The sequence below is a fragment of the Embiotoca jacksoni genome, unplaced genomic scaffold, assembly GCF_022577435.1.
Source record: "Embiotoca jacksoni isolate LCO1_2020_lvr unplaced genomic scaffold, fEmbJac1.0.p SCAF_18, whole genome shotgun sequence".
NCBI lineage: Eukaryota > Metazoa > Chordata > Actinopteri > Embiotocidae > Embiotoca > Embiotoca jacksoni.
Window position 1 is genome coordinate 11,348,754 of NW_027185318.1, and position 120,017 is coordinate 11,468,770.

Genomic DNA, 120,017 nt, shown 5'->3' on the forward strand with positions numbered 1-120,017 from the left:
TGCAGTGGAATAACAATGACGAGGGACTAAAGCTGCTGCCACAGGGAGGAACAGAAATCAACAAAACAATAAAGCGAAATTACATTTATCCGAGGGAGTCGTTTTTCCAGTGGATCCTCTGCTGACTTCTGGTTCAATAACAGTGTGTGTGTGTGTGTGTGACAGTGGCCGAGATGGAATCAGGCTGTTTTACTGCTGCTTCATCATCATCATCATCATCATCATCATCATCATCATCATCGTCATCATGTACTGAAAAAAAATAATAAAAAACACAGCATGCATCTCCAATAAGAGACACGGTTTTGCAGGGAGAGAGTTTTTAAAAGACACAGTGAATCATATAAAATCACTCTTGGCTTTGTCATCTCATAGCCAGCTCATTAATGTTATTAAATCATGTCCACTTTCAATCGATCAAATCAATTCCCTGCACGATTTGATCACATTCTGATTCACTGAGAAACTCTGTGTCTTTAAACTGATTTTCAAGCTCAAATACATATATATATATATATATATTTATTTATTTTTTCCTTTCGTATATGTTGTAAAACCACGGGATTTAAAATGGCAGTTGCGTGGTTTTGTTGTGACAACATGTGCACCAGCTAATGTACGGAAGCCCATTACTGCCAAAAACAACAGCAACAAAAAATGGTTTGAGCAATGACTTACAAAAAAAAAGAACAAGCGCAAGGAAATACATACAATTTAAGCCAACATTATAAAAATGTATGAGAAGTTATTATTAAATCTAAATATTATGTAAAAATTACGAGTCAATTAAATTGACTTTTTTTTAAATGATTTACTAAATTAAAATGACAATTTTTTTTTTCAATCATGCTAAGTTTTTATCCATTTTTTTTTCTTTTTCTTGGCAGAAATGGGCTTCCATAAGATGTAAGACGCGGAGGTGATGAATCTGGATAATTTGTCCTAAAGGTGTTTCCCTACACGTGTGTACAGATGTGTTGTTCGTTTCTCAACTTCTTTTTTGTGCTTTCTTTTAATGGATCCTCACCACAGTTTGAATAGAGATCAGCATGACGTGTACCAAAAGATGTTTATCTGTCAGTCAAACCATCAACCAGATGAAAAATAAATTCACTTTTTAGATATTAAGTTTTCCCTTTGAGTTTTTCCACAAATCCTGAAACCCCCCCCCCAAAAAAAAAAAATAAAAAAAATAAAATAAAACCCCCACCCTTGTTCAAACCAACAAAGCAAAAGAGATGGCGTGGAGCTAAAAGTGTAAAGATGTCCCCTGTCTTTATAATATCATAGGAACAATATAACATTTGAGTTTACATTACATTTTTCTTTCTTCATTTCTCCAAAAGCTCCACCTATAGTTTAAGGTAACCGATGGTCTCAGGTAGCGTCAAAGTCTCCGCCCCCTTCTGAAAACTCTTATTTTGAAATATTAAAATAGTTCTGAGAGACCAAATGCTTAAATCCTATTGGCTTAGGGCTGAAAACCGTCCAACAGGAAGTCCTTTTATTTTGAAATATCCAGTCGCAGATCCTCAGATGAAGACTGCGCGTGGTTCTTGTAGTCGTTAAATAAATCAGAGCACTTGCTGTCTGTATTGAGAATCCGCTCCTGTCCATGGCTTCTTTTGTTAGTTGCCTCTTTTTTTTTTCACGGCTTCCGTTTTCCCAGAATTTTCAGATTTTCATCTCAAAAAAAGAAAAAAAAGAAAAAAAAAGAAAAGTAAGAAACGGTTTCTCTGCATAATCAAACCAGAGGACGATTTCGTTTGATTTTTTTTTTATTTTTTTAAATTTTTTTTATCTCTCCGGTTGTTAAGACAGAACGATGTCCGACACTCTTTGTTTCCGTGACGACGGCGGTCGTCCTCGGCCCGGTGATCTTTTCCTCTGAGAGTCTGAAGGCACTTGATGTCATGGCAGAGGGTAAACTCTCCTCCTCGGTCTGTCGCAGACAGAAAGACGTCAAAATGTGATCCAACAGTATTTTTTTTTTTTTTTTTTTTTTAAACGCTGCTCAGTCGCTCCCGCCCGCTGTAAAAAGAAAACAACCCCGCCGCTCCAAAGAAACGTTAGCGCCTGCCGCTCGTCCGTCCACCTTGCGGTACAGTACGGTTGATCTGTTGTTGAGAGGGGGGAGAACGGCGAGGGCGGGAGGGTGGAGGATGACGAGTGGGGACGGTGGGACGGGGGGGGGGGAGGGGGGAGAGGTTGACATTCAAGCTGTTGTTTCCTCTTTGCTGACGCTGATCTGCTGCGCTCGGCGTCTGAAAGGTCAAAGAATTTCACTGGAGGAAACCGATGCGCTCGTGATGACGGGAAAAATCCCATCGTGTCCGTCGGGCGCCCGACGCTCCACACAAAAAAAAAACCCGCACAATGTCGTGTTTCACACCGACGTCTGCGTTCGCACGTGAGAGGCGTTCAGGGACGAGAAGAGAAAACGCTGCTCCGATGTAAACCTTTAAGAATAGAGCTGACAGGAAACGTTATCCTCCCGCTCGGCCTGGACGGAGGACACGCGGGCCGGCCGGCCAATGAAAACCCGGAGGAGGAGGAGAAGAAGAAGAAGAAGAAGAAGAAGCTGGATATGTTTTGGTTTGCACGGCGTCGTAACTCGCTGCTACGACAATGAGTTCGAGCTTCGTCACAAAACGCAGGCCGGTGTTTGTGATGTTAGCTAGCCTACGGCAGCAGGTTTTTTTTTTTTTTTAGGCTGTTTAGATTATTTACATGACGCATGTCGGCTTATTGAGCAGGTGCAGAAATGTGAACGCAAAATGCTTCACTGGTTTCAGCAGCTGTTGGCGCCGGAGATGTTTTTCTCGACCGTAAACTCGTCTGACCCGCGGGACGGACCGCCGACTGGCTTGCTTAGCGAACGACATAAATGTAAATCGGACAGTTTTGCAAGACACCGAAAGGGAATTCTTCTCCTTTCACAACGGAGCTCGGCCAGCGGTTTCCCCCCTGCTTCCTGTCGCTATGCTAAATTAAGCTACCCTAAAAACCTCCTGGACGCAGACGTGAAGTCGCTATCCGCCCGAACGGGGAGCAGCTCAGTAAAATATTGGACTGTTCCTTTAAACGTCAGTTCTCATTTTGTCCTGTGATGTTTCGACCTGTTGCGTCAAGCCGTCTTGGCAGGAAGTCAGTCTACAACTCTGACCGTATCTTTGGTAGCTGGAGGGGGGGGGGAGGGGGGGGGGAGGGGGGGTACAAATGGCGGGGATGATGGGATTGGATGGGGAGGGAGAGAGTAAGTCGAAGGAGTCAAAGGTCGTGGACTCGCGAAGAGAGAGGGGAGGGAGGGGGGGGGGGGGGGGGGGTCACCTCGGCCGGCCGATCAAGACCAAAGTCAGAGTGATGCAGAGCTGCCATATATGGGGTGACGAGGGCGGGGCCAGTGACCGTAGATCTGTGAGGGACACAGAGAGAGAGAGAGAGAGAGAGAGAGAGAGGATTAATGAGTCGAAGGAGGAGATAATACCACCCACAATGTTTAAATAGTTTTCTCTAGAGCTCCGTTTGAAACCATCCAAGTGGCAGCTGTGGTGTTTTCCTGTGACTGCACGTGTACGAGCTGATGTACCGAAGCCTGTTCCCCCCCACCCCCCCCAAAAAAAATCACCTCAAGGTACATGTGAAATGACAAATGATGAGTTTGAACCTCTTCCTGGACCACCCGTTTCCTCCTGATTCTACACTCCTCATTAAACATTTAATAAACTTTACATGGTTAATGGCTTCAAATGAAGAAGACAATTGTACCATTAAATTCAGAATCATAAATTACTTAATTTATTCATCTTGATAAAGACAAAGGGCATTTAATGACAAAGACAGAATTTATTTACTTCTTTACTGCTCTAATAATGTATGACTTTTTTTTTTTATGGTGAAAGAAATGCTAAATGAGTTTTTAAATGTCTTTAATTGTCCTTTAATTTCAAGGGCGTGTTAATACTTGAAATAAAAGGACCATTAAAATGAAAAGGAGGGACGTGCTCACAGCTATTTATCACACTATCATTACACTCACTGTTCGGAGGAGGGTCTTTACATTCGCCCTCCTCAATGGTGACATCATCGATGGCGATATCCCCTTCGATACCAGCACCTCGGACTCCCTCCATCACCATCTTCAGAGACACAAAGAGACAGGAAGCAGAGAATACCTTTTGTATGGAAATGAGGTGCGTCCAAACTGTCCATCCTGGTGTTGTAAAAAAAAAAGCTGTCGTGCAGTGGGCGTGGCCTGTGTTAACCTGGGTGAGCTCTGCTGTAAAGTGAGTGGTCCGTAGTAATGTGGGCGTGGTTTGTAGTAAACGTTTTGCATTGTGTGGGGAAACTGGGCGTTGACTATAACCAAGTGGGCGTGGTCTGTATATGATGGGTGTGGTCTACGGAAACCCTTGCTTAGTAAAGTGTGTGAAACCTGTTGTGAAGTAGGCGTGGGCTATACCAAGTGGGTGTGGTTTGTAGTAAAATGGGTGTGGCCTGTGGTACCTGGAAGGCTGCGGTTGGGTGGATGTTGACCTTGGCTTGTCGCCAGTGGTCTCCTTGGTTACCGATCAGACTCCAGACTGAGGTGTCTGTCACTGTCTGACCTTTCTGACGCAGGAAAACATTCAGAGCTCCTACAGGGCAAACAAACAAACAAACAAACAAACAAACAAACAGCACAGTCAGGGTCTTTTTTGGATTCTTGATATTGATCCTGTGCTGTACCTGAGACCGACATCGTCCATCTGCGCTCTCACCTATGTGTTTCCCGTACATGTGGTAGTAGAAGGCGAAGCAGTAGGTGGGGTTGTTGCTAACAGCAGAGGAGGAGGAGCTCTTGGAGTTCATGTTGAAGGTGGGGGACAGCAGTCGGGCCTTGTCACCCTCTAGTCTCGGCCTCGACGTCTCGATGTACATGTAGAAACCTGACAGACACAAACACAGGCAGAGGTCGGCTCGGCAGCTCGGAAATCAGTTCGTGATTAAAACTCGGGTCTGTTTTGATGTCACAACTTCCAGTTAATTGCAGGACACTCACGTATTTATCCAGTTAGCTCTTGCTAGCTCCAGAGACTCTGAATTAAAGACACATTAACTGACCGGTTGCTGCTAAATTCCTCTGTGGCTAAAAAGCTGATTATGAAAACGTTCCTTCGAGAATTTGCTGAGTCAGGAGCTCACTTGGGAGTTGTGGCAGCAAAAACGTTGTTGCTAGGAGACGGCACTGGCATGTGATTGGTTGACGAGTAAGGGCGCTCCATGAAGTCGTAAAAGTAAATAAAAACATACTTTTAAAGTAAACTTCATCTACAAAAAGTTATAATAGAAACATAAAAATGCATAGAGTAAAAAAGAGAGTGGAGGAGAGGAGCTCAGTGCATTATGGGAGATTCCCCAGCAGCCTCGGCCTATGGCAGCATAACTAAGAGGAAAATGTCAACAACATCAATAAAAAATAACAGATTAGACGGAAAAAGACTTACTTCAGAAGAATAAATTTAATAACGCAACAATGAGGGATAAATAAATGGTTTGGAGAGCGGATCAAATAAACAGAATAAACACTAAAGGGTAAAATCCTGCAGGACATTTTCTTTGACCTCTGCAGCTGTACGGGGAATTGAACCTCTAACCCTGCCTCGCTCTCTCTCCTCCCCGTTAATCTGCACAGATTTCCCCTTTAGGCGGCAGCAGAACAAACTGATGTCAGAGTCCTGCAGAGAGCTGCAGGAACAGCAGTGCAGAAGCAAATCCACCTCGGGCTCATCCGGTGCCAGAGACAATCCCCACAAATGAAATGTTTCCTGTTTGATTTCAAAACGGTCCATCCCGAGGCTCGCTTTAATGAGCCCCCACGCCACAGAGCGAAGAGGAAACGAGGAGGAGGAGGAGGAGGAAACGAGGAGGAAGAGAATGAGGCAAAACAACAAACAGCCGCTGTCGCGAGTCAGCTGGATGTACGCACAGTTATTTGAACCTGTGTTTACTCGCGGGTTAAACTCTGAACACACACAGCGAGATCTATTTACCCCCCCTGTTGTACAGTTAATCCACCTCAGGCTGCAAACTGCTGTCAGGAACACTTTATTCTAACCCTGCACATTTAAAGGCAGGATATGAGCACTTAATACATGTAAATATAGATGTTTAAAACGCATTATATTGTAGTTGTAGGCCGAAATAAGGAGAATTTTCCACCCAGATAATCCTTTAATGGACTGCATGTACAGTGAATCCACTGCTGCTGATTCTTCTAATTGCATTTCAAATTTAGTCAGAAAAGGTTTCGTTACAAATCAGCTTAAAAGTCGAAGTGAAAAGTTGAATCTGTAAAATAAATGTCCATGGATTTCCTAGTATTTGTTTTCCCCTTTTTAGTTTAAAGAGCAACTTTTTAGTGATATTTCGAGGTTTGGGGGGAATTTTCATCCGTCTTTTATGTTCAAAATGCAAATAAAAGCAGGCGAAGGGAAACGCACCTGTAAGCAGCTCGTGTTCAGAGGTTGTGTTTTTATCACAGAGGTTTAAAACCAATCAATTACAGTGAAACATCAAGACAGTTTAAGATGTAGTTTTATACGAGGCTGGAAGCATTTAATATTTCAAACTAAAACTCGCGACTAATATAAACACCGAATGTTTCTACGAACGGGTATCATATCACTCGTTCCTCTGTGACCACCAAAACCCGCTGCTGAAAATTGTCCCAGCGCACAACTTCCTGTTTTAAGAATTCAAAATGAAAAGTGAAATATTGCTAAAGATTAGCTGGATCCTGTGGGTTTGGAGTTTCCCTGCTTTCCGTTGGATATTTTGGGAAGTGTAAACCTCTCTCAGCGGCTGTCCCTCCACCTCCAGTCAGGCTCTGATGGCGAGGTGTTGACAGCCAATCACATTGCATTATTTTAGCCTCTTCCTGCCGGGAGCAGCTGCAGCAGGTTGTAGCTCACAGTCTTAGTTTCCCTGTGTGGCCGTTTCCGTGGCGACGACTCTCGCTTCGGAACGTCGGTCGTTTCGGGTTCTCCCGGCGCGTTCATCGAGATTCGCAGGTTGACAGCGAGTTTTCCCGCGTAAACACCTCCAGCTCCACCAGCCTTTAGCACAATATCACATGGTGACGAATGTAATCTCTGGCTGGGCCTATTTTTTTTTTTTTTTATGTTTTTTTAATGACGGTTTAAACTTATGACCTGCACTGGAGTCAGCAGGAGGAGGTCGGGGTGGATGGTGGGCGTACAGAGCTTGAATCAACCTGAGAGCCACCGTGGCGAAGAAAGACTTTTTTTTTTCTGGAGTCGCTTTTTCTGTGTGAGGAAGGATCAAAAAGAAATAACCTTTGTGAGTAAGTTATTAAGAGAGGCCTGATCTGAGGGGAAGCCGAGTACCGTCCGGACCCGACCCAAATAAATCTGCCGAGGTCGACCCGAAGAGACGAATTAATTCAAAGTCTGATGTGTCGGGTGTGTAAATATGTGATACTGGACATTCTGACCAGATACGACCCGATTAGACAGAAAGGAATCTGTGGCTATTGTGCTGCAAGATATTGTGGTTGTAATTTTAAAAAGGAAGTTGTCGTCAACATCAGCAAGCCACCGACCGCAAAGGATTTTCACAAAAATATTAAACATGATCAACTTCAATATTGATGTTAAGAGACAGACATTCCACTTTAATGAGGTGCCTTTTATTTTACTTTAAATTTAACGAACTGAAGCTCAGAGCCTGAAGAAACTGGGCTGTAATAATCGGTTAACAACATTTCCGTGATTAGGTTTAAGGTATGTTGCCTTCAAAACGCATTTGCTGTTGCAAATTATTCATGTCCAGCTCCCAATTTCTAGCAGCTGAGTCTTGCCATAATTACCGGAACTGGAAGTCATAATAAGGGCAAAGAAATTCATCTTTCTGAGTAATATGTAAGTGCCTGAAGATGTAAACCAACATGGACGCCTTGTTATTTATCCATTTATGTATTTAGAAATGAAAGTAATATTACGATAATAATGGTGGGATTTTCTTTCCTTATGGATCCTTAATGGGAAAATATGGGGGTTTGAATTGGATGTCATTATTGTCTCCGTTCTACTTTAATTTGAATAAGAAAACCGCTCGCTGCCTTTCTTTTTGTTCCTCTGGCGGGTGATGGTGGAGCATCTGTTTAAAAATGGCGACTCCGGGCTCTTTTGTTTCTGTCTCTGACACCAAAACACCGAGATGTTGAGTTTTAACGTTTTCGAAGGCTGAAACTCTTTCAGCTGTCAAACTGAGCTTCTGGAAACGTCTCGCTGACAGCTGGCTCTTCTTTGCCAAGTCTTAAAAAGTAAGAAGTATATTAACAAACAAAAAACTCTAAACTCTGAACTGTCATCATTATCTGCAAACTATTTTGGCTGTGGGACAGATGCTAAAGTTATCTTAATCTAACTAAAGGCACAGTGGACAGTTTGACAGGCCGGCTCACTGCGCCCACATGCACATAAAGTGTCAGTGTGACACTATAAAGATAATTCAGTCAGACTTGCCTTTCTGTAATCAGACTGTGAAAGTCAGTCTGACACTGACATGCTGCTTTTTCCTGATAACGTCCCTCCTGCCTACGTGGCGCAGAGAAATGCCAAACTCCATTGGAAAATGTGGCAATTTAGCAGCGCGTAGCAGGCACGGGATGTCCATACTGGGAGGTGTTTGTTCCTCCAATTTGAGGGTTGTTCTGTCCGACTCCACCACATCGAACCGCCGCACTCAAAAATTAAAATGCATGAAGTAAAACATCTCAGATTTGTGGCGTGCTTAAAATGCATGTTAGTTATCACTTTGTCTTTGCTAAAATAATCCAATCACCTGACATGTGACGTGGAACATCAAGATGCTGATTGAACAGCAGGGTTGTTCTGCAGGTGTGCCTTGAACTGGTCACCGTAAAAGACCACTCTAAAATGTAGTTTCATTTTTATTTACTTTATCTTTTTTAGGCACACACGGCTACAGATACGCATTTTTTCCCTCGTAATCTCATGTTTTCTCATTATCTGATGTGACCACCGTTTGCCTCGTAGTATTAATTTTGGCTTGTGTTAAAAATTCAAAGAATTCATGAAATACTTTCAGATATTTCACCCATTAATCCAAGACTTTAGCTAAATGTGTAAACTTTTCAATGCTCTAGTTAAAGGAAGGCAACACAAAACAAACCTTTTTTTCTTATTAAATCTTTTATTTATTTATTTATTTTTTATTAATCTTTACACACATTGGAAACGTTTAGCTGAGTAGCTCATGTTAGAACTGTAACTGATGGGCTGTGTAATTGGTTGCCTGTTGATTTAATTTTAAATTCTGTTATTTGCTTTCCTTAAAATTTTGCTTTCTTTCCATCAACAGCTGTTGAATAATTTTCATGCATTTATTCTATAATTGTAACAGAAGCTGTAGGATTTTGTTGTTTTGGCTAAAATGCCAAAAAGGCCAAAAATGATTAAATGTACTCACTTTATTTTATTACAATGGCCTGATTTTATGAGGTATGCAGGATGTTTTGGACCCGACCGATCTTAATCCTTCCCTCTTCATACTCTAGTCTTTATTTTTTTGCTATTTATATCAATTTCTAAGTTATTATGGTTTTAAAATCCTACTGAAAATAATCCCAAACAAAACAAATCATGTTTTATCAAGTTCTGCCTTTAACCACAGCTGGATGCACCTTTTTCTCGTTTTGTTTACTCCGGTCAGTGACAGTTTTCAACCCATTTATCCCGCAGATGGGATTTTTACAGAAGAAAACGCTGCAGTGTGTCCATCAGTGCTGCTCTCATTCAGTCAGCGAGGACTCCTCCGGCTGCCTCCCCGCTGCTTTGCGTTTTCAGCCTCTTGTTGTGTTCGGAGTGGGGCGTCGCCCGTCCTCGGCGGCGATGCCCGACTCCCGTCGAAAACAGTCCGACGAGATGATTAACAGCCAAGAGTCGGTTTTAATCCTCCGCTCGCCTCCTGCTGTCAGAGCTGCAGGCGACATCAGAATTTTGGGCGGCGAGCGGGGAGCCGTCCGGACGGGCCGGTTTGCTGAGAGCAGATGTGTTTGTGATGTCTTGTTTTCCTCTAAACTAGATATATAAATGGACTGGAGAGTTTAGTTGAGTTATCCTCGAAGGAATCTAGTTTCTTTTTTCTTTTATAGTTTTCTGTTGTTTATTTTCTCCACCATTTTTATGCATCTTGTTAATTAACACTTTGAAAAGACTAAAGCGAAAAGAAAAAAAAAGTTGAATTTCTCGAAGGGTTTTTCGTCTCGGCTGAAGTGGAAAAGTTATTGTCTCGCTATGCCGTAGAGACCGACGTCAAACAGAATAGAACATCTGACTTTTGGTGATATTTTCCGTGTTCAGTGTTTCCAATCAGGATTTTTTTTTTATTCTGAAACAGGTGGATGCAAACACAGCTGCTACCGACACGATTATTTGTGAATGTTTATGAAATGTTTTTAATGTTTGTGAGTGAAATTTCACACCTTTAATATCTTTTAAGGCTTTTTTTGGGAGGAGGAAATTATTTATTTATTTATTTTTTTTTAACCTTTTCCACCCGGCTTGTCCACAAAGGCTAAATCATTAGTTTTGAGGATGACGTTAATATACTGTCATCTGAGATGATGTAAACACAACTGTGTGTGTGTGTGTGTGTGTTTGTGTGTGTGTACCTTGCTTAGAGCCGGTGTGGTCGGCGCTCGGTCCCGTGTTCGGGGTGTATTTAGTGTCCCGTGTGGCGGCGCTGTGACGCGTCCAGTCGAACTCGTCGGTTTTGTCCTGAGAGAACAAACACACCGCCTCGTCCTCGAAGCCACACTGGAACTCCCCTGAACACACACACACACACACACACACACTTGTTAGATAAAGTACAATAAATAATACAAACAGGTGATTTACTGATGATAACACCTCAGCCTGTTAAATTTAGAGATGTAATTTAATTGTTGCTTTCAAAAATATCCTAAAAAAAAAAAAAAAATCTAAAAATGGTTTGGATTTCATTTCTGTTTTTATTTCCGTGGAAATCTCTGTGTCTTGGTTATTTCCCTTCCCTCTACCCCATCGCGATTAGTTTCGTCTGTCCCTCACTGTCCTCCTCTCCCTACTGTATTTAGACTTTGCTCTCTTCCAAGTTTGTCCGTTTCCATATGTTTTTGACAGCCAAAAAGTTCTTTGTTTGTGGTCAGTTCTTGTTGTTTAGTTAATAGTTTTATATATATTCTCTGTGTTAAAGGTAAAGTGTTTTTGTTTTTGACTGTTGCATTTCCAGTTGCCTTTGCTTTCTTTGTGAGCTCTGCCTCTGCTGTCTCTGGGATTTCATACAGTGTTTGGAACTTTTGTTTTTGATATCCAGCTGGTGCTTTTTGTCGTCAAGGTTTTTAATTTGCATGAAACCGCCTGTTTCTGTTTGTTTGGGTCCTTCCTGCTTTTGAATCTTAACAGATTTATGAATCTAAGGCAGCCAGACTTGGTGCAGTTTTACAAGTATATTTATGTTACCTGGGAGGATGCGCTGCACTACAGACTGAAGTTGGGGAACAACAGTGTTTGTGCAGTAAACAGCAGAGATGATAGAGAGACTGTAGCAGGACTGACTGCAGCTTTACTCTCTGCTCTGATTCGTACAGTATCTGTGGCTGTTTCCAGGTCAGTTGGTAGATATTTGTTACTGAGAAGGAGACAACTACAGTCTTTCCTTCACCTCCCGCATCTTGTCGTCACTCTTGGACAACGTATCATTTACGCAGCTATTTAAAAAGAGACATAAAATCTGCTTTAATCAGAAGCCCAATACAGATCTTCATTTGGAAATTTGCTGTTTGAAACCGGAGCAGAGCTGAGTGTGTAATTGTGTGTGTCAGAGTGGACAGATACTTACTGAGATGTGGGTTAACAGGAGCTGTGGAGGGACAAAAGACAAGAAGTCAGTCAGTGGCAGTACAACAGGAACAGAAGAGGGTTCTTCACAGAACCAAAAATATTCAACTTCAGCCTCAGAAGAAAAGTAAATTCTGAGAGTATTTAAATGTGAATGTCTCATTAACTCTTAAAATGATGATGAAAACTCAAAACAACAAACAAGAAGCAGAAGAGTTCTTTCAGTTTAAAAGAGGAAGCCAAAAAGAGAAACGCAACCAGAAGCAGGCTTGACACACAGCTGTCAGTTACACCACACGTCACATGTTTTTCTATCTTCGTGAGGACCCTCACTGACATGGAACCGGATTCTAAACTGAACAACTGATGATCACAAATCTCCTAACGAGGTCTAAACCTTATACTGGTGCTGGTTAATATAATGTACAAGTACACACACAGAGACACACATCGGCACAGCTGATGGAAACTGACTGCGCGAACAGATGCTGCATCGCTTGGCAACGAGCTTGAGCTTCGTTATCAACCAGCACTAATGGATGAGCTGTGGGTGCTGTCAGAGTGTGTTCCTGTACTTCTATCACTGTGAGGACCAGTTTTAGACATCCAGATAAAAGACACAGCTCACGTGCCACTTTTCATATGTAACCTTCAAAAACGTGTCTTTTTTTTTTTTTTACATTTTGACACTTCTGGAAGGCCAATCAAACCATATATTAAACTCATTTTGCTATCATCTTTTCAGAGCGTAGTGTGGATGAATACTGGTCGGGTCAGAGGTTTCCTGTTTCTACTGTCTTATGTTGCACACAGCTGCTGCACAGAGAGGCACCTACCAAACGCCAATCAGCACAGTAATCACTAATCGCAGCCTGGTTACAGTACAAAGCTCCACCGTTCTACATCTGCAGTAAACTGTGGACAGATAACCAATCATCCAATCTGCCCTGGAAAAATACACATGTAGCAGCAGGGTCGAGGCCGCTGAGGCCACGACAGATTTATCTGTAGTTTTTAGTTTGATCTGATAATCGGTGCTTGATCATAGGATGGCAACATTAACCAGAGTCTCATCTGCATATACATTTACTTTAATTCACATAAGATGTCACCAAGTAGGAGCACGTACAGTTAAAAAACAGCAGAGGTCCTAATATATAGCCTTGTGGTACACCACCGTTTGAGATTCACAAAGTCACCTTTGATGCTCTGGTTCTGTTTTAAATTATCTGATTGATGATTGGCACCAAAACTAACTCCTCATCATTGGCCTCAGGTACATCTTCATCTTCAAATTATAGTAATCTGATTCAGGATTGAGTCACAAAAGATAGGACCATTTTACTCAAGCTTTTTATCATTAAGTCAATGTGACCTCCTTCCTTCCTTTTTATTTCGGTAACTATCTTTCATCATTGTTTTTGTTGACAGAATGAACTGTAACTGTCAGGATGGTAACGTAAGAGGAAGAAAAGGACAAAAATAAATGTCATTTACCGACAGTGAACTGGGATGTTATCACTGATCTCCTGCTGGAGTGTTCTGTGTCTTTTCACATCAAAAAAGCTGTACAGATGTGAGACACATGTCAGGTGAGGAGGTGCAGAGGGCCACGAGACCCAGCTGAGCAGCATCAGGTGGAGGTGTCTACCCTCACGGCGTCGCCGATAGGACACCCGAACTTCCTGTCTGAACCCTCGCCGCTTTTGCTGCGGGGAGTCAATGCGACGAACGGGAGGCGAGGGCTGCGAGGCGTTCACTGACAGTCCGTCAAAACTCGACGTCACACAGCAGACGAGTTGGTGTTCAGACCGTCTCTTCTTCTCCCATTTTTGTTTGTGTCATCGTCTCCCTCTGTGAGCTTTCACTGCGTTTGTTTCTCTGTTTGTCAGCCTGATTTTTACTTCTGTTCTGCTGCTTTTATTGTTGTTGTTTTTTTTACTTTGTCGCGTCTCTGCAGTTGAGTTTTTTTTTAAAAATTTTTTTTAGGTTCCCATCAGGATTTATGTGACAGCTCAACAGTTTGCATTTCTTTTATACTCTTGTTTTTCCAGTTTTTTTTTATCCTGACTTCATACAAATAAAGAGAAGCACAGCAGCAGCTTGTGCGCAAACAAGGAGACACAACAAGAAGCAAGAAGTAAACGTGTTCAGGACGACAAAACAAATGCTGAAATCTCATATTCAGGTCTCAGTCACTCGGCACAGATATACATTATTAGTTAACGTACCATAAATATTCCCTGCTGGATGAACCAGGTTTTTTTTTTTTTTTATCAGAGACAGATATTTATTCCTCATGTCTTCTGGTTTAATGCTTCCTGACGTCAACGTTTCAACGATTCTTCACCAGTTTATAATCAAATATTTCCCTTACGGATATAAGGACCTTAAACATATTCAATCTGGTTAAAATCTACTTAAAGATCCTGTTTTTTATTGATCAAGTCTACAGCAGAGGGGCGAATACGACGACCCTGCTTTGACCATGAATTTTTACGATCCGAGACAACATACCGCTGTACGTGATGATGCGTTCGGTGGCGTCGCCCTCGCCGTAGCGGGTGATGGGGGTGAGGCGGACCAGGTAGGACTCCGGTTTGAAGAGTTCGGTCAGGTTGTAGGTCAACAGCTCGCCTTTCTGGATGTTTCCTTCCATGGCGATCTCCTGCTCCCACCAGCGCGACTGACCCATCTGAGGCACACGGGAAAAACGAATAATTAACAATTATTGTTATTTGGACTCGTTCGGTGAAATCATTTAGCGCAACATCTCACGTGCGTTCAGTCAATTTTATTACGATAGTAATACAAATAACAGACCATCTACTAATATCTGCAAAATCTTAAATTTGAAATACTGAATAAAAGATGACCAAAAATCTGAATACATCACAGTTTTTGTTTTCTAATGATGCTAAACTAAAAGTTTAAGCAGTTTTGTCTTTCCAACTCCACAAAATTAAAAACGATTCTTATTTTCAGTTTATGGAAGTTGTGATTTGGTGCGAATTTCAGTCTCGTCTGAAGTCATACTTGAGTTTTCTTTGGATTTCAGATTGAAATGATTTCCTTTTAGTATATTTAGATGCTCTAGATGTTTGTGTGTTGTTGTTTTTTTCCATTGCTGTTCCTGTTCCTGAGTGCGTTACATCTCAGAAGGTTTCCCTAAAACACGTCGACACTTCTTCCTCTGCCTCTCTCTCTTTTTTTTCCCTCTGCTCTTACTCTTCACATCATTTTCCGTCCCATCAGCACTTCCTCTCTCGCTCTCTCTCTCTCTCTGCAGCACACTGGTGTGGATGAATGAAAAGACAAGCCGGTTGTCATGGCAACAAACCCTCCTCCACCTCCTCCTCCTCTGAAGCCAGGCTTGGTGCTGCTGCAGGAGCCTCAGGTACAGTCTCAAGTCTCAGCATCACAGCAGTAAAAGTAAATATTCATTTTTCATGTTCCTCTCCTACAGACAGACTTCTGACTCCGGAAATGTTCTGAAGGGTATTTTTTTTCTGCCTCATACTCTCACTACAATTTGATCTCTGAATCTCTGAACACCTTGTCGTTCAATAAGAAGATTTAGTAAAGCCGGGCACAGCAGTTCGGTTCAGCTCCGAGCCACTTTTCATTCGGCAGTGGTCATTGCATGCAGCGGAAACACAAGCCTTTAAATGTATTAAAAAAGTGTGTTCGTTTCCTTCAGTCCATTAAGGAATTAAATGCATTTGTTTAAGCGGTTCGTTTTTTTGAGGTTGCACCTGAAGGCCGAGGCTAGTTTTCCTGCTGGTTTATTACGTTATGATAAAATGTATTGTGGTCATCCACATGCAGTAAATAGTGGCCTCTTATCGTACGGCTTCCGATCATCATTTCACCGGGATTTACATCATATCTAAAAATTTTATCTGGAGAAGATTTTCGACATTTTTTGTTTTGTCAGAAAGGTTTTCAGCACCCAGGTATGTATTAGGGAAAGTTGGATTACGAGACACTCATTCCGGTGAAAGCTGATGCATGTTTCCATATTCCTCCACAAGGTGCCTGCATGTTTGAGCTCATTAGCGTCCTTCCTGGTCGAGATGGTAGAGAGCTGAGCGACCGAGACTACTTCCTGTTGGCTCCCCCCACACACACACACACACACACACACACACACACACACGGATGAGTTAAAACACATTTCTTCTCGACCTTATTGAAAATAATTCATCATGATGTCACTTTTTTAGTATTTTCCAATTGTTTATGACAATTATTCTTCAGGATATGATTAAGTTAATGAACATTGATCGGAATAAGAGACAGGAAACGGATGGATGGATTAACCTGTGAAAAATGATTGATTAAAGTTTTGATATATTATGACACAGCTGGCTTTGTAGCTCGTGTTCAAAGAAATAAAATCGGACAGAAAACCAAGTTTAAAAAAATATATAATTGAAATAATGATGGAATGAATTCAATTATTAAAATAAAAAGAAGAAAATAAACAGATGCGTAACATTTGTTTGTTTTTTGCCACAGAATACAAAGATTTTTTTTAATTTTATTTGGTAAGACATGATATCTTATAGAGTTTTGGACTGAAAAATAGACAGTGAAAGAAAACAGGAAAGACTTTTTGAAATCACTTTTTCTTTTTTCAGATGTCCTGCAGTTTAATCTGCAAAAGCCCACCGATTCAGCAGCTGACGGCAGAGCTGCACTCCTGAACGTGGAGCCGCAGAGAGGCCGAGCGAGGCTGTGTCCTATATCTGTCAGTGAGACAGAGGATTACCTCCAGCTACTGCAATCTGGCCAGCGAGCGTCTCTCTCTCTCTCACACACACACACACACACACACACACACACACACACACACACACACACACACACACACACACACACACACGCTTTTGTGCTGCTGTACTTGTGAGGACCCTGGCCCTGATCTCAACCTCCACCACGTAACCTGAGAGTCCAGAAGAAAACTGCGCGTCCTTGCGAGGCTAGAAAGACGGAGGCACTCTTGAGTCTGAATGTTTTTGATGCTTCAAAACGCACCGACCGCTGCAGTACAGCTGCGGGTCACGCGACGCGTGTCATGTGACGTCCTTCCAGCACCGAGAGGACACGTGCAGTGCGACGACCGGGATTAAACTCACTGTAAAATAATATCCATCTTTTCCGGACATATCGTCAGCACGAGTCAAGCTGAGTCACATACAACTCTTTTTTTTCCCGTTCATTTTGTAAATTGTAATTATTAAATAAAATCATTGTGTAATAACTGTGACAGGTCTGCATATGAATGAAGTTTGGATACCTTGAGTTTAAGCGTCTTATTTTTGGGGTAGTTGGCTAAATTAGCACAACCATCACGCTTTTTTCGCTGTTGAAGGCTACCTTTATTAAATTCATAGCTGGCTCGGTGCACTTGGATCGTGCCGTGCGTCAGTGATGGCACGCAACACTCTCAGAAACCAAATCACTGGGAAGCAGTCAGAACAGTGTTACAGAGCCCCCCCAGTCTGAAGTGTCGTCTCAGTGAGTGTAAAACAGTCTTAGGTCCCCACAACATAAGTCAAACAAGCACACGCACACGAGCACGCGCGCTCACACACACACACACACACACACACACACACACACACAGTTTAATCTGAATATTTTTACACATCATAAACCTCCTGAAGCTGTTTTACTGGCTTCATTAAAGTTTATCAGCTGCAACAAACACAACAGAACACAGACCTCATTCTGGTGTTTGGTCACATTTACGATTGCAGACGGTTCATCAACAGTTTATAACAAACATTCAAATCCAAAGTAAACGGCAGTTCAGATCAGGAGGGAACCAATTTCAGACTCATCTTGCGTTTTATGAGCGAACAGGTGACAATATATCTGCGGCACTGTCAAATATAGAAGGAGATGATGAGCAAAGCCTCCAACTCAGGGAGGCCGACGATTCAATTTAATATATTTTTTAAAATTTGTTATAGACTCCTTGCGATGCTTTTAGGTAACACATAAATTACGATCCAGCTATACTTTATGTGCTCCGCAACAACTTCCACAATTCCCAGTAAAATGAGCAAATGGTGGGCATTCAGGTTTCACTAAAAATACAGAAGATTAAAATGCAATCCAGTGAAATGCACAGTATCCAAATTAAAAGTGCTCATTGGACAGAAAGTCTTATGTCAGAGGAAAATATCCATATGTAGATGGCGCTGCGTTGGTTTCGAATCAGGGATCACTCATAAAGAGTATGTAAGCTGTATTTAAAGGCTTTATCAATTGTATATAAATCATTTTCTAATGCTTTATCCTTCAGTTGTAAACCATGAGGCCAACCCCATCTGTTTGAAACTGTGTGACTGTGAGACCCGGTTCCCGCTGTGTGCGGTACTGACCTGCCTGATCCCGAGTCTGTAGGCCAGGATTCGGTCCACGGCGTTGGGCTCCATCTGAGTCCACTGCAGCTTGAAGCCGTACACTCGAGGTTTGTTCTGCCACAGAGCGCTGTAGGTGTCGTAGTAAAACTCCGGCGCGTAGGCTTTACCTGGTAGAGACGCGGGGGGTCAGAGGTCACGAGGGGTGGGAGAGTTTTTTTATTTGAAATGTGAGCATGTAGCTTGACAGAGGGGAAAATAAAAACATTAAATATCTGAACAGACAGTGAGAATAAAAAATAAATAAATAAATTTAAAAAATAATTTAAAAAAAAAAAAGGACCATCGGACCCATCGGAAGCTGATCAATAAAAAACATAAAAAGCATCACTGAACTGTGCTGTGTTGTGTTAAAGTATCCTGCGATCGACAAGCACGAGGCTGCTCGCTCTGCGACTCCTCACCACCCTCTGAACTCGGGTCTGATTGTCCCCCCCCTCCCCCCCTGTACAAAAACACAAGATATGCAATCCGGCTACACGAGCCTCATGGGGGTGGAAAAACTGGAGAAACAGAGTGTGTTCAAATAAGCTTGAATGAATTACAGCCAGACTGTAACGTGAGCCGGGGAGGATTTAGTGCACATCGATTGGTCTGTCTGGTCTGTGACGGATCATGTGAGAGCCTTTCATCTGATCTGCTGGTGTTTACAACAGCGAAAGCAGCGGGGGAGGGGGGGGGGGGTGTATTCTCTCAGGTCTGGTTTCGTTTTGTTCTACGGGACTGATGTCTGTTCTGATGTCATTATGTGACTTGAATGAGAAGATGAAGCTTCAGAGTCTTCCTGCTGAAATTAAGACTAAAGGGATAGTTCAATACGCTCGATACCCCTTCTTCAATGCTGGTTCCTGAACGATACTTTTTTTTGGATACCAATTATTTTTTAATTCATTTTAAGAAAATGTAAATTACATTAAATTACAGCATAACGGCACAAACAACTCTTTCGTTTTCATGCTGTTTAGAGGGGGTGGGGTGGGGGGAGAGTGTAATCCAAATGATTTTCTGTAGCTACAAATAACAGATGTTAATGCCTCAGTAGATATGATCCTGATAGGAGACACTTCCCAGCCTCAGTGCCAGTGGCTCAGTGCTGGAAAGCAAAGGTGATGAGGCTCATATCTGCCACACGTGTCCACAACGTGCCGATTTTAAGGTGAGTTCTGGCTCGCTGCGCGTCAGCCACACACGTATTTATATTTGGTTTGAAATGACAAAGCATTTTCTCAACAGATAAAGTGAAGGTGACTCTTTTTCTGCTGCTTCGATTCGAAGAAATCCCTCCATTATAACTCGGTTTCTTTGTTCCCTCCGTCTGAAGGTGCGAGGAGCCGCGTTTGTCTCATAGCTTCAACTTCTGACACTTTTATTCTGGAGCTCTGCTGCCGTCTGATTGGCTGCCGCGGGATGAGTGAGGTTTAAAATGCCAGCGCCGTGTTCACACCTGATTAACGACAACAAAAAGCTTCACCTCCGCAAAAAATGACGAGCCCGGCATAAATCGCCGTCATTTCTGATCGGCTCTCCGTCCTCAGCTTACAACGGCCCCTCTTTAAACACTTTCTGCTGCCGCCTGCAGAACGCGCTGCTGCTCGGCGGGCCGGCCGCTGATAAGAGGCTTAGCGCGGCCGCCGTTTTTTTTTTTTTTTTTTTTTTTTTTTTACAGGAAGTCTCGCAGCGCTGACAGGGCGTCTCTGCGGGGGAGCTTTCATCGGGAGAGGACGGAGATACGAGTTGACTCAGCCGGAGCGCAGACGCAGACTCTCAGAGCTCTTGAAGACTCCACGTCCACGAGAGACGGGAAAAAAAAAAAAAAAAAAAAAAAAAATCACACCTCGTATATTTCTAAAATTGTGTCATTATATTTGTATACATGTGTATTTACTGCTGGATGGAGCTTAGCGGGTAAAGCATTTCGCACGATTGTACTTGTAACCGTGGTGACAATAAACATCTTGAATGTTATATTTAGACAGACGGATCCAAACCTGATCCATCCACACACTCAAACACAACTCCTGATCCGGAAGCTGTTTTTCCTCCAGAGCAGCTTAAAGTCTGTTTAATATTTGATGCAACGTCAAAACTTTGAAGAGTACGGAGCCCCCCCCCCCCCCCTCCCCGAGAGGAAAATACAATTTAATGTTACCTCACAGCAGGCTTTGCTTTCCCTTATGATAACGTTTGTGTTACGCAGCTTTAGGTTTTGAATTATGTTGCATTAGAATAACTTTGCTCATTATAAAATTTTGCATCGCCCGACAGTATATGTAGCTTTTCCTTCACACTATTGAAATAAAAGTGCAATAAAAGCCAACAGGTCATTTATGAATGGACAAACATTGAACACAATATCTGTGTTTTTAGTCACATTCAAACAGAATCTGCCTCCGGCGGCGAGGATGCTAACGTTAGCGGCTCTCCTGCTGATATAGCGGCTGCCCCACCGACATGTACAGGAGGACGGGCTTGGGTAATAGTTCAAAAACATCTACAATACCTTGCAGCTTGCATGTGGATCTCAATAAATGGGCCAGAGATGTCTGACTTCGCCTACCAGAAGTCACTGAAAATGTTCTTCAAAACACCCGGGACCATCTGCAGTCGCAATAAAAACCTGCAAACTCTCTAAATGAGGAAAAGTCGCAGGAGGGAAACCAATTCGGATGAAATGAGATCCCAGATATTCGTTAAGTGTTCAGATGGTGCAACCATCTGAACAAAAGAGGAGGTAGAAACGGGTCCAATCCTCCCGCAGAGTGAAGCGTTTGCTGTCAGTGTGAGGCCAGATGTGTGAGTACAGATGTGTGAGAGGACGTGAAGGTTTCCAGAAGCGCCGGATATTATTTATGACGCCTTTTACCCCCCCCCCCCCCCCCCCCCCCCACACACACACACCACCACCACCACCACCCCCGAGGAGGCTCTCCGTGCTTCTTAATTTAAAGATGAGATAAACTCTAATTAACCGTCACATTCTCTTCACCAAGATACAAACGGCTAAGAAACCACGTCAGACCGCCGAGCTGTTGACAGAACCAGCAGCGGGAGACGTCAGACTGCGGGTCCTCTCGCACACTCGTACTGGAAGGGGCGGTCTTCTTTCAGCATGAATAAATGCTTATTTTTTTCTGACAAAAACGATCAACTCAATTAACTTTCTGTCGTCTTGGATTGGCTGTTAACAGTCATGCCGACCGCGGACTCCGCCAAAATAAAACGGCAAATTACACAGTTCTGTGACAGCTACACATGTAAGTAAAACATAATTACAAATTTTAGAACTCCTTGATTTTGCGGTCAAGTTTGAAATGATTTCGATGTTAAAAAATGTCAGGTGTTCAGGAGGAGTCGGGTAGTTAAAGTCTGAACCTTTTCTGCACGAGTTCAAAGTCAAGACAAGTATCGGGTCGAACAACAAGTCGTAGGTAACGTCTCGTAAAAGCCAAATTCAGTCTTGAATGAGACAAAAATGAAGTCTTAAGTCACGTTAATCCGAACCGATAAAGGCCATGAGTACGAGCCAATCAGATGCGGAGAGGGGCGGGTCTTTGCAGAAAGCAGGTGGGGAAAGAGATGCAGTCCGCGCTGAAGTGTCTCTTGTTGCCATGGTTACATCTGAACCGATCTAAACACATACACCAGACGATCAAATTTTTTATAGAGGTAACGTCCCATCGTGCCTCAGTCAGGCCGCCTCACCTGTGACCAGGAAGGTGCAGCGTCCCGCCCCGGCCTCGTTGGTGATGTCACAGGTGTACTCGCCGTATCCTTCCCGGTTCAGAGCTCTGACGTGGTAGTTGGTGTCGTCCTTCTGGTCGCTGAACTGTCCGACGGTCAGCAGGCGGGAGCCCAGCTTCCATTCGTATCGCAGCAGGCGGGCCGGGTGAGCTCGCAGCAGGCGGCAGGTGAGGCTGAACGCCCGGCCGAGAGCCTGGCGGATCTCCGTGTACACCGGCTCCACGATGGGAGGGACTGTGGGACAAGAGAGACAACATGAGACGACGAACAAATCACCAGTGGCTGAGGAGTTTCAACACAATTGAGGTCATTAATCAGGTCACAAACCTGTCGGGACGAGTCTCAGATCTGTGAGAGACAGTCTGACAGGACAAGATTCAAGTCTGAAACGGCAAATCCAGAGTCTCCGGTCTTTGAAGACAAACGAGACTCAAGTCACGTCTCAAGACTACTTAGGACAAGTCTGAAGTCCATCAGGAGAAGTTTTAGGCCACGTCTCAAGGTTTTTTTTAGGACAAGTTTGTAAGGACAAGTTTCAATACACTCAAGGACAAATTCTTTGAAGACAACTGTCAAGTCTCTGTTAGGACCCCTCTTTATGATCTTAGTTTTTTCTGTAGCTGATGTCTCTATCAGGGTCACTGAAGTTTAATTTGATACAAATAAGTTGATCTTTGGTTCAGTGAAAAGTGAATTGCTGCGTTCAAATGGAACTTGTGAGCTCGTGGTTGCAGTACGTGAAGTCGTGCTCACTGTGCTTGCCGTTCGAGGTGGTTAAGTCATAAAAGCACCGTTGCCAGGCAACGACAACATGGACGCAGTCTAGAAGCCACACAGGCTTACAATTTAGCAAGCTAACGGGCGGGTAAGGTAATGCAGAAAATACAAAGGCACAGATAGAAAGGTGACGAGGCCGTTGGGAAGATGAACATTTTCATCAGACGTAGGCTGTTATCTAAGTTATGAAGACAAACTCTACATGACTAAAATCACAATATATTAGCATCCGACGTAAAATTAACTTCCATGGCCTCTGCCATTTCCGTAAACGTCACAACTCATGAACTCGAGGCTTCTAGAAAATTTGGAATACCGACGTCGTGAATACCACAAGAGGGCGCCGTTCACACGGACTCTTCTGGTAAATACGACCACATTTGAAAGGAGCATTTTCCACACTGATCCACGTCCAGGTGTTGGTATGCGTTCCTCCGAGGTTCACTGTGACCTCAAACAAAAAATTTGAACAACAGATTTTTTTAGAAAAAGTAATTTTTTTTTAATCATTTTTCATTTGTTTTGACGTGGTTTGTTGAACCCAAACTGACCTTACAGCTCGACTCCCTGAAAACCCGATAAAACTACTAAATCCAGACTGAAAGAGACTAAATTTAACCAAAGTTACAGCTGGTGCGTTTCATTTCCAGCTTTCTAACGTCACTCTTTGATGAGACCAAAGTGTCTCTAACATAACCTTAAACCTCTTAAGTTTGTGAAATATTCAAACTCAGACGGGTGTTAACCTTCGACGCCGCAGAGCTCCGCTAAAGGGCACAAAGCCAGAATCTGTTCTGTCTTTTTTTTTTTTTTTAAATCCCTCCGCCAGGACTTCCTCAGAGGATTTCAGTCACATTACAGGTGTCACTTTACAGATTAACGTCCTGCTGTCAAACACGGGATCAGCAGACAAAAAAAAAAAAAAAAGCAGCGGTTGAGGCGTCCGTCCTCTGACTTTTCAGCCGCAGAGAAACAGATGAATCATCTGGATCCTCGCTGACGGAGAGAGTACGAACGCTGCCTGGCTCCAGGGACGAGGCAGCGACACCATAATAAAGTTTAGACAATATCTAAAGTACGAAGGGAGTCTGAGTTCATTTCCACCACAATGGAGGACTGCATGTGTTTGAGGCCTTAAAAATCCTTTTTTTTTTTTTTAGCATGAATTAAATTCTACTTCCAATTTTACCCCCCAAAAAAGCACAAACATTTATAGTTCTATCTAAATAAAAGAAATGCACTCCCACCTTAAAACTTAAACATTAATCTACCTTAACCTTCGCCCAAGTCTTCACCTTACAATTGGAACTATTTATTCACCTGATGGAGACTCGCTTTACGGCCAACCAGTAAGTCAAGTTTTATGTCCCCACAACGTGAGTACGACAAGAATACACACACACACACACACACACACACACACACACACACACACACACACACACACACACACACACACACACACACACACACAAGGTTGCAGAGATAAAGGTCTACGGTTCATCTCGACCGCCCCCGGAAATGTTTCCAGGACCTTCCTCCTGTGAGGGAATCAGTCCAGGAACATCTAAAGGTCAGCTGGACGACCGTTGCCCGACGGCGACCTTCAAGCCGAGCTCTCCGATTGGTCCAAAAGAACAGACTTCTAACCCTCACAGTTTAATTCCCACAATGCACCACTGGAGCCAGTGTTGCAGCTTGTTAGTGAGCCCTTTTTTTCCTGCAGTTTTTATCCCGATAACTTTGAAATAAAAAGTTATCCCGGGAAGCAGCGGTCTGTCAAATACATTTGTTTATTTATTTACTGTGTGGTATCGAGAATCGTGGAATTACATCCCAGCTGTTCACAACATTTCAGACAGCAAAATACAAACATTTTTGTAGGGATTGTGAGGACTTTAGTTGGTGGGATTTGACTAAACAGCTGCTTCTGTATGAATCGCATCACCTTTCAGTTCATGTAAATAAACAACCGCAACACATGTTTCTGAGGACAGCAACATCATAGATGTCCAGAATAATCCCAAATACAATATTTTTCCTGGAACAGCTGCAGTAATCATTTCCCTTTTTTGTTTTTATTCCTGTGTTTTTTCACTTCCCTGTAATCCAGTAATTTCTATAAGAACGCCGCCGCGATTATGATTTATGAGGATAATAATTCATTTCAAATTTTTGTAAAATTTGTATACAACAGCTGCTGTCATCAATTTCCCTCTTTATTCTCCTACTCTGAATATTTATCTTTTCTGCGTCGCAGCACGTTGCTAACTTGTTGTTTAAAACCCCACACAGAGATGGGATTGTGGGGACGTCACCTCCGCACATCACTGTCGTCCCTGTAATCCAATAAGAAGACCAAATGTCTGCGAGGGATTACTTTCAAAGTAAAATCCTTATAAAAAATATTAAAAAAAAGAAAAGAAAAAAAAAAGAAACTACTACCAGCTCATTTGAAATGTTGCTCAGAAGCTTTTATCTTCAAGCTTCGAGAGGACTTGACAAGCGCGCTCATTAAAGTCAGAGCGGGACATAATTAGAAATGAGAAATAACACAAACAATAGAGCGGGAAATGGATTTTGGGTTGGTATAGATTTTGTTCTGACAGTCGGGACAGTTTCGAGTTGACGTGGAGCTCGTTTTCCTTCCGCAGATTTATGATTTATGTTTCTGCTGTTCAGCAGCTTTTTTTTTTTTCCACCCTCGAGGATCAGCGAGGTTTTCTTTTGCTCAGTTAGAAATTTAAATCTGTGTTGCGTGTGACTTGAATGTTGTTTCTCTTATTTCAAAGTAATCCACCTGTAATCTACCCTCACTTTAATCTTCTTAGTGTTGCTGCACGGTGAAAACAGAAAAACACACTGCAGGAACATTTTAGAGAAGAGTCGATGTTAGTTTTTTACACGAGCTGAAAGAAAAAAAAAACAAAAAAAAAACAAAAACGCTGCCGAATTCACAAACAAACATAAACAAGTGTGAGCAGTGGATTCTTCTCAAGTACCTGAAGCTCAAAGAAAAAAGAGCGGAGACGAATATAATTCGAATATAGGCGACATTTATGTGAATGTGAACATTTTCAGAAACAATAAAAGATAATGACCTCAACTTAAAGTACTTCCATCTGATGAGGAAGATCATGTGGCATAATTGAAAGCTTTTTTTTTATTTTTTATATTTATTCATATTTTTTAGATATTTTAATGTCATTTTGTTATACTTCATTGACATTTTTCATATATTTTGTGATGACTTTTCAGACATTTCATTGCTACTTTGAAAATATTTATAAGTATTTTTCAGATATTTCAATGTCCTTTTTCTGATACTTCATTCAAATTTTTCAGATATTTGAGTGTTTTATTGATCATTTTCAAACCTGAATATAACTGATGGGTATTTAACAACTGCAGCAGATCCTCTGCTCAAAGTCTGCTTGCTGCCACTAAATCAGATTATGGAAAATAACAAAATATGTCCCCCCGTAATTATGCAGATGACACAGACATTTACATAACCACATCGCCAGGGGACTGTAATCCCACAGACGCTCCGGAGTAAGTGCGCTGAACAAATCAACGACAGGATGCGCCAGAATTTTCTTCAGTTAAACAAAGATAAAAAAAAAAAGTCACGTAATTGTTTTTGGAGACGAAGAAAAAAAAAAATCTCAAAAAGTCAGTGGTCGGTTTTATTCTGTGAAGTTGAAAGCCAAAAACCAAGTCGCACGCCACATTAGGACGATTGCAAAGTCAGCCTGCATGACCTTAACAACACATTGAAGACTAAATGACTTGCGTTTATCCTCTTCGTCGACTCGTTACAGTTTTCCCTAAAAGATTCGAGCTGACTCAACTGCTGAAGCTCCTTCTCACGTCTTTACGCCGGCTTCCTGTCGATCAAAGAAGTGATTTAAAAATCCTGCCGTTAGTTTATGGAGCACCGAGAGGGTTTAGAGCCAAAATAACATTTCTGATCTGCTACTACACCACGAACCATCCCTGGAACAGGTCGGCTTTTCTGTCCCTGGAGCCGGAACTAAACACAGAGAGGCAGCGCTCAGCTTTGATGCTCCACATATCTGGAACAAACTCCCAGAGAGCTGCGGGTCTGAACGTCTGCTCCGGCTCTCAGTTCTTTTAAATCAAGGCCGAAGACTTTTTTCGTTTTGCCTTTTATCAAATCAAAGCATTTCAATTTTTTTTTTACACCGCACTGTAACATTTACTATTTAACTTTTTTTGTTGTTTTTTTGTTTTATATCCACCTGTTGTTTTTACATTTTGTCCTGGATTCCCGTTTAAAATGCCACTTAGGTTGTCGAGCTTATAACTTAAGCTTGACTCGTGACCAACAACATTCACGACTCCACAAACTCACAGGATCTCTCGTGCGTCTTGAATATTTATTATAAAAAGGATCTTACAGATTCTTGTAAAGATCCAAAACGGTAAAAAAAAACCTCCTGGTGACCTTTCGTACCGATTTAAATAAAATAAAAAATAAATAAAAACTTTAGCCCTTTTATCCACATTATAAACGATAATCTCCACCACCGATTACAAGAAATCACATCCATCTCCACTTCGATCTGCTTAAACTGGCTTCTACGGTCTCCTCTCTTGACTTCCTGAGTGCTTTGCACCAAATCCAGATGAATCAGCTGGAGAAGAAAAAAGCAGGAAATGTAAAAAAAAAAAAATAAAAAAAAAATAAAGCATCACTGAAACATCTTCACGAAAATGGTGAGTCAGTTTTTGGAGCTCGGCTGCAGATTCTCTCTGGAGAATCGGGACGAGTCGAGCTGCAGAGGAGATCGACTCTGACAGCCTTTTAGTGCAGCAGGAAGCCAAGAGCTGCGAGTCGTCCTGTCACATCCTCTCACGGTATTTAGTGCGACACGGCAGCCTGCAGGTTTCGACGGAGCGTGACTGCGAGGTGGAGGATTCGATTCTGTCCGCAGACGGGCAGACGGCATGTGTCCGTCAGCCCCCCCCCCCACCCACCCCAGCAGAGGCGTCGTAACCGGCTACCTGCTGAGCCGGAGCTGCTGGTGCGCGTGTCTGCGTGTGTGTTTCCACCGAGCTGCTGTTTTGATCGAACGGATGATGGATGTGATGCAGTTTGATTGGATGATGTGACATTTTGTCTGCGGGGGGGCTCACGAGTCGAGGCAGCTGTTTGTTTACGTCTTCGCCGCGCGCTGCGTTCGGTTTCAGCTGAAAACGGATTTTTTTTTTTTTTTTCACTGACAAATGTGCAACGGGGCGACGACGACAGAGGACGCTGAAGGCGGCTGATTGGACATTCAGACCTCCATCCAACTTTTGTCCACTTGATTTGATTATTCGCACAAGAAAACAGTGTCAAAAGCTGATGTTCACTTAGTTTGTGTTGAATTTTAGTCTTTTTTTTTTTTCCCTCTGAGATTTTGGTTGAGGTTTTTTTTTATTTTTTATAATTATGTCTTTGGAGCATTTTGAGGCCGCAGCTGTCTCCATCTTTGTGTACGGTTACCATGGTTACAGGCGGTATTCCAGTCTATGTGTCCATGACCCTCCGCTCTGCAGCGATACAACAGAAGGACTCTTCTCAATGAATCGTTTTTCATCAAGCTCTGATCACCTAGCGTTAGCATCAGCAGCGAGCTGTGCTCTCCCATAAACTGTATTTACGAGTCAAGGAGCTCCGAAAAACCTCTGGATCCAAGAGACTCCCGTTCACCAAAGTCATTATGGTGTCATTAGCTAAATTCAGTGCTCCTGATCAGTGTTTCACGGCAGCCTGCAGGTTTCTGTGGAGCGTTACTGGGAGGTGGTGGATTCGATCCTGTCTGCAGATGGGCACAAGGCACGTGTCCGTCAGCGGTGGTCGGTGCGCCCCTCCGGCAGCGGTGGAACCAAACCGAAATCACTGCAAAGCAGACCCAAACAATCTAAAACCAGTCCAAAAAGGCCAAACCACACCAAAAACAGCTTAAACCCAGTACAAAACCAGACCACACCAGTCAACCCAGGCCAAAACCCAATCCAAACTCAGACCAAAACCGTACCAAGAACAGTCTAAAAACTATCAAAACCAGACCAAACCAGTTAAATCAGTCTAAACCAGACCCAAAGCAATCTACAACCATTTTAAACCAGAACAAAAAGTCCAAACCAGTCCAAAAAGACCAAACTAGACCCAAAGCAATCCACAAATATTTTAAAACAGTCCAAACCAGTCCAAGAACAGAGCTGTGATCTCAACACCAAGTTGTTGAAGATGTTTGGATCAGCAGCCAATCCGGAGCTGATTTAGGCTCTTTTAGCTTGAAATACTTTGGATGTTGTTGATCGTATTCCTGAGAGCATCCTCACGTTACATTTAGAGCCTAAAACCTGCACCGAGCTGTCCGTGTGTGTGATGTGAGATGTGTGTGTTACCTACACTGCACCACCAGCTGGATCAGGGCCTCCCTGGGCTTCACGTTGAAGCCGTTGTACTGACTCGTCTGGCAGCGGTACGTCCCGCCCATCTCCCTCGACACGTTGCTGATCCTCAGGACGCCGTCGTAGCTCTCGATCTGAGCCGAGCCGTCCGGCATCAGGAGCGGCGCCGCCGCCACCGCCCCGCTCTCCTCCACCCGCGACCACAGGATGATGGGTTTGGGTTTCCCTGAGACCAGACACTGCAGGTCCACTGTGTCGCCCTCCTGAGCGATGAGGTGAGAGCGCCCCCTGGGGACGGAGAGCTCCGGAGGAACTGCAAGGGAAAGACAGATTTTTAGGGACTGCAAAAAAAAATATTCCGGAAGGTGTGTCTGTTTCTGCCGTGACTTTTTCTGGTGTTGGCTGTTTTGTTTGTTCATTGTTTTTACGTCTTCAGGGACGCTACATATGAATCAGCATCGCAACAACGCAGACAGTAGAGGATGTAAAGCGGACAATTAGTGTGTCAGCGGGAAGTCCCGTTACAGGTGAATACAGATGGAACAAAGCAAATGAGACGAGCGAGAAAGCGGTTCGATGGCAGGTCTGGCTGCTTTTTGCCCACGTTTAAAAATATCACTTGCAAAGGAGCAGTAAGAATCACAGTCTTGTATATTTAATGTGAGCTCTTATTGTGAAGGATGTCTTCCTCCTCTCATTCTGGGACTGGTTCATCTGCCCCGACAGTTTGCTCACATAATGAAAAAAGTTCACAAAAAATCTGTACATTAAACAAGCTTTGTGTAATTTCATAAGACTTTACCAGCAAAGGAAACCACATCTAGAAATTATATTAAAATAGTGGCAGCATTTCCGTTTGCCTGATGAAGACACGATAGAACAGTCTTATTTTTTTTTTACCGTCCAATAAATATTTTTTGGAGCTGTAGTCCAATGTGTGAAGTCTTTTTTTTTTCTCCCCGTCATTCAAAATTCCCCCGAGGAATTGCATTGCATTCACAAAAAGAATAAAAACTGGAGACAGTTATTTCATAATTATGACTTATTATCGCCTCATTACGAGATGATGTACAACAGACTAATGAGGCCGGAGCTGGCAGCCGTGTTGGCAGATTCTGGGTGACTTTTTCCTGTAACCGGGTGGTTAAAATTGATTTGGGATGGTCATTGTAATTGAGTTTTCCGCTGTGACTAGTTGGTCAGAGGATTTCAGACAATAAAGAGAGACGCGAGGCGCAGACGCTCCACCAGGTGTTCAAATGTAGACACGCTGACATGATACTCAATTCCTTTTTTTTAAAAATTTAGTCAGACATAAACTTTTACTAGGATGTAATTATTTTTGATGTCCATCAGACATTGGAGGGGAAAAAAAGACCATTCAGAACTTGCCTTAGAATCTTCATGTTTTTACGTTTTCTTCAGAATCACAGTAATTCACTGATCTGGTGGTTCACAGCAAAAAGGAACCGATGACAGCTAATTGGGCACACACGCCGATACCATGGCAACAACACGCTTCCTGTTTCACATAAAAGTTTAAATCTGTTTACACTACTTTTATTGTTTGATGTGTCATTTTCCAAAATAAAAACGCCTCCGTTTCGAACCGAGGAGGAAATAAAAGCAACTTAATGCCTCTGCCTTCTCAAACAGTGACGACTCTTTGAACCGCGAGGTCTTTATTTCAAGATTATTTCTTGTGAACACGAGTGGTTAAGACCTCTGGTGTTATTTTCTTTGAGTGTGATCCTGGGTAATAAGTAATAAAGAGAAATAAGTGGTTTTCTTTCATGTCTGATGTGGAGTCCGTCCTTCATTTACACACTGTTATGCGGAGAGAGGAGGGGGTGGGGGAGAGGGGCAGGGGGGGTGGGGTGGGGTGGGGTGGGGTGGGGGGGCGTAGCTGCTGGACTGTTTTAGCATTTATTTTCCTTATGGGAATGCAGCAGCGACCCGAGCGCGACCTTCTGTTTTAACATGAAACATCCGTCAGCGGGTGTCACGCGGCCGAGTTCAGACCGCAGCGACGCTTCGATTAAAAGGACTCCGTCCTCCACTCCCCCCACCCCCACCCCCCCTCCGTCCACCTCCCAGGCTCTCCGAATGTTTCATCCCCCTCTGCCAAGGTCACACACAGACAGGAAGTCCACTGCCGCCGGCAGCTGCTTGTGACGTCCGTCTGAAGGAAAAGTTCGGCTTCTCTTCTCTCCGCGGAAACTGAACTCGGAGGTTTGTGACGGAGCTCTGGGGCTGCGGGGTGGTGTTTTTTTTATTTATTTATTTTTTTTTTTTTATCAAAGTAGAAGAAGAGGAAGAAGAAGAAAATAAACTGCAAGTGCTGCTGCAGCGTTGTGTCGGTTTACAGAAGAGGACAGGAGGACATCCATCACATCTAAAAAAAAAAAAATCAACCTTATGATTGTTTTTGATGGACAGAGGCTTCTAAAGTGTACAGGAAAAACACAAGACTTCCAGGAAGAAGCCAACGAAAGCTTCGGAGCTGCTGATGTTTGTGAAAACAGCAGCTTTAATCCACATCTGCAAAAAAAAGCCGTCTCCCATTGGGAACACGCTGATGTTTGTCGACTACAGCCTGAAACAACGGACATTTAACTGTGACCGTTGAGCCAAAACAATTAACAAAGCCAAACTAAATTTATCTGAAAACACAAAAAAAACACACCTCCCTTGAGGTCACATGGCGTTGAAATAAAAACATAACTATCTCCTCATTTAAACAAATCAATCTTTAGCTGCTTCTGAACTTTTGATGGATGATTTTGTCTAATTTATTACTTTTTATCATCACATCACAGCTCGCTATGTTTTTTTTTTATTGCATTGCTGGTTTTTCCTGACTAAAAAAAGGAATCTACAATAATGTAATACACTTTTAATTAGCCTCACGAGAGGGTTAGTTTGGCTTCAACTGATTATTATTCTCATTATCCACAAATATGCGAATTTTTGTCCGTCATGGTTTCTCAGTTAAAAATATGGAGTGAAAATGGTGCAAATATTGTTTACAGATTTAAATTAAGGTTTTGTATCGTGTAAAATAATCGTACTCACATGTCTGAGTATTTGCGATAAAACTATTGCTGGAGACACAAATCTTCACTTTGTGAAAACGAACCCTCTCACAGACATGAAAACGTGTCAGCCAATCACGTCGCTTTTCTTACAGCCAATCAGCGGGCAGAGATTTTTAACCTTTGACCATTCAACGTAAAAAGGAGCCGAAAGACGTCTGTGGAATAAGGTTCAATTTCCTTGTCAGTTTTTTTCTTTTGTCGTGTCTGAAATCAGCGAAGCAGCTGAAGTAGCTTCGTAGCACAAAAACATCATCACCATTCGTCCTCTGAAGATTTGAAACATCTACAGCATAGGACAGGTCAGAAAACAAAATTCTGGTCCTGTCTTTAGCTTCAGGTTCTCTCAGGTGAATGTAATAAAGTGCTATCGAATCAGGGGGATATCGATTCAATTCTGGGAAAAAGGATGGAGAGGTGTTACGGGAGGGCGGTTCAGGTGACCCCCTGCTCCTCCTGCGTGACTCACCTGTGGTGGATGAAATGTTGACGTCGATGCTGATCTCCGGGGTTCCTCCGTTCCTCAGCGACGCCACGCAGGTGTAGGTGCCGAAGTCGGTGAACTTGAGGTCGATGATGTCGAGGTTGGTGGTGCCCGGTGAGACGTCGGTGTCGGTGTGGGTGATGACCATGCGCTCGGAGCTCCTCAGAGGCCGGCCGTTCTTCAGCCAGCCAAACTGCAGCTCCTCCGGCGGCGTGGCCTCCACCTGGCAGCTGATCTTCACCTCCCGGCCGATCTGGATGTTGTCGTCGTTGTGGTACGGGTCGGGCGTGATCCAGAAGCGACCTTTACGAAGACCTGCAACGGATGAAACGCAAAAAAAAAAAAAAAAAAACGGAACTTCAATCGGGCTGAAGGTGAAGCTGGAAAACAAAAGAATGGCACAACAAGAAAACAAGTCAACTTCCAAGACAACAAGGTGACTGGGAGGCTTCTGAGCCGAGGTATCTGTTCGTAGTAAATTCCAGCCTTCGAAAAACAGCTCAGTGTAGTTCAGCTTCAAAAGGAGAGAAGCTACATGTGAGCAGAGATTTAGCTGAAAGAGAGTTGAAGTTCAGTTCAGCTTCATTGTTCTGCAGGAAGAATTCTGTTCAGCAAAACACCAAAGCAGACGTCAACAAACCCGTGTGGGAAGAGGAGCTGCGGAGGAGGAAATAAAGACGAGCGAGGTAGAAGAGAGAATGAAGAGAGGAGGAATTAGCTGTGTAGTATTTGACAGAGGAAGGCTACTGATGAGCAGTTATTATTATTATTATTATTATTATTATAGAGCTGCCATGTGGGAGGATCTATTTCCGTGACTTGATTTTCACAGCGGCTCACAGTTGGAGCTCTTCGACTGACAGGATTCATTACCGACACGGTCGACCAATCAGATTGTCGTAACAGCCGACATTACTATTAGAAATATTCCGTTAGAACTGGTCCACGGCGACATCAGCAGGCTTCAGGCTTCAGACGCTCAACTGTGTTGGAGTTTCATTCTAAATCAATAAAATGTCGATTTTGGCCATCACCATCATGTTTTTTGTTTTTGGAAACGGCAGTGACCACATTTGGACGAGCTGGCGGGCGGGGGAGGGAGGGGGGACAAAAAGTTGTCCTTTTGAAGCTTATTTTTTTTAATTAATGACGGGATTGTTTTCAGATGGATCACCAGAAAATGAATAAGAAGGAACGACTTTCTCTAACAACGCCAAGATAACTAATGTAAAAAATGTATTGTCTTCATATTTCATGAGACTAGTTGAGTGGGAGTCTATGGAGCCAACCTCCAGTGGCACTCGGTGGTATTGCAGCTTAAGGCACTTCACTTTTCAGACCTGAGGGCTATTAATATTTTCGTCTACAGTCTGTGCTGTAAACAAGTAAGCGGAGACGATAATGGCACTACAAAGATGAAATATAAAAATTTTAAATGAGACAAAAAACAAAACAAACCATTAAAACACATTTGCATCAGCAGACAAACTAAACCAGCTGTTCAAATTTCCACTGACACGAGAGGAAGAGTGGGTGTGATGAAGGCCGTGCACCAGCACTGAGCATGCTCCAGCACACGTCCAGCTGAGGCTCGCCGTGACGTTCATCCAGTCAGTCTGTCGGCTGTCTCCGTGGACGACTGCAGCAGGTCAGAGGGCTAGAGTTCAAACCCTACGTCTGAGTGTGTGTGTGTGTGTGTGTGTGTGTGTGTGTGTGTGTGTGTGTGTGTGTGTGTGTGTGTGTGTGTGTGTGTGTGTGTGCGTGCGTGTGTGTATATAAATAGCTTCGGTTCGTGAGGCGAGCAGCTGATTGTCCTTGTTTGTTAAGATTAAAGCAAGAACGCCTCAGAACAAAACGCTGTGTGTGTGTGTGTGTTTCACTGCGTCAGTAAAAGGTCCGTTGCATAACTAGAGGTGGATGCAGTTGCTCACACATGAAAGTCACTCCACACACACACACACACACACACACACACACACACACACACACACACACACACACACACACACACTATGATAGTACTCCTGCTGTACTGTACTGAGAGCGAGCAGCGCTCGTTTCAGGTGAAACCCGAGTTCCTCTCAGACATCAATACGTAAAACTGCTCTCTTCGCTTCACCGCACGTTACAGATTTATTCAGACTCTCGTATTAAACGGTGAAAAGAGACAGAGCAGGAAGTTCCAACCAGTTTACGGATATTTCAGGCAAACCTGCAGCTTCTCAACAAAGTCTGGAACGACAACGCAGTTGATTATGTTAACGATGATTCGGCTTTATTTCAGCCTGCAGTATTTCCCGTTAATGAGTCTGTTGTGTCTCCATCGTTGTCGAGATTCAGGGAAACGAGGAGGCGCATTAAAAAAAAAAAAAAAGGATATGAGGGCTTTGCAAACTGAATATTTTGGGGGTTTCGAACCTCTGAAGATGTTATTTTGGATAATTAATCAATTAATGGAAAAAAAATAATCAGCAGATTTATTTAATTGAATCTGAATGTCACAAAAACGTTTACACTAAATGAGAGACCACAGAGCTTCCTGACACTTCATCATCTCCTTCGCACCTCTTCCTCAAACTTCATCACCTCCTCCTCACCCTTCATCACCCTTCATCTCCTCAGCCCCCTTCTGTTTTCACGCCCTCCTCCTCCTCCTGAGCCTTAAACCAAGACCCCACCCTGATTTAATAATTTGTCCTACGGGGACATTTTAGGCTTTTTGTTGCAAAAAGGAAGTCGAGTCCCCACAACTAGAGAAACACACACACACACACACACACACACACACACACACACACACACACACACACACACACACACACACACACACACACAAAAACACACACTGAGGTGAGTCATGCTGTTGAATAAACTCCACTGGACAGAGGGAGGAAACACATAAGACGTGATATAATATTAAAGGAACAGTTCGACAGTTATAGAAGTCCGCCTATTTTCAGTCTCTTCTTTGACCATATAAGGCTATTTTAATATTTCTATTAAAATTATTATTATCATTATTTTCAAATATTTTTAACTGATCTGATTATTACCTTTTCAAAACTTTTCTTTTTTCCTTTTATGTCTTTAGGATCCTTTGATCCACATGATGTTCAGAAAAGCATCAAGAAATTGGGGTTAAATCCACTGAAGTCTGGTTAGTTCACTGTCTGTAACAATAGCGGGACAGTTGAACGTCTGTGGTGAGTTCACTGTCTGTAACAATAGCGGGACAGTTGAACGTCTGTGGTGAATTCACTGTCTGTAACAATAGCGGGACAGTTGAACGTCTGTGGTGAGTTCACTGTCTGTAACAATAGCGGGACAAATCTTGTCCGGTTGAACTCAAGTCAGCTGAGGAGGAGTTTGATGGGGAGCTTGGCATGCTGGGAGTTTGGGATTCATCTGAAACCTTAGTGGGACACATGGACACAGAGCGCGCTGTCTGTCCCGTGGGTTTGATGCCGTCGTGTCTCTGCTGGAGGCTCGGCAGCTTATCTCTGCCCTGCAGCCTGAACACACACACACACACACACACACACACACACACACACACACTAAATCCATGTTTTATCTATTTTCTTAATAAAAACCTCCTGATTGGCTCCATCAGCTCCCATGTGACGGACACACAACCTGTTCCCCCAGTGCATGCTGGGAAGGCCTGTCAGGTCCCCGAACAGGACAGGTGGTTTACAGAAGGATGGAATTAAAAATAATTTCTCTGAAGTTTCTCCTACTGCAGACTGAATCAGATGAAATGTAATTTTTATATTTTCTCCGACCGTTATCAGTTAAAGTCACAGAGCTTCGGAGAAAAAGCTCTAAAAGGTTTTGCGTCATTATGCGTCAAACATTTTGACTGCTAAAGAAATAATTATTGACATCTGGACACTTTGGATTTTTGTTTTTCTCTGCTGAAGCGAAAACGCGCTGACCCGTGATTTTTGTGCATTGTTACAGCTCTGACATGTATGATGTATATAGTATTTAGCACATGTATATTTTGTGTGTTTCAATTATTTCATCATATTCAGTTTGCAGTAAAGAGGATGTATAGAGATGATGTTGTTTTTTGGGCGACTTTTGCTGCTCTTATGTTAGAAATAAGGATAGAAAATAAACACAGTTTTAACTTATTTCGTTGTATTAAGTGTTGGGTAATGACTCTATTATATTTTGATAATTATTTTTGTCTTTAATCTTCAGTTAATCTTGTTATATAATTAACAGTTGAATCCAAATGTCTGTTATCGCTCAGTTTGCTCTGCTGAGTTTCTTCTTTTGCATGCAAGCCACAAAACTTCACAAAGTGCTGATGAGGGTTCATAATGATGCTGCAGGAGATGACGGCCCGCAGCGGAGGCGAGGAGGAGGAGGAGGAGGAAGAGGAGGAGGAGCAGGAGGAGGAGGAGGAGGAGGATTTGAACAGTGAAGGATGAATTAATCGCAGAGCTTAACGTCTCCCGGCAGAGACGCAGATAAAAGCTGTTTGTTGCGGATGCGTCGCGTCTTTTCTGCAGCAGCTTGTACCTTCAGAGCAACAAGTAAAAACACGGATGTTTGCTTTGTACCTGCGGCAGCTCACCTGTTAGAACCGCACACACACACACTGAAACAAGAAGAAAGACCGTGTTTACACAGGTGAATGACCGGCAGACGACCCGTGAGGAAATCCCAGAGGCACGACGCGAGAAATAAAACAACTACGTCTGGCGACGATGGTGCGTGTGCAGCAGTTTTTTTTTGTTGTTTTGTTTTGTTTTTGTTTTTTTATATAAAAGGGTTAATAGTGAAACATTTTTTTATTATTTCTGATATCGAAGTGTTTCTGGAAACTTGACAGATCCGTTTTGTTTTTTAGTCTGTGTATAAGGTGATGTGGACGCACTGTTCGCTAGAAAATCTTACGATATCCATTATGTTTTGTATTTATACTGATGTTTATTTAAAGACTCATGCATTCATATAGAAAACTGGCATTTGTGAGCAATGTAAATTACCGTAATAATTAATTATTGGCAGATAATGTAACATATTCATCCCCAGTGTTGACACTCTCTCTCTTCTGATGACGCTAAGGCTAACAGTTTCCCCCTATTTCCAGTCTTTGTGCTAAACTAGGCTAACCATGTCTCGGATCTTAATCTCTGCACTGAGAGATTAAACTGATGTTTCCACCAAGCTGCAACCTGCGAGCCTGAAAAATAAAGCCTACGCAGAAATGCCCACACTGCGGTTCCTCGAATGGCCTCTTGAGGCTCCAAAAGCGAGTCGGCCAAATTCCCCATCCATGGGGCTTTTAAAGTCACCCATTTAACTTGCACTAAGGCTTAAAGTTATGAATAATTAAGGCGCGAGACCATTTTTTTTTTTTTTTTAGGTGAGTGTTCATGTCGTACCTCGGACCAGCAAGGTGGTGGATTTCTTGGCGGGGTTTCCCACGTTGTTGGTCGCCACGCAGCTGTAGGCGCCGCCGTCCTCCAGCGTCACCGCCGGGATGGTCAGCGTGCCACCGTTGATGACGCTCCTCTTCGGGAGCTCCTCGCCCCCCGGCCTCGTCCACATCAGCGTCGGGGGCGGGTCTCCGCCCGACGCCACGCACACCACGGTGATCGTCTCCCCCAGATTCACCACCAGCGGGTCGTCCAGGAGGAGCTTGATCGAGGGAGGAGCTGAGGGGGAGGAGAGGAAGACTTAAATTGAATTAGAGTGTAGAAAACTAATATACTAATAACCGAGGACAAAATAACAAATAAACCAGGACATGAAGGGGGAAATAAACTGGAATTGTCCTTTTAAACTATCACGAATCAGAATTGTTGACTGATTATTTATTTCACCCCAATAAACTGATATAGTTTCCCACGATCATCTTTCCATTGAATGCACTACTCCGTGACATTTAAATTAAAATATGCGGGTAAAATTTAGATTTTCATCTCTATCATTCTACTGTAAAAATCTGACCGTAGTGTTGATGAACTTCATTTTTATTTAATTGATTTGAAGTATTTTTCAGCCTGTTGTTGGCCGCTACATTTGCAGGTGCATCTCTGAAGTTTCCGGAGACTAATGTATACATTTTTTTACATTTTGAAAGCCTTTAAATATCTCATCATGCTTAAATAATCCATGATGATCACGCACCCCGCTGCAGGAATGTAAAAGCCTCGTGGAGAAAAAAAACAAAAACAAACTGCAGAGCAACTCGCTGCCTCAACTAGCTGCACGGAAGGAGCTGCAGAAAAGCAGCTAAATGCAGAAATAATAATGAGGGAGTTAAAAATAGCTGAGTCGACCTCCGTTAAGCTGACATCATGTAAATCCCATCAGCCCCTGGGGCGGGGCAGAAAGATTTACTGTACAGGTCAGAAAACTGCAGAGGAAAATAATTTATTTATGGTTTACGTTCATCTGACTGTACACACACAGGTACAGAGAGAGAGATCAGAAAATATCCGGGGAAAGTAGATATCACATTTGTTAAGCTTTTTATATAAGTATGGAAGCCCAATTCTGCCACCCCCCCCCCAAAAAAAAATGCATTAAAAGGAGGGATTAGAATAAAAAAAATAGTCACAATCGTCAGACACAAAGTTTTTTTTGCTGTCAAAGTAGGTAAAAATGTGAACTTACTATGACTTTAAAATGTCATAATTCTGACTCACTAATGACATAAAATAAACTGGCTAAAAATTATGAGGTAAAATTGTCCTTTTTATATCAAAAATATAAACTGGAAGTTCAGAGTTTTTGAACTGTTGTTACATAACTTTGATATGATTGCAATGTTTTGGAGCTATTTAGATTTTTAATCCTTTTTCTGCTAAATAAGATAAATAAAATATCCCCAGAACTACAGTAATACAGGTGAGTTTGTGAGTGTGTGTACCTGTCCTGTTGTTCAGATTAAAGTGGGCGCTCTTGTCTCCGATGCCACAGACGCTCCTGACGGAGGAGATGCAGGTGTAGTCGGCGTAATCCTGCGGACGGAGATTCTTCAGTTTCAGGATCTTCGTCTCGCCCTGAAACACACAAACACACGTCGTCGTCCTTTTATTCTGCGTTTCTGGCTCTGGATGTCTGAAAAAAGTGTATTTTAGTTTACTGTCTGTGTTTCTGAACCATATTCACAATTAAAAGTGGCCATTTGAACAATGGCTCAATAAAAACAAACTAGTAAAGACCGAGTAAACAAACAAACAAAAAACACTGAATTATTTTTGTAATACAGTATATTGTTTACTTCTACAGCCCTGATTCCATCAATTCAGTTCTGACAGCCCAGTGTTTATTTTTATTCCTTTTTGGTTGACGATTCATTATAAGCAATTTTATTTGTAATGGAATGAACCGTTCAATTTTTTTTATTGTGAGTTTGTAAAATTGTTATGACTGCTTTTCTTGGTCAGGGCATTCTTAAAAAAGAAAAAAAAAAGTATAATCTCAAATCACTTTCCAGTTAAACAAAATAATAGATTTAAAATATATATAAAATATAAATAAACACAATTGAACACAAATAAATAGAAGTAATTAATTACAAAACCGAAAAATATGAACACTCGAAAAACACTTGACAAATAGTAAATAAATACATATTACATTAAATAATTAAAATTTAATCGAAATATACAAAATTGAATAAAATTATACAGAAATAAAATTTAAAATATATTATAATAATAATATAATGTATATTAGACTGACAAAGTTAAAGTGGAATAGATATTATGGTTCACTTTTTAAACGGCTCGTCCAATCAACAACATCCGTTATTGTGTTTTCTGTATTTTTGGGCACCGTACCAACAGGAATCAAAGGCCTGCCGTTCAAACTCACTGACTTTTGATGCTTTTGTCACAACAAACATGAAAGTAAAGTGACGAACATCAGCAGGTGAATCAAACCTCCGTCCCGATCTGAGCTCCTCCTCCTTCTTCCTCATTTCTCCTCTTCTTCTTCTTCTTCTTCTTCTTCTTCTTCTTCTTCTTCTTCCTCTTCTTCTTCTTCTTCTTCTTCTTCCTCCCCTTGTCTCTACCTCGCTGCCAAATCTCTCTTATCTCCTCTGGCAGCCTCGGCGCTGCCTTCCGCCTCACGGACAGATGAGATGAGATTAGATGACATTTAAATGGGATGTTTGTGCAAAGATGGCGGCCAATTTTTTTTGGGCTGTGGAGGAGGAGGAGGAGGAGATAAGCTCCTCATTACAGCCCATGAGAAGCGAGGGGGGAGGGGTTAACAAGTTCACGAGCTCCACGCTGAAGGCATTACAGTCGACAGCGTTCAAATCTGGCGTGAATGTTATCTCTGCTGCAGTATTACACGGCCCGCTAACTAGCCGCCTGATTGGCCGGCTTCCCTTTTTTTGCTCCAAATTAAATGTAAACCACGGCCAAAAGGAAAACAAGGCAAATCTGGACTCTCCATCTGCAGAGGTTTTTAATCCACAGGAGACGCAGGAGGAGGATAAACTACGACTTTTTTCAAAAACCTGCCGACGGAGGATCCACAAAAAATATTTACAGTCAGAGACAGAATCTGGTTCGTTTGTTTGAGTGTCTGCAGTCAGCAGGAGTCAAGGGAAATGAAGACTTGAAACAGAAATCGCAGAAAAACTGAGTTCAGGGTCAAAATACCAAAGTAAAAGTGAGTTGTGACAGTTTACTTTTCTTTCTCATTATCGTCATTTACTCAAAAATTCACGCATTTGTGCTCATGAACCTGAGGTTGTACAAACCCATTTAGGGTTCAGCGGTGCAGAACTGTTGTGTTTTTAGTGAGGCATAGTTCGAAAGTTGTGCTGAAATGAAATACACATCACTGCTCGAGTACCTGATAGCAATTATCCGTTAGGGAGCTCTTGTCTCTCAAAATGTTTGAATGCACTTATTGGAGAAAATGATTGCTTTATAAATATAATGAGACCAAAAAGCCTGAGGCCTCTTTTGAGTTTCGTCTACCAGAGATCATATCCTGCTGCTCAGAACAGGTTGCTTCGCCCTGCAGCTCTCCCACATATACCGGGAAAGTTTTACTCCTGAAACTAAGAACCAAACTGTGAATTTATTACCCCGATTTTCCTCCTTTTTTGAAACATTAGCCTCCTCACCTGCGTGAAAAACGGCTCGTAGATCTCCACCCCGGCGTCGGAGCCCTGCGACAGCGCCTCCCTGCCTCTCCTCCAGGTGTAGTGGACGGGAGGGTTGGAGTTGGCGACGCAGCGAAGGAACACCGTCCGCTCGAAGTAGAACTGCTCCTTCGATTCGCCGACGCTCTGATGCACCGTTATCATCGGGTCGTCCAGGTCTGAGGAAGAGTAGGGAGGAGGAAGAGGAGGAGGGGGAAGGAGGGGAGGAGCAGAAACAAGAAGAAAGAGGAGGAGGAGGAGTAAAAAGCATTAAGAAAGTATACCAGTAACCATCAGCAGTGTTCACCAAACTGATCTCAAATTCGCAGATATTTGAATGGACTTTGGTGTTTTACATGGAGGGAGCTGCTCCAGTGAAGTAAGCGAGTTAAAGCACAATGGTTTCCCAACAAGTACATCATGCAGCATGCATTAATCAATAACCAGATAATATTGTTGATCACACACACCTGTATACGTCAGTAAGTCATGTACATGTGAAAATGCAGAAGCAGATTCCTGTGTTCGTTTGGTTGAAGGCCCCACTTTGCCACTTTTAAAGAGGCTCCAGACAAAACAGTCTGAATAAGTCTGAAGGCCACTTCACTGTCCAATTATTTACTACCTGGATAATATATGCAGCCCTGCAGATCCTCCTGAACCACTGCAGAGACCGTTTGTTTCCTCCTGCAGCGTATCAATTTACTGTTTCTCATATTTTTCCAAACAGCGGGGTCACATTTCCTGTGGCGAGGGTAATTACTGCAGAGCTGTGGGGGGGGGGGTGGGCACAGCCGGCTGCCCGATCAGCTGACCGCGGCTGGCCAATCGGGCTTGCGCGGCCTTAATGAGTGCGGTTATGAAGCCGCCGGCGGCAGAAGAGCTAACGGCCGCCGCTGCACTTCACACGGAGCGATGTCCAAAACTGCACAACAAACACGGAAAACCACTGCAGGGAAACAAAAAAGGCCAAAACTATCTGCTCCCGCCTGCTAGGGACTCCCACAATGCACTGGGAGTGATGCTGCAGTAGCTGCAGGTCAGGGCGTGGTCGGAAGAAACGATCCATCTGCTTTTTTCTGCTGCAGTTTGATGAGGAAAACATTGTGTAAAAGCCTGCGTGCCCTGAAGGCAGCACTCAACAGCGATGCGTTCAGGTACCACTTAAATCCCTGTAATCCCAGTAAGAAACATCCTCCAGGATATTATGGCTTTCATAGAACAACACTCGCAGCGTGCAGGTATTCTTCCCTCCTGCTTTTGTTGCTTCGCAAGAAACTTTACTGGACAGGAATCATTGAACAAAAACATACCCAGAGGACACTTGTTCTTCTTGTTATTCTTCTTCTGGGATTTCCTGCGTCCCAGCTGCGGCAGTGAACATGAAGGTGAGCAGCAGCTGAAATCACCGCTGAGACAAACATCCCTCCTCGTGCGTCCTGTGACCGATCCGTCAGCCAGCTGAGCTCCGGGGGGGATAAAAAAAAAAACACCTCCGCGCTGAGTTTCCGCACATGTGGGCAAAGTCGGAAAGTGTTCGACACACGTGGCAAGGAGACGCGTGGGTCGGCGGGAAGTTTTACGGACTTTAAACCGGAACATTTACCAGCGAGTCACAACTCGTAGAGACGAAGACCTCTTCGGTTCAGTTGAAGTGAACTCTGACAACACCGATACGTATTCAGGTCGTCCGTCCTGATGCCTCAGGAACACTCAAGAGGGAATTTCTTCAAATTTGGCACAAACGCTCTCTTGGTTCTGAGGATGAACCAATTAGAATTTGGTGGCCAAAAGGTCAAAGGTCACCATGACTTCACAAACATGTTTGTGGCCACAGCTCAAGAATTCCTACGCTGACGACATGTCACTCAAACGTCTACTTGGTTAAAATGATGACGTGAAGATGCTTTACATCCACAGGGTCAAAGGTCAACTTCACTGTGACAATCATAATGTTCTGCGGAAACCCATTTCTTCCCATTATCAAGCACCAAAAGGGCAGATTGTGACCATATTTCACATTTGGTTAGATTCTGAACACAATCTGGCACATTTCCACAAACGTTGCACTCATGGGCATTTAACCATTATATTTTGCTATTTATTGTATATTTATTATCCTGTTTTTAAAGTCTTCTGTTCTTTTTCTATCCTGGTGAAGGCGTTACATTTTCCTTCCGGGGATTAATAAAGTATTTCTGATTCTGATTGTTTAGATCTTCTTGTGCTGTTGTGTTAAAGATGTGTGTGACGCATCCACGTTTTTTTTGTAGCTTCTTAGCAGCAACATCCACATTTGAAGCATCGCCTGTTGTCATGGCTACCACTTTGTGTTCTATCGGAATCAGCTTCATTGGATAAATTCCCGGAAAGTCTTCACCAAACATATGATATGAGTCAGGACGGACATCGATGGGAACTGATCGCTGACAGGTTGGAGGAGGGGATTCTAGTTTCCTGCTGGTCAGCTCTGTTAATTCTCATGTGTTTCATTTCCTTCTAATAATGTGTGTGTGTGTGTGTGTGTGTGTGTGTGTGTGTGTGTGTGTGTGTGTGTGTGTGTGTGTGTGTGTGTGTGTGTGTGTGTGTGTTTGTTTGTTTGTGTGCGTGTGCTCTTACAGTAGACGTCGACTCGTATGGAGCGGATGGCGGGCGACCCCAGTCCGTTCTCGGCCTTGCAGTAGTAGCGCCCCCCCTGGTGACGGTTGATGGTTTTGATCTTCAGAGTTTCGTTGTGCTGTGCCGCCTCGCCTGGACGGTCCGAGGTTCCGCCCGCTGTCTTGGTCCAACGGATCTGCGTTGGAACGGTGAAGGATGACCAGAACACGCAGTTTAAACGACTAACACGCATTTCGGTGACGCGGCGAAGACGGCGCTGTGAAAAGTTTCCATCACCATCAAAGAAACATGCAGATTCATTCAAACCGGAGCCCTGATCTCAACATCACGAGTTCATTCTGGTGTCACATGAAGAAGCCAGTGGTCCAAAATTATGTGAAAAATGGTGTGAGGACCTGTTGGGAGTTTTTGATGTTGCGTCCAGTCCTGACCTTGGGACGAACCTTCAAAGGCCTGTTTGAGGATTAAGACCTGGTTTTAGTCCAAATCAGGTTCAGACTTAAGGTCAGGGCCCTGGGAGTGTATTATGTTGATGAGGGTCCTTACAAAGATAGCCAAAGATAGCCACACACACACATATTTGTATATGTGTGTGTGTGTGTGTGTGTGTGTGTGTGTGTGTGTGTGTGTGTGTGTGTGTGTGTGTGTGGTCCAGCCTCTCGGCCAGATTTGTCCTCTTTCAGCATCTGTTGGTCAGTTTTCCTCCCACCTCTCTCCTCCTCTCTTCCCTCCATCTGTCTCTCTTCGTCGTCCCTCTGCGGTCGTTTTAGTTTTAAATGACAACAGAAAATGGAAATTCTCGAGTAAAGGATGATAAATCAAAATTGTGAGGCCAAGTTCGGTCTGGTCCTCGGAGCTCAGCCGGGTCGGTTCTGTCTGAGATTCTCCTCCCTGTTAGTTATTGAGTTTTTCTCTATAAGGTCTTTATGTCTCGCCTTCACTATATGTAAAGTGAACTGAGATGACTGGTGTTGAGATTTGGTGATATTGAATAATGATGTATTAAACTGCTCGACATTAATCTGACAGCATCTGTTAGTCTGCAAATGAAGATATGAAATATAAACTATGATGCTCTATTGTAGATTAAACAGTAAAAAAAAAAAAAAAAAAAGCAGAGCTGACATGATTTTCTGGTTCCATCTTCTCCAAGACATTTTGTTGAGATTTGAAGGTTTGTTTGCACTGTGAAGGATTCTGGGAAACTAAGATACAGATTTCTCTCTAATTTCTTTTTAAAATATTAATAATAATTTTGTAAAACCAAATAATCAATAGATTCATCGAGAAAACAATCAACAGATTGATTCCTAATGAAATAAATCGTTGCCACATCGTCCTGATGCTGCCGACAGCCCCTCCTCCTCCTCCGCCACCTCCTCCGACTCCACTTTCACAACATGATTTATACAGCTTGTTAAAACGCTGTTAATGATGCCAGATAAAAATCAAGACTGTTTTTAGTGTAACGGCGACTCATCGCTCGGCGGCGCCACGGAGGAAACGGAGCCGAGAGGTGATGAAGAGGAGGAGGAAGAAACGGAGAGAGGGCGATGAAAGAAAAATGCAGAGGAAGCTGAGCTCTGCGGTGACGCAGAGCGAGAGAGAGAGAGAAAAAAAAAAGAGTGTGTGTTTTACAGTGTGTGTGTGTGAGTGTGTGGATTCAGATTGTGTGCCAGTAGCTGCTCTATTTATAGCTCCAACAGACTGACAGCAGAGAGAGGAGGACTAAAGGAGGAGGAAGAGGAGGAAAAAAATAAAATAAGGAGGTATCACTCCAACAGCTGATCTGACCTGATTATTGATTATTACTGATGGTGAAACGATTCGAACACGGAGGTGTTGTGCTGCGTGTTCGTACCGCGGTCATCAGAATGACCAGGAGATGTTTCATCACAGGTGATTAAACCCACACTGAATTCCACCTTCAAGGATCAGCTTCTTCATCCTCCTCCTCATCATCATCATCATCATCACTGTGGTGGTACAGAGAGTACAGAGTGTAACAGGGAGCGTGGCACCTCTTTCACTACCCCGCCGACACCTGTTCCAACACTCTGTAATGGGAGTAATCAGGTACGGTGTCACGAGAGACGAGTTTAAAGCATCGCATGCTGGTATTCTCTGTACGGACGCCACGGCAGAAGAGACTGAGGAGGATGCTTGCAGACGAAGAAGAGGAACGGACAGAGAGACAGAGGAAGAGGTCGGACTGGAGTAAATCTAAGACCGGCTTTTAGTTGAAGGCTTCGTGTGGAAAAAAATAAAAAAATAAAAAAATAAAAGCTGCAACGTGACGTGAAACTCGGCTTCCTGTCGTTGGAGGAAAGAGAACGAAGGTCTGCCTCAACGCGACAATCTGAGCTGACCTCAGTCAATTTGCTGAGTCATCAGATTGAATCTTTTTTTTAATTTTCCATTGTTTGAGGTTTGACTGCCGCTCTTTTAACCAATCAATCAATTTTTTTTCAGTGCAAAATCTCAATGGAACCTGGATTCAATACACTTCACAACTACAGTATGAGGTTTAATCCAAAAGTTCAGAGACGGTTCCTGTTGAATGCAGCACAGCGATGCACGCCGAGCAGGAGGAAGCGATAACCTTCATCAGTAAATATTTCTTTGCCGTACATTTTCTGAAGCATTCAAAGGTCTCTGTTGCTGATTTCCTGAATTCGACACCAAATTTGATGTTTCAGGTCCACGGCGAAACCACAAATGTTCCCGTACCGGTGGTCACAAAAACGTGTGTAACTCAGGTGATGATATTGATCAAGAGATGTAACTTAGAATACTTCCTCATGAAGGTCGTGGCTTCCTCCTGCTCCGTCTGCATCACTAAGCCACGCTGCGTTCAACAGGAACGGTCTCTGAACTTTTTAGGATCGCCGTATTTATGTGGCAACTCCTTCAAAATAAAAGCTCCAGGTGACGATTTCATAAGGATGGTTGGAGGATAAAGAGCGTTAAAGCTGTCTTCAAAAAAACAAACATTTAAAATGCGCTTTGATTCCTACACAAATCTGATGTCACTAGAAATAATATAAATAAAGAGAAACACTTCTCTTTACTATACATTTTTTTAAACTATTTTTCAGCCTACAAATATCGATAAAAGTAGGTTTGCAAAAAATAAAAACGCACACCGACTGCAAGTCTTTTTTTCTAATTTCTCTTCATCGCCCTTCTCTTCTTTAGTCACAGTAAACGTCTCTGTCTGCATTCCTTCTCGTCCTCCAGGGGTTTCTTCTTCTTCTTCTTCTTCTTCTTTTCTGTGATTGCTCTCATTTATGAAACACAAAAGAATATCTGGGCCCAGCGGGAGCTCCGGCACTTAAACACGCTGCCGGGGATGATGTGATTTTTGTATTTGTTTTATTGCTGTGCGCTGCTGAGTCAATACGGGTGAAATGTGTGTAAAAGTGAGAATGTAAACTTCACGCTCCGCTGTCTTCTTTCATTCACACGTCCCTTCATCCCACGTCATTGGTTCATCTGTTGATGTGTATGAACACACGGCTGCTCCGATTAATACCAACGCAGTTCTCATTTATTTTCCATCACTGTTTTAGATTGCTGCTACGGCTTGTGTCTCTTAAACCGTTGTGAGTCCACCGGTATAACCAGCCTTACCGGTACAGTCACACACACCCCCCCCCCCCCCCACACACACACACACTCTCTCTGTGACTGCTTTGTTCAATCCACCAGTAAAGCACCGTCACAAATATGGAACAAAGTGGACTTTATATGGTGTTTTGCAGTAGATTATACAGGTGTTCCTAATAAAGAGAACTCTTAATGTGTATAAACCAGTCTGACCAGTACAGGAACACCAGTATGAATGCAAAGCAGCCAGTGTAAAATGTATAAATTACAATCCAACCAATCTTATGTTAAGAATATAAACCCATTTAACCAGTGTCACCAGTATAGGCAGTATAAATATAGACCAGTATAACCAGTGTGAAATAGTCCAACCTGCATTAGCAAGTGGTTTGAATAGAAACCAGTATATTACCAGTATAAATGCACACCAGTATATCAAGTGTTTCCAATTATAAAATACCAACCAGCACAACCAGAATGAGCAATGTAAACCAGTCTAACCAGTTTTCCCAGCAGAAGTACTACGCTGCACTCCTATTGGCTGATTCATTCATAGCTGTGCGGCTATCAGTTGACTTCTGACATCCAATCGTAGCTCGTTTTTTTGTCTTTTTACCTCATTCTATCATAATAGCAACACTTACTCCTCCACCACCTCTAACTCCTCCTCCTCCCAGTGTTCCCAGTATGACGGTGTTACCTGCGGTCGGGGGTGTCCGGTCACCAGACACTGCAGCTCCAGACTCTCTCCCTCTCTGATGGTGTAAACACGCTCACTGTAGCGCTCCTCCTCCACGTTACAGGCCTGACCCGAGTGCACGATTCGCACTGTAGGGGGCGCTGTGGACAACAACAACAACACACACACACACACACACACACACACACACACACACACACACACACACACACAACGGGTTATTATGTTAGTCATCACTGGACAAACATCAGACCTGCAGAGTGTTTTGTTTCGGTGGCTGTTTTCTATTTCTTTGTTGTTGTTTTGTTTCTTGTTGTTGTTTTGTTTCTCGTTGTTTTTGTTTTGAATCTCTCTGTGGTTGTTTTGTGTCTCTTTGTGGTTGTTTTGAGCCTCTCTGGTTGTTTTGAGTCTCCTTGTTGATGTTTTGTGTCTCTTTGTGGTTGTTTTGAGCCTCTCTGTGGTTGTTTTGTGTATCGTTGTTTTTTTTTATGTTAAATGTCAACATTTTGATGAGTACATCCATTCACCACTGACCTCATTACTATATCAGATTGGTAAAAGTTTAAATGTACACAAACATAGTCATGATCTATTGACCTAAATCCCAGTTAGTATGACTGCATGAAAATAATATGTAAATTCATGCAAGACAGACATCACATGTTTTGCCAACAAATCCGCTACTGTACATATTTTTACCATTTGAGAACGGCCCAGCGATGTGTCGCTTTAAATGTTGCCGCCGCAAGGAATTTTTGCAAGGCATTATCGTCTTTCGTTTGGTTAAGAATAGCCCTTTCTTATCCTAAAGGAGATAAGAAAAGAAGCACTGAGGCAGCTTTCGACCAGCTCTTCTCTTGGCTGCCACTTAGATAGGCCACCCTTGGGTCATTTTCCGAAGAACACTCAACGATTAGACTGCAGCTCTGTTTCAACAGTGAAATGTGGAAAAAAAAGAAAAAGAGCAAATCAAAGCTTTCTGTGTGACTGCTGCGCTGTCTCTTCAGGAGAAGAATAGACGTATAAAAGACTATTAGGAACAGAGGCTCCAGACCGTCAGCTGCCTATTTATTTTTATCATCTGCCCACCGCTCTTCTCCACAGCTTAAGTCGAGATTTCATCAGTATGGTTAAACTTTCTTTTCCCCTCACATTCCAGTTCAGCTCTGCAGACTTTTCTTTGCATCAGTTCAAAGCACGTTGTACAAAACAAAGTTTAAAACCTGCAGCAGCCGCTCTGATCAGCCCACTCGCCTCGACACACCAGTGATTTCTCACAGACGTTCGGCGTCTTCCTGATACGAAACTGAAAGCAGCTCCTGTGTTGTTGCCGAGCTCCGGAGAGCAGCTGCTCTGTGTTTGAACGGGCTGTCGGGGAGCTGTTAGCCTCAAAGAGACGCCGCAGCCCTGCAGGATGTTCTCTGTCGTCATGGGAACCACACAGCGTAGAAGGCGGCGTGGCGTTCGAGTCCCTGAAAACCAACAGTAAAGAACAGCGCCTCCTGGGTGTTCACAGCTTCTTCTTTTTTTTTACTACGTTCCTGTAATTTTTCAGACTGAAGGTTCGGTCCAGATAGTACACAAAGTCAACAGGAAGTTTAACACACACAAAAAAAAAACCATCTGTATTGGAGAATGGAGAACAAGTTCCGACAGCACAAAACGTCATTAAATGTCAAAACCCTAAAATATTCACTCTCATGTAAGACCAGAAAGAGCAGCAAATTCTCACATTTAAGAAAATTGAACAATCTCGTTGAGTCCAAAACAAGTCCAACTGTGAATCAATATTTAAAATAGTGAATCTATATTTACACATTTTGGACTCCGGGGATGAAATAAGATTCAACAACATCTGTCAAGTCATTTCCACGTGGGGGATTTTCTTTTTTGGGGGAATTCTAACTCTTGATGCAAATGTTTGTTGGTTTTAGTCCAATGTTAAATAATAGATTTTTAGATTTGGGGATTTTTTTTTTTAGGTTTCAGTCGAAATAAAGATGAAGTCTAGTTTTTATGGGCAACAATTTAGTCTCGTTGCTTTACATTAAAATCCCTCCAGCTCGTTCAAATGAAAGGTCTTATCTGTATCTGTATATTCTACAGAAACCAGCTCAGAAAATGATAACTAAATATGCAACTGATAATTGAACAAAGAAGCTATTCCCTAAATTTCCACCAAAATTGTACAGATCTAACAGAAAAATCTTTGCTTTCAAGCATCTGACTGAAAAAGGTCGGATCAGTCCATCCCTAAAAAGAGTCCTTCCAGCCGAGTGCTCGTCTAGAGAATATCATTGTTCCCAGAATGAATGAGTCAGACTGAATCCACCTGGACTTCCAGTTGGGATTTGAGGACAAACTCTGGTGAAGACAAGCTGCTCGGCTAATTATAGCACCGAATTTATAAATGAGCGGCAGAAAGAAAGGTCAGCAGGACATTAATTTTTAATTGACGGGTGCAGCGCGGATCAAACGGGCTGCAGACTGGACCTCTAACCCTGATCTGGATTCAGCTGCAGGCCTGCAGGTCTGACATGTTGTCGGCGAGCAGCAGAGGTACTCAAGAGTTTCTGTGTCAGCAGCTGGGAGGCATCCTGCATGTTGTACCACTCATTTTTTTATTTTTACACTTACGCCTCTATTTTGGACTGACCTGCTGCATCTGTGAGAAACACAACTCTGACTTGTAGGTGGATGAGCACAGCGCAAACACGGAGAGTCACCGCAGAGATTGTGGATATTGTGATTGCAGACTGGAACTAAAGCGGCTGATCTGTGACCTGCTATGTTGACCAGGAGAGTGGGGGGGAGGGAAGGGAGAGGAGAGGAGAGGAGAGGAGAGGAGAGGAGAGGGGAAGGGAGAGGAGAGGAGAGGAGAGGAGAGGAGAGGAGAGGAGAGGAGAGGAGAGGAGAGGAGAGGAGAGGAGAGGAGAGGAGACGGAGGAGGAGAAAACTCTTGCTGAGTGGCAAATGACGAAGAGCTAAAGAGGTGAGTAGTGGGTGGTGAGAAGGGGAAGAGATGAAAAAGGAGAAGCAGCAGGAGTGAAGGACACGAGAGTGAGCTGGAAGTGAAAAGGAGAAGAAGAGTAGGAGGAAGAGGAGGAGGAAGAAGAGGTGTTGGGGATGATCTGGTTGTCCTACTTTTGCTCACTTTTCTATTTTTAGATTGAGGATTTTTTTTTTTTCTTTCCTCCGTCCTCCGATGACTCTGCTAATGTTTCCCGCTGATGTCATCAAACACACACACACACACACACACACACACACACACACACACACACACACACACATACACACACACACACACACACAACCCCCTGACGGACTGATTCCTTGTCATCATGCACTTCAATCAGGCACCGTCTGAAAAAGGTAGCAGCGTGACGCCAGACGCCACCGACAGACACAAACAAGAGCCAGACGACAACCAGAACAAAGCCAGAAAAGAACCACAGAAGAGTTCAGGGGCCAACCGATCTCTAAAGGCCGACAGTACGACTTTAGTTTTGAGCAGGAAAAAAGCTCTCATCGTCTCCTCCTGACAGTCTGACCTGTGGGGAAGTCAGATGAGAAGACTGGACTCAAAATGTCAGACTGCTCCTTCCATATTGTCTGTCTTGTGATGAAGCAGTTTATAAAATGCTGGTGAGTTGTCGTCGTCGTTATCGTCAGGTCAGAGGTCAAAGGTGGTTTACGGCATAGAGAGCAGCGATGGCAGCATTGGCTTGGATGAAATCCTGTCCTCCTTCTACTTCATAAATACAACATGGCAGCTCTCCAATACAGAATATTAACTCCGATCATCACCACAGTCAAGATACTTTAGTCCAGAGGCTCTCAACCGAAGGGTCGGGCCCGCCAAAGGGTCATTGCATAAATCTGAGAGGTCGTCAAATGATCGATGAGAGAAGAAAAAACTCAGTTCAGATACATTTATATTAACGTTCATTTCAGGCATTTAAAAAAAAAAACCTGAGAGACGCCTGGAGGAGAAAAATCACTGAGATCGAATTTAAAGCTTTTTAATACCTCGAACAGGAAAACAGAACAAAACGGCTTATAATCAATCACCATGTCAACGTGGGTTTTTCCTCATTAAACGTGTCAAAATAGGAAACTCAAAACCTCCTACACACACACACACACACACACACACACACACACACACACACACACACACACACACACATCTACACACACGCGCATACACACACATATCTGTACACATCGACACACTCCAAACACTTCATTCACTGAAATCCTTCTGGTCTGTTTTCATCCGGTTGGATTTGTTCTTGTGGAATTAGGAATGATTTTGGAGCTGATCGTCATTGATCTGAGAATTAAAGTTTTATTTTAAATTTTCTCTCTGAACTGTTGTTGGACTCAGAAACAACATGCTGGAACGACAGGAGGCGGTTTGGACTCTATTTCAGGACTTTTTCTATTTCAGGAATTTTTCTATTTGGGGATTATTGATTTATTGGCAGCATTTACACTAATTCAATAGAGAATTCACACAGACACATTATTTATACTGATTATATGAAGTGATTAAAAAGGGGTTTGACTCATAGATGGATTCATGAAATACCAGGAGCCCTGAGGAGTTGGGAGCCCCCCGGACCAGAGCCTCTGTTTGAAATGACTCTTAACATTTCTGGCTGGAAAGACATTCAAATGAAGACAAACAGTTGCTAAATGAGTCAAAATAACAAGAAAGAGACGCAAACCAGCAAGAGTCTAAAAAAAAAGAAAAGAGACCGAAATGACACCAAAAGGCGAAGAGACACACGGCAAGCATAAAAGGCCGACAAACAACCCCAAAGAGATGAAACGAACAACAACGAGACACAAATTGACCACAAATCATCACAAAACCACTGCGAAATGTGACGAAACGACCAGAGACGCACCGAAAGTGATTCAAACCAGGCGAAAGACATGACGCAGCGAGATGCAAAACGACGGCAACGAGATGGAGCCGACAAAACGGAGCCTGAAACTGGAGACTGAAGAGACACTTTAAAGACATCGCTGTCGTCTCGTGTTCCTCCCAGTCTGGGCGTGGAGGGCCTTTTATGAGTCTGTGCCAGGGGACCCCGCTGTCTTCACTTCCATCCCGAGTTTGATTCAAGCCCGGGGAAATAAAGTTGATTCGTATCGGCCACGTCAAACAGAAAGTTAAATCAGTGACTCTTCACAGACCCATCTTTAATCATTTTTGGTTTATTAAAAGGAGCAGTTTAAGTGACTTCAGGGTTGTGTTTGCCCCTTCGGGGCTTCTGTAGAAAGATGGTGGCTCCGTTGAAGAGGACCTGCTCCCTCCCGTCATTCACAGCAACTCTCTAGTTTCAACTATTTATTGAACTTTCAAATGTAACAAAGGGATAAAAGCCGAACTTTTTTTCATAACTTTTGGGACGTCAAGCAGATTCATCAGACACGTGTGATCGCGCAGCGGTAAATCTCTCTGAATTACTGATTTATTTGAAACATCGTCCGAGTCTGCAGGAGTTCAGGGTTGTCATCTGTATTCTCCGCTTGCCGCTCCGACCTCCTTCCTCTGATCCTGTTCCGGCTCAGGTATTTTCTATTTCCCCTCTAAAACCAGGTATTAGTCTAATCCCTGCGCTCTCTGCGGCGCCACAAACCGTTCGCGTCCTAATAAGTGATGAATCCGGCCCGAAACCCGGCGGAGCGGCTGATCCCTGCTGTACAAGCTGCGGCAAAACGAAACGCACAAAAAAAAAGACCCACACAACAACGCCTAAATGCAGGAATTACATCCCCCCCCTCCACACACACACACACACACACACACACACACACACACACACACACACACACACACACACACACACACCTCAGGGGCTTTACTCCTAAACCAGGAATTATGATCAAATCCAATCCTCGCAGATAAACGGCTGCAGGTGAGAGCAGCGAGGTGACTCAGGAACGTTCAGGGATGAGGGGACGACGACGCCATGTTTGCAGCATTTGAAAGTTGCAGAGACACGAAGTTTCCAGTCGACCGACATTCGCTCCGTTTCAGTGTGATGCAGTTTCCGGAGAGCAGCTTCCAACAGGCGGATTATTCAGCCGATAAACAGGCAGTTTGGGAGAAGTTCAACTTGTCAATGATGAACTGAAATCAAATGGTTCGCCGGCGCCATCTTGCAATTTCGAGGGCGGTTTGGAGGCAGAAGTGACCATATTTGGATGAGAGGGGGGGGGGGGAGAGAAATCTGACTCGATCTGATTGGAAACCCGACGATACTGCGTCCCGCCCACCGAAAGCCGTAACCTGACTGCACCACAGGCCTGTCAGTCAATCAGACACGCCCCCCCCCCAAAAAAAAAACATCTTTTTGAGGCATATTTTCTAATTCATGACGGGATTATGTTCAGATGGACCGCCAGAAAACGAATATGAAAAAATGTATTGACCTTGTATTTCATGAGAGAATTTGAATGGGAGTCGATGGAGCCTTTTTGGAGCCAACCTCTAATGGCGCTTAGTGGTTTTGCAGTTTAAGGCACCAAATTTTTCGGACCCGGAAACTATGTCCACTTTTATATACGATCTTTGATCATCACTGAGGAAACAACCATCTGGTTTAAATCCCTTTTATTGAACTGTCAGTGAAATGATCCGACCTGCACATAAATGTTCTGCTTTTGTTCAGAGTCTCGTCATTTTGTCACCAATCGTTCTGGTTCTTATTCATCTATTGATCCATAAAATCATCTGCAGCTCCTTATTATTGCTCACTTTTCATGATTGTTTTCTTATTGTTTTCTCCGTTACCGTGGCGACGCATCCGTGCTGAGAGCGAGCAGCGGCATGCCATGGGTTTAAACCTGTCGCCAGCCCGGCTGCCGACCAATCAGATTAGGAGCCACCAGTCCTTCCCGGAGCCTGACAGTGACACATTAAAGTGAGAAACAACAGAGAGATATGTTGCATGCTGTCGACGTGATTTGATCAGCGCGGCTCGGAAGAGACTCCGGAATAAACACGGAGCCCTCCGTTGTCGTTTATCGGGAGCATCGTCCTCGCTCTGTTCATTATCTCTGTCATTACAGATGCTGCATGTCAGAAAGACCTGATCAGACGTCAGCTGCTCCTCCTCTTCCTCCTCCTCCTCCTCCTCCGGCAGCACAGACAGACTTTAACGTTCTCCACTCTTCTAATAAGCACTGAAAGCTCACTTTGTTTCCTGGACTCCTGCAGTGAAAGCAGAGACTCAACAGGTCCCTGCAGACGACAGAACAAATGAGACACTCCTGCTCGAATCTTAAACTGCTTCACACCGTGCGAATCGTCAAATTGCGTGCTTTCTAACGACGCGTAATCACATAATCACACACAGCAGCCGAATCGTTCTGCCGGCCACAATAACCACGCTCCGCTTATTCACTTTGGGGGGGGGAAAAATATCCACGTTTATTCTGGCTGGTTGAATTTCACTTCTTCCAGTCACTTTAATTTTCCTTCGGTTTCATACTTTATTCATTCGGATCCTCCTCTTCCTCACGCTCATATCCAAAGAAAAAAAATTAAAATAAAAACGGGTCACATCAACTTGATCTGAATGGAAACTTTCCTACAGAACAAACGTCGCATCACAAACACGCGTCAGGAGTTCAGGACGTAACGAGCTCACGAGGCTTCAGACTCTCTGTATTGTTTCATAGATGGACCCGAGCGCGACGTTTTGTTCAGTCGGCACCACGGTTCGTGATTACGGAGCGCGCAGACGTCGGAGGGGGCCGACGCGCGATTGTAAAACGATGTTAGTTTGGTCAGAGGGACTGTTTACACTGTCATTAGATTTAAAATGGGAATAAACATCAGCAGTGAGGCTGACTGTCTCCAAACACACTGACCTCCTGCAGGGAAAATCAGGGATCGCTTTAACCCGCTAATCTCTCCATCCGTTTAATTCAGCACACACACACACACACAAAATCATCACTTCAGAGGACTCCACAACGTTTTACGTTCATTTTCTGGAAACTTAACCTTAAACTACCCATATTTTACACTTTTCTCATGTTTTTTTTTCCAGTCTTGATCCCTACATATAATTTTTTTTTGTCTCTTCATGTTCTCTGCATCTCTACCAACAAACAGGCTGTTTTGTGTCTATGTTGCTATTGAACGACTGTCTCTTCTGATTGGCTGATTCTTTTCTGACCGAGTGATACACGCCCAGGCCAATCACAAGTTTTTTTTTTTTTTAAAGATTGGACAGCGGGGTTGACAGCTGACATACAACATCAGCCGGAGTTTGTGACATCACAAACTTACAAAAGTCCAATAAGCACAGTTGCTGTGTGTATGTCTCCGTCTACTGATTGGTTTGACACTTTCTCAGTATTTATAGCACCAAGACCTGCATTATAAAAAATGGGACTGTGTCAACATCTGTATGTCCCCACACCGTTACTAAAACAAGTGCGCGCACACACGCACACACACACACACACACACACACACACACACACACACACACACACACACACACACACACACACACACACACACACAGAGAGTCAGCCTCAGGCCTGTACAGTAGAGCAGTGAATCTCTGAGGGAAGCAAGAGCTCGCCCTGATTTAACCACTGTGTGTGTGTGTGTGTGTGTGTGTGTGTGTGTGTGTGTGTGTGTGCGTGTGTGTGTGCGTGTGTGCGAGATGTCGACACAGTGAGTCATCCTCCAGCAGAGTAGAGCTGCTCTCTGCTGTATCTCTCTACAGTGTGATCCAGAGTTTGTGCTGTTGTGCGTGTGTTCATGTGTGCTGTGCATTTTGTTATTTGTGCGTAAAAAAAACAACCCCAGATGTTTTCTTTGGATACGTAAAGTTGAATTGATAAGATGAACAGAAATCACAAAATTATTTACAGTTTAATTTTAATATTATTTTTTTTGTCCCGACGCTTGACGGTCCTACTGTTATTACAGACAGTGAACTAACCACAGACACTTGCCTGTCCCGCTGTTATTATAAACAGTGAACTAACCACCAATGCTCGACTGTCCCGCTGTGATTATGAACTCAGATGTGGGACTCGGTTCAAATCCATCGGTCGGCACTCAGAGGTCACTCAGGCATCTCAGCCGTTTCATCCGGTTCTCATTTATTTATGTCCAAGAGAAAAAGTGCGGAAAGAAGACAGACAGACACGAAACTAAATATTAAAACCACTACCTGTCCCACATCCAAATCTGTCTCCATCTCACACAGGTTCCCGCTAAAACTCCATCTCTGTCCTCGGATCTCAGGTCAGATTTAACTCCACTGTTTTATTCATATTAAAGGAAGCTTTTGACATCCTTTCTCTCTCTCTCTCTCTCTCTCTCTCTCTCTCTCTCTCTCTCTCTCTCTCTCTCTCTCGCTGTGTTATGTAAGCTCTCTCGCTCTATTTCTGGAATGGAGGATCTCTCAGAGGAAGTTGGTCAGTCAGTGGGACGGCTATAAATAACAGCAGACATCTGATTGGCTGCCAGCACAGAGACACTTCTACATACGTAATAAGGCCGATGAAGAGGAAGGATGAATGGAAGCAGCACTTTATTCACTGTTCACTGTGATGCTGGGACATCTGATTGGCTAATTGGGCCATCGCCTTTAAACATGTGAAAAGGGCTTAACGGATCACTGTGATGTTGACTGGCAACAGCTGCAAAAATATCGTATGTCTTTTAAAAGGTCAAGATTTTCAACAAAGTCTCAACAAAGTACTGGAGGAGCTTGGTTGAGATCCTAATAGATGTTCTTGAAGAAGTTGTACAAGTCAAAGGAGTCCAGAAGTCCTTGAGGAAAGGTTCCTTCAGAGAGTCCCTTAAAAAAGGTTCCAGGATTTCAAATAAACGTTGTAAAAGTTAATCTGAAAGTCAAAGCAAACGTTGAGCAATAACCGGGACATTGAAAGGTCCTTGACAAGTTTGATGGGTCCTTGCAGGGCTGGTGGGTCCTCTCAGAGGATGGAGGGTCCTTAGCTAAAAGGTCCTTGAAGTTGAAGGGTCTTTGAGGAGGTTAAAAGGTCTTTGAGGAGGTCAAAGGGTCTTTGAGGAAGCTAAAGAGTCTTCTCAGAGGTTGATGGGTCCTTGAGGAGGTTCTGGAGAACCGATAAGGCAGTGAAAGCCCTTGAGAAGAGTGCACCCTTCCGTGGAGAGCTTTTAGATGTCCCGGTGTACACATCATGGAGCGATTCCAAGAATTTAACAGGCGTCGAAGCTGCTGCTATGGTTACGGGCGGTTCAGCATAGAAAAGCAGTTCAGAGGTTGATCTGAGCCGTGTCTGAGGTGATTCCGTCAGCCCGTCAGAGAGCGGGATTCTGTAATATCACGGTATAATTAGGAGTAACGTGACCTGGAAACGCCGCTCTGCAGGCTCGACCCGGCCCCGAGCAGCGAAGAGGAGCTGGTTTCACGGTTTGTATCGCCGCCGCCGCGGAGGCAGGGGAACGTTTGGAGCGAGCGCGGCGCAGCCTTGAGTGTCTCCTGACCCTGACGACCACAGAGCTGTTAACACCCACGACGTATCCCACATCGTCACGCTGTAATTATACAGCGCTGCCTCTCTGCTGCAGCGAGAAGACGCATCCTGCTGCAGCACAGTTAACGCCACGTAGCTCGCGTCGGAGGGAGCGACGACCATTCATTCTCTCTGACAGGGGGTGTGTTTGTGCGTGTGCGTGTGCGTGGGGGGGAGGGTACAAACAGCAGAGAGAGAGGAGGGAAGCAGTGAGGCAGAAAATTCACATTTTACAGTTTTATCAGGTCTGAGAACGGTAAAGAACAGCTGGAGGAGAGACCATGGAGGGACACGTTTAATTCAAATCAGATCTGCGGGACAAACGCTGCGTTCACGTCACATCATTTGTAGGAAAAACCCGACACGGCTGCAACGCACTATTAAAATCCCTCATTGGTTGTTTTAGTTGTTTATCAAGCAACGGTGTCAAAAACGTGTCGTTTTAACGTTGTAAATAGGACGATTTTATGTTTTTCTTCATCGTATATGAAAGTCAATCTAACATGAAGAGGCTGTCAACGCGAAGCATATTAAAGACATAATTTAATAAATGTTTGTTAACATTAATTATGTTTTAATAGCCCCTTTTGTTGTTGATGCTTCCTGTTAGTTTGCTCTGCATTTTTTCATTTTTGTTGTAAATGAGTATTTCCTCTGTAAAATGACATTTATGACAGGAAAATATCAAATATAAAAAATACATGTAATGTACCGCTTTGAGCTGTGAATATCATTTTTCACAATCTTGATTACGAATGCAAGGTTTATATAAATCAAATTAAAAAAAATCTTCATATTCAGATTTTTTATTGTAACAAAATATTTCCGATGATAAAAACTGTATGACACTCGGTGGCGCCCCCTGCAGGCTGCAGAGTGCCAGGACAGCGAGAGGATGATGATGATTGAATGGATTATAAAATACTGAAATATAAAATGTAAAACACAAACTAAAAACCGATTAAATCAAACCCCCCCACAACAAATTTTCTTAAATTTCTGAGTGGAAGCAGATAAAAAAAAAAATAAAAGAATGACATTACTGCCGCAGCTCTCTACCGTCCAATCAGATGAGGGGAATCTTCAGGGGGCGGGGCTACAGGCTCTGTAAACTTGACTGTTTGATGAGGTGTTCTTGCTGTTTATATTTGTGAAATACAACACATTTACAAACAACAGCTGTTGGCTGACTGACAGCTGGCTCTGCTGTTGCTAAGCAACAACGAAATCGGCAGCTGAAAAGTCGACTCGCCGCCTGCTGATGTGTCGGAGGCTGTTAACACGGAGCACAACACCACTAATGAGAGGTGCGAAGGCCTGAGGACGTCGAAGTCCGTCAGTCTGCTGGTTCAACAAATCTTCTCTACAGATTTCTATAAAAATGTCTCTCATGGTCCTCAGAGGATGATTCCCTTCAACAGGAAGTAGCTGAAAAACCTGCTTAAACAACTGCTACATGTCAGAAGATGTCACGCACGATTTATCGATGTTTTTTAAGGAGCGAAAGTCAGACAGACTCTAACTAGCTCCATCGTTAGTGTCCTAACGTTGCAGTTACCCGGAAAAACCCGCTGATCTGTGATTGGTCGTGAAGGCACGTTTACCGAAGAGCCTGAATGTCCCCGATACAGACTTCTAACGCAGTCAGTAAAAATGTCCGTTTTAGGTGGCAAATTTCTGTTTCCTTTCAGTCGGACTGAAAATTTTTTCAAACTGAACTGGAGGGAGGACGCCGGGATGGGGGGGAATTCATGATGAGCCGCCGCGGCCCGACCCCGCCCCCGAGCCGTAAAAGGCCGCCGCGCGGGGGCGTTCGGTAACGATTCAGAGGCGAAGAAGAACCTGCTGAGCCGCGCGGATCGTCTTCACCTGTTCCTCTGCCCGTCTCCTCCGTCACGTCGGCGCTGCAGCTGCAGCTGCTGGTGGTGGATTGAGGCTGCGGGGAGCTCGCAGGCTGACAGCTTACATAAGCGCGCTGTACGCTTGTGTATTATTCTCCAAACACGGCCTTAATCCTCACACTGGGAGAGATAAGTCTCCCCAAGGTGGGATTTCTGCCGCCGAAGATGAGCCGCCGCGATGCTGCCGCGCGTTACCGTTTGCTTCCCCCCCCACCCCCCCATTTGATCTGCTGCTCCCGAAAAGACGATCCGGCGACGCCGCACGCGTCTGCCCGCCCGCCGCGTGTGCGCGCGCGCGACGGAATCGACGAGTCACGCCGCCGTTATTTCTTTCCACATCCTCGGTCGAGGCGAGCTTATTGCGTCGTCACCTGCGGCGCTCGGAGATTCTAAGTTCAGTGCTGAACGTGCGCGAGCAACAATTACAGCTGAAACTGCTCCCGGCTGCTGCTCCTCGGATTTAAAAATCACGCCTGCGTTTTATTCGGTTCGGACTGGAAACATGTCGGCCGGCAGGTTTCGGGCCTCTTTGGGGACCACAATGCAAAGGAAGCTCCGCCGAAGCAGCTCACTACTGGATTCGGGAGGTGCTGAATGGAATATGATGTTGAGAATTATATTTTCATTCGTGTTTAACGAATCTAAGAATCGTTGTGTTTTCGTCACCCCAGAATGAGTCCTTCGTTGGTAAGCCAGGAGCCGGTCCTCGTTCACATGTTTCTACGGTACCCCAGAAGGGTCAAACCAAACACCGGCTCCATAGAGGAGACTTTCACTGCCACCATAGTTGGAAGAGGAGGCTTCAGTCTCACCACCGAAGGCCGCGAAATCCTCCACACTACTTCTTTAAATGTAAACATTTTTGTTTTTTTGGCACGAGCTGCAGCCTTTTGTGACGTTTCTTATCGGTTTGTGAATTGCCGTTACGACATTCTGGCTTTTTGAACCGGAAGTGACCACACTTGGACGAGTTGGGAAGAAGACGAGGCGGCGGATCTGACCGAGAACACGAGGACACTATGCCCCGCCCACCTCTGACCAGAAACCTGACTTACTCCTGCACCTCTTTGCGGCCTAATAAGCGCCTCCAGGAAGTAGATTGCACGATCACAGGCCGTTTTGTAAAGCTACCTCACTTTAATGACTCTAAACGTTTTTTTTTTGTAATTTTGAGCCCCATAACACTGAAAATACAACAACAAAAGACAACAAATAAAATATTTATGTGATATGCAGTACCTGTCCCAGAAGGGGGATACATATTTATTAGATACTAGTTTGAATTAAAAAAAAATTTGAAAGATGTCCTTGACTTGCAATTTTTGCGAATCACCGCAAAAAGACGGTCTCATATTTAAGTAATGGTGGGATTATTGAGGACAACCAGAACACTGAAGCCAACTGAAAGTGGACTAAAACAAGCACCAGGTATCCAAATGAGCAGCGAACAGACCGCGGTTCAGAGACATGAGGTCGGAGCGGTTCGTGCCCGGGCACTCCGCCGCAGACGGGGAGTTTCCTCTCGGCCTCGGGCTCCTCGCGACGGATTAAATCTCACATCCGAGACGTTTTAACACACATGACTTCCCGCGCTCGCGCCCCGGGATGTACAGTTCTCCCGAGCGGCTCTCCCGCGACTGAGCGCGGCTCGGTCGCGTGAATCACCCACGCCGAGGTTGTGTATCCGTGTCAGAGCGATGACTGAGGGGACGAAAAGAAAACGTCCTCCGCCTCTGCATGAGTCACAGCTAAACACACGAGATCAATGTGGCACATCACGCGGTGTTTATCTCACCTACAAACTTCATCTCAGCTCCCAGCATGCAATGGGACATTAACGGAAGACTGCAGCTGCAACTTTCCCGCCGTAAAAACTCTCAAACTGTGGCTTTTTCTACCCGGACAAACGTCCTCAAAAGATGCTGTAAAGCAAATTCCAAGATTTGCTTCTCGGTACGTTAGATACGCGTGAAATGAGTTGCTGAAAGCATGTGCAAAGCTTTTCAACTTTGTCGCACTGAAATGTGGAGTTAGACCGTTGAACAGTTTCTCACCCGTCTTCAGCTCAGGGTTTTTTTTTTAGGCGGGGCTAAAACCCAACCTATCTACGTCACAACAACCTAACTACGTCAGATCACAGCCGGTTTATATAACCTTCTGCATGGCTCCTCCTCTCACGCGGTGAAACGCTATAAAAGCCTGGAGCTCATTTGCATAAGAGGTCATCCCACTCGACTTCAGATCTACTCCTGCCGTGGTCAGATTGTTCTTGTACATCAGCTGGCTGCTACAGGACGTCTCCCTCCACCCGCAAGTGCATCTTTCCTGGAAGCAAGAACCTCCAAAGCAGCGCTGCATTCAGAGGAAAATGCTCCGATACCCGCTGATTTTTTTTTTTAATGCCTGTCCATCTAGTTACGATAAGGAACTATAATATATGTAACTCTGTATTTTACATGTCGGGGTGATGGTAAACATGGACCAGAGGAGATCTAGTCCTCCTGATTAATGACAGTTGTTGTTTTTGTACTCCGGTGCAACGTTACAATCACCGACCCTCTCGGTTACATGTACCGGTCCGGATAAACGAGCCCGACTACATGTGCACGAGGCTGCAGAGAGCAGGGGAAGGAGGAGGAGGAGGAGGAGAGAAGGAGAAGTTAAAGGAGGAGGAGGAGGGACATCAGTGAGAGAGAAAGACTGTCGGCTCGACCTGAGCAGGTTCAAAGTTTGAATTGACGTGATGTAATGCATTAACATGTGATGTAATGCAGCGTTGTTCATGTTGCAGTCGTTACAGAACTAAATCAACTCCTCCGCTCTTATTATCTCCACTATTGTAATGCAGGTCACTAGAAGTAGTTGGAGAGCTCACTGTCTGCTGTCTCTGGTGTCCAGTTTTACTCCTGTGTTACAGATCAGGGGGACAAGCTGGATTTGATTGCATCTGTATGTTTCACTCATTGGACAAATAAATTCTAATTGTATTCTGTTTTCACAAAGCAGGCTGCTCCGTCCACCAGAGAGACAGAGTGCCAGCGGGACATCATGCATAAAGTCACCGAGAGGTCGGATGTCAGACGGACCGCTTAGTGGGGAAAAGAACTGCAGCCACAGGACTGTCATACTGAACACCTTTCCAGCGAGGGGGCGGAGCTTCAGCTCCTTCAGACGACACGCCCCCCCCAGTCTCAGAGCAGAGAGGACTGATGATTTTCTCACGATTTCAAACCCTAATTTAACAAACTTGTCGGTGTTTTTTTTCATTCAAATTTGGATGGGTAGTTAACAACCCATACTTCTGTGGTGTGATGAACTTAAAATTCATTTTCATTTCTACTTTACAGCATCTTTAGATCCAGACAGCTGAAATGTGAACCCTCGACCAGGTCTGATGCAGAAACAGAAGTGACGCACAACAATCCTGCCACCAATTTTAGACTCTTGTGTCACGCTTCGTCACGCACATCAAAACAGACAAAGCAAGCTGCACTTAAAGACACCGTTGAAGTGCAGCGACGCCCCGCAGCACGGCTCGCAGTGAGGATGTTCTGACTTGGGAGTTTTTCAGTGACAGTGAAACGCAGTCCAATTCCAACCTGAGCCGCCCGGAGGAACTGAAGTCTTAACTGAGCAGTCAAAGCTCATCAGCTAACATCTTTACAGATGCAATAGTGGCGGGAAAACTTCCCATGAGGAGGCGCTGTTGGTTAAAAAAAAAAGAAAGAAAAAAAAGTCAGAGCTGCTGTAGCAGGGCGACCTCTCCTCTCCATCCAGCAACAATTCGAGGAAATGTGACACCTGAGTAGTTCTTCCTTCATGTCTTCCTCCTCCCGTCAGACACGTTACTTCCCCTCCGCCGCTCAGCTCGGCCTGGCCGATCCGGAGGAGATCCAAGCGGACATGTTGATTCATCTCCTCGGCCGAATGTTTAGTGGAAGAGAAAAGGAGCCGTCACGCTGGCTGGTAGACGAACGGAGATGCTCACGGAGCCGTTAAGCGTCGCTCCGCTGTCTCCACCTCCCCTGGTGATGAGCAGTCAGCGCCGACCGGCAAAACAAGCGCAACCGAACGCAGACAAAAGTTCATCGGCTCCCGACGGAGAGCAGAAACCAGGTTCATCGCAGTTTGTAAATCCATTCTTATGCAAAAAGTATTAACACTGTGATGGAGGTGGGAAATGTGAGGCGAGCTTTAAAACTGGATGTGAAAGTGGTGCATGAGACGCAATCTGTACATTTGTAAAAGACTTTGAATATACAAATAGCTGAATGTAAACAAGAGAACTTCCTGGAAGTTGGCCAATAAGAAGAAAGTTGGCTTTTAGGTCAGGGGGAGCCTTGAAGACAATGGGAGCTAATACGGCTTGTTTCAGATCGGGAAGAACTGAGTTTTTGGACTTTGAACCATAGAGCGCTGCTCTAGAGGAGCCTGGGAATAAAGTACGAGAACAAATGACGGTGAACAGAAAACACAGAAGTTCATTTGTGAACATCTGTGTCCACAAAGCAGAAAAGGTTGCGTGATGTTGTTACACCTGAACCTAGCAGGACAACTATTAGCCAATCACGGGTCCTGAGAGGCGTGCCAGGCTTTTTCTCCTGCAGCCCAGGTGGGTGGAAGTGTTTTCGATAAACAGTGATGGTGAGCACTTACAGCACGCAGTGCAACAGACCGACATCTTCACCTCTGCAGCGCGTGAAACTCAGACCAGGTGTTCATCTTCTCATGGCTCCTATCATTTGCTTCTGAAATCACTGCGACTTGTTAACCCGAGCCATGCTGCTACTCCTCCTCCTCCTCTTCCTCCTCCTCCATCGAGCAGCCGGGCCGGCAGGAGACGGGGAGGCGGGCCAGCAGCACTCCCAGTAATCTGCGGCGCTCCATCCTCATTACGGCACATTAACACTTATTAACACGGTAAAACCCAGGAGCTAATGGCTTGATAAACATGGGAACACATCGGGAGGGGGAGGACGGGGGGCGGGGGTGGGGAGGAAGGGGTGAGGGCAGTGGCGTTTCCTGTCGGTGAGGAAACCCTCCACAGCTGGGAGACAGACGCTAATTAAAAAACAATTCTAATTAATCCCGGTTTCCCCGAGAAGGTAAAGTGAGAACAGGTCAAATATGCAGAGCTAATGATTTCCATCAATGGAGGAGAATACGCAGCCTCTCCTCACCACATCTGCACACATTCCACTTCATTCACACATGCCTAGAATGCAGGTTTGAACAGCTGCTCAATGTGGGACAGAACCGGCAGCGGCGTTCGCACCGCCCCGACCCGTCTGCGTGTCCAGACGGAGGGGGAGACGCTCCAAACTCTGTGGCCTCATCTGCTCTCAGACTGTGAAGACACTCTTCTACACGCTGCCCAACAGCTCAGTCTCAGTTCCTTCTCTCGTTTATAATTTCACATCAACTCAAATCAACCGAACTAAACTGTCTCCCAACAGCTCCGTGGCCTCGGAGGATCTCGGATCCTCTTCCCCAACCTCCCTCCCCCCCCGGAGCGTGCGGATTATTCCAAACTTCAGGATTATAACTGAACGCCGGCCCCGGCTCGGCGCCCGTCACCCTCGACAACAAAAAGGCCGCAGGAATCCGAATCCAACGTCCCACATAAATGCAGATGTGGAGATATTACAGCGCCTGTAGGTGTTCTTTAGTGTGATTATGTCTGTGACAGTGAAGAGTGGAGGTACGAGGAGCAGAGCTCGACGTCCTCCGGTGTGTTCCAGCTGCACAAGACAGTCACACACACACACACACACACACACACACACACACACACACACACACACACACACACACGTTTACCGACTGAGGAATTTTTAAAAAAAGGGGTTAAAAGTTTATCAGTATCATGAGGTCTACAGGTCTGAGACGTGAAGCCTTAAAGTGCAACAGCACTGACGGCCACTAGGGGCCGGGTCCAAAAAAAAAACTCTGGCTCTAATAGACTCCCATTCAAAAAGCATCAAGACGAAGACCATGGGACCGAAGCTGCATAAAAAAAAAAAACTACAATCCAGGGATCGAATCGAAACTCGACGTCAGCCAGCGATCACAACCAGAGAATGACCACAGGAAGAAGAACCCTGTTAGCACGTAGCATGTCGCATTCTGCTGAGCAACTCCAGCTCAAGTCCTCTGAAGGAACATGTTGACATGAGGACATCACGGATGTTTGAGGGCTTAAGGTAAGAATAAGGTTTAGGTTTCGGTTCGAGTTAAGGAACCTGGCAGACAGAAAGACGTGCACCGTGTGTGTTCTGACTGACGGGCCCCGTTGCGGATGTGGCAGGCCGCGGGTGGGGTAACTGAAGGTGACGGGTAGCAGATGTGTCCACATCGTTCGCACACACAGACACACACAGTTTCTGTTCCAGTGAGTTTTGTGTATTTGCAGGAGGTGAGTGTTTGCGTGCACGTCTCTGTCTCAGGACCAATTTGAGTTTTGATGGAGGACATTTGTCGACAGCGAGGACAAGTTTAGTTTAGCGTTAAGGGAAGAGAGATAGCAGTCCAAACATGAGAGCGTGTGCGCGTGTGTGCGTGCGTGCGTGTGACAGATGGCGTGGGAGTGGTGCCGTTACAGCAGATTAACCAGAAACACACGCGCACACACAAACACACACACACACCACGATGCCAGCTCCACGCTAACACATTAGCAGCACACTAACATGCTAGCTGACTGACTCAGAGAGACTCGGCGCCAACCTGCACTCTAAAAAAAATGGGTTAAATAAGCAGAAAAGTCTCTCACAAATGTCATTACGGCAGGTTTTTTCTTTTTCTTGCCAAAACCAAAGACTTCAGGTCACTTTATTCAATCTGACGTGTTAAAAAAAAAAAAAGAACACTTCAGGCTCCGGCGGTAAAGTGGGACCAATGGGATTCCCGACGGCTGACCGGATTCAATGACATTCATTCATCAGCCGTGTTTAGACCAAAGCTAGCGGGTAAAACTAAACCATTCTAAAGACTTGCTTGCTGTGTAATTAAGCATCAGACAGTGTTGATTTACTCCACTTCTACTTAATCACAATGTTTCAGTCGGTGCACAGCAGTTCGGCACCTTCGTGCCACCTCTGTGGAACCATTCAGATCCGGCTCTCTCCAACCAAATCAACAGCATGCAATTAGCATCAAAGATCCAGTAATAGTTGTCTGTGCATCCTTGATACGCCGCAAACAGGGGCTGCTCGCAGACAGTTCTGTTGCTGTTAATGATGCTAATTTGATCAAACTAAAAGTAAAACACTGTTTTAGCCTTACTCCAGCCCAAAGCCATGAGGTGGTTCCAATTGGATGAAAAATCCTGGATGATTTCAATGAAGATGGAGAAACTCATGTAGAAAACTAAATGTGATTACAGCTCACAGTTCATGTTGTTCAGTCCCACAAACTGCTCACTCGTGAATTTGGCTTAAAACAACTGTCAAGATTTAATTTTAGCCGATACGATTCTTTTTATTGTTGGTCGTTTCAGTTATTTTTCTGAGAAAAATAGTAAAACAAGTTTAATTTCCAGCATCTCGGATGAGTTTATATCCGGCTTTTCTCTAATATTTTTGGCGACACGTTCGGCTCCGCAAAGAATCGACATCCGCTTTTAAAATTGTGTCGATTAAACCACTAACTGCATGATTGAAAAACCAAATCAACAGCTTCATCAATTATAAAACTAATGGTCAGTTGCAGTCCTCATGAATAAGATCTTTCCTGTAGCGCCTCCCTCAGCACAAACATGACTGTGCGAGTCGATAACTCCTCACCGTTTTGTCATGTGGCGGCTGCAGTGCGCGGCGCAGCCTGCGGGTGCCGCTGTGGGCTCCTCGCTCTGCTGTTTGGTGTTGCTCAGTTAGAAGCAGCCAAACTGCGAGTGAGCAAGCGGCAGATTGGCTGTTTGTGTTTGACCTTTTCCATCCAGATGAGCTTTAACTGTATTGTGCTGAGGAGAGTTTATGAGGCAGAAAATGAGCCCATATGGCTGTGAAATCAGATCAGTATCACAACAACAAATCAAACAGCACATGTGACTGCCAGAGAGACAACAACACAGGCGGCATCACACTGACTGCAGGCTGCACGCTGATGCTGATGATGATGATGTTGCTGCTGCTGCTGATGATGATGATGATGATGATGCAGCCATCAGACGGGATTCTCCCTCTAACAAACAACAAGTCATGTTTCAGGGCGGTTTTAATGCCATGAGGCCGGCGCGTCAGATGGAGATGCGTTACCAGGACTGACGTCGGGTTCAGATAGTCACTGTGCCACATCAGCCAATCACAGAGTCCGAAATTTTGACACAGTCACAGCTCCACCTGCGTGATGTCATCAGAAGGGAGAAGCCAGGGACAGACTTCAAAACAAATTAAAGTTAAACGTCTGATTCTGTCCAGGCAGATGTGACCATATTTGGACGGGCCGGGGAGGAAGCGAGGACGCTATGCCCCGCTCATCTATACCAGAAACCTGACCGCACCCCAAGCATGTTAATCAAATCAGACATGCCCCCAAACATAGCTCTCTTTGGGGTCCGTTGTCTATTTAATTATGGAATTATTTTCAGAAAGACAACCAAAACACTGATCAGACAGAATTAATTTAGCTAACAGCACCCTAATGAGTTATGGAAGACATTTATTGAGTTTGTATTTCATGACATAAATTGAGGATTTTGGAATGGTAGTCTACTGCTCCTTCCCTCTATGCCTTCCTTCATCGTTCCCTCGCCCCCTCTCTGGCAAAAAAAACAAAACAGATTTTCCATCAGCGTGACTCCACAAAGACGTCAGCACAGTAAACTCAGTGAATGTAAGTAAGGCTGAATGTGATGTAATACGCCTCCTCTCACTCTAATCTGTGACACATAAGATTACAGATAATCTGAGTGTGAGCGGACGTCACACGGAAAAGGGAAACACACTGTCACTGCACTTTTATAACGATGCTGAATCCATGTCAGGAAATACACGGAAGACTAAATCGGCAACACATTAAAATGATTTCATTCAACTGGAAATTTGACCGTATTAAAGTGTGATATGAATTAACTATTATACGCCAACTCTAAATGTTCATCATGCTTACAAATATTTTAAATGTATTTCATTTTTTCCAATTTCTATTTTCATGTTTGAAATGGCGTAATTTATGCCAAAACTGAAATTAACATGAAAACTGCAGTGTTCTCAAAAGCACTTAAAGGTAACACTGCCAGCGATAATGAAACAGCAAAAAGCAGATATGCAATTTTATCAATTTTAATGTTTTTTGATTAAAAATATTGCAAAATATAAATATATAATCATATCAAGAGTGTAACAATTTACCTACCAATTATTTTCTAAACAAGTGCATATTGTTTCCCAGAATGTGAAACATCAGTCCACGAACACAAAGCACAAGTTGCTTATTCCAGTAAAGTTTAGCGTCAAGTGAGATAAAATTGTTCTTTGTCCAACTGTTGCTGGAGTTTTGACCTCTTCAGCCTTTTTCCTTTCTTCATCCACTTGAAAGTTTGTGAAATTGTACCTCTAATCCCTGCTCTCCATTTCCATCCGCTTGTTTTTATTCACATTTTTCAAAAAGTCCTTAATTTTATACTCTGAATAGAACCCCAAGCAGTTTAACAAAGGTGTTTTTTTCTTGTTTAGTTGGGTCTACAGAAAGATTAGGGTGGTTAGAATAAAAACACCGTTGTCAATAATGTTATAATAATAGCTAGTACTGTTGCGGAACAGTCAGGGTTAAAAGAAACGTTGACTACTGGTTTGTAACGGGAAATAAACATGCTCTGCTTCATCATGCCAAGAATAATAAACGTAAAGTGATGAAACAGGAAACTGAACCCCGAACTCCAGTGTTTAATTTCAATTTGGTGTCAACCCATCCATCCACCCCGACATCCTTTGCTCCGTCATAATTACTACAGCCAGTAGAGGGTGCTGTCACAATGAAATGTGACTGAGTGAAGAGGAAACCGTAACCTTCCTCACATTAATACTTTAAACTGGAGAAAATAAATCACCATAAAAATTACATTAGATGTAAAAGTGTATTAAAGCTGCATTAGTGCCCCCTAGAGGTAGAAATATTGACTAAAGTACAAAATTGGGACTTAAATTTATAACTTGAAAACTAGTCCTGAGGGTGGTGCAGCAGGAAATGTCATGGTGTCGTTAAAAACATTCTGCAGACGATGGATGTGGGCATTCATTTGCATTTTCATTTGCTGGTTTTCTCAAAACTCTGTCACACTGGGACCGAAACGCAGCAAATGAATTTGAACTGAAAATCAAATCCGAAGAACAAAAATCAGCGTTTTCCTTTGACCGCTCCTACAGCTGCTACCTTTTACTGTCCTAACAACCGACTATAAATCCTTCATGTATTTGTCCTGCAGCAGGACACAGGGTGAATGCGAAAATAATCTTCCGAATGTTTCCTCGGAGGAAGCTGCAGCCTCACTGCCGACTGACGCTTTAATGCACGACTGCACAAAGATGAAAAACCAACTCTGCAACACATCTCCCAAACACACGACTCCTACGAACGTATCCTTGCCTTTGCACATCTTTCCTGGAAGTCCCTACTGCAGCATTACATGAAAAAACTCACCGACTTACTTCTGCATTAGAATACTACAGCAGCACTATAATAATAATAATAATAATAATACAAAAAAGGCACACATATTGTAAGTACTGTTGATGTTTTTTAATTAAGTGAGTGCTTAGAAATGTTGATTGCCTGCGCGGTAAGTGGAATATCACAGGGAGATAATTGCAGATAAAATCACCGACATGCTACCTTCCTGCAGACCTATGATGGAGGCATTACAGTAATATTTCAGCTGCACCAGAAATAATGATACAGACTTACTGTCACAAATGGTTTGACCATAAACTAGTATAGTAATATCATAGGACAAGCTTTTTAGAAGAACAGGAGGGGCAACAAAAACGATATGGAATATCATCCGTTGGGTGTTTAGAGATTAAACTAATAGTTATTTTCTGTCAGAAAAGTGTAGAATTTTTTTTTACATTTTTTTTTAAATTCTGCTTTGTGGTTGTGTCCCTCAAACAACCAGTCAAGCTGCAGTTTCTATCGATATCTGTCCGAACTCGTAATAGATGTACTGAAACATTTCATAGAATTTGTCAAAACAGAGCTGATTCTGATACAACAAAGTTGAAGCCGTGACAGCAGACGATGTGTCAAATATGGATGTTGCTGCAAAGACGCGACAAATTCTCATACGTGGACGCTTCACACGCACATCTTCAAGCGGACAGCACAGAAGAGCTGTACAAATCAGCACAGTTTCAAGCTGGACACCCAAGATTAATGTCATCAATTTAGTACCTGACCAATGAAATATGGTGACAATCTCCCCGTGTGCTCCTCAGTTATGGTGTTGAATAATGGAAAGAAAGGGTTTCTGACGGACATTACGACATCACTGTTAAGTTGATCTTTGGCCTTTTCGATATAAATCACTTAATCATTTTATCCAATTGGACATGCGTGTAAAATATTGTCATAGTTAGCGTACGAGTTCTAGAGTTATGGCCGTAAATGTGTTTGTGAGGTCAGTGACCTTTGACCACCAAAATCCCGTCAGTTCATCCTTGAGTCCAAGTGCAAGTTTTTGCCAAATTTGAAGAAATTACAGAAATACAGGGAGTTTTCAACCGCATCTCATGGTCTTCATCAGAGGATGGAATTCACTCAGTTGCCATCACATTGACGAAAAATCACTTGATCCAATTTCTCACATCATGAAAATTGAGCAAACGCCATGTGCTGATTGAAGACCATGTCTTGTGGTTAAAAGCGCAGAATAAAAAGCCCATACTAGAAGTCAAGTTAGATTTGTATTTTTTATTGTTGTTATTTTTTTTTTTAAATAAAGCTACTGCACTTTTTCTCAATGATTACTAATCACACATTCAGGTCACAAGTGATCAAACCAGATCTGCTGATGAAGACCATGACATGCGGCTGAAAGATCCAGAAATGAGTCGGGAGGCAAACTGGCCTTCTATCAGAATATCACAGTGCCCCAGGATAATCTCGTGTCCTGTGATATTACATAACACGGAAAAGGTGAACTTTGTCCGGCGTCATATGAGCAACAAACATAAAGCAGCAGTTCAGGATTGCAAAGTCATGAATAAACAAACACAACTATGAGGAGCTGCATGCAGGAAGTTCACATGAATATTAGAGTGACCTATTACTGTAACTACGGGAATGATAAAGGTCATTTTCAGTCCCCACAGGAAGCAGAATGTTCCAGTGATGACAAAATGAAAGAGAAAATAAAATAGCAACATCATGTCACCTTTCTGCAGAGTCCCGCAGAGATGCTGCACAGACCTATGGGACTCTCAGACACACTGGCCCACACTACAACCACAATCACAGCTCATAACCACGCTGATGGTAATAAATATTAAAGGAAACATCAGCTCTGTGTCTCTTTCTCGCACTTTGTGTGTGTGTGTGTGTGTGTGTGTGTGTGTGTGTGTGTGTGTGTGTGTGTGTGTGTTTAGCAGCAGCCTACCTGTTGTGCCTTTAGGCCAGGCACGAGTGTGATATGACTGAATGAGCAAAAGCAGTGTCTCTCTCTCTCCCACACTCTCACACACACACAAACACACACACACACACACACACACACACACACACTTGGCATACACACGCGCTAAATCCCTCACAAGGTCAAGCTGCTGTTGGTGGTATTCCGGGTTAAACGCTGCTTGTGTGCTTCGCCCGGTAAATTCGCATTCACATCACACGTAACGTGCACATATATGTTATTTCACAACACGTTAATTGTATGTTAATGACGTCCTTACCGTACACGCCCTGGCCGTGCACACCCTGCAGGAAGCCGGTAAATAGCCACAGGAGACCGAAAACTAAACCCATCTTCACATCCTCCTCTGGCCGCCTCGCTGCTTCTCTCCCCCCGGGGATGAGGTCGTCAGTGCGGCTCCCCGCCGCTGCTGCTGCCGCCGCTGCTCCTCCTTCCTCCTCCTCCGCTCCGGCCGGCGTCCCTCCGCACGGAATCCGGCCCGGTGACCGGTTCTCATCCACAAATCCAAATGTTTCCCCCCGCAGCACCCTGCCACCACCCCGCGGACCCCGGTCAGATGTGACGGGCAGGTCCGGTACGAGACATACTGGAGCTAACGTGAGCTAAAACCGTCAGAAGCAGTTGAAGAGGACCACGGCCAGGGGAGATCCGACAGGAAGAGCAGGTGCCTCAGCCGCGTCTCCTTGATGGTGACATTGTAAAAAAAAAAAAAAAAAAAAAAAATTGAAATTCAAGAAAAAAAAAAAAAAAGGTCTGTGCGTCAGTATCCTCAGACCAGTGGGATGTTCAAAAGTCCCCGCTGCCCGTCCACTGAGTCCGCCGGGCTGCCTGTCCGTCGGTCAGTACCGGAGTTACATCCATCATCCAGAGGAAAAGGGGCACCCGCTCCAGATCCTGTCCTGGTTGTCAGCAGCTCGTCGCGGCCCTTCAAGCCGGGGAAGGGAGGTAGGGAGTCGGGGCTTCGGGGCTACGAGATGCCGTGCTGCTGCCGTGAGCTCCGGCGAAGAAGAAGGAAAAGCGTTCAGTCCGGTCGACTTGTCGTCGGATTTTGCCGGTCGGTGAGACGTCACCAGGCAAACCGTGCGGTAAAGTAACGGAGAGTGGAGAGCGGCACAGCTTCCGGGATCCTAATTTAAATTAAAAAATAAAAATAAAACAGTTACAAAACGTTAAAACGTCTTAGGAGGGTTTCAAAACATGAATGTATAAAATAAAATGTATCAGCAAGTTAGACTTATTACAAAACTGATTACAAAACAGTGTAGAACAGTGATTATCAACTAGTGGGTGGGACCTGGGCTAAACTGAAGAGCATTTATTGATTAATCATTCCATCACTTATTTTATAATTATTCAATCAATAAGACAATAAAAAAAAACGTACTGAAAATGGTTAACAGTCCAAATGTTCAATTTAGAGTGATGCAAAACACTGAAAACCAACAAATTCTCACATTTGAGAGCCTTGAACCTGCAAATATTTGGCATAAAAAAAAAAAAAGGTAAATCATTTAACTGTGGTCTGAGCCATGGCAGCCCCAAAACAAACCAGTTTGCATGTATAAAACACATGCAACCTGGGTTCTGCTGTATGAGACATTGTGTCATTGGTCAAAACATGTTGGGAATCAGTTATATGCAAGGTTGAATAATCAGAATAGGCCATGTTTTTTTGCCTAGTCGAATTGCTATTTATAGTAGAATATTATAAGATTAAACACTTCCCAATTGGTTTCATATTCCTAAAAAAAATATTACTTTAATTGTTTAGACATGTAGGTCTATGTTGGATATCTCTATTTTTTTTATCAATATTTTTATTTATTTACTTTTGGGGCCACTGAGGGAGCGAGTAAGAGCCACAACGGATATTTTAAAAATAGTAGCAGTATATCTACATGTATATATATATATTTTTTTATCTTTAGACAGACAGGTTGAAGAACCTACAGTAAACCACAATGAAGACTCATCTGGCACTTCTCTAAGAAACCAAAACCTTAACTGTCTCATTAATATTGAACTAGATCCTCACTTTCAATTTTTAGGTTTTTATTTTGACGGGTATAATGACTGACTTCCGGTCTCTTCCTGACTAACTGCAGCTGATTTGACGTTAAGAGGAACCTGCCGCGCGAAACCTCACGAGCCGCTGCTCTCATCGTGACTGTGGAAAAAAAAAAAAAAGAGAAGAAAACTCCTCACTGTGCACGTGTGGGGTTTTATTTCTTTTCTTTTTTTTTCACGGGGTGAAGCGGGAACAGAGGAGTGATGGGACAGAGTTTCTGCCTGATTTTTGACATCCACAGTTCATTACTGGAGATTTAACACGGACAGAAGACAATATATGTGGAACGTAGTAATTTAAAAACAAAGCTAAATTCACTCCCCTCGTGTTCCTGGTGCAGAATCAACAGGTCACTGTGGAGTCTTGACAGCGTGGCTGGATTTACATCCTGAGGGGCTCCAAGGCAAAAAAAAAAAAAAAAAAAAAAAAGGTCGTTGGGCCCCCTTGCACCCAGACGTCAACCAACCGTGACATCATCATAATCTGGTATTTGGCCGGAGCCATTTTGGTGTTTTGAAACCAGAAGTGGCCATATTTGGAAGTGGCCTGAAGAAGAGGGGTGGATCTGACTTGAGAACCCCAGAACAAGATGCCCCGCCTCCCCTATAGGTAACCTCAAACCTGAATGCACCCCTGGCATGTCAATCAAACCGGACACGCTCCCAAACATACCACTTTGTGAGGTTTAATATCTAATTAAGGACAGACAGATTTTCAGTAGGACCAAGAGAACATTGATCAGAGGGAGGAATTTGGCTAACGGCACCAAGATCAGTCCCTCCAGAAAATCGCCATCTTGCGATCGGAATAATTAACGCAAACTCAAGTAAAATTATAGAAACGGTTAGCTCTGGATTAAATTGACTGCGAATACAATTAGTGCTGGATTAAAAAGGATATAATTTGTGTTGGATTTAGAAGACTCGACTCACTATTTGTGCTACAGATTTAGCTGTCCAGGATTAAAGCTACTGTAAAGCCAGTTCATACTGGTCCTTAATTAAAACTGGCCACTGGGTGCACGTTATAACGTACCGCTGCTCTATTATTTACCCATGTTTTTATATTAACCGCTCCTTGTCGTTTCAGCTCGTCTATCTCGTCATCAGCTGGACTTCGTGGGACAAAACCTCTCCGCGTCCTCATTTTAATTACAGCGGAGGTGAACAGCAGATCACCAAACAGCCTCCTCCTCCGCGTGGCGCTGCGGTTCACCCGTCCAACAGGTGGAAGAATCGCATTTCTAACCGCCCAGTTTCCCTGCAGCGCTGCTTCATCTGGGAGTCTGCTCAAACAGCTGGGAGGCACCAAACTTTAATCAATACAATTACTAAATAAGACACCCGGATATCTGCCTCTGCCGCTGTGTGCCGTTCATTCGGGATCGTATTTATCTTTTGGCAACCGGGGAATCCTGCAGCGAGTAAAAAAAAAAAAAAAAAATCTTGTCACCACAACAGTCTGAAGTAGCAGTAGTAGAGTTTCATTGTGTTCCTCTGCGTTTCAGATTTCCAGAGCTGAAAGCGAATTATTCGTATCATCGTCCTGCAGTGGTGGACTTTCAAGACGAGGTGCTTCACTTGACATTACATTACCCCTCCCCCATGCCATTTTGCTGAGCTCGGCACATTGATGGAAGCTGGTGCCTGGTTGTACTGTGACTAAAATGGCTGCAGCATTGCTGTGCTTCATTTCTGTCGCATCAGTGGACAATTTTCACCGACACCACCTGACTTACAATCTGCAGCATTTTTTTTAATTTTTTTTATACAGTTAGCCATTTATGGAAGTAAATGTAGTTGCATTAACTAAGCACCTCAACATCTTCTTCCAGCTTGACAACAACAAACTTAAAGTGTAATTTACTGTCTGACAAACCTGGTTAGACTTTTTTTTAAAAACGTTTGGTGTTCTGGAGTTACTCTGCTGTCTTGTAACATTGTTAGTTTTGGTTTAAAATGGTTTCAATATCAACTGATCTGGATTAAAATGGTTTCCGGCAGAGTCCTGGGTCCAAATTCAAGATGGAGTGAGTCGGAGTTATTAGACTGCAGACAGTCAGTCCTGGTTAAAGTGTCTCAATGGCGTTACTACTCCCTTAAAAAGTTAATACTGAAACAAAATGACTGTAGGTCCAGTCACGGGTTAAATGATCCCAGACTCAGACTGTGGTTCATCCTGTATCACTGTCTGGAGGAGGAGCCAGTTACCTTCTCCCCTATTGACCGCATGTTAAATCTGCAGTCTGCAATCATGTGCACGTTTTGTTTTTGTTTTTTTGTTTTTTTAACCCCGCAGTTCCTGAGGTTAAAGTACGTCCGCGAGCCCGAAACCGGGCGCACAAAACATCCCAAACGGAGGCAGAACCGTGAATGTAGGCGTTTACAAAACTCAAGATTAGGGTTGTTTTCCAGCACACCTTTTTTTTTGACATGATATCATATATCATAGAAGGGAGTGGGGCGGAAAATGTGTCACCGACGCAAACTCGAGCAAACAAGTTTCATTGTTTTTGCTGCAATTTGAATGAAATGTCCCATTTTCACGTTCGGCTTCCGAAAGATAAGAAAAGATCCCGCAGACCATCTGAAGCGTCGATCGGCTCCGAAACAAAGAATATCCCCAAAGTCTCCCAGGAGCTTGTTAATGGAGGAGCTTGTGTGGTGGGGAGAGGCGGGGGGGGGGTTGGGAGGGGGGGGGGGGGTTGTGTTCGTGCAGACGCCGTTAACCTCAGAGCATCAGCAGAATAATGTGTCTGCGCGGAGGCTTCGACTCTCTAATGGAGCTCCGGCTCCTGACGGATGATGCAAGCCGCTAATGATCTCTGAAGAGGCGCAGGACGAAAGCAATTAGTCGGCGGCAAACAGATGCTCCTCTGCTTTCACAGCAGACGCGACGTGACGGACGGCCGGGACGCAGGTTGACATGAGGATGAAGGAGAGGAGAGTTCATGATCTGGTTCGCAAGAGGGGACGGGAGCGATCATTTTGTTGTCGTGGGAGAGGAACTGCTCCGTTTTCGACACGCTGTGATCGGGCGCGTCATCACGTTGGAGATCCAAATTGCCGTCGCGCCAAAAGTTCAGGTCGTTTTACAGCGAATGCGTTTCCCTCAGAACGTCGCAGCAGAACTCGGCGTTGACAGTCTGACTCTGGGAGGACAAATTCACGGTGCACAACCCCGCGAATGTCAAAGAAAGAAAAACCCGGCTGGTCGCTCCTGACCCGACGCGCCTGAACGTCACTCCAGACAACTCGCCCGGCTTGTTGCTTCCTCGACTTTCTGAAGCGTTTCAAGGATCTCCGTTGCCGATTCCCCGAGATTGAGACGAAATAAAATCTTTCTGTTATTGTTCCAACCGTTAATGATTGTTCAGTCTCTTGATGAGTCTTTGTTCCAATGTTTCAAACGGCTCGGTGGTCCGGACCTGCCGATGACCCTTTAGAGCCCGAGGAGCGTGTACTGTTCGTCATATCGGGCTACAGAATTGCACCAACTTGACATAATGAGCGGCGTCATAGATCAAGGCCAAACGTTTAAGAACAAGCCTACACTTTGCAAACACGTACGTGTCTTTGACGGAGTCGAGGGTCAAATCAGGGTTCAAATTAGAGACGAACCAATTACCCGATTAAGTGATAAATCAAATCGGCAGAAAATTCACGAGGCCACTTAGGTGATAATAGATCATCATAAATAATTCAGTATCCATTTGAATCACTTTTTAAGCGAAAGCCAAACTTTGGAAGAGGCCCTTATTTCACCATTTCCAGACCCAACTTCGAACAATTGATAACAAAATCTGATGAGAACAGCTGTTAACCTTTAAATGCACCCCTCAGGTCATTATCCACCCTGCAACTCACCGTATTCAGCTCTCTTGCCTTTTCTCAAACTGTTTGTCTTTAACAAATGTTCTGGTGTCAAAGAGTTGCAGGTTTGTGCAACAGCCACGAGCGCTGCGACTACGATTCGTGATTAATGTGCTGACTGAGTTGGGTTGTCGCATCTGCAAGAAGGTACAGCAGCTGTGTGCAAGATAAGATCGTAGAAGCAGGACATACATCGGCATGCGAGCGGTCTCTAGGGAAAACCATCTCTGCCTTGAGGACATATAAATAAATCAAGCAAATGCCCAGTTCGGACGCAGCAATGTGCGTTTTAACCGTTGAGCGGCAGCACCGACCAATAGGTGGCGTCAGACCTCGACGTGTCCCGTGTCGTCGTCCCCCCCCAATCTGGAACATCTGTCCTCCTCCCAGTCACACCGTTAAAACTCTGAGCGCGGAGTCTGAACTGGGGTTTTGCTGCTGTCACACGTCGCACTTCATCTGCAATGCTGCCCGCCCTTGCATTCGACTGTTTCCATGGTGAAGCCAGGTGTCAGCTGGCTGCGGGGCTGATAACAGCAGAGATCAGCACTCCAAGTCCGGTTTGTTTACGGCCCTGAGGGACACGTGTGGAGAGAGAGAGAGAGAGAGAGAGAGAGAGAGAGAGAAAAAGAAAGAAAGAAAGAAACAAACAAAGAAAGAAAGAAAGAAAAAGAAGAAGAAGAAGAAGAAGAAGTCATAGCGATTGGGCAGAAACCTGGGTTTCTGGGTCTCTATAATCATAGCAAAGAAGACAATCTGTGATGGACAGGTGACACGTCTAATAACGCCGAACCCTCTCGGAGATTACCTGGTTAGATATTCTGGTTTGACAGGAAGTTTCCCATTTTTCCCACAATACCTTCGCCGGTTCGTCTTTGTCTCCGTTTGCTGCTGCCTTTCATTGAACCAGATTTAAAGATGTTGATTCATTTCTTGCATTTTACTACCGTATTTTATTTCTTAAACTGCACTGTAACTATGATCCTATTTTTCGCTCGTTTAATATTTTAATGACTGTTTTTAATGTTTTAATCACTGTTCTGAATTGTTTTTAAAATGTCCTTTTCTTTTGCCTTCGGTTTTGATGCTTTTAATGGTTTTTGTTATGAAGCACTTTGAATTGCCTCTCTGTTGAAATGTGCTATACAAATAAACTCGCCTGGCCTTGCTTGTACCATTACTTCCTGCCTGTAAAGTTCTACCCGCCTGCCTCTCCTCTTTAGTCTTGCACGTCTGGTTCTGCAACCTTGTAAGAATCCTGTTTGCAGTTTTACCCGCTGGCTCTTGGTGTCTCGATCCGAACCGTGATACTACTGCTAAATTGTTCTTTTAATACTGCAGGTTTTACGTCACTGTAAATCTCTGCTGTACTCTCACGCAGCCCTATGTTCTTTTAATCAAAGACACCTTCACAAGTGTCTGCTGGCGTTAAGACCGTTTCTCTTTATGCGCACTGACAGTGCTCTTTGCTCCACGTGAAACTGAGCTCCTGTACAAACTGGTGTGACGTGAAAACCCTCCTGAAGCCTCTGATGTTCATTCAGTATTCATTGCGCACGCCGCTAACTTTCTTTCTTCTTGCAGATAAAAAAACCAAAAAAAACCCAACAAGCTAGACTCGGCCGGCTTTCATCAGACTCGCAGCTCAGCAGAATCAAAGAAAACAACGGAACAGGATTAAAAAAAAAACATGTACGGGAAGAAGTGGGACAAGAATCCAACATGTAACAGTCGTCCCTTTGAGCATCTGCGCTGTGATACGACTTTAGAGGATGCTGAAGATAATAATGATAAACCTGAGAAGAAGCTGTAAAAGATGACAGGAACTATTAAGAAATGCAAAACAAAGGTAAAAATATATGACTTTTCTGAAGTGCTTTAATCAAGTAAAACAAAGGGAAAAGGCCACAAAGGGACAGTAATGTTAGTTAGTGTGTTAAACGTAAGACGCCAAAAGTACCAGGGTGTCCTACAACATCCGGTCGTATTCTGCGGTCTGCAGGCCAGCGGGCGACTCTGGCTGTTCCGACCCACAATCCTTTGCGCGGCGGACGATGCGACACGTCGCCTGAGCCGCCGAGACATTCGGTGGCGCTGATGCTCCGCCCACAAAAGGAAGGCGAAGAACAAGAAGACGACGAAGAGTCATTGAAAGGAAGCCTCCTCGTTCCAAACCGCGTCCTTTTTCTTTTTACTACAAACGTTGCGCTACGGATCGCGACGGATACGACAAAGTGGGTCAAAGTTCGAGACTCATTTTTATGACGAAGTAGTACGTCCCAGAGGTGGAGGAGTCATGGGAAGACGCTTATCAAGGCTACACGTGTTGCGCAGACCTCTACGAGCTTCACGAGACCGTCCGTGGTGGTACTTTTGCGAGGAACACGGCGGGGTGGCGGGCTGCCGGCATCGTTGCTAAATGTCATTTTGCTCCCTGGGTGACCAAAAGCAAGAGACGCCGACTCGGCAGTAAGTCAAAACGCGTTTCCGATGGACCTTCAGCGCGCACCGGAGCGGTCGGCAGCTGAGAGGTTGGTATGAAGACGGGGTCATCGCGGGTTCCCTTCCCGCAGATCAGGAGAGAGAGAGAGAGCAGCTCCACCACCTGAAGGTGCTCAGCATCTCGGGGTCGTGGTCACGGTGACGGGATCGAGAGAGGTGGACTGAGTCTGCGTTCGTTTCCTGACCCGTTGTTACGAGCGAACCAGATCACGGATACAAGCGGCTGAAATAAGTTGCCTCCGTCAGGCCGGTGGACTGAGGGGGGGGGGGGAGGACGAGGAGCCCCAGAGTCGTAACATCTGAGCAGGATGCCAGCTGGACGCCTCTCGATGGGAGGTATTCTGGGCGCGTCCATCTGGGAGGAGACCGCCATGCACGACCAGATTACGCTGGAGGGATTATGTTTCCCTTCTGGCCCGGGAACGCCTCGGGAATGTGCTTCGACTCATGAGCCGTTTCTATTTTTATTTTTTTTCGCCGCATGTTCCTCCTTCGCTGTTTTGAGCGAGGTCGATTTCTGTTCCGTTTTGGGAGGTTTTCGTGAACTGCAGCTCATCTCTTCCGGGTTAAAACATTTAGCGGCTGACGGTACGCTGACTTTTCAACCCTTGTTAGTATCTCCCAACAGTTTCTTTTTCTTGTCGATTCGCTTTACTACTTTTTGCACCTTGGCGGACAGTGAAGTTGTGCCAGAAACTTTGATTCTGCTTCCAAAATATATTGTGTAAAAGCCAAAACCCCTTAAGGACATTTTATTCCGGCGGCCTTCGGCAACCTCCTAAATTCTACCTGCTCCCTTTCCAAAATCCATCATCCAGGATCAGGTTTAATTGGTCTCATAAAACCAAACTGAGGATACCTTTTGTTCGAAAACAGCCCGGCTGAAAGTCATCAGATGTTCAGCGGATAAACGCTGTGTTGTTAAAAAGGTGGGAAGCTGCTTACTCAGGTAAATTAAACTCATCATGAAAGCGAGAAGGTGCCCTTTGTTTAGTGATTAAATGTGGCAGCCAGCGAGGTCCCTGAGTGCCATACATACATACATACATACACACACACACACAAACACACACACATAAATTCATAGAGGCATTTATACATGCTGACACCCAAACAAATGGGCAATTTCCCTCAAAAGCTAATAATCCCAGCAAATGAGGTCACTGCAGCCCGTCTGGAGTTTAATTAAAGAGTAGAAGAAGAGTTATCACCCCTCATTAAGTCGACACCTTCACTTGCTGTAGGAAGCGGTGGTGCCCCCGTCACAAACATCTGAAAATGTCCGTTTTACAACACTTGCGTCAAAATCACAAGAGGAATTGTAACGGAGCCGGGGTTTTTTTTCTTTTTTTTTTGTCTATTTTTCTGTCAGATCTTCTATTAATTATCTATTATCAACACATGAAGAAAAAACAAACAAACAATAAAATCTATAAGCATTAGGTACTGAATTTATCTGGATAAAAATATAGGACATAGAATACGCACTTTTTTTTGGTTATTGTTTGCACTTGTCCTTTGTTGCTTTGCAGTGAAAACACTAAAATATGAATTATAAAAGTCTTCTCATTTCACTCGACGACGCAGAGGATGTTTTTTTGTTTTTTTTACCCCCGTGTCTACTGGACACACCGACTCCTAACAGTCTGCACTGGACTGCAGCAGGACTACTTCCTTCTTATGCAATAGTCTGACCCGCTATGTGGAATGAGCAGCATTATCTTTATAGTGTGCGGTATTTTACAATTATCGTTTTTGCCGGATCGATCGCAGCATGCAGGCTTTTCCGCTCTAAATGACGTTTTTTGTTGAATTCGTGACCCAGAACATTCATCGACTCACTTTCTTCAACGCGACTTTTAGAGAGAGCAACTTCGTGAGCACAGAAAACATTTTGACACCCCGTCTCCTTTGATCCAAGAAGAAGACGTTCGTAATCACCCCAAGCCTTTTTTGTCTTGAAGCGAAACGCGAAAATACGCAAAACCCACGTCAGCGTTACTCGTCTCGGAGCCTCGGACTCTTTGCCGTTGGACTTTTGAAGATCCGAATCGTTTTCTCTGAGTATTTTGCATCTCAGCATCTGTGAAAGCTGTAAATTTCCACTGTTTGAGCAGATTTCCTCCGGATTCATTTCTGCAGTAAAAACCTAGAGAGACTCTGCGAACTTGTTTTCCCACCTCTTGAATTTATTGCCTGCGTGGCGCCCGAAACCCGTCGCGGGAGTCTTCCGCTGACGAGGCGTCTGCCTTTCTTCCTGGAAAACATCGACCTTCAGCTGCTGTGGCCACGGAGGCAGTGAAGAAAAGAAAAAGCCGCGACAACTCGAAAAGTCGTGAGAACCATAAAATAAAAATTGGCCCCTACTGCCGAGACTTCAAACCCCTCGGTCTCCTGCTCATGCGCCCGTCCGGGGAACTGAACCGGCAACCGCCCTCCTCTCCATTGTAGCTTTGATGAATGAGTCGCAGACGTCCTTCATTATCAAATAAAATCTTCTTCTGTTGCTCTCATGCGCCCTGTCGTCCCTCTTCCTCCTGTCCTGTGAATTATTGACGGTGGCGTCGCCTTTGATCCGGCTGCTGACAGCCTTTGTTTTGCGGCTCGAGGACTTTTTTTTGGTCTTTTTTTTTTTTTTTTTTTTTTTTTTTGGGGTTCTGATCACCTGAAAAAAAAAATTCATGTAAAAACTGTCCTGAATTATAAATAACAAGCAGGAGAGAGAGAGAGAGAGAGATGATTTGATTACCTGTTTTCAACCTGAGGGGCTTTTATTTTATTCATGAGGAAGTCTGAAGACGCTGGCGCCATTCTCGAGGCCGCGGTGTCTCCCGGGGGTGGGGGTGGGGGAGTGTGTGTGGGGGGGAGTGGGGGGGTAGTGATTACGTGGCGCCATTGAGAGTTTGAGGATCACCAGAAATAAAACATCTTTTATTCATCGGCGCTCTGCTCTGAGCGACTCCGCTTTGCCTGCAGGAGAACATGAAGAGCTGCGGTCGCGATGTGACAGATCGATGCTGTTCTTTGTCGCGTCGCTGTCGAGTCCCATCCAAGTTTAAACGCACGAGGAGGAAGAGGAAGAGGAGGAGGAGGGGGTTTGGGGAAGAGGATGGATCGTGTTGTCATGGAGATGTGCGCTGATTGAGTTCCAGTTTGAATGTTTAATGTAGTTTTAGTAATCAGGTGAGGGAATTAAGAGGCGATTCTTAATTATAAACGACAGCGAGGAGGAAAACTCCAGAGATCTGCAGGACGTCCTCACATTCCAGAGATTAAATAAATCTTCGTGTGGTGTGGAAATATTAATCACATAACGACACAGGAGTGAACACGCGCTCATATGAAACAAATTATGAAGGGAATTTGAGCTGAAGATCTACGGAAAATTTGTCAGGAACTATTTTCATCTTTTGTTAATCATTTAAGTCTTTTTTTTTTTTTTTTTTTTTTTTTTTTTTTTTTTTTTTTAAATAATTCTCTGATTGGATGAATTTTTCATTTAACCTTCATGTGACCAGGTAATAACTTCGAGATTCATTAAAGCACCTGCTGAAGATTGATCCCAGTCAGCCCCGAGACCCAGACTCATTAAAACAGGCTCAGATCTGCAGATCAGACTCAGACCTGCCAGATCTGGATCCGGAGTCTCTGTGGACCTAAAAACTATTACGTCACAAAGATTACATCTGAGCCTGAACATAAGACTATACAAATTTCTGTAAATTATTTATGGGAATTTTATATTCGAGGACAAGACAATAATTAAATTTGGGAAAAATGTATTCATTCATCACACTGCTCTGTTTTTTTTTGTATTCTCCAGTTAAATCTGTCTGTTTATATTGAAGCTTATACTCGTCTATATTTATGCCTTTTTACATTATCTTCCGTTATTTGTCTACGGCTCCTCCTCAGTAAATTGTTGTTTAAAAGGTAAATAATAAAGTTGCCTTAAGGTAGTACGAACTGGCTTCATTGTGATTAATCCTTTTTAATTTCCTGTTCCAACAGTGAGCATTAGTCCAGTTAAAAGAGTAATAAGAACAGCGCAGTGAGTCTTCTGTTGAAAGTGCCGTTTTGTTTCATGAGCATCTTCTGCCCTCTGCAGGACGAACTGAAGTCTGCTCCATGAGATGGCATGTGAATGTTCAACTATAACTATCAGGAGATTAAAAAAAAAAAAAAACAATACGCACTCAATCCAATTTAGATCTCGCTGTCTGTCCATAACAGCTTAAATAAACGAATAAAATGTGTATCCAATGTCCCATATTTGAATGCAGGTAAATAAATTAGGTTATATATTACATACATTTTATGGTACCAGCACCTCCTTGACTTGAAACCATTAACACTGATGCTTGTTGATGTTCGGCAACAGCTGAGGTCAAATAAACAAGCAACTGTCCAAAACTCTGTTTTTATAGTTGAATTCAGTTTACGGTCATATATGCCAGCTGTAACACAGCGTTGCCCTCAGTTTTGCTTTAAAATGTAATTTAGTTTTAGTTCACATTTTCTCTTTAAACTCTGGAATAAAGCTGAACACCTGCCTTGCAAACGACCTGCTGCCGTGATCAGTTACTTCCAAAAAGTCCAAAAGTTACGTAAAAAGACGACGTCACGGCTGAGCCACAAACGTCACTTACCTGAAGGTCTGGAGGGTTCAGGGTGCAGCAGAGCAGGTTCAACACAAGTCGGATGCATGAAAACCGCAGTATGTGGATCCAAGTATTGAAAATAATATTTCAACAGTAAAATAAAAATAAAACAAAACACTCTCGTCGTAAAAATTGAATTTTTCGCAGCGTCCTCGTTCCACACAAACGTCAGTCTCGAACGATAACGGACTCACGGTGATTGCGTCATTTACCTCAAGCTGCGAGGCGCGTCTATTTATTTATTTATTATTCCAAACAAACAAAACAAACAGGGCTCCGACAGAAGACGTCACACTTTAAAAAATATCTTTGCATCATTTTTATTTGTGTTTTTCCACGACTGAGAGAAAAGTGTAACATCACGTGATAAGATTTATATGCACCACATGTGAAGGTGAACTGGTGACACAAAATACCATAAAACATTTACTAACCAGATAGTTTTGAACAAAGCGCCATTCGGATGGAAGTGAGGAGAGTTGCTGGGATTTTAATGTCACCTGCTCTGGCCTGTTGTCCCCTCAGCCCCAGTAACAATTACAGCAATAATGAGCTCCTGTCTTGAACTGTATGCTCCTGTAATTTGACATGGAGTCACATCCTTATCTCTCTTCAGTCAAACTGTACAGCAGCAGAATTGTTTATGAGAAGGTCCCGTCTGCAGAGTATCATGGATGTATAGACATTTATTACTGGATCACTGTGATATTAAAGAAAACTTAAAAAAAACATCCAGATTTTCAAGCAGCTTCTGCATGATCAACCAGATTGAGTTAAAATAATGCACCACCCCTCTGAAACTAATCTGTCTGAACGTCACACTGTTTAACACCTGATAACAGACAGAACAGGATCAAAATTCGGCCTGTATCTCCTCTATCCAGGATAGGGAAACCTAAGGAGCGTGGCCTGGCCGGGGCCGAGCCGCAGGTTCATCAGGTCCACGATGCTGTCCGTCGGCAGGACGCTGCTGTTGGTGCTCAGGACGACTGCGGCCTGCTGGGGCAGCGCCACGTCGCTCAGCTGCAGCACCACCGCCTCATCCGGCGCCCAGTTGAAGGCGGCCAGGTAGCGCTCGCTCTGATCCCAGACACGCAGGTACGCCAGGGAGGACGAGGAATTAGAGAGGAGGACGAAATCTCCAAACAGCAGGGAACGCTCTTTGCCGCGCAGCTCGCTCAGACTGCGGAAAAAACTGCGACACGACAGACGCTCAGCCCGTTCCTCCTGTACACAGAGAGAGGAGAGATTATTAATACACGATGATAATAATACTCCTAATAGTACTGCTGCTGCTGGTGGTACTGCAACTTCTATTAATGCAGAATGGGAGCCTGTTGGAGCCTGTTGGAGGTGTTTTAGAGCTGGCCCCTAGTGGCCTTCAGTGGGACTGCACTTTAATACACTTCAATGACTTTTCAGGCTCAAAAACTATGCCTATTTTTAAAGATAGTTTACAGGTAAAATGGGGAACCACAACAGCTGCCGGTGCTGCCAATAACACTGCGACACCATTTTCTGTTGCTGCTGTTCATAATATTTTTAAAGAAGCTACCACGGCTGTGGTTATTTTCACTGACGTAATGGCACTTTTTTTTTTTTTTTTTTCCTTTGACAAGGAGGAGGTGTCAACGTGCAGTAGCCAATGGTGTTACCTGCAGAGTCCCATTCAGCTCCTCGCCAGAGTCCCAAAGCATCTTGGGAAACTTGGTGCCCTTTATTAAAGATGATAAGATGTCAAGATCAATCAGGAGACACAAAGAAAACCAAACAAAACTGTGATGATCAATAGCCATGTTTTAGCACGAGACGCTACTGCAAGAAAAATTCATTTTGCTCTGCTGGTGAAATGAAGAACAGCAGGTTGGCAGACAAAATATGAAGTCTGTCCCCTCACCTCGTCTGTCAGGCCGATCTCGTCTCCGTAGTTGAAGACGGGCGTCCCGGGCAGCGTCAGCAGCAGCAGCTGGTACAGTTTGACGAGAGCCGGGCCCACCAGGGACGCCAGGTGACCCTTGGCTCGCCCACCCAGACTCCAGGCCAGCAGGGTCTGGCTGTGGGACGAATACAAGCGCCGGATGGACTGAGCGTGCTCCGTAGCGTCTACGTCGCCAGAACGGAGGACCTGGGAGATCAGCAGGTCGACACCAGTGGAGGAGAGGAGGTCGGACACATCTTCAGCCGAGGAGCGCTCCGTGACGCCGATCAGGACTCTGAGAATCACATCCAGAGAGGACCGAGTTCATTCATCAAATCCAGATTTTACATTCAAAACATTCATGCTTTAACTTTCAGAGTTGTTTTTGGACTTTCAATTTAAAATTGCACAGAATTTCAATAAAAAGAAAAAAAAATTGTTCTCTCCTTTGAAACATAAATTCATTCTCAGCAGTTTATAGAAATGAACGACTCTTTTAACAAAGATGGAGGACATGACGTCTCCCCAGAAAGTGAATCCAGGAAACATCAGAAACGTTCGCTGACATCTGTTTCTGGTGAAGTCATTTTCAAACCGGAGCTTGTGCAGCGGTGATCAGTGGGGGCGGAGAGACGGTATTGAGGCCCCGCCTCCTGCCCCGCCCTCAAATACCAAGCTAAGAGCACAACCAGTCTGTGGGGAAATGGAGCTGATATACAGCTGGCTAGACAGATAGCAGCTACTAAACATGTTGAGCGATAAAATAATCAGCAAAAAGTGAACGAGACGGAGAGTGCAAAGTTAGCGCGACCCATTTATTGTCAAGTTTTTTTTTTTTTAATTGTGTGAAATTCATATATGCAAGTTGTTTTGGGAAAATCTCTTCATGCTGACTCAAAATGAACATCAATTCTGTGACGGTTTGTTTTCTGACCTGTTGCTGGGACGATCGTCCGTCCCGTTCTGGACGATGGCTCGGATGTCGCTCCACAGGGACGGAACCATGCTGGCCACGCGCTCCACCCCGGACAGCTGCACGCCGTCCACGCCTTCGCTCATCCAGAACACCAGCGCGTACTGAGGACACACGGAGACGTCCATGTTAAAAAGCTTTACAGGTTGATGGGACACAACATTTAAAGGACTAGATGACTTTACTAATCGACAATTCTGATCCGTATTACATCTTTGGACCTTGGAGAACTAATTTCTTTGGAGAACAACGAATTAAAAACATTTTTATTGTTCAATAACAATGTTTTGTTGACACGAATTCAGGGTTTTTATGAACAGGAGCGTCTTTTTGCTCTGATTTCCGGAGATTTAGTCATGATGGGCATATAGTGATGTCATCGGGACGTGTGTTTTCGTGCCTCTGAGTTCAGATCTGACTTGTCTGACTGCTCACCAGTACTTCCAGCAGGATATTTCATGTTTTGTATGTAAGCTGAGAGAGTCCTCACCTTCAGTCTCTCTGCTACGTTCGTCACACTGACGCTGGAGAACCAGGGGCCAGATGATCCCTGGTAGTTTGGAGTCAGGTCCACAACCACGGAAATACCTGCACATACGAGAGGAACAGAAGCAATGGATACCTCTGTAATACAGTTGATCTTTTGTCAGACCTTCTTTTTGTTTCACTATGTTTATGAGAGAAATCTTCAATTTAATATCGGATGTTAAAACATGAGGAAAAAATAACTAAAAATAGAGAATTGGACATATTTCTTCATAAAATTTCTATTAATTTAGGATTGAATTTTCTTCTTTTTGGATCTTGGATTTAACATAATCTACTTAATAATAACAGAGACTTAACTGGCGGTCAAAAAGAGTCTCTATAATCCACATATTCGTCAGAATAAATTCTCATCGACATTTGTTTCTGCTCAGTTCATTTAAAAACCATTAAAGTTACTTCAGGGAGGAATTAGTAACATTATCGTCAGCCCTCCAACAGCATCTTCATTTGAATCTGACAGCTTATAAAACTCAGCCTGAACTTCTTTTTTTTTTCATCTCACCCTTCTTGTGAGCAGCTTTAACGAAACTTTTGAACTGCTCCAGGTTTCCGGCCTCGGGGGAAATCTCCATGAACCTCAGGCTCATGGCGTCATCGGGCGGAGCGACGTGGATCGGCCCGACGACCAAACCTTTGACCTTCAGCTGAGCCAGACTGTTGATTTTCTGCTCCAGACCTGAGAGACGAGAGGACGCACGAGGAATCAGGGAAGGAGAGTTAGCGAGGACAACTTTGATTTTATTCTTTATTATTAACCTGATTTGATTTAACTTCATTTAATTGTGGGGGTAATTTTAGAGTAAGAATTGTATATTTATTTTATATCTAAATGTTTTAATATTTTTATTCTCGTTTTGAAAAGTAAAAAAAAATGTTGCTCTACCATAGTTTTTAAGTATAATTGTTACTCTCTTACAATCTTACAATCTATATTTTGGGCCCGGTTCTAATCCTGTATAAATAATAACACAGAGGACATTTTAAATGTTCCAAAAAGAGTTAAACATTTCAGACTTCATATTTTGTTCGTTTAGAGTAAAGTTCAAACTGTGTTTCACTTCTGCTGATTAACAGCAGACATCTGGTTGTCAGTCTGCATGTCAGCAACTTTAAACTCCATCCAAGCTTCTTCTCCTGGAGGTACACAGACATGTTGGTTCAGTTTGACATGAAAAAAAAACAACAGTTTTCAGATTTTTTTTTTCTGCAGAAGGTCAAAAGTTGGGCATCTCTTTGTGGTTGTTTTGCGTCATTTTGTGGTTATTTTGTGTCTTTTTAATCTTCCTACTGAGCCCTGTGACTTTCTAACAGGTAATAATGAACGGTTTCTTCAATTAGAGGTTTTTGACCGTTAAAAAAAACCCATAAAGTTTTTAATTTCATTTATCTTCCAACATGTCTGGAGGGGATGCAGTGTATAAAAACTAGTCTGGTTGACTTTAGTCTTCTTGTCTATAGTAATTTAAAGAATATAACCTATCTCTCAATTGTCATGGTTGTGAGCTCACCCTTCAGGTTCTGGGCGTCACTGAAGGCCTGGATGCTTCCGATCTGGTACAGCGGACCGTCGTTCCACCAGTTGGTGGCGGGCAGATCTCTGCAGCGGGGGGCCTGCAGGATGATGAGGACGGCACCTCCCAGCATCCCCAACCAGCCGAGCCAGAACACCACCAGCAGCGCCCAGCGGGTCCTCACCCATCTGACGAACAACGAAACCGAAAACGGATTAGAGACCGCCCAGGGCTCCTCAGACCCACAAGGGATCCAAAACCCAAAGTAGTAGAATTTTAAGTAAAACAGGGGACTCATCCTTCATCTAGAGAAGAGCCATCGCTGTCCAAAGAGAACATCACAGTGTGTCCATGAAAATACAGGCAAAGAAAAAGGGCATTTTGTACTAATGTGCTCTGGACAGATGTATCAAAGATATATTGTTTGGCCACAGTAACAGCTGACGTATTTGGTCTTTTCAGGAGAAGAACCTCAGACCAACTGTGAAGCACGGCGATGGAAGTATTATAAGTTTGCTGACCATGAATTTTGCATCATATCAAAGAAAGCTTGAAGCTAATGTGACGCCATCTGTTTAGAAATATAAAGTTGAACCTGAAGTGTGCCTTTGAACAGAATAATGATCCCCGGCACGCTTACAAATGGCTCAAGCAGAAGTAACGGAGGGTTACATAACGTCCTCGTCAAACCCGAGATTTGAAATGTTGTTGTGGGGAGGTTAGAAAAAGTCTGAATATGCAACAAAAGAAACTCAAATATCAGCAACTGAAGGAATTCTTTATAAAGAGTGGTCAAAAATCGCATCCAGCTGATGTCAGAAATGATGGACACTTTGGTATTTGTCAGAATTTCTGCTAACAATTCTGATGCCAACGGTGCAGTTACTTTTTGCATATTACATTTATTAATATTTCTGTTTTAATAAATAATGAAAAAGGCTCCTGTCCTGGTGGCTTTGTATAAAAGAGGATGAAATGTTTGCGTGTCCAAAATACCCAACAATTTTCCTGGGATATAACCTATTTGTCACATGACATTACATCAGCATACAGTAGGCTGTCTCATATGTATCTAATGTCAGTGGATATTTTTCTGGATGTGGAGTTATGTTGCCATTCAAACAGATAACAGTGCCGCGCCCTGCCGCATCAGTAAACGGTGTCTGTGTCGGTGTATCCTCACCCTGGGGTCCCTGCCACCCTCATCAGCTCCTCCTTGTTCAGCCCGGTGAATTTCACCTCCTCCGGCTCATCGGGGATCTTCACCTTCACGGAGCCGTTTTTCTCTTCCGCCCCGGGGGACGGAGCATCTGCAGCCTGATCTCCTCCTCCTCCGGTCATCGGTTGCTTCTCCTGCTCCTCCTGGTCCAGGTCTGCCTCGCTCACATCGGCCTCCGTGGCATCAGCATCCGCGGCGACCGGGGCGGGATCCTGGGCGGGATCCTCCGCGTCCTCCGGCTCAGCATCTTTGGTCTGAGCATCCTTCATCTCCACGTTGGTCTCCTCCGTGTTCATACCGGCTCCGACCCGTTAACCGACTCTGACCCAGAAACCAGCGGGGCTTTGTGTGCCTGTACCGTCAGATGTCCGTCCGTCAGTCAGTCTGAGACCACTGCACTATGCTGCATTCATATACTATCGGACAAATGAGTGTCAAAGTCCCCCAGAGTCGAACTTCAGCCACACGAAGAGCTCTGAAGCAACTTGAGACGAGTTTCAGCTGTTTGCTTGTATATTTGTCAGGATCCTGATTGGTCATTGCATTAGTCTTCACGTTTTAATTTCAGTAACATCACCACTACATTTGCCATTTCCAAATTAGACTGTTATACTTTTTTTTTTTTTAATGTGTATAGGCTACATGTCGTAGTGTAGTAAAATAGGAACAATAATGAAATAGTTATAGTATCTGCTTTATTTTGGCTGTGCGGTTTCACCACACAAACCAGCCATACCTCAAATAGCTACTTTTCTATGTTGGATATACATTGTTGCACACGAGGTGCTATTCAAACCTCCGAGATAAAATGCTATTTTTCATTAGCAGCCCATATCGTTGTCATTTCTATGATTGTGCTTTATTCTTTGGTTTTCACAACACCATTTCTGTAGTCTTATATCTGTTGAAAATGCTAGTAGACACTTTTCTGTGCGAACCTGAAGGCACCATCAAACCGGCTTTGTCCAGTCTTTATTGTAGTGGCAGCTTCAGAAGCATCAACAAAAAAATACATCTAAAAAATAAAATACAAAATTGAGAAGCAGTAAAGTCTAAGCTTGTGATCACGTTTTCACTGCAAGTGTGTTTGTACGTTGGATATAACATGTAGCGTGTGTGTGTGTGTGTGTGTGTGTGATGTGTGCATGTCTGTGTGAACTGAATCAGCAACTCAGCAAACTGCTGACCAACACTGAGTTTGGGAAACAACAGCCTGTGTGCCGTCCACTTCACAGCTGCAGGGACTCTTACATGGTAATAAACTCTGAAATAGCCATAAAAAATAGTGCTGGAGGAGTCCCTATATGATTAGAATCGCAATTGTATTATTTTTAGAGTTAAGATCATGATTTTTAAAAAAAAAATGTTTTAAAATATAATTGCTAATTGCACCAATTTACCAATACAGAAGACGAAACTCAACAAGAAATGTGATGGTGCCTGATACAGGACCGATGTCGATCACTGCCTACCCGCTGAGACTTGCATGCACCTCACGAGATGCACTTCATACTTTGTTGTTTGATCTTGAAAAATTCAATTTCATACATTTTATACTGACCCACTGTCACCTTAAAGTCAAGACATACAGTCCAACAAAAATATTTTTTAAAGCAATTTTCTGTTCATTTTTCAGATGTTTCTGAATAACATTTCATTTTTTTAGTTAATGTAATCCTAATGTATTACAACAGAGTATTATATAAAATCAAAGATTTTTTTTTTTTTTTTTTTTTTTAAAGCATTTTATATAAGTTTATGACAAGTAAACCATCATTTTTTTGTTATCAATAAAGTTTAGTGAAAAAAATTCCCAGTCTAAAGGTCGTCTAAACGTTTCAGAGGGGGGAAAAAAAGGGCATTTTAAGTTTTAATCTAAATGTCTTTGGTAATTCACCTGTAGTTACGTCATAATTTAAAAAGTGCCGTTACTATAAGAGGAGATTTCGCGTTAAAATCTCGCGTTGACGGCGAAAGTATGAAGCGTTAATTCTTCAGGCTCCACCTTAAATCGCGGGCACGTGTCTGTTGTGCAGCCTTGAACACGGAACCAGAACAGCTTGTTCACGGGTCTTCTGGCATCTCGCTGACTGGATTTCTGGCTGTAACATGAATTTTTCTGAAGCTAAATCCGAGCTGAAGCAGCTGCTGAGCAGAGTGAGTCCGGCTGAGCTCCCGAGGCTGCTGGACTGGATGAGAAACTCGGGTAAACATACCTGCACGTGCGCTGGCGCTTGTTGTTGCTGCCGATGCTGCTGCTGCTGACTGGTTTGACTAGGCTTCACTGGAGGACTGTTTATGCACATCGTGTGGCATTTTTTTTTTTTTTTAATACGATTTCAAAAGTTATTGTCAACAAAAACGCAATGCATTCACCAAATTAAAGGAAAACGAAGGCATTTTTTGCCGTAAACGTGTCTCCAGTATGTTATAATTATGTCTTACTACATCATAATTACGATAATAAGTATGGAAGTCTAATTTTAGGCACGTCGAATTAGCTCATATAAATTCCTTTTTTTTGCATTACGCCTACGGATGTACAGACAGCAACAACTGGATTACTGTTACACTGAAGGAAACCTAAAATCAGGAAGGTTAACTCGCAGCTTCTGCAGCTTCTTTGCCTATGATTTTCCTGCAGGTTTATTTAGTACATCCTTGAAATAGTGATATCATCAGAAAGTGGGAGACACACTAAATCTGAACATACGTGTTCAGTATGTGAGTGCAGATCTGACAGAATTGACAATACAATTTTTTTTTAAATGGAACCCTTGCAAGTACATCTGTATGGAGAGACATTGCAATCAAAATGGTCACAAATGTGTATCTACGAATAAAAAATAAGATTTAAAAACATCTACAACGATTTGTTTTATTTTTGGTTTTTCATAAATGCGTCTTCCAATATACACACAAACACCAAGCAATTTGAACATATGTAAAACTCCTAGAAATGTAAACACACGGTTTAGATAAGCTGCTGTGTGTCATTGTGACTACGTTACCCAGAAGGCTGTGTGTGTGTGTGTGTCTGTGTGTCCTCCTGCAGATGAGCTGGACAACGTGCTGGTGGACAACAGGAAGGTGATGCTGCAGAACATTGCAGAAGACCTGAGAGCCAGTCTGCCTCTGGACGCCATGTTGCCCTCGGAGACCGCCGCCCACCACAAGGTACTGCATACGACTCCAATAAAGACACAGTGTCATATGATTATTACATTACATTTAGCTGACACTTTTATCCAAAGCAACTTACAACACACCGTTGGTACACAATTGGGAGCAATTTTTTTTTTTTTAGGGTTCAGTGACTCGCTCAGGGACACTTAGGCATGTGGACAGGAGGAGCTGGGATCGAACCACCAACCTTCCAATTAGTGTGCAACCCACTCTACCGACTGAGCTACAGCCTCCCATGATGATGATGATGATGATGCCCATGTCTGTTTCAGATGCAGCAGCGGTCGCGGCCGACGGTCCACGTGGACAGCTTCCTGTACGACGATGAGCAGGTGGACTCACTCTGTGAAGAGGGAGCCATGAGTCGGACCTACTGCCTCGGCTGTGGATCCCACCAGACCGCACCTCTGGGTGGGAACACACATACTTGTTAGTTTTTAGGTCCATTAGGATCAGAAACAAAACAAAATACAAACGAGTCAGAGTCAATTAGGTCAGGTATGATACAGACAGGTAGAGGTGATAATATAATAATAACACAGAAAAACCTTATTTATATCACACCTCTCGAGGCACAAAGTGCTTTACAAAGAAACAGGGGAACAACTAAGATGATTAAATACAAATTAAGTCTAGTCATTTTGTTAAAGTGCACATATAAGTCAGGCAACAACTGCCCAAAGTGCTGCACAACATTAAACATTATTAAAACATTCAGGCTGAATTGAAACACTGAAGCCTTTAAAGGCAAAAAGAGCAACAAAACAAAATAAATGAGCAGTAAATAATCAAATTAAAATGAATTGGAATCTAGAAAGGCCATTGAAAACAAATACGTTTTCAATTATGATATGAATAAACCTATAAAATAATAAATCATTTAAAATAAAAAAGGAATTGCCTGCAGCTTGATGATATAGCAAGCCCCTCCCCCAAATTGACAGGACTGGTTCTTTAGGTATTACATTACATTTCACTTAGCTGACGCTTTTATCCAAAGCGACTTACAACATACCGATGGTACACCATCGGGAGCAATTTAGGGTTCAGTGTCTTGCTCAAGGACACTTAGGCATGTGGGCAGGAGGAGCTGGGGAGATGCATGTTTTTTTTGGATGGTGGGAGGAGGCTGGAGCACCTGGAGAGAACCCACGCAAGCAGAGGGAGAACATGCAAACTTGTCACAGAAAGGCCCAGGACCGGATTTGAACCCGGAACCTTTTTGCTGTGAGGCGACAACGCTAACCACTGCACCACTGTGCTTCCCTATGTATGTGACGTATGAACCTCTGGCTGTCTGAATTTGTGTCGCTGCAGTTCAAAACAGAAATAAAATAATTAAAAAAACACCACATGAACACGTCACCAAGGTCAAACACTGGACTTTCTCAGCCTCGTCCAGCTGCTGCAGGAATTTACCTCTGACCACATGCTGTCGTCTTCTTCTCTTTCAGACTTCATCTCTCACTCGTTCTCCGTGTCGGAGCTTCAGTTCCTGTTCCAGAACGTTCTTCCAGACCTGAGCGGTCGGACGCTGGTGGACGTCGGCTCCAGACTGGGAGCTGTGCTGTACGGGGTCAGACACACGCACACACACACACACGCACAATGACACACAATACATCAAAATTCATTTCTGAAATATGTACAAATAAAATAATCCAAAATAACATAAAAACTCCTGAAATAAATAGAGAAAATTAATAACTGTTCTTTAAATAAATAATAATGAAGCGGTTGTTACAAAAATAAGAAATAATTAAAAATAATAAGAAAACAAACCATCTAGGCCTCAGAAACCTTTAAAGCAACGAAATTCGTTTTTTTAGTTACACGTGTTGTGTTTATTGTGTGTGTGTGTGTGTGTGTGTGTGTGTGTGTGTGTGTGTGTGTATTCAGGGCTACGTGTACAGCTCGGCCTCCCAGCTGCTCGGTCTGGAGCTCAGCGAGGACTTCGTCAGGCTGCAGAACGACATGTTGCACAAATACGGGATGGCCAACAGAGTTCAGGTTTGTCTCTCTGAACGCCGCTCGACGACAGCACGGTCACACAGTAGAACTCCTCGGTAGAAACCCATTTCTACTGTCCGCAGGTCCTCCACGCTGACGTCTGCAGGCAGGACGCTCTGCTGCACGGCGCCGACGTTCTGGTCATGAACAACGTCTTCGAGTACTTCATGGAGCCCGGCGAGCAAATCAGGTGACGATACGCAAAATCCACTCTGAAATCCAGACTCTACTGCACAATAAATAAATATGAAGAGACTGGATAAAGCCCTCTGTGTGTGTGTGTGTGTGTGTGTGTGTGTGTGTGTGTGTTCAGAGCGTGGCGGTTCATCATGCAGACCTTCAGGAGGAGAGGATCTCTGCTGGTCACTGTTCCCAGTCTGCAGGACAGTCTGAGCGCTCTGCAAGTAAGACTCACCTGGATTCATAGCTTTTGTGTAACAGGTGATGTCATAAGTGATGTCATGGATTTGACAAGGCACTAAATCACCTCCTGGATAGTCCTCAGCGTTTCCTGTTTGTGTCCAGCAGGAGGTGCTGAAACCAGGCTGGGTGGAGGAACTGCCCGTGGACTACAACGTTTACCTGGGCAGAGACACAGACCCTGACGCTCTCAGACAGATCCACCTGTACAGAGTCATGTGACCTCACGTGACCTCAGACTGATCCAGCTGTACAGAATCATGTGACCTCGGACAGATCCACCTGTACCGGGTCATGTGACCTCGGACAGATCCACCTGTACAGGGTCATGTGACCTCAGACTGATCCACCTGTACAGGGTCATGTGACCTCACGTGACCTCAGACTGATCCACCTGTACAGGGTCATACATCTGCCCGTCATGTGAACTGGTCTGGACTCGTTTGACGTGGACTGCGCTGGACTAACTCCAACCAAACAGATTCGCGATCTGGTTTGAACTGGTCTGGACTGGTTTAATTTAATCAGAGTCCTGGTTCCTATGATGTCACTATGGTCCCACTGTGTCATGGAAACAAGGGTTTTATCAGGTTCAAACCAGATTTAACTGGTAGGAGTTGGTCTGAGTTTGTTTATTGATTATTTAGTAGATCGAATTACTTGTTTCTTGTCTCATCATGCTTCATTTCCCACCTGAGGATCAATAAAGTTTTTATGTTTTCTTTACAAAGTCTGTGTTTCCCAAAACAATATCCTATATACAAGGTGCAATGAGAGCCCGCATCCATAGCGACCAAAAACTACCTGATTTAACTCTGGTAGTAGTAGTTTGGAACAGAGCCAATGCTTTGCTCATGGATGTTTGCTCACGGAAAATATAAATATATATATCACAGGTGACCACCGGAGGTCAGCACAACATCAGAACACAATCAGGCCTGCAGGAAAAACCAACAGCAAGTCTGATGACCGGATCAATCCCATAAGCATGTTCAAGAGATCCAACAACTGTGTTGGAAATGATTAGAAACAGTAACTTTATACATCAATAAAATGTTAAACATTGTCGGGCTCCTTTTTCATTTGGCGTCAAACCAAAATGTGCCCACAGCGGTGCTGTTGCCGTTCTGCTTTGCAAATCAATCCACAAAGTTCCTGTCAATAAATGTTCATCGAGATGCGGTCGGTCGAAGAATTAGAAGTTAAACAGAAAATTCTCAATGTGGTTCCAGAACACTTTTTTTTTTTTACAATTGTAAACTAACACAAAGCAAGGAAACAAAAAACAAAACAAATGAAAAACATTGATATAAAAAAGTGAAAAAAGAACACCCATCCGGGCTGAAGGCAGCATGACTGAGGCGACGTATTTTTTAAAAGAGTAAAACCTCAAACGAGGGAGAACGTTTCGGTTAGTTTCATTTAGCTTGTTTTTAAATGACCGGAAACGACTGTAACGATGATGTAATGACTGTGAAAGGCCTATCTGAGGGCCAAATATCTTTCCACGTGTTTTGTATTTACGGGCTCCTTCTCTCACTTGTGCCGCAGTACAAAGTGTCTCCCCGCCATCGCCCTCTTATGCAAGACGGAGTTCTGCTCGGCCGGCTGCACAACGCTGCCTTCAGGGCCTCGCCGACCGTGGTAATATGTTGATGAGGCGCTTACTCACCCAGATCAATTCAGCCACATCTTTCTCATGTCTCCACATCTCCCTCCTGCCGTCGTCTTCCGGGAGGGCTGAGTACTTCTCTGTGTCGAGTGAAAGCTGGAGTGATTCTGTGGGTGAAGGCATGTCATGAATGCCAAACAAAGAGAGAGGAATTAGACAAAGTGGCAGAAGGAGGCAAAGACAGTCAGCGCAGCAGCTCGGGGGGGGGGGGGGGGGGGAATCACTGCAGCCGGCGTGTGAGGACAGGAGCGAGGTCTGTTTCCTGGAGCCGGCTAATTGAGGCTCAGGTAGGAACCGTGTTTGAGTGTGTTTGTTCCCCTCTCTCTTCCATGCGAATGGCTGCGAACAAAAGGGCAGGCTTTTTCCCTAATCAAACTAATGGAGTGGGAAGAAGCCGGCGGCAGAGCGAGATGGGCAGTGGCAGGCAAGGAGGGCCTCCGGCGGAGAGGAAGAGGGAGACGGAGGTGAGGACTTTGACACGGGATGATAAAAAGCCGCGGCTCGTGCCGTCACACCCATTAAACAGATGGTCCCATCTGAGCCATCCGGAGAGTAACTTCGGAGGAAAAACTTTACGCCTGAGCGTTAAAAAGTACGAGTGGCTGCTCGTAAAACTGCAAATAAAACGCGCTAAAACTTACTTTTTTTTTTGGTCAGTTTTGATCCCAGACGGCGGCTGAGATGATCCTTCAGAGGAAAAGCTCCCAGCGGTGAGTGAATACAGAATAATCTTTATTGATTATAACGACTCAGTGGGACATAATAAACCCTGAAGGTCGGCCTGGGTATTGATCCTCTGATGAGTCTGATCACTGATTAGTCAGACTGTCGGCTTCGCTTTATGACTGTTTGACTTACTGTTTAATTAGATAACTTCGATTTAGACTGACATTAGGACCAATTATATTTTAATTTGATTTTTTTCTTGAGAGTTTTATGATCACGTGTATCCTCATGTGTTGAATTGGCTTAATATTCTTTAACTTCTTTAATTCGTTTTTTTTTTTGTTGCTTAGTTTGTCTTTAATATCCATCTGACTGCTTTAATTCTGTTTGCTGCTGTACACCACTTTATTAAACTTTTGTAGGATTTAGATATGGTCTATAAATAGAATAGACTTGAGCTCATTTACATACACAGTCCTAAAAGAAGATCAAGAGAATCCAATTTAACAAATGAGACTATAATATTATACTTGGTCATTTTTTGATTGAGAGAACAATCCAAAATTAAATGAGGGGGCAAATATCTGTGAATTTCAAAGACTAGCAGCTAATTTAAAAGAGTAGAAGTGCTGTATTTTGCTTTTCTCGCTGCGGCTATGAAGAAATTGAACCTGGTAAATTGTGCTCAGATGTTTCTGATCTTGTATAGAACGTCCTGATTGTGGTCTTGAGGAGTCAGATGGTCCATCATGATAACATCAAGACTGAAATTGGAGTCAGGTTATAAATAGGAAGTCCTCAGATTAAACAGATGGGGTCCATTTGAGCTGAGAGTTGAACGATTTTAACGTTAACAGCAGCCTCTATTAAAATCTACAACCTTAGATTAAATACAGGATTTGAATGAAAGTAATATTCCTGTTTTACAATTTTTTGAAGGATTTTATAGGAAGCTTTAAATAATAATTTACAGCCACATTTTTTTTTTTTTTTTTTTTACATCTTCAATATGACTCCTTTACAGTGACAGAACAGATCTCAGAGCGAATTCACATAGAAGATTTGAATAATTAAGAAAGTCACGAAATTCTGAATATTGCTGATTCCACCAATATAATGTTCTTTCTTTATTGCTTCTGGCTTCATGCCAGTCGAGATTAAGCCTCGCATCTTTTTCTTCAGGCCTATCTGTACTTAGAACCTGAGAGTCTGCCTCTTTCATCTCAGTTTCCCCTTCACAATAAAAGACTTTCGTGCGCGTGTCCCCCCTCAGGAGGCTCGTGCTCGCCTGGTGTCTGCTGTGGAGCTGTCTGCAGCCGGACTCACTCTCGCGCGTGTCGGCCGTCAACCTGCGGCATTTCATCGGCTGTGCAGTGCGGGAGTTCACCTTCCTGGCCAAGAAGCCCGGCTGCGGGGGGCTGCACATCACCACCGACGCCTGCTGGGGGCGCTGTGAGACCTGGGAGGTGAGGAGAGGGGAGAGGGGAGTGGAAACGTGATTACAAACAAATCTCACAACTTTACTCGAAAGAGAAATCCTCCTGCTGTTTGTATCAGCTTACATTTAAAAAAAAAAAGAGAAGAAGATGGACGGACAGAGACATAGACGGACAGACAGACCAGAGATGGAGAGATGGGAGATCCCAAAGGAGAAAATTAGTTTTCCGTTTCCTTCCTCCACATGGAGGTCAGCGCAAGGTCGGATTGAGCTCTCAGACAGATACAGTAGACGCACAGAGCTAGAAATATGTGAGCTGTGTTTTGAAAAAAAAAAAAAAAAAAAAATTCTGTGCGTGATTCCCACACCAAGATGTAATCACTGCGGTACACGCAGTAATGAGAGGAATGTCTGAAGTGTAAATCGTGCGTTAGGATGAAGGAAGACGGAAATTGAGTTAACGCTCTGCAGGAAAGGAAAGCGGGAGAGAGGAATCCGGAGATTGAAGTGACAGCAGCGGTTTCTCTCACAATGCCTCTCAAGTGCATAAAAAGACACAGTTGGATCTCATAAGTTGCCGTATTCTGATTACAAAAATAATAAAAAAAAAAAAAAAAAAAGCGCAGTGACATCTCAAGTTTCATCCGGTACACTGTATTCAGTGACAGGAGGCATTAGGCAGCTCATGATTCTCCCTGAGCTTATTACTGCAGTGGAGCTGGTGTGTGTGTGTGTGTGTGTGTGTGTGTGTGCGTGTGCGTGTGCGTGCAGCTTTGTTTTGTTAGACTCCTCGGATCCCCCCTCAGGGAGGAGACTCATCTTTCTGTCTGCTCTACACCACACAGAGGTCAGCGGAGGGAGGTGATGTCTTGCTTTAAAGACAGCGGAGGACGGTTAAAGCTGTGAACTTTGGGTCAAAGGACGGTTTCTAACTACAACTTTAGGATTCATACTCTTGACTTCTGCGCATTCAGCTGAAGTTGTGATTCAGAGCGAGTTATATTACAGCAACGGAATAAGATTAAATTCCAGGAGGCAACGACAAAAGGCTTTGCAGACGCTTCACGAATCTTTAAACATGGCTCGCTAGAAAACAGAGGTTCACTGGCAAACTGGATACAAGCTCTGACTGTAAGTAAAAATAGACGTAACCTCTGACTCAAATAGACTTCCATTTAAAAAAAAAAAAGCATCAGCTTTTTTCTGAGACAGCCGAGCGGTTCTGTCAAAACAGTAAACCAAGTTGAAGATGTCCAACATGGCAACCTGGTAGATTTGAGTGAGAAGAGAAAGAGAAAAATACCAAATGTTTTTTTGTTTTTTTTTGTCATTTTTCTTCCAGAAGCCGGTCCTGGAGCCTCCCTTCATCGAGTCCTACCAGCGGGTTTGTACCTACAACGAGACCCGTCTGGTCACCGTGAAACTGCCCAACTGCCAGGGCAATGTTGACCCAGCCTACACCTACCCTGTGGCCCTGAGATGCGACTGTGGCGTCTGTCTGACGAGCACCACCGAATGCATCACCTCCGTGTGAAGCCCGAACAGGCGGATACTGATTTAAAAATACCTTTTGCTAGCAATAACTACATACTTATTCTTGAACTGGACACTGGTCAGCCGGCAGAAATGCTCTCGTATGAGTTCTCTGCTTCACTACGAGGCAAGTGACTCAATCCAAAGAAGCTGTTTATTCAGCCCAGTGTGATGCCAAAGCGTGTAATACCGCCAACAGTCCACTAGAGGACACTGTCAGCGTCATGTCGACATTTATTTGGCTACTTAAAGGGTGCACAAGGGTTAAACTATTGAAATATGTCACCAACTTTCCTCTGCAACTTCTCTTTATAAACAAATCGCTAAGCCTCGCAACTGCTGTAATTTACATAATTGATCATTAAAAGCCAACTAGTGGTCACATCATCAAACACTTTTTTATCTGAGGTTTGAGGCCAAACTTCCTGCTGGTTACTCATCAGTGGTTGGGAATAAAAAAAATAAAAAATAAAAATCTCTTACGAAGTGTTGTCGTTCATGTGATTTCCAAGCAGAACAGGGTTTAGCTCACATGTCCAAATATAAGGATATAGATAATAAGGATATCCACTAACAGTGAAGCTCGCACACATCCACTCCACATACAGACAGGTATGTTTACAGATCCTAAAAACAAAAAAAAATGCTTTCATCGTCAATACTTTACATTTCCAAACTTCACACGGTGTTGGGTCACCTTTGCCCAAAACAAACTCCAAAAAAATGAAGGTCATTACTGAGGAGTGGTTATCTGAAATATTCATTATCATTAAAAATGAATGTTCAATTCAAAATCCATCACTGCATTAATATATATTATATCATACTCTTTCAGTTAGTTTCGGACACCGAGATTTCCTTTACAAACTGCGTGTTGTTACGGGATTAAACCTGTGACCTTCAGCCATCAGGTCAGGATATCACAATGTCTCAAAGATAATCATTACGTCGTATTACTGCTGTATTTTTAGAAGCTGGTGTCAGATTATTTCTTTGTTTGGTTTTCCAACACAAACTGTACGCTTGTAAATGAAATCATTATTTTCGAATGGCTTTATTCATGCACCCAATTTCTGCTGTTTATTTGCATCCGGGTCAAATCTAGTTAGCCAGAAGGTAAAAACTAAAATATGACGTAGATGTGAATTATGTACTTCATAATTAATTCTACGGACCTTAATTGTCCCTGCTGGTTTTCCATCATTCTTTAAAAGGGTCAAATACGTAGGATGTTTCGTTTAAAACATTAAAGAATTAACTATAATTACCCACAGAATATGAACACGCAGCAGTTTTGTCGTCTTGTCACAGATGTCTATGTATTGTGTTGCACAGGTGTCGACGGGAGTTAACCAGCTAGCCGTGGCCCGTCCGGTCTCGTAACACCACTTTGTGCCACAAGAGGTGATAGTGAGTCACTGTAACGTAAAAATAAAGAGAGGAGGAACGAGTGACGTATTCTAATTGATGCGTACAAATGGAACTCGTGAGATTTTTTTTTAAATTTTGTAGAAGCCCACAGGAGCAGTTTGCATGGCCATTCACAAAAAAAAGGGGGGGGGGCAAAAAGGCACAAACAAACAGCGGAGCGAGTGAGCGTGCCGAAGAGGCTTTCAACGGCGAAGATATAGTGGAGAGGTTAAAAGGAGAAGCAGAGGAGAGGCTAGCTGTCTGGGCGGCGGGCTCTCCTGAGACCTCTGTTATCTTCAACGGCCCTGACAGGAGAGTCACTCCAACGACCCCCGCTGTCCTAATGGTTCCTGACATTACCACTTCCTCCTCTGGCTGCAGGCGGGTGGGTGCGTAGGGAGGAGGGGATGGGGGGGGGGGGGGTTGGCGTGGGGAGGCGGGGAGTTTGTAACAGCACTTGGCAGGAGAACTACAGTATATCGCAGGAGCTGAGGAGGAAGGAGGAGGAGGAGGAGGGGGAGGGGGGAGGACCATCAACCAAGGTTCCTAAACTTGAGGTCTGCTACTTCCTGAGGGAGGCTCACTGATTCATTCATTATGAAACGAGTCGCCTAAACTGATCGTTTTTTTTTGGTTTTTTTTTTAAGGGGTAATTCAGGGCTTAACCAGCCTAGTGTTCCACCGCTCGCTCCCTCCCAGCTCGTCCAAATAAGGTCACTTCCTGTTCCAAACTGCTCCGAACTAGCAAGATGGCGACGACCAATATCCAAACTACAGCCTCATAGGCAATTCAAATATAAATAATATAATATAATACATCAAATATCCAAACTAAATACTTTCACATACATTTTATCTTGACTCAAATGGTATTCATAAACTAGCATTTCAACTGATGTCAAATTGTGTCTGAAAAACATTTTGATTGACACCGTCTTGGCCAATCAGAAATGAGTATCCTCCCTGGCCAAGACATCTCCAACAGCGTTCAATTTTTGTCACTCATAAGCAGCCGTTTGGGATAAAGAGCAGGTGAGCTGATTTTGCAGTCGAGCCTTCAGGGCAGTGTCTCCTCCATTGTCTGTGTAACAGCCTGACAGGTTCTGAATGGGGTTATGAATTATCCAGCGGCTCCTGCCGAGACGGTGGCGTTTGGAGGAGCTGTGATGAAGCTGCGATGGAGAGAATGTCAGAGCAGCTTTGTTGGGGTGAGGTTTTCCTTCCGGGATAAGCTGCGGCTGAGGTCGTTATGGCCTTTATTAACACCGACACGTAATAAAATGGAGGCGGCGTGATTGAAGGCTGATTGATGAACTTGCTTTTGCTAGAAAAAAAATACATCTGCGCACAGCAATTTTTCCAGCTGTGGAGTCAAGAAATGAATGACAGGAAGCGATTCATGTTTTTGCTTTCCTTGTTGGTTTTGAGCAAAGGAAATAGGTTAGGTTAGGTTAGGTGGTTACTTTATTAATCCCCAAGGGGAATTTTTTTTTCCCGCTACAGCAGCATATAGGAAAGCAATAAAATAATAATAAAATAATAAAAAGCAATTAAGTAACAGTAAAAAAAAAGAAACATTAAATATAAAATGCACAGTATATACAGTACATACAGTACAGTATATATATATAAAATACATTTGAAGGTACTGGAAAACCTTTTACTTTTACTCCACCGTATTTTAAAGGGTAGTGTGTTGTTCCGTACATGTGGGACGAATTAAAAGACAATCATTTATTTTCCAACAGCTATTTTGGAGAAAAACACTTTTTGAGAAAGGGAAACATGTGACATTGTTGGGAAAGTATCTCTGAAATCTCATCGTCTCTGAAGCAATTCAAAATGCTTTACGACGCATAGGGATTGAGTAAAGAGTAAAATATTAAAAAGCTGATATAAAAAGCTCAAGATATAAAATTCAGCGCGGTAAAAAAAGGAGTAACAAATAGCCACTAATTTAATAATAAAAAAAAAAGTAAAAGTGCAGCTTATATATTGAATCAGTAAAGGAAGGGCAGGAAAAAGACAGTTTTTGAGTGCTTTCGACGCAGCTCTTCCTCCCCACCTACCTCCCTACATTAGAGCCGCTCGCCCACTGGATACAGTCTGTCAGCCCATCAGCCCTAAATACCATTGACGTACACTGTAACTGTAACCGTGAGGGGCGGCGGTGGGGTCGCAGCACGCCCACCTCCTCTGCAGGAGATAAGACAATAACGCCGCGACAACATCGGGAGGTCACGCCACTGCCGCGACACCACTCTGTTAAACCATTACATAATCTCATTCAGACACAGATCGGCAGTGAAAGCAGTTTAAAAAAAAAAAATTATTCATTTATTTATTTTATTATCTGTACGGAGAGTCGAGCTTCGTTTCACAGCTGCTAACAATTAAAAGCAATCAAAAGTAACACAGAACAAACGTGTTCTGGCAACATCTTCTCATCAAGTGTAATTTAACCGTGATAATAAATCGCATGCTGCTCAGTCATTGTGTGGCGAGTATCAGCTAAATGTATGTCTCCAGATGTGCAACAGCGTCCCTCCTCTTCCCGGCCTTTGCTGGTGCTTTGCTTGCTTTTCTTGGCGCATTACCATCACATGTAAATAGAGTGAAGTCGTTGGCAGTAGTGTACACTGTAGTGTCACCCCCGGTGCACGTGCACGGTAGTCCTTGGGCGTTGGCACGAGAACAAACAAAAAACAAGTATTCACTCATGCAATGTTGCTCCAACAGAAACCTTAAAGTATGAATATGGAGGCAGCAGGCGATTAGCCTAGCTTAGCTAAAACCGCGTAAGTTGGGGGTAAACAGCTGGCCTGCTTCTCTCCAAAGTGTCAAAATACATCTATCAGCGCCACAAAAGCAAGTACCAAATGTGTCTGTAAAAATTCAGGTCAGAGTCCGTGACCACACCAAGAGTTCTACCTTGATTTGTGGGTTTTTATTTATACCGATTAAAGTTGAGCACTGACTTTTTCCTCGTCTCCAAACACAATTATTTCAGTTAGCTCTGTTAAACTGAAGGAAATTGTTACGCATCCATTCAATGATTTGTTCAATGCACTTATTCAGGGTCTACACGGGATTATAGTCCGTTGCTGATGTGGTTATGTAAATTTGTAAATTTTTCCATCTGCATAATTACAGGAACATGTATTGTTGTTTTCCATAATCTAAGTAGACGTTGAATAGAAGAGATCCCCACAATGGGGCCTTGGGGAACTCCAGATGTTATTTTTGACTGCTCAAATTTACAATTACTTATAGTCACGAAGTAGTCCATCTCCTCAGAGTAGGACTCAAACAGGTTCAGTACCAGTGCCAGCAGGCAGATGAACAAAATGTGAAGAAGAATAGTTACCACAGTTATAAAATGCAAATTGTTTACTTACTTAGTCATGTTGTTTTCCAGCCAGGGCTCGCGGAGCGCCCCCATACTGAGATGACGGTGATGATGGCTCAGCAGGGTGAAAGGCTTTAGATCCTGAATGTGCCCCGTCTCCTCTGTTTTCACCTCCTCCTGATGATGTAATCCACTGAAATCAGACAAACGTCCTTACAAGCACACAGCAGAGCCCGAACGCATGCAGACACCACAACCAGAAATACACACACACACACACACGCATTGTCTTTCCCACTCTCAGATACACACTCTCACTTCTGTCCAGTCCAGAGGAGTATCAAACCATCTTATGCAGTTATTTAAAAGGAGGAAAAAAAAATAATCAAAGCACCGTGCTTAAAATAACCACTTAAATTAGTAAAAAGTAGATTTAAATTTTAACTACAAAAATATTAGACTGTAACAACCCTATATTCTACCTGAATTTATCCTGTATTGCCACTTTTCCCCTTTGTTCCTCCACCTACATGTCGGTTTCTGTTTAACCCAAACTTCCCCGGGGATCAATTAAATCGTTACAGTACATCTCATCTTATGTGAAAGTTTGGATTTGTGAACGCGAAGAACTTTACATCCAAGAGACACGAGATTCTCGTTTTCCTAAAGGTATTTGTTTTGATGTTAGAGGATCTAAAAAAAACAAGCTGTGGCATCAACCAAGAAAACAAAGCAACAGGATTATTTTCAATAAATGGAAAATTAATTTTAGACTCCAACATGATAGATGTTTTTGTTTTTTCTTCTTCTTTACTGATCTTTTCCTAGTCGTGCAAACCTTTTTGAAGTTGCCCAAATCAATGACCGGATTCAATTTTGAATCCGAAGACCGGGTTCGCCCACGGGGGGGGGGGGGGCATTTTCTATTAAAAGTCCAATTTCTCACAAAGGCTTCAATATCCAAGTGAACTCCGCAGGATTATTAAAGGTTATTTTATAAACCCCGGCTTTTACAACAGTGTTTCCTCCGACAGGAGCAAAAGGGGAGGGAACAGACAATCTGCATCAAAAACACGTTTCCCCCTCATAAAGCTCTGCCGGCGAACTGCTTGTTATCAAAGAAATGTTCACGTGGAGATGTTACAGTGCCTGATAACCGACAAGTCGAGGGACAAAACGAGCGTGTTTGTAGCTTTGAATCAAAGCAGCTGACACGTTACGCCAAGCAGTGTTATCGTAGGGGCCATGCAGTCTCGTTAAAGGTTCTCTTCAGGGTGAATTTGGACGACGAGAGGCTCTTTTTTTTTTTTACCTCCCGGGTGTTCTTCCCTTTACATGATTTGAATTTCCGTCCTCTGTGAAAGAGGAAGAGATTGTCCCAGTTTGGATGAACTTGTTTTGTTTTGCATTTTTAATGTGAGTTTTCTGGCTGTTATTTCACAGGTCTTATCTCATGTTTTGGTGGCTGAACTTCACCTCAGAGGTTTTTTCTCCAGATGCTGCCTTTGCGAACTGATGTTTGGTGCCAGGAGCCGTCTGATGCGTTTCCCTCTCTTTAAAAAAAAAAAAAAAAAAAAAATCTCCAACAAGAATAAACTTTAAAATCATTCCTCAATATTTTCTTTATGTAAAATGTCTGTTTTATTACAAAGACTTTTGCCTTGTGTTGTTTAAGTACCAGGATGTATTACATTTTTTTTTTCCATGCATCATCCAGTAGTTGTGAGGCTTCTTTATTAAAGCTTAAAGAATAATCTTTGGTGGCTCACAACACCAGCTAAATTAGATATGAGGTGTTATCAAAAAGTTTGGGAATTGTTCCTGTTGTGCACAAATGGAGTGCAGCACAGCAATGTGCATGGTGCAGAGGGAAGCTGTACATTTCACGAGTAAGTATTCCAAGTTATGTCACTTGATCAACATGAACACCTGAGTGACATGCTGTTTTTGTAATCGCGTCAAACTTTAGAGGAACAGGAAGAAGTCGCAGGGGGCCAAATTCGGTGAGTAGGGATGCAGGGAGCTTGACAAAGCATCGACAGGAGCGCCTACCATTGGAGGCATTCAACTCAACTCAGTTCAAGTCAACTTTATTTATATAGCGCCAAATCACAACACAGGTTATTTCAAGGCACGTAACACAGTAAAGTCCGTACAGCAGAACTTTACAACATCATACAGAAGAACCAACAATTCAACAATTCCCACATAAGCTAGGAGGCAAAAACTCCTCTTTAAGGGAGAAAAACCTCCAACAGAGGGAAGGAAAAACTCCCTTTTAACAGGAAGAAACCTCTGACAGAACCAGGCTCAGAGGCGGGCGGCCATTTGCCTCGACCGGTTGGGGTTGAGAGGAGAGCAGAGATTCAGAGCACATTGAACAGGTAAGAATCCCTGGGATAGAGTAAAGAAGATGCTGATGGGATTATATGCCTCATCCGGCCTGGGAACGCCTCGGGATCCCCCGGGAGGAGTTGGAAAATGTTGCCCGGGAGAAGAATGTCTGGGCTAAACTGCTCGACCTCCTTCCTCCCTGATCTGATAGGCTGCAGAAGACGGATGGAATCAGACTTTTACTGGAAAACACTGATTTGGCTTTGGAAATATAGCTTTACAAATACTGAGTGAAACCAACATCTAAAGCTGCTGAGTCACACAAAGACAAACTAAAAACACCAACACATCATGACTGACACTGAAAAGAAATACAACTGCGGAGTAAATGAGCTTCTAACTACGGGAACTCAAGAGCTGTGAATTGGGAGCGCAAAGCCTTTCACACTTTGACTTCTCACCGGCAGCAATTAAAGATCTGTTCCAAGAGAATCTGCAGGAGCATCCCGAGCTGACGGGTGTCAGTGTGGATAAAAGAGTGCGTCTCCTCTTCTATTTTTAGGAGCGACGGAGGAGACGCTAATGGGTATAAGCATGTGCTCAGTCTTGGCACCAAATTGAGGCTCGGCTCTTAACTTTCGGAGACAGCGGGAGGCTTCGTGCGTCCGGGCGGAGCCGCAGGTGAACCGGCTGCAGCCTCAGCGCTGCCTCGACAGGCTAATTTCTCCTCTAGTGTTTCCTTTGGCTCACCGTCAGCACACACCATCCACAGGAAACTAACCGTGATAATTCTACTGTCTGCCGGTATAATTGGCCGGCGGCGATTCAGAGCCTCTCAGACCATGAACGGTCCCTGAAGTTGGAGAAATGCCTGATTGGATTAGTTGGACAGATTAATGGATGGGAAAGGAAGGAAGGAAGGCAGACTAAAATGTATATTTGAAAAAAGAAAAAAGAAAAAATGCTGAAATAACACAAATCACAGCAGGCACTCATTGTCTGTCCACACCTCTAAATTGTCAAAGTTACCGTAATGAGATTCTGTGGCGTTAACTTGGGACTAAAGATGATTTCATTTTACACTGATCCTCTTAAACAGCATCAGCCCCCAATATGAATTCTGAGCACAAGGAGAAGAGGAGGAACGAAGAAGGAGAACAATGAATATTAACAAAGGTGTGGAGAGAGGTTAAACTGCAGGACAGGAAGAAACGTACAAGACTTGAGGTTTCCAAAGTCCGTGTCTGACTCCTGACAGAATAGTTAGCGTTGATAAGAAGTGGAACCTGCTTGTGTCCTCTGATCTCCGTGTCTCACTGTGGGTGGAGCTCAACCTCTGCTGCACCGACCCTGTGCAGAGCAGACACCAGGAAAGGCAGCGAGGGGAGGCTATTGCATTTCAACATCAGTTAAGATTACATGTCAGGGATTCATTTGTCTCTTTCTGACCGGTTTGTTTTTACTCACCACAGCTCAATAGGACGGTCCGGGTGCTGAGAAGCTCCAACTCCTGCAGCTGCCAATAAAAGATCAGTAGAGGTTATTGATTACTTAAATGTTCCTGTTGAAAAGTGAGTGCAGAGTTTCTAAAAGCGGAGAAACAGACAGGAAGCCCATGTGAGAGTATCCCAGACAGATGTTTATTATTCTGACACTACAGCTCAGGTGTGCACCTGCTCAACAATACATGAGTCAGTGTGGGATTTCAGTGCTGCTCCGACAGTACGGCAGAAACTGTTCACATTCTGGCAGAGAAAAAAAAAATATAAAAAAAAAAATCTTTCCCAAAGGGCCCCGTTTATTAAAACCATCCTACATTTTATATGACTGAATCGGAGCGGAAGATGAGTTTGATGAAAAATTAATCCCGCTGAGGAAAATCCTGCAGGTTGATAAGTGAAACAATTCCACCGCTATCGAAGGAAATGACTTCCACTCCTTTTAGACTCATCTTGGATGCAATATGCGTAATCGAATCGAGCCACAGGATAATTTCAATAAATGAGGACCTTTGGTCGCGCACACCCGTCCCCAGATTGGTGGATTGGTGGTGTTGGTCGGTCGGTCGGTCGGTCGGGAGAGCGTGATGGAGTTACAGGACGGGAGATCAAGGAGAGGCGCGAGAGATCAGAGGGGTGGAGGTGGAGGAAACCCCAGAGGAGAAACACAAAGAGATAGACCGGGACCTCCTGCCAGTATAAAGGCTGAAAGTGATGAAGAGAAAGAAGAGGAGAGAGAAAGGAAAGGACTCCTCAGAAGAAAACTATCTCTGCTCCCAGTGAAAAGGCTTGGAGAGCAGAGGGGTCTGAGGGAAGCGGGGTCGTTGTACATTCAAGTGGCAAAGCCGGAAAAAAAAAATCCTGTGCTGAAAGGTGTGTGCGTGTGTGTGTGTGTGTCTTCAGGGCTCCGATGACAGGAGGAGCTGCCCTTCACTCTCGTGTCAAATTAATAAAGACGAGGATGAGCTCGCTGCTGCCCGTGTCTCCTCAACCTGACAGGTCACCGAGTTTCCAGGCGGAAATTCGCTGACAGTAAAACTGTCTAACTCTGTGCACCCCCCCCCCCCCTCCCTTTCCGGAGTTTCATATTGGAGAACAGATTCGCTGTTTTTGCAAATCTAAAACTAAGAATTACTTCCTCAAGTCTAATTTTAGATTTTAAAGTTACTCAGAGCTCCACCTCGAGGCTGGCTGCTGAATCCAGACTGAGAGAGGAACGTGTTAAAATGATCACTGTTCATTTTTAGGGAACTATGATTAACATGAAACTAAAAAAAATAAAGTGTGTGTCGTTATAGAATGGTTCCGATTCTTGTGGTGCAGAAGATGGAAAGTTTCTTCTAAGTAAAAACAAAAACAGTTTCTTCTTCATTTCTGACACTAGACATTAAGCCACAATGTCCTTTTTGATGCTACCACTGAAGGCGCCAAAGTACCACATCTACAAACAGTTGTTCAAATAAGAGAGCGGTGAATAATTCAGATCCCTCTGGGGAAATGCAGTCTTGCAATCGCCATAAATAAATCTAATTCAGCCAAATTTTGGCAATTTTTCCAGAACAAACTCTCTGAACAGAACTTCTGTTGATGGTACTACAGCAATAAAGAAAGTCTTCCAAAAATAAACCCTTTTTTTTACCTCAACAATTCCTGCAATTTTCCCAGAACATTTCACAAATTACATTGCAATTTTTGAGGAGAGCCGCCGCAAAATCAAGTATTTTTAATCGTTACAATCACAAAAAAACTCGGCAAAATCCTGGAAGGACCGATAATTTGCTCTTTTTATAAAATAATAGAAATCACCGTGATCCAATAGTACATGATCCGAGGTGATTTACTGCCTGCAGATTTTCTCCTCCTGTTCGGGTAGGAGCACCGTTCAAGAACAACATTACTGCTTGTTCCAGTTTTGCCAAACTACTTTTCCCTCAGCAGCTGATTATATTCTTTAAAATGTTACTTTCCAGCCACTGTTCACTGCAGCGCAAGCAGCGAAGGCGGCAGAAAACCTTTTTTCAGATGGACTCATCTGATGCAGATCTGCAGACTTCTGCAGGAGTTTGGGTTACTGTGTAACAAATCAAACCATTTTCTCCCGTAAACCTGAGTTTTTATGCCATTAATGAATTTGATTTCAACATTCACTCCTGCTCTTAATTAAAAAAAAAAAGACTTGAAGCAAAATTTTTTTAGTTTGCGTGAAAACAGTGACTCGACAAATATGTGCTCCCAAAAGACAGGAAAAGTACGATGTTTTGCTGTGTTTGTACTCGTGTTGCAAAATGAGGAGCTGCTGTGGTGTTATCGTGTTAAAACGGTTTACATGTCTGAACCGTGAGGCTTTGTGCTTTGAAACGATGTTCAGTTTGTCAAATTTGCTAGCAGCAGAATTCTTCATGCTGCCGACTTTTCAGGGGTTTAAAACAACTCAATAAGCTGGGAATTTATGCCAGGACCTGAAACATCCTTCAGATATACGCGCATCTCTATTGATCTCTCTCAGGCTTGCTAAGCTTGCTAAGCTGAACAGATATTCCAAATATTTTCACAGTTTTCCCACCTTGTATTGTGGCTCATATGATTTTAAAGGAAATCTGCAGAGACTTTGTGAGGAAATATATTATCTAAAAAAAAAATTATTTTAGAAAGAATAAATCTGTGATAGTTGGTAATTTGTGTGTCTGCTGCAGCCATAATTGCTCCCACTGTGTTAGAAAAAGTGATTTTCTGGTTTCCCAAAAAGCTTTTTAACATCAGCAGAGAGGAGTCTGTTGGGGGGGAGGGAGGAAGCCACCGTGAGCCAAAGTATAAAACCCTCAAACTACCATCTGCACATCTACAACAATACAAGCCGTTTTCGGCTCCATGTGGCTGAATGGACTGGTTTACTACAGATTTCCTGCTGTGTGATATTTGGTGGCCAAAAGATGGCCAGAACTTTGTGTTCCATGTTTAAGATTAGAAATCATTTTTGACTGAAGTACCCCAGTTTGATATGGTTAATGTCCGAGTCTGTTCCTGATTATTCTTTTATAGTTTTGAATACTCAAAGAATTGTATTTAAGCCATTCATGCAATTTGAATGAGAGAAAAAGTCCCAAGTGACTCACAAAACTTTGTTTGTTCACAATAAATCGAGTTATTTCTTCTAATATTAATTTAATTAGCCCAGGCAGCATGTGAAGGTCTATTTGATCCAGACTGTTTGTCTGCTGGGTTCGTGTTGATAATAAATTCAATAAAAATGACGAGATATGTCAGCTTCGGTCCGTTAGCATGTAAACTTTGAACATACACTTGCTGATATGTTGTATGTTGACTGACGTGCTAAATGGGAGTCAATCTGAAAGAAAACCAAATACGTCCAGAATTCAAGCATGTGGTGGCACGACGTGAAGCCCATTGAATTTAAGGTTTGAAGGAGGTGATGGAACGACAGTGAATTTTGGTTTTATGCATTTAGCAATTTCCTGGAAAAACGCATCCAGGAAATGGACGGATCCTTTGTATCCGCTGCTGGGTCACGGTGGCAGCATGTCGAACGGGTTCGTCCAGACCTTCCTTTCCCTAGCAGAGTTTTCCAGCTCCTCCTGGAGGATCCCGAGGTAATCCCAGACCAGATAAAATATGTAATCCCTCCAGCAACTTCTGGGTCTACCTACGGGGTCTCCTACCAGTTGGACATGACCAGAAAACCTCCAGTGGAAGGCGCCGAGGAGGCATCCAAATCAAACACCTAAACCACCTCACAGCCGGCTCCCTTCGACGCAGGGGAGCCGTCGGGCTCAGCCTCGGAAAATCTGATAAGGAGCGCAGATCAGCTGGTAAATCGAAATAAAGCTCCCCGTTCAATAAATTGATCTGTTAGAACGCCTGTTAGCCTGCTAACGCTGCACCGATCTGCCTGTAATCTGTTAATTTAAGTGTCCTGTGTGGTTGCCGGATGAGTAACTGATATATTTAAACGCCCCTCAAAACTCCCGTCTCCCTTATTGTCACTATGTAAAAATTCGTTAAATAGCGAGAATCAACTGTTGCATAGCTTTGCGTGATATTTGATATAAGTGAAATGTCTGTTATAAGTGATATGAAGCGTGCTGCTCTTCACAACTGCAGTGGTAGCCACCGTCAACGATCGTTCCTGCCGCATTGCTTTTTTTTTTGGGGGGGGGGGGGGGGGGGGGGGGGGGCAAATTACACTGAAAGTGCTGCTGAGGTGCCCCTGAGCAAGGCACTTTTACTCCCTGTTTTTCGCAAGGGCATGTGCTCAGCGGCCGGCAGCAATGAGAGAACAGAAAAAGAGTGCGGAGAGGAGAGCTCGCAGCGGGCGCCTGACTGGGTGTGAATAAGGTCGGTGCAGAAGATGGGCTGGCAAAATTAAAAAAAAACAACTCCCATTTAAAGAAAATGTGGTCGTTTGTACAATAGAAGCTATTAAATTCGGTTCATGACAAAACCACATTTACATATAGTGTCAGGAAGCTCACAGCCGACTCGTTTCAAACTGCCAATTAGCATCATCAAGTTATATTTTCTCATGATTTTCCCGGTCTGTTGACAGCGCAGAGAAACAGATCCGAGTGAGTCAGCATGTCTGACATCATGCGAGGCGACGGGCGGATGGAAAATAGATGTTTACATCATCAAAATGTAAATGACATCAATGTTTACAAGAATGTAAATCTCAAACAGCCCTCGTAAATGTAACCAACCGGGTTCATTAGACTGATAAAGAACTGCTGCCGTTTTCTATCATTATTCATCGCACCGATTCCTTTTCATGCACAGGATCAGACGGAGAGGTGCGCTGTGATTTTGTTTCATCATGTTGAAACCAAAACTCTCAGAAGTGTCGATGGGCCTTGAAAAGTCCAGTGTAGGTCAGGCTGTAGGGTGCAGTTCTCCAAATGAAGTGTGTACCTTCGCGAGGATGGATCGAAGTTTAAAGACTGCTTCTGTTGGGCACGAACAGACTGCAGCACCTTGAAGCACGACGGAGAGGGAAGGCATAACCCTCACGAGCAAGTTTACCAAGTTACGTCTCTTGATCAACATCAGCACCTGAGTTCCAGACGTTTTTGTGTACGTGAGCATTTGAAACTAAAACTCAAGCAGGGAAACATCAGATTTTGTGAGATGTGACTTGGAATACTTCCTCGTGGAAGTTATTGCTCCCTCCAGCTCGGTGCACGTCGCTCTGCTGCAACGAACAGTCACTGAACTTTGGAGTTATACATATTTAAGTAGAAGCTGATGAAGGCAACGACCCCGACGACCAAACTGTCATGCAGGGCGTCATCTAAACAGGGAAGATCAATTCTGACGCGTAACGTCTGAAGCGTTGGTTTCAAAAAGTAAAGGATTGGATTCCACCGGGGGTCGGACCTGGTCGCTCGTGATTCCACCAGATGTTTCAGAAGAGTCTCTCTGCGATGCTTAATTAAAAGTATTTTGCGTAGTCTATTTTTGATGGAAGTCGCGTCAAGCTGCACCGAAGCAGATCGGATGGGCAGGAAGAGCCGAGAGGAGCCGCTCAATCTTCACAATAAAAGACTCGTATATATCGTATATTTTACCGTGATCGTATATTACATCATTTACAAGAAACGTGTTCCTTCTCCTGCGAACGGGCACTGTATGTGACTACAACACAGCAAACTGTGTCCAATTTTGTCTGCAGGCTTCAGTACAATATAGCAACGAACAATAAACAGGAAACAGATAAAAAGAGAAACAAAAAAAAAATCTGGTGAAGTCAGGAAGTCGCCTAAATCAGCCAGACGAGAAGCTTTTCAAACACTTTGCGGAGAATGAAGGCGTGCGGACGGCATTATGGACCCGAGCCCGGTGGAATCACTGGTAAAGCAAATGGTTGCGCTTCGAAAAAAAAAAAGGTTGTGGTTCCGAAAGCTCCCTTAAATCTACCGGTTTTCCATCCTGATGTCTAGCGCGTGTTGGATTCGTTTTTCTCTGATCGCGGCATGTAAAAATATAATCTGGTTTTCATCTTTTCACCTTTTTAAAAAAAAACTTATTATTTTCAGCAACACTTTCAGTTTGATACAAATGAGCTGAGATGAGCAAAACCTGCGTTCATCAGCCCGCTGAGCCCCGTTCACTCCCCCCCACACGGAGCTCATTTATAACCAAATGAAGCTTTCTGATGGCCGTTGTGTTCTTACCCTTATTATTGCTGCCGTATCAAATACAGATCCTTCGTGTGTGTGTGTGTGTGTGTGTGTGTGTGTGTGTGTGTGTGTGTGTGTGTTAAGCACTGCGGAGCATAGAACTACTCCTCTCTGCATGCGGATCTAGAAAAACTGACATCATATAAAGTAGCGTACTCCATTTTTTTTTTTTTTTAATCACTCAAGCTTTTTTTTTTGCGGCGAAAGCTGCTGTCGATAATGGAGCTCGGAGCGGGCCGCAGGGAGAGACGCTCACTGGTTAAGACTGCCGTGTGTGTGTGTGTGTGTGTGTGTGTGTGTGTGTGTGTGTGTGTGTGTGTGTGTGTGTGCGCACGCGCGTGCACTGTGCCGAGGCTGTGGGATTACATGTCACTGTGCTGAGTGGACTTTTATGTGAACTAAACTCCCGTGTCACCCCCCCCTTTCCCCCAAAGCTTTCTTGTCATCCCTGGCTTTACCCACCCCCCCCCAAAAAAAGTGCATCCTGCCATCCCTGATTCATGCAGAAGAATGGAAACGAAAAAAAAAAAAAAGAAGGAAAAACTCATGATAACGAAGGTAGAATATTCTAGCGGCGTACCCGAGCGATGCATAGACACAAAGAGGAGGAGTCTAACGAAATAAACGTTTCAGGATTTACCAGACACCGAACTGAGGCCGAGGGCGTTTCCGTAATCAAAAATATATAAATCATCATAAGAAGCGTTAATTAATACAAAAAACATAGCAGAAAAAATTCCCTCCCTGTTTTTAAGGGATGCTGCTTCATCACACGTAGGAAATCTGTGTTCATCGAGGGCGAAGTGAGAGCAGTCAAACTTCAATTTCATCTCACAGGCAAACAAATAAAAGAGCTTCTTCTCTATCTCTAAATAATCCATGCATGGTCCCTCTGCCAGGAAAATAAAAACCCTCTTCCAGTATTTATAGTGCTACCAGTATGCAAACCCTGAATGTCCACATAGTAAATTATCACTGAAAAATATTCATATGTACAGCGTACCTCGATAAAATGTCTCTTTAAAT

General features: G+C 43.7%; 4 protein-coding genes across 6 annotated transcripts; 2 read left to right on the forward strand and 2 right to left on the reverse strand.

Annotated features, from left to right (window-relative positions):
- Window positions 1-1,174: 1,174 nt before the first annotated feature.
- On the reverse strand, window positions 1,175-75,085 carry LOC138200236 (MAM domain-containing glycosylphosphatidylinositol anchor protein 2-like). The gene is made up of 18 exons (XM_069152801.1): window positions 74,270-75,085; window positions 48,931-49,070; window positions 44,622-44,796; window positions 41,985-42,181; window positions 39,765-39,897; window positions 38,272-38,544; window positions 32,855-33,184; window positions 29,289-29,603; window positions 22,046-22,318; window positions 18,305-18,453; window positions 14,427-14,604; window positions 11,911-11,931; window positions 10,700-10,855; window positions 4,761-4,928; window positions 4,507-4,637; window positions 4,040-4,139; window positions 3,331-3,415; window positions 1,175-1,942 (listed from the first exon to the last, which is right to left on the reverse strand). The coding sequence occupies exons 1-18, from the start codon at window positions 74,340-74,342 to the stop codon at window positions 1,912-1,914; spliced, it is 2,928 nt and encodes a 975-aa protein (XP_069008902.1). The 5' UTR covers window positions 74,343-75,085; the 3' UTR covers window positions 1,175-1,911.
- Window positions 75,086-87,417: 12,332 nt separating this feature from the next.
- On the reverse strand, window positions 87,418-93,737 carry slc3a2b (solute carrier family 3 member 2b). The gene is made up of 8 exons (XM_069152802.1): window positions 93,248-93,737; window positions 92,062-92,252; window positions 91,056-91,229; window positions 90,495-90,592; window positions 89,966-90,108; window positions 89,011-89,326; window positions 88,769-88,828; window positions 87,418-88,340 (listed from the first exon to the last, which is right to left on the reverse strand). The coding sequence occupies exons 1-8, from the start codon at window positions 93,577-93,579 to the stop codon at window positions 87,990-87,992; spliced, it is 1,665 nt and encodes a 554-aa protein (XP_069008903.1). The 5' UTR covers window positions 93,580-93,737; the 3' UTR covers window positions 87,418-87,989.
- A 1,581-nt stretch (window positions 93,738-95,318) lies between these two features.
- On the forward strand, window positions 95,319-99,629 carry LOC138200238 (uncharacterized). Of its 2 annotated transcripts, none has more exons than XM_069152803.1 (8): window positions 95,319-95,489; window positions 96,339-96,460; window positions 96,742-96,880; window positions 97,924-98,045; window positions 98,369-98,479; window positions 98,563-98,669; window positions 98,793-98,883; window positions 99,005-99,629. In XM_069152803.1, the coding sequence occupies exons 1-8, from the start codon at window positions 95,393-95,395 to the stop codon at window positions 99,119-99,121; spliced, it is 906 nt and encodes a 301-aa protein (XP_069008904.1). In that variant the 5' UTR covers window positions 95,319-95,392; the 3' UTR covers window positions 99,122-99,629. The 2 variants fall into 2 exon arrangements, with proteins under 2 accessions (XP_069008904.1, XP_069008905.1); XM_069152804.1 differs by having other exon boundaries at window positions 99,008-99,629.
- A 1,192-nt stretch (window positions 99,630-100,821) lies between these two features.
- gphb5 (glycoprotein hormone subunit beta 5) lies at window positions 100,822-104,634 on the forward strand. 2 transcript variants are annotated; one of them, XM_069152805.1, is made up of 4 exons: window positions 100,822-101,035; window positions 101,229-101,281; window positions 102,511-102,703; window positions 104,018-104,634. In XM_069152805.1, the coding sequence occupies exons 2-4, from the start codon at window positions 101,253-101,255 to the stop codon at window positions 104,207-104,209; spliced, it is 414 nt and encodes a 137-aa protein (XP_069008906.1). In that variant the 5' UTR covers window positions 100,822-101,035; window positions 101,229-101,252; the 3' UTR covers window positions 104,210-104,634. The 2 variants fall into 2 exon arrangements, with proteins under 2 accessions (XP_069008906.1, XP_069008907.1); XM_069152806.1 differs by having other exon boundaries at window positions 104,021-104,634.
- Window positions 104,635-120,017: the final 15,383 nt, after the last annotated feature.

Excerpts from the sequence above, each read along its gene's own strand:
- LOC138200236 (XM_069152801.1), bottom strand. The coding sequence starts at position 74,342 with ATGGGTTTAGTTTTCGGTCTCCTGTGGCTATTTACCGGCTTCCTGCAG. Across the intron at positions 29,604-32,854 it reads CAACATTTCATCCACCACAG|TTCCTCCGGAGCTCTCCGTC; the intron begins GTGAGTCACGCA and ends TTTCCCTTGCAG. Across the intron at positions 11,932-14,426 it reads ACGCATCATCACGTACAGCG|CTCCTGTTAACCCACATCTC; the intron begins GTATGTTGTCTC and ends GTCCCTCCACAG.
- slc3a2b (XM_069152802.1), bottom strand. The coding sequence starts at position 93,579 with ATGAACACGGAGGAGACCAACGTGGAGATGAAGGATGCTCAGACCAAA. Across the intron at positions 90,109-90,494 it reads ACGTAGCAGAGAGACTGAAG|TACGCGCTGGTGTTCTGGAT; the intron begins GTGAGGACTCTC and ends GTGTGTCCTCAG. Across the intron at positions 88,341-88,768 it reads AGCTGAATGGGACTCTGCAG|GAGGAACGGGCTGAGCGTCT; the intron begins GTAACACCATTG and ends CTCTGTGTACAG.
- LOC138200238 (XM_069152803.1), top strand. The coding sequence starts at position 95,393 with ATGAATTTTTCTGAAGCTAAATCCGAGCTGAAGCAGCTGCTGAGCAGA. Across the intron at positions 96,461-96,741 it reads AGACCGCCGCCCACCACAAG|ATGCAGCAGCGGTCGCGGCC; the intron begins GTACTGCATACG and ends TGTCTGTTTCAG. Across the intron at positions 98,046-98,368 it reads TGGGAGCTGTGCTGTACGGG|GGCTACGTGTACAGCTCGGC; the intron begins GTCAGACACACG and ends GTGTGTATTCAG.
- gphb5 (XM_069152805.1), top strand. The coding sequence starts at position 101,253 with ATGATCCTTCAGAGGAAAAGCTCCCAGCG. Across the intron at positions 101,282-102,510 it reads CAGAGGAAAAGCTCCCAGCG|GAGGCTCGTGCTCGCCTGGT; the intron begins GTGAGTGAATAC and ends GTCCCCCCTCAG. Across the intron at positions 102,704-104,017 it reads GGCGCTGTGAGACCTGGGAG|AAGCCGGTCCTGGAGCCTCC; the intron begins GTGAGGAGAGGG and ends TTTTTCTTCCAG.